General features: G+C 43.0%; 3 protein-coding genes and 1 long non-coding RNA gene across 10 annotated transcripts; 3 read left to right on the forward strand and 1 right to left on the reverse strand.

Annotated features, from left to right (window-relative positions):
• The first annotated feature begins 18093 nt into the window (after window positions 1–18093).
• Window positions 18094–56390, forward strand: LOC113029560 (NLR family CARD domain-containing protein 3-like). 2 transcript variants are annotated; one of them, XM_026180471.2, is made up of 11 exons: window positions 18094–18138; window positions 21748–22058; window positions 28434–30234; window positions 30334–30507; window positions 30852–31025; window positions 32466–32639; window positions 40985–41152; window positions 45506–45673; window positions 52920–53096; window positions 54347–54520; window positions 55022–56390. In XM_026180471.2, the coding sequence occupies exons 2-11, from the start codon at window positions 21782–21784 to the stop codon at window positions 55032–55034; spliced, it is 3300 nt and encodes a 1099-aa protein (XP_026036256.1). In that variant the 5' UTR covers window positions 18094–18138; window positions 21748–21781; the 3' UTR covers window positions 55035–56390. The 2 variants fall into 2 exon arrangements, with proteins under 2 accessions (XP_026036256.1, XP_080163001.1); XM_080306875.1 differs by lacking the exons at window positions 52920–53096; window positions 54347–54520; window positions 55022–56390 and having other exon boundaries at window positions 45481–45618.
• Window positions 56391–59653: 3263 nt separating this feature from the next.
• On the reverse strand, window positions 59654–68430 carry LOC145431211 (uncharacterized). Its single transcript, XR_013911591.1, has 2 exons — window positions 63437–68430; window positions 59654–63332 (listed from the first exon to the last, which is right to left on the reverse strand). It is a non-coding gene; the product is annotated as an uncharacterized LOC145431211 (long non-coding RNA).
• A 4866-nt stretch (window positions 68431–73296) lies between these two features.
• LOC113029588 (uncharacterized) lies at window positions 73297–88134 on the forward strand. Its single transcript, XM_026180552.2, has 8 exons — window positions 73297–73597; window positions 73849–74368; window positions 79776–79907; window positions 81814–81927; window positions 83771–83905; window positions 84052–84185; window positions 84276–84324; window positions 87038–88134. The coding sequence occupies exons 2-8, from the start codon at window positions 74216–74218 to the stop codon at window positions 87185–87187; spliced, it is 867 nt and encodes a 288-aa protein (XP_026036337.1). The 5' UTR covers window positions 73297–73597; window positions 73849–74215; the 3' UTR covers window positions 87188–88134.
• Window positions 88135–98005: 9871 nt separating this feature from the next.
• On the forward strand, window positions 98006–137506 carry LOC113029561 (protein NLRC3-like). Of its 6 annotated transcripts, none has more exons than XR_013911587.1 (10): window positions 98006–98087; window positions 98751–98884; window positions 112421–112602; window positions 112690–114526; window positions 123602–123775; window positions 125945–126118; window positions 127418–127591; window positions 127930–128023; window positions 128323–128498; window positions 128634–137506. XR_013911587.1 is itself a non-coding variant. In XM_026180472.2 (10 exons), exons 2-9 carry the CDS (start codon window positions 98766–98768, stop codon window positions 128483–128485), a joined length of 2997 nt encoding a protein of 998 aa, XP_026036257.1. In that variant the 5' UTR covers window positions 98006–98087; window positions 98751–98765; the 3' UTR covers window positions 128486–128498; window positions 128634–137506. The 6 variants fall into 6 exon arrangements, 4 of the variants coding, with proteins under 4 accessions (XP_026036257.1, XP_026036259.1, XP_080163007.1 ...); XM_026180472.2 differs by having other exon boundaries at window positions 127850–128023; XM_026180473.2 differs by having other exon boundaries at window positions 98007–98087; window positions 112693–114526; window positions 127850–128023.
• The last annotated feature ends 6673 nt before the right edge of the window (window positions 137507–144179 follow it).

A 144179-nucleotide genomic window follows, 5' to 3' on the forward strand; every position in this document is an offset into this window, starting at 1 on the left:
ACTAAAGGTTAACTGTGCTGCTAACACTCATGGGCACTATACTTATCTACAAACAGTTTTCATTACAGTATTTATTTATAAACAGTACTCATTACAATATAATACAAGTAGCGTTCCTGCCTGTTACTCAGTGTGCAATACCACCAATCACACCTTATACTGCACTGATCCTACTCCTTACACTGTTCCTGTGGATATATTTATATATTTTCTTTCTGTATATAACGTGTGCATTACCTCTTAAACTTCTTTTTATCTTTATTGATCTCATTCTCCTTTCCGAAGAATGTTGAATGTAAAAATCTACAGCTACTAACAGAGACATACCAAACTGTGTTTCATTGTTCTGGTAACAGTGACAATAAAGATCTATCTTATCTTATTTGATATGATTTTTAAGTGTTTTCTAGTGTTAAGGAGTGTGTCAGGGTGCTGGGTCTGAGTTTATAGTCTTTTTGCGATTTCTTTGTGTTTGGAATGTTTTAGTTTTCTGTTAGTTTTAAGTTATTCTTTGCTTTGGCTGTACGTTTAGTTATATTTGCTCCCATGTTGTCTGATCCAGGTGTCTCGTGTCCCCTTCCTGTTTACATGTCTCCCCTGTCTGTCACATGTGTCCATGTATGTTTCTTCAGTCCGTCACGTCTCATTCCCTCTCTTTCGTGACCCCTGTGATTAAGTTTCCCTCTCTCTCACCCCCTCTCTCTGTCTCTTGTGTCAAACTCGCACATCCCAGTTTACGTCGCTCCATGTTTCCTGTTTTATGTTGAAGGTCTTGTGTTCCATGTTCAGTGTGTTTAGTTTTGCTTCCCCTGTGGCGTCATGTTCATCTGCATCAGCCCATGTGTTTCCACTTCCCCTGATCAGCTCCTGTCTGTCTGTGAGTTTTCATTCATTCTTTGTCAGGTCATCCGTCATGTTCACGCCATGTTTCAAGGGTGTCACGCTTCCAGGTATTGTGTTGTTGCCAGGTTTCCATGTTTAGGATTTTCATGCTTACTTTCCAGTTTCCCCATTTTAGGTTTATGTTTGGTGTCATTTACCTAGGGCACATTTCCGTTTTTCATGGTTTGTCTGCCAGCGCAGGCCGTGACAAAGGGAACAGAAGGTCCAACAGAAACAGCAAGCATCCTTTAATTACAGATTAAATCAGACGGAGCGAGGGAAAATGAGTAATGGATGCTGGGGATCCAGAACAGGAAATATACACACCAGCAATAACAAGTAACAATGAAAATCAACCAAACTGGTATAAAAACAGAAAAAAGTGCTTAACTTTCCTTTCTTATTTCAACAAGGCAGCTGGACGGCTGGTCAGAACAAATTATAGCATTTATAATAAATGCTATAAATGAATGAATTCATGTTATATGGCACTTTCACATTTTAGATAGCCAGGCTCATATTGTAACAGTAATTCTGTATCAAAAACATTTTCAACTCTTGAAGTTAAACCCTGTCACAGACTGAGCAAAGACTCATTCTGATTCTCCTACTTGGTGTCTGACCTTCTTTCCTGTTCATCTTTGCTGATTTGGTGAAGGCTTATTAGGATAACCTCATGTTTAAAGAGCTTTCTGAATGTGTGTGTGTTCCTTTTCTTTCCCCTCTGGCTTAGAGGGAACGTTTTCTGCCCAGTGTTGTAGGGTCCTGATTACTCCACGTCTGTGTGGTGGTGGGAGTCACAGAGGTACTGGTCTGTGTGTGTGAGCTTCCTGTCACAAGGCTGGCATGAGAGATGGTCCCAAATGCAGATACCACATAGAGACAATGATCAGATTCACAGGTTTTATTTAGTCACAGGCTGAGTACTGTGATCTTAACAAGAATAACGTGGGAAGCACAGGGATTAGGGAAACGCTGGAGGCAGGTTACTGGTGAGGGGAAAAAACTACACTGGGCTCAGAACATAGATTCACTGGGGCAACTGCTCTGCAGAGAGATTAGTGGACAGGAAAGGGAACTGAACCTAGGATGGTGGAATATGGGCTGAGTTACAGTTACAGGTTCGAGGTGGGTGAGAGCTGGAAGAATAAGCAGCCGACTGGTGAGCAATGGTCAGTGTTTTATCAACCTGAGGTGGTGGGACTCCTGAACAGGCGGCGGGCAGGGGGGACAGGCCGGTGGGACAATGGATATTCAGATTCCTTTGGTGAGATGGCGAGGCGAGGACACAGTGGTGAAGAACCCAGCACGAGACTGTAAACTGCTGGTGAGTTGAACGATGAGAAAAAGCATAAGTAGCTGACGACCTGGTGAAAGAGAGATGGCCAAACCGGGCATAAATGTAGCCTTGTTGATTACTGCCAATGACAGACAGGGGAGTGGAAGTGGCCAGGGCTCTGTCATGTTGTGCTGCATGGCAGGAGATTGGAACCAAATACAGGACACAGAGGGATGAACGTAAAACGTCATCAGAAGGAAACTTGGCCAAAACAAAACCTCGAACATGGAACAAGAAAACCCAACTGGACTCAAGAAACTAAAAACTGAGAAACACGAACCAGGAAAACACACCAGGAACTATGAACTAGAATTTTGCCAGGAACACGAAGGGAGAAAACGCAGCACGGAGAGGGTACAACACGACATAAAGCAAGGAAAACACAGGGCTTAAATACACACTGGAGTAATCAGGGAATGGGAGACAGGAGGGAAACAAAGCTGGGAATAATTAGGCATAACAAGACAAGGGGACGCAAAACTAGACACACTGACATAACACATGAGACTATCAAAGTAAAACAGGAAATACGACACACACACACATACTTCACACAGGCTAAACACTACGACATAACAGACTCAGTAAAAGAGGCAACACAGAGACAAGGGTCACTAGGCATGAGACATGGGACCAGGACAGGAACAGAGACTGAACACAGGCTAAGAAAAATACAAAGGGAGGAAAAATGAAGATCACTAGGCAACAACAAAACCAGGAATAGCACTTCCTTCCACTTCCTGCATGTAAAGGTTGGCTACAATAGGTAAAATGCAAACTACACAATGGAAGGCCCCAACCAGGTGATGGAGTCAAAGTGAGGACCTGTAAGGCAACCGTCCGAATCACTGCACCGCCATCCTGCATCTTGACAAAACAATGAAACGAGGGGGGGACCCTTCAGGGCGACAATGATCCCCAACACACAGCCAAGGAAACTCGTAGTTCGTTTCCAAGAAAGAAAATAAAGCTGCTAGAGTCAGCCAGTCACCTGAATCCTTATGAAACCCTAAAGGTCAGAGGTCATAGATGGGGTCCACAGAACCTTCAGGGTTTGAAGAAGGGACCAAAATCCCACCTGAGCACTGCATGAGACTCATTTCTCCATACAGGAGGCGTCTTGAAGCTGTCATCACCAACACAGGTTTTTTTACGAAGTATTAAAAACATTAGTAAGTAAGTAAGTAAAGTTTATTTATTAAGCGCTTTTCATAGACAGGTAGTCACAAAGCGCTGCACACAAAGATTAAAATAAACAGTACGATAAATAGCAAAATGCACAATATACACAATATAGAAGTTAAATGTAAATTAAAAATGTAAAAAGCGTTGGTCAACCGAAGGCTTGTTTAAACAGTAAAGTTTTTAACTGCTTTTTAGAGGATTCAACAGAGTCAACCAAACGTAGTTGTAGAGGTAGACTGGTCCACAGCCTTGGTGCCACAGACTGAAAGGCTCCGCCCCCTTTCATCTTCAGTCGCGTTCGGGGAAAAACCAACAAACTCTGAGTCTGTGAGCGGAGACAACGAGCAGCAGAGTATTTTGTGAGAAGCTTGGATAAATAATCTGGGGCCATTTAGTGCTCTATATGTTAAAACAATAATTTTAAAATGAATTCTAAACTCTATTGGGAGCCAATGTAAAGAACATAAAATAGGAGTGATGTGAGCTCGCTAGAGCGAGTTAGTCTGGCTGCTGCGTTTTGTATAGCTTGGAGGTGAGAGAGAGATGATTTATCCAAGCTGGTAAACAGGGAATTACAATAATCTAAACGTGATGACACAAATGCATGGACAATTTTTTCCAGTTCAGCTGAGGAGACCATATGTCGCAGTTTAGATATTTTCCTTAAATGATAGAAACATGAACGAGACAGAGATTTTACGTGTGAGTCAAGGCCCAAAGATGAGTCAAATATATAAAAAAAAAAAACACCCAGCACGCCCCTGCGGGCGGTTTATCCTTCAAGCTCGGGTCCTCTACCAGAGGCCTGGGAGCTTGAGGGTCCTGCGCAGTATCTTAGCTGTTCCCAGGACTGCGCTCTTCTGGACAGAGATCTCCGATGTTATTCCCGGGATCTGCTGGAGCCACTCGCCTAGCTTGGGAGTCACCGCACCTAGTGCTCCGATTACCACGGGGACCACCGTTACCTTCACCTTCCACATCCTCTCGAGCTCTTCTCTGAGCCCTTGGTATTTCTCCAGCTTCTCGTGTTCCTTCTTCCTGATATTGCTGTCATTCGGAACCGCTACATCGATCACTACGGCTGTCTTCTTCTGTTTGTCTACCACCACTATGTCCGGTTGGTTAGCCACCACCATTTTGTCCGTCTGTATCTGGAAGTCCCACAGGATCTTAGCTCGGTCATTCTCCACCACCCTTGGGGGCATCTCCCATTTTGACCTCGGGACTTCCAGGTTATACTCGGCACAGATGTTCCTGTACATCTTTACACAGCCTATATATATATATATATATATATATATATATATATATATATATATATATATATATATATATATATATATATAGAGAGAGAGAGAGAGAGAGAGAGAGAGAGAGAGAGATCAGGAGGAGCTATGATCATGGTCTCTGTCTTGTTCATGTTTAAAACAAGGTAATTGCTAGAAAGCCAATCAGAAACCTGGGTTAAGAACTGGTCTAGGGTGGACAGCCTATCCAGCTGATGAGGAGAAAAATAAGTAAATGACCCGGGACAACAAGGGGCATCTTCATAAGGGGAGATCTTCTCGAGAGCAGTGATGTTTTGGGGCTGTCGCCGAGCAACACGGACTTTCAACTCCCGCCACAGATTTTCTATGGGGTTGAGGTCTGGAGACTGGCTAGGCCACTCCAGGGCTTTCAAATGCTTCTTACGGAGCCACTCCTTTGTTGCCCGGGCGGTGTGTTTTGGATCATTGTCATGTTGGAAGACCCAGCCTCGTTTCATCTTCAAAGTTCTCACTGATGGAAGGAGGTTTTGGCTCAAAATCTCACGATACATGGCCCCACGGGGCGATCATGGCTCAAGAGTTGGGAGTTCGCCTTGTAATCGGAAGGTTGCCGGTTCGAGCCCCGGCTCGGACAGTCTCGGTCGTTGTGTCCTTGGGCAAGACACTTCACCCGTTGCCTACTGGTGGTGGTCAGAGGGCCCGGTGGCGCCAGTGTCTGGCAGCCTCACCTCTGTCAGTGCGCCCCAGGGTGGCTGTGGCTACAATGTAGCTTGCCATCACCAGTGTGTGAATGTGTGTGTGACTGGGTGGATGACTGGATATGTAAAGCGCTTTGGGGTCCTTAGGGACTAGTAAAAGCGCTATATAAATACAGGCCATTTACAGGCCATTACCATTCATTCTGTCCTTAACACGGATCAGTCGTCCTGTCCCCTTGGCAGAAAAACAGCCCCATAGCATGATGTTTCCACCCCCATGCTTCACAGTAGGTATGGTGTTCTTGGGATGCAACTCAGTATTCTTCTTCCTCCAAACACGACGAGTTGAGTTTATACCAAAAAGTTCTACTTTGGTTTCATCTGACCACATGACATTCTCCCAATCCTCTGCTGTATCATCCATGTGCTCTCTGGCAAACTTCAGACGGGCCTGGACATGCACTGGCTTCAGCACGTCTGGCACTGCGGGATTTAATTCCCTGCCATTGTAGTGTGTTACTGATGGTGACCTTTGTTACTTTGGTCCCAGCTCTCTGCAGGTCATTCACCAGGTCCCCCCGTGTGGTTCTGGGATCTTTGCTCACCGTTCTCATGATCATTTTGACCCCACGGGATGAGATCTTGCATGGAGCCCCAGATCGAGGGAGATTATCAGTGGGTCTTGTATGTCTTCCATTTTCTGATGATTGCTCCCACAGTTGATTTTTTCACACCAAGCTGCTTGCCTATTGTAGAGTCACTCTTCCCAGTCTGGTGCAGGTCTACAATACTTTTCCTGGTGTCCTTCGAAAGCTCTTTGGTCTTGGCCATGGCGGAGTTTGGAGTCTGACTGTTTGAGGCTGTGGACAGGTGTCTTTTATACAGATGATGAGTTCAAACAGGTGCCATTCATACAGGTAACGAGTGGGGGACAGAAAAGCTTCTTACAGAAGACGTTACAGGTCTGTGAGAGCCAGAGATTTTCCATGTTTGAGGTGACCAAATACTTATTTTCCACCCTAATTTACAAATAAATTCTTTACAAATCCTACCATGTGAATTCATGGATTTTTTATTCACATTCTGTCTCTCACAGTTGAAGTGTACCTCTGGTGCAAATTACTGACCTCTGTCATCATTTTAAGTGGGGGAACTTGCACAATCGGTGGCTGACTAAATACTTTTTTGCCCCACTGTATACCCAGACGATTTGACGTTCTTTTTGCAATCTTGATATTTAACTCTGGAATCACCACTGCTACACTAGTTGCTTCAGTCTTAGGATCTTTTGACCCACCTGTATACAACCGTAAAAAGTCACTGTATTTGCTCTCCAATCTGTTATAAATTTTTTGACAAGTATCTGTGGTCAATTTCCTCTCCTTAGTATATGTTAATGATCTGTCTACTTTAATGCATTTCAATGTCCATATGGGTCGTAAAGGCCACAACACTGTCTGACTGAAGTCTTTGTCATACACTTTAAAAGCTCTCGCTCTATCATCCCCAATCCTTTTTTTTTTTTTTTTGCCTGTCCCATTTCGTTCTTTAGCCATCAGAATTGTTGTCTGAAGACCAACAACGATACCCAATGGATTTATTTTGCCAAATGGATCATCGTGGCATTGCCGTATTGGTCTATTTGATCGACCTTTGTTTTTATTTTTTATTTTATTTTATTTTCAGTTGTTACAGACGGGACAGACATGAGTGAGGGATATGAAAGGGAGAAAGAAAGAGGAAGGAAAAGAAAAACAGAAGGGGAGAGGGACAGTGAGAAAGGGGGAAAAAAAATAAATAAAATAAAATAAATCTTCTCGATCACCTGTTTAGCGCGAAAGAATAGAAAACAAGCAAAAAAAACAACAAAGTAACATACTAAACAACACCATCGCATTAATCTAGCTAAGTGTAAACAGCAGTAAATACTAAATATTCAATGTTGTTGTGCAGCACGCAGGACAGACATCGCACAATGTGCTTTGAAGTAGCAGCCAAGAAAGGTGTAATTTAAGTCTACGAGCAGTGAACACGCGTGTGCACACCTGTGTGGATCAGCGCGCTTGTATTCAAATGGTTTCCACATGTAATGGTCTGCAAGAGGATGTAGAGAGCCATAGCCCCGTCCCCCAGGACATGAAGCAGGCATGGAGGAGATCCAGGCCCCAGACATCCAGAGGCCCCAGAGTGCGAGAGCCCAAGGAGGACCACCGGAGGGGCATCCGTGCCACCTTCATGGGAAGGGCTGAGGATCCCCAGACGAGGCGTCACCCAGTAGCCACGGAGCAGAAGCCAAAGGAGGCTGCAGTGGCGTGCCCGCCGGCTCTGCCGGCAGCCAGCTGTGCCAGAGTGAACCAAGCCGCAGGCCCAGAGGCCGGAGGCCTGAGGGCCCCCCACACCCCGGAGGAGGCCTGACCGAGCAACAGGCGCCAGGCCCCGCCAAGTAGCCACCGGGAGTGAGCTGGTACATACCTGAGCACCCAGCCCCGGACACCAAGAACCACCAATGCACCGACCCCTGAGGGCATCAGTCACCGGCAGGGAGTGTGGTGAGGGGAGATAGGCCTCCACACTTTGGAGGGCCTGGGAGTTCCCAGAGAGGTGGAGTCTAAGACCCGACCTGACATATAGACACAGACAAACAGGCACACACAGACACAAACATGCATTCCCACCCTCATGCACACATATACAAACACTCAGCACTCACCCAACGTAAGGATTGACATAAATGGACATGTACACACAATCACACTCCCCAAACATACTCTATACCCCGGGTCCAGGTACCCTCGCCCCCAGAGGGGGAAACAGCACCCAGACCCAAGAGATGTTACCCTTCCCCCCGGGGTGGAGGCAAGCAGACCGTCCCAGGCTACGCAGCAGCAGGGAGGCCAATCGGACAGCCAACATCTCCTCCCAGCCCCCCCCGCCCCGATGGCTAGCAGAGAATGGGGGTGTGTGAAGACCCCATACCTCCCTCCTCCCGCTCATGTGTAGTGTTGCTGCGTGTTGTTCTAAAGTGTATTTAAAACAAGGGAGAGCATGGTGCTGCTGCCAGAGAGCATCAGGTGTTAGCACGGCCCCGCCCGAGAACCTTCAATGTCTACATGTATTTAAAATTGAGAGGTGGGCACCGGCGCCAGAGGTAGGTTTACACAGACCGTCCACTGGACGCCGTTAACGTGCCCACCCTCAAGGCCCTATATATATGTGTGTGTTATGAGAGTGTAAGTAATGTGGATGTCTAAGTTGTGAGATAAAATTGAAGCACAGGTGGCCAGAAGGGGACAGAGGGGGGGAATGTCTCCCCTGCACCCTGGTGACACACCCGCACCCCAAGGCCCTACCAGTGTGGGTGAGTGTGGTGGAGCGGGAAGAGGGAGGTAGCCGGGGATGGGGAGGAAAAGGAGGGAGGGGAAGATGCCCCTCCCTAGGGCCAGCTCCCCCGCTGACCCCAGTAGGCACCCCCGTCCTCTGGTACCTACCAAGGCAAGGGAGCTCAGGTCCATCCAGACCGGGGCCTACGGCAGCAGCACTACCAAGCCCCACAGGACCCAGGGCAGCCCACCCTACCCCACCGCAGAGGAAACTGTACCCACCCACTGTATCATCCCCAATCCACCCAAAACTATTTTTTAAAACTTTTCCTCTTTCCCAACAATTCCCTAACACTTTTGATGGATGGTTTTCGTCATGAGCTTTCAAATTTATCCAATAATTAACCATCAGCTGTTGCCTTCTAATATACAGTGGCATTTCTCCTGATTCCACTTGTAGAGCACATATTGGTGTTGTTTTAACTGCCCCTAGGCAAAGTCTCAGTGCTCGAGCTTGGAATACGTCCAGCTTCTTTAAGGAAGTTTTAGCCGCTGATCCATATACCACACACCCATAATCTAATCGTGATTGAATTAACGTGAGATAAATACTTTTAAGTGCATCAAAATTAGCACCCCATGCCAGTCCTGCTAAACACCTCAACACATTAAGAACCTTTTTACTTTTCCCCACAACATGCTCTATGTGATTTTTCCAAGTTAATCTCTTGTCAAAAACCACACCCAAAAAACGAAAACAATCCACCCTGTCTAACTCTTTCCCATACAAGTATAACCATTTATTTCCCCCAATTTTCTTATTTGTGAAAAACATTACTTTAGTTTTCTCAACAGAAAATTTAAAACCCCATTCTCCACCCCACTTTTCTACTTTACCTACAGTGGGGCAAAACAGTATTTAGTCAGCCACCGATTGTGCAAGTTCCCCCACTTAAAATGATGACAGAGGTCAGTAATTTGCACCAGAGGTACACTTCAACTGTGAGAGACAGAATGTGAAAAAAAAATCCATGAATCCACATGGTAGGATTTGTAAAGAATTTATTCGTAAATCAGGGTGGAAAATAAGTATTTGGTCAATAACAAAAATACAACTCAGTACTTTGTAACATAACCTTTGTTGGCAATAACAGAGGTCAAACGTTTACTATAGGTCTTTACCAGGTTTGCACACACAGTAGCTGGTATTTTGGCCCATTCCTCCATGCAGATCTTCTCGAGAGCAGTGATGTTTTGGGGCTGTCGCCGAGCAACACGGACTTTCAACTCCCGCCACAGATTTTCTATGGGGTTGAGGTCTGGAGACTGGCTAGGCCACTCCAGGACTTTCAAATGCTTCTTACGGAGCCACTCCTTTGTTGCCCGGGCGGTGTGTTTTGGATCATTGTCATGTTGGAAGACCCAGCCTCGTTTCATCTTCAAAGTTCTCACTGATGGAAGGAGGTTTTGGCTCAAAATCTCACGATACATGGCCCCATTCATTCTGTCCTTAACACGGATCAGTCGTCCTGTCCCCTTGGCAGAAAAACAGCCCCATAGCATGATGTTTCCACCCCCATGCTTCACAGTAGGTATGGTGTTCTTGGGATGCAACTCAGTATTCTTCTTCCTCCAAACACGACGAGTTGAGTTTATACCAAAAAGTTCTACTTTGGTTTCATCTGACCACATGACATTCTCCCAATCCTCTGCTGTATCATCCATGTGCTCTCTGGCAAACTTCAGACGGGCCTGGACATGCACTGGCTTCAGCAGCGGAACACGTCTGACAGTGCGGGATTTGATTCCCTGCCGTTGTAGTGTGTTACTGATGGTGACCTTTGTTACTTTGGTCCCAGCTCTCTGCAGGTCATTCACCAGGTCCCCCCGTGTGGTTCTGGGATCTTTGCTCACCGTTCTCATGATCATTTTGACCCCACGGGATGAGATCTTGCGTGGAGCCCCAGATCGAGGGAGATTATCAGTGGTCTTGTATGTCTTCCATTTTCTGATGATTGCTCCCACAGTTGATTTTTTCACACCAAGCTGCTTGCCTATTGTAGAGTCACTCTTCCCAGTCTGGTGCAGGTCTACAATACTTTTCCTGGTGTCCTTCGAAAGCTCTTTGGTCTTGGCCATGGCGGAGTTTGGAGTCTGACTGTTTGAGGCTGTGGACAGGTGTCTTTTATACAGATGAGTTCAAACAGGTGCCATTCATACAGGTAACGAGTGGGGGACAGAAAAGCTTCTTACAGAAGACGTTACAGGTCTGTGAGAGCCAAAGATTTTCCTTGTTTGAGGTGACCAAATACTTATTTTCCACCCTGATTTACGAATAAATTCTTTACAAATCCTACCATGTGAATTCATGGATTTTTTTTTCACATTCTGTCTCTCACAGTTGAAGTGTACCTCTGGTGCAAATTACTGACCTCTGTCATCATTTTAGGTGGGGGAACTTGCACAATCGGTGGCTGACTAAATACTTTTTTGCCCCACTGTATCCCCTCTTGAAGATTCTTGACAAGATGGTCAACATTCATCTCCCTCACCCATAATGCTCCATCGTCAGCAAAAAGTGATTTACCACAACTATCAGACACACCTTTAAAAATGTCATCGATCATAAGTGAGAAAACCGTTGGGCTAACCACACTTCCCTGAGGAGTTCCATTTTCATTTTCCATTTTCTGTTCCACACGGCTCAGAAACATGTGACCCTATTTTAACTTGAATTGTTCTGTCACATAAAAAGTCCAATACCCAATTAAACATACTTCCTCCTATCCCCGCTTCATGTAACTTAATCAGTAGACCCTCTCTCCAAAGCATATCATATGCCTTTTTTAGATCAAAGAAGACAGCAACTACCACCTCTTTATTAACTTGCGCTTTCCTGATATCATCTTCCAAACATAAGACAGGATCCATCATCCCTCTTCCTCTATGAAAACCACTCTGATAGAGTGCTAATATATTTCTTGACTCTAAAAATTGTACCAATCTCTCATTCACTATCCTTTCCATTGGTTTACACATATTGGAAGTCAGAGCAATGGGCCTATAATTTCCAGGATCACTGTGGTCTTTCCCTGGTTTCTTTATTGGTATAATTAGTGCTTCTTTCTATCGATGTGGGAGATGCCCTACTTTCCAGACCTTATTAAACAACATTAGCAATTTAGTCAACGCTTCATCACTTATATGTTTCAACATAACATAACATAGTCAAAGGAGCTTGTAAAGAAAAGCGTCTGGACTTCTTTAAGTTGCTTGAAGACGTTTCACCTCTCATCCGAGAAGCTTCTTCAGTTCTAAGGTCAAATGGTGGAGAGTCCCAGATATAAACCTAGTGGGAGTAACCCCCCACAGAGGGACAAAAGGACCCCCTGATGATCCTCTAATCGCCTGAGCCAAGGCGTGAAACTGGGTGTGGGTCCCAATCAGCCAGAGTTTCGGGTGAGTTCATTGTGAAACCTGGCCCCACCTTATCATGCGAATTCCTGAGATCAGATGGCCCAGGATCTGAGTGGGCGCTAAAGCGTCTGGGAAGGGAACTCAAAACTGTATTATTATATGGCAGAGAGTTGGTGTCGTAAACCCCGCCTCTGTTCAAAGATGGTCGCTCACAGTGGACATAGATGCTTCTTTCACTCCTCTTTCAAACCATCTGTCCTCTCTGTCCAAAATGTGAACATTGGCATCCTCGAAAGAGTGTCCTTTATCCTTAAGATGCAGATGGACAGCTGAGTCTTGTCCTGTGGAGGTGGTTCTTCTTCACTCACTATGTATTAACAGACCTCTCTGCATTGAATCATATCTGTTATTAATCTCTGTCTCTCTTTCACAGCACGTCTTTTATCCTGTCTTCCTTCTCTCACCCCAACCGGTCGCAGCAGATGGCCGCCCCTCCCTGAGCCTGGTTCTGCCGGAGGTTTCTTCCTGTTAAAAAGGAGTTTTTCCTTCCCACTGTTGCCAAAGTGCTTGCTCATAAGGGGTCATATGATTGTTGGGTTTTTCTCTGTATCTATGAAGCGCCTTGAGGCGACTTATGTTGTGATTTGGCGCTATATAAATAAAATAAAATTGAATTGAATTATGTTGTGCCATGCACTTGTGAAGTGGCTGTTTGGTCTCCAATGTAGAGGTCTGAGCATTCCTCGCTGCACTGTACAGCATACACCACATTGTTAAGTCTGTGTTTTGGCGTTTTGTCTTTCGGGTGAACCAGTTTTGTGTCTGAGCGTGTTGCTGGGTCTGAAATGCACCGGGATGTCATGCTTGGAGAAAACTCTCCTGAGTTTTTCTGATACACCGGCTACATAGGGGATGACAATGTTGTTGCGTCTGTCTTTCTTATCCTCCCTCGCTGGTGTCTGGTCTTCTTTTCTGTGCCTCTTTGCTGACTTTAAGAACGCCCATTTAGGATAGCCGCACGTTTTGAGTGCTTCCTTTACACACCCGATCAGACCTGCACACTGTTAGACCTCTGCCTCACCACTACATATTTCAAATACAACAAAGACTTTTACAGACAAAAACATGGCTGTGCCATGGGCTCCCCCATGTCACCTATTGTAGCCAGCCTATACATGGAGGAAGTGGAAAGGAAGGCTCTTGGCTCTCAACATCGAGAATGGCAACCTCAACATCGAAGTTTACTGGAAGCCCACACACACGGACCAGTACCTCCTCTTTGACTCCCATCACCCTCTGGAACACAAACTTGGAGTAATCAGGACCCTACACCACCGGGCAGAACATGTTCCCTCTAAGCCTGAAGGAAAAAAGAAGGAACACACACATGTAAAGGAAGCACTCAAAACGTGCGGCTATCCTAAATGGGCGTTCTGAAAGTCAGCAAAGAGGCACAGAAAAGAAGACCAGACACCAGCGAGGGAGGATAAGAAAGACAGACACAACAACATTGTCATCCCCTATGTAGCCGGTGTATCAGAAAAACTAAGGAGAGTTTTCTCCAAGCATGACATCCCGGTACATTTCAGACCCAGCAACACGCTCAGACACAAACTGGTTCACCTGAAAGACAAAACGCCAAAACACAGACTTAACAATGTGGTGTATGCTGTACAGTGCAGCGAGGAATGCCCAGACCTCTACATTGGAGAGACCAAACAACCACTTCACAAGCGCATGGCACAACACAGAAGAGCCACCTCCACAGGACAAGACTCAGCAGTCCATCTGCATCTTAAGGATAAAGGTCACTCTTTCGAGGATGCCAATGTTCACATTTTGGACAGAGAGGACAGATGGTTTGAAAGAGGAGTGAAAGAAGCATCTATGTCCACTGTGAGCGACCATCTTTGAACAGAGGCGGGGGTTTACGACACCAACTCTCTGCCATCTATAATCCAGTTTTGAGATCCCTTCCCAGACGCCTTAATCCCCACTCACATCCTGGGCCATCTGACCTCAGGAATTCGCATGATAAGGTGGGGCCAGGTTTCACAATGAACTCACCCGAAACTCTGGCTGATTGGGACCCACACCCAGTTTCACACCTTGGCTCAGGCGATTAGAGGATCATCAGGGGGTCCTTTTGTCCCTCTGTGGGGGTTTACTCCCACTAGGTTTATATCTGAGACTCTCCACCATTTGACCTTAGAACTGAAGAAGCTTCTCGGATGAGAGGTGAAACGTCTTCAAGCAACTTAAAGAAGTCCAGACGCTTTTCTTTACAAGCTCGTTTGACTACGATGACCTGGATGACTGAGAACCTTCACAGACATATAAATGGTAAATGGTAAATGGCCTGTATTTATATAGCGCTTTACTAGTCCCTAAGAACCCCAAAGCGCTTTACATATCCAGTCATCCACCCATTCACACACACATTCACACACTGGTGATGGCAAGCTACATTGTAGCCACAGCCACCCTGGGGCGCACTGACAGAGGCGAGGCTGCTGGACACTGGCGCCACCGGGCCCTTTGACCACCACCAGTAGGCAACGGGTGAAGTGTCTTGCCCATAGACACAACGACCGAGACTGTTCAAGCCGGGGCTCGAACCGGCAACCTTCCGATTACAAGGCGAACGTACAACATAACATATCTCATCCTTCCCTGGAGCACTATTACTGGTCCTGCCCAGAGCTCTTTTCAGTTCTCCAATAGATAAGGGACAACTCATTACATCTGCAGTACTGTCCTTCCTCCCTAAAGCTTCAAGATTTCTTTCTTTAGTCCTCTCTCTTCCTCGTTTACTTTCATCTGACAAATTTCTCCCACTATGTATATCCACAAAAGTACTTGCCAATAAATCTGCTTTTTCCCCATCAGTTACAGCTGCTCGATTATTCTTATCAAGAACTGGATAACTCTCCAAGTCTCTTCTTTCTCCCTGATCATCCCCCACACTTCCCCTTTTTGAGTATTACTACCAATTGTATTACATAAATCTCTCCAGTATGTTCTCTTTGTTCTTCTGATTGTACTCCTGACTTTTGCCTGCGCTTTTTTGTAGTCAATTAAGTGTTGAAAATTATGAGACCATTTAACCAACTTAAATGCTCTAATTTTTTTCTCTAACTACTAACTGACATTCGTCATTCCACCATGGGACTGCTCTCCTCATACCTTTCCCTGTTGTCTTTGGAATAGCCTCATCAGCAGAGCTTAGAATACTTTGACTGATTTCTTGAGTCATACTTTCAACACTCACATTATCTTGAACTTGTAAAAACTTCCCCTCACAAACCCTACTAAGCTTCCCCCATTCCGCCTTCCCAAACACCCACTTCCCTCCTAATGTTTCAGGTACCTGTATTTGACCAACCATTATTTCACTCACAACCAGATAATGATCACTACCAAATGACTTACCAGAGCTAATATCAAACCGTGTCGTCTTCCCAGTATTCAAACATACCAGATTTTCATTGTCAAGAAATTCCTCTAACACTTCCCCATTGTAGTCTGTTTTCTCACTCCCCCATAACAAATGGTGTGCATTAAAATCCCCACACCAGATAATATTTCCTTTCATGTCCATTTCCCCCAGTTTATTCAACTCTAACTTTTTTACAAGGATTATAAAAATTAACAACCATGATCACCTTCCCTCCTATCCAAACCTTAATCACTACATACTCCAAATCCCCTTCCCTCTCACCTATCTTCAATGGAATACCTTCCTTAATCAACGCAAGGCACCCACCACCATTTCCTTCTTCCCTATCATATCTAACAGCAACATATCCATACACTCTAAAATCCAAAAAAGCTTCAACCATGTTTCCTGAATACAAATTATGTCAGGTTTTTCTGTCTGCTCGTATAGAAACTGTTTAAAATCTTGACCATTTGACAAGAGACTCCTGGCATTCCACTGTAAGATTAATATGATTATAAGAACTAACCACCACATTATCCCTCTTGACTCGCCTGACTGCTTGTTCCACCTCTTATGTCCTCCCACCTGATATTCTTCATGTCTAAACTATGACATGCTGCCTTCACAATAATCTGGATTCTCTCCGTCTTGGACTTCACATCTGAGGTTGCATTTATTACTCCCGCAATGAATGTCACCATCTTCTTCTTCTCTTCTTCTATTTTCCTTTCAACTATTTCCATAACCTTCACCATTACTTTTTTCTCCTCTACCCGGTGTTTCCCAATCTGTCTGTCTTGCTCCACCATTTTACACGCCTCTGCATATGTCACTCTCTGCAGTACTCTTGTTTTTTGAATAACTGTCTGCTGCCTCAACACTTCACATCCCCAAAAAACAACACTGTGCTCCCCTCCACAATTACAGCACTTAGGTTTTACTCCCACACCACACTTCCCATACTCATGATCCTCAGAACATTGAACATCTTCTCTTCCCTTTACACACTTTGGCAATATGTCCAAATTCTTGGCACCTGAAACACCTCATTGGTTTAGGCACAAACTCCCTCACACTGAATCTTATTAATCCAAAGAAGATCTCTTGTGGTACCTCTTTTGTGTCAAATTCCACCACCACAGTTTCTGTTTCTACTCTCTCTGGACCTCTTGTCATTCTCCTTGCTCCTTTAACTTCTCCAGTTCTTAGTTTTAAATTCTCCACCAGTTCTTTCATATTTACATTTAACGGCAGCCCACAATAACTCCTTTAGTTCCACTAGTGCTCCTTTCCCCTACTCTTGCAGTATTCGTCACTTTGACTTTGCACACCTCCACAAGTTTCCTTGCTTTTTCCACCTGTACCTCTGTGTTACAACCCACCAGTAAATTTCCATCTCTGAGTATCTTAGCATACTTGATTTCCCCAACTTGTGCCTTAAGTGCTCTTGTTAGCTCAAGTGGATCTAGTTTCTTTACACCCTCTTCCTCACACCTGACAATTACATTCATACTCGAACTCGTTCCCTCTTCATTACCTCCCCTTCAGTCCCTCCCGTTCCGTCCCCTTTCCAACCTTTTCCCACTCATTCTCTTCACCCTGACCGCCAATCTCTTCATCTTCACTACCATCCATACTATTCCACTCACTCCTTCTGCCCTCCATCAGTGCCAACCCTGGTCTATGAGAAGAAGTCTGCAGGAGACCGTTACCGGACCTGTACAGGCCTTCGGCCGACTCGCCTACTTACCTCACTCACACACCAAACCACCAACCAAACACACCTTATACAAAAATCCACACTAACTATAACAGCAACGCTGCACAATTCCACTCTCACAAACCGGAGCCTGACTCTAGCTCGTAACCCGTTGCCCTCCAAACTTGTCACTTTTCATTGTTACACATCATTTAATTTATAGACATGGTTTGATGTCTTTGCACGCATGCTTGGATGGGTTGTTACCAACGTCTGGTGAGCATTTCACATCAGTAGCACCTTATACTTTTACCTCATCAGTGGTCTTTTCCCCTAAACCTGTGGAGCCCAAACAGAACGAGACTGTACCTTTGTACCAGCAGAACAGTCATATGCAGTACCAAATGCTGCAGTCTTTCCTCGGGAAACTGAAATATATTTACTTTAAAAATTGGTGACGTATTAAAGATTTATTTTACACACTGTGTTTATTTTAATGAATTCTATTCTATTTGTTATTTTCATGGAAAAGGTGGACCTCTTCTGACTCCCTCCCTGAGCTTTTCCTGGTTTCTGTGTTGTAGGCTCCTCTAAGCATCATCGCTGTTTCAAGCCTGCAGTTTCAGATGATTCGGATTCATTAACCTACACACAGCGCTAAGAACAAAACTGATTATGTGTATAATTCTGTGTGCACTTTAGTTTGCACAGTCTGAGAGCGTTTGGTGTTGGTGAATAAAGGCCTCTGAAAGTGTCAGGAAATATGTGCCTTCCTGTGACTGCAGAGAGGAGGGGCTACACTGCACATAAGAGGTAGCTTTGAAAAGCTTTAGGACTTCCAGATCAGACTCCACTTCACAGCTGACAGAGCAGGAACAGAAAAACAAGGTGAGTGTTGGTCCACATTCTTCGACCTGGTGATATACTTCATGTTCTAACAGTATTTGTATTGAATAGACCTGTTTGTTCAGACTGATAGTAGAGTAAAATATTCAGATAGAACAAATGCCTGACAGATATGTATGGGAGCAGTGGTGACACAGGGGTGAAAGAGTCCTGTGACCACCCACTGTGGCAGCACACGTAACACTTACTGCTGGTCTTTATGCCACAGCTCACGGTGTAAGGCACATATATGCTTGCAAACTTCCATATTTTAAAGCTTGGTGCAAGGGGAAAAAAATCATGAATATAGAAAATTAATTGACAGTAAATTAGTAATATTACTGAAGAAAAGCACCACAATAAGTCTGCAGCTCCTGCAGGACGCCCAGGGAGCCTCCTCTTCCCTTTATTTTGTTCCTTTTTGTGTGGAATGTGATTATATCCTCTTAAAGTGCATAAGTTCAGGGCAGAAGTTTAAAAGGCAATTCCTACAATTGTTGAAGTGCCACAATAGTCCAATCAGTTACTGCCAGCATTCCTCCAACGTAAATGTGATAAGAATAAAGGAGGAAATAAAAGGCATTAAAGAAGGACACATGCAGATCTAAGACAGCACAGCTTCTGTCGTGAATGACAGTAACGATGGGGAGAAAGAGACTGACACTTTTAAATGTGATCAATTAGAACAACCAAAACACGTTTTATGTGGTAACATATATTTGAAGTCTTTGCTTCCATTTCTCATCAATTTAACCTCTTTGGAAACCCAAACATGTACAGTGAGGGAGTTTCAGACCCAGGTTTTAGTCAGGGGTGGGACTGAACTCACATGTACGCCTCAATCATTCACTTTACTGCAGTCTCACATTCACTAGCTGGGACCACATCCTCTGTAACGATGGGTGATGAGGGATGAGGAAGTGTGAACTGGTGCTCCGGTTTGGGGAAGGCAAAAATGACCTCATATTGAACACCTGTAAGTTAAAGGAAATGAGATTTCCAAAGTTTCTGGCCTCCCCTCCAGCCTGTGAACGCTTGTGGGGTGGACATAGGGTTGATATCAAAATCTAAATATCTAGGTTTATAACCAGATAACAAACTAGACTGCCAAATCACCTTTTCTTTTTTGTTAAGGGAACTAAGATCCATTGATATCTGCAGTAAAATGCTGCAGATGTTCTATAAGTCTGTGGCAGCAGGTGTGCTGTTCTGTGCTGCAGTCTGCTGGCAAGGAATCATCAGAAACAAGGATGAAAGGAGACAAACTAGTGAGGAAAGTGTTGGGATTCAGAGATTCTTTTATTGCTACCATATAATCTGCCTTATGAAGAATGTATTAATAACATGTTTTACAGTATCATTTATCAGTAATATTTCCTGCAGGGTTTATATTGCATTGAATATGTCTGTCATCACATTGACCTTTCTATTTTTATAGGTTGAGTTCATTTTATACACAATGCATGAATGTGCTTGGTTAGAGTTGATGTTCCATTCTAGAAGGTTTTAAGCTTCACTGGTGAGAGTGTCCAGATGATACATGCTGAGGGGAGATGAGAACATAGCAGGTTAATTGCATGCATGCTTACGATACACATATTAATCTAGTAGCAGGTCTGAGCAAAGGCCTAAGCATCTTCTGCTTCAGTTTGAGACTGGCTGCAAAGTACTCTACTTAGTGATTAATGACGAGGGTCCATTATTAGCTCTTAGAGATGCTGAGACCTGAAGTTATTACCATAAAAGGCAAGTAATGTAGAAAGGAGAAGTTATATGTCAGTGTAAGGTTATATGTACGTGATGTACCCTTGTCTGCACGGGTTGAACTTTTGTCCGTCTGTCACCATGTATTTTTGAACTGTATTGACGTAGGTGTGATATTTTATCCTATAAAACCAGAACCCAATGTATTCTTGTCAGAGCAAAACAATCCGTATGCTGACGGTTGGTTGTTCTCCTGTGATAATAAAACTCATCGTTTGATTGCACTTTTCCGGAGCCTCCGTAGTTTTTTGTCTGGTCTAAAGTTGATCGATCTCGCAGCAAAAGCTGGCTCTGTAATTAAAGCCAGACTGGACAAGCTGGGAGATGTGATGGAAAGATGCAAACTAAAGATGTTAGAAGCTTGAACAACTTTGATCACCCACTTTATAACATCTTTATGGAACAACATTAGTATTGGTAGACTCCTCTCTCTGTTTTAACGTGTGTGGGGGTTACTTTATGAGATTAAAATAAGGCATATTTGTTTCTTCCAGTCTGCTCTGTGATGTAATTTTCTAATGTGGAGTATGGGATTTTTGCTTTTTTTGTTCCTCCAGTACAAATGTCAGATTAAAGAGTTCTGTGATTTAAATCATTTTTCTGTGGCCATGATTGGAGGACTGAGAAGGAACTGTTACACTGAGGGAGGGGTTTCACTTTGATGGCTGCTATGTGATTCATCCAGCATTTGTGGTCATCTCCTTCTGTCTTAGGCAGCGCTGCGCGCTGAGGGTGAATGACCCTGAGGGCCTAGAAGTAAGAAGTTCACTCTGACCTGCAGAACCATTAGCTTTTTCAAAGAATGAAAGCATTAGAGATGGGTTTAATCCAGCCTTGTTTGTGCTCTGATGTCTTAGAGAAGGCACGGATAACTTTGAAGTTTTAGGGTTCTGTTAATACATAAAAACTAAACTGATGCTAATGGTGTGAATCCTGTAGATATTCTTCTTCTGCTTCACACTCAGTGCTTCTAGTTTCTCAAACGGAGCAAGAAAAGTGCAGAGTAACCCATGTACAGGCTAAAGAGCCTGACACATTTCTGCACTTTTTATTAGTGTGTATGTCGAGCAGCCAACATGCTTCTAAGGAACCTTATCAGTTGGTGGTTAGGCCAACTCTGTATAACATCCTGTATTCAAACATCCTGTTGTAACCCTTCATTTCACACTTTTCACTGAAGCATTTTTAAGTGCTTGTTGGCTTAATTTTTCTTTTACAAAAGTATATAATTACAAACATAGTCAATTTAAACAATCTTGAATTAGTTTAGGGGTTAGTCATGGCATTACACTAAATTATCCAGGTATCTGGATTTTTTTCTTTGCATGGAGTTTCTTTCCTTCTGTGCCTTGTAGTTAGTCGTTTTTTAACCGCAAACCTTTTTTTTTCTTTTTTTGCAAGACAGCAAGGCAATGATCCAACACACACCGGCAAGTCCACTTATAAATGGCTCCAAAAACAAAAAGAGAAACAAGTGCTGCATTTGCTATATAAGTCATTTATATTTAGCAATTTCTATCATTTTTAAGGATAAAAAAAAAATGTCACGCTGTTGACGTAGAAGTCCCAAAAACACAAAAACACGTATCAAATACGACACGCTTTTCTTTAAAGGGTTAATCACAGCTGGAATTAACTGATAAGACCCCGAAATTCTCACACTCACACAGGTTTCGCCTTTAAATCAGCAAAATCAGCTTTCTTAACTCATGATATCAGCGATACCTAGGAACAGCCCTGGTGTGTTTCTGTGTTTTGTTTCTTTTCAAATTGAGTTGTCTATGAATGAATTAAAACACTTGTAATTACCGTGAGCATTGATAAACCAGAAAATTGTTGTTTTTACAGTTCTGACACCTGTTGAATCTTCATATGATAAAAGATGGCGACACATAAAGAAGTCCTTCTGCAGACCTTGGAGGACTTGGGAGGTGATGACTTCAAAAAATTCAAGTGGATACTGTGTCAGAAGGGGGCCATGGAAGGTTTCCCATCAATCCCAACAAGTCGGCTGGAGAACGCAGACAGGCTGGACACAGTCGATCAAATGTTCCAGACCTACTCAACCAATACCGTTAAAGTTACTAAAATGGCTTTGGTGAAGATTGACAAAAATGATCTGCTGAAAAATTTGAAAGACATAACCTCAGAACCCACAGGTAAATCAGGGAAGGATTAATAAGTGGGATATTACAAAGTTATTAAGAAAGAAAGCAATAAAAACATTGATTAGGTCACGTGATTCATATGTCATAACCATCCATAGCATTGATAGACACGCTGGTCCAGCCAAACACCAGAAATGAAATTACTGTCATGTTTATTGATGAGTTAGTCATGACCTTGAATCTATTTGTTCTTGTTTTCTATATGAGTTAATGCACAAGTGCAAGTTTGCAAGTTTGAATCACTGCCTTTTTAAACATGATTGTATTCTTTTTAAATATATTAATTAAATATATATTGCTTGATTAGGTTAAACTAATTGGGAGGGTGGTTTAGATGTCATTTAAAACTGTATAAAACCTACTAACAACATATGATTTTAAAATAGAGGATTTCCTAGTCAACAATACCCAGACCTCCCTCTCCCCAGCCATCACCTCCAGCTTAGTGAAGAGATGAAATCTCCACAGCATGTCCTGGGTCTGCTCCAGGCCTCATTCCTGTGGAACATGCCTGAGAGGCAGAGGCCAGTTGTCATGAACCGAAGTTCCATGCGCAAGCTGGACCCAGAAGCAGAACACACACACCAGGGTAGGAGGGAATAAAGAAAGCAAATTTATTATAACTAAAGGTGTCCCGTGAGGGTAGCCGAAAAAACAACGTATGGAACCAGAAGAAACCGAGGGACTGGGGAGGTGAACTGCGCAGGGAATGCCGAGAGCGGGGCTGTGAGAAGCTGCAAAACAAAAGAGAAACAGATTACTGGGGTGCGGAAAAAAGGCAGCATACGAGGGAAGGTGGAGTATGCGTCTTATGGAGGTAGCCGGGCTGAGTGAACCAGAGGGGGGCTCCAAAAGGGTCGAGACGGCGAGGCTGATGACACCAGTCACCTTTCTGAGAAAGCTTATTTCTCTCTGATGGACTGGTACAATGTCCGCATCAATCACTACTTGTTATTAATCTCTTCAATCTGTCATTGAAGAGAATGGCAACCTCAACATCGAAGTTTACCGGAAGCCCACACACATGGACCAGTACCTTCTCTTTGACTCCCATCACCCTCTGGAACACAAACTTGGAGTAATTAGGACCCTACACCACGGGGCAGAACATGTTCCCTCTAAGCCTGAAGGAAAAAAGAAGGAACACATGCATGTAAAGGAAGCACTCAAAACGACTGCACATGAACACAATGTAACAGTGCTGGTATGTAGGCCATCCCAATACCTTGCACTATTGTACTTACGTTACAGGATGACTCATCACTGACTGGTAAAACATCGGCCAATAGAAATGATTGTGAGCCACCCGTGTCCCTTAGTATTCTCCCGGGCTTCTGATCCCCAGGAAACCCTGTTAAGGAGACAAAACCATCAAAAATGAAGGGTTTAAAACACTTATCAGGTTCACTCGTGGTCATATTAGAGGGGCAGTTTAGCGACTTGACTAGGCCAACCCCTTTAGCTTGTTTTAATTGCTGGGGCACTTGTTTACGTTTAAGAGCCAAACACTCAGAAACTATAAGCTGTACGTTCCCTTGCTTTGGCTTCAAGTTCAAGATGAGCCAAATGTACCTTTAAACGTGCACCAACACTGGAATTACTGGATTCGACAGAGAAGGGCTCAAACCGTGGAAGAGAGGCTGGGGGTTTTCCCCCACCTGGTTTGACCACAATAGGTGTCACTGTCCCCTCCTCAGCACAATCCTCAGGCTGATCAGAGGTTTCAAAGACCGACGCTGCATCCCTAGTGTCCGCGTCCAAAGGGAACACACCTTTCCCAACCAACCCACTGACCACAAGAGACTTTAACTCGCTCTTCTTCATGGTCTTAGCCACAGGGATTTCATAATGCGCGGCAACAGCACATAAATCCTCCTTCCTACATGCATCAAGCTGGTCTAATGCAGGCTTAGCTATAAAATCACCCAGGCTAAACTGTGCCATATTCAAAATTTATCCCGGACGAGCCCCCACTTACTTCAAATACAACGAAGGCTTCTACAGACAAAAACATGGCTGTGCCATGGGCTCCCCTGTGTCACCTATTGTAGCCAACCTTTACATGGAGGAAGTGGAAAGGAAGGCTCTTGGCTCTTTCAAAGGAAGAGTACCCAGCCACTGGTACAGATATGTGGACGACACCTGGGTCAAAATCAAGACACAAGAAGTGGAATCCTTCACTGCGCACATTAACGCTGTGGATAAAAACATCAAGTTCACCAGGGAAGACACAAAGGATAACTGTTTGCCTTTCCTGGACTGTGCTGTGGACATTGAAGAGAATGGCAACCTCAACATCAAAGTTTACCGGAAGCCCACACACACGGACCAGTACCTCCTCTGTGGTCATGAAGTCATTTGAGCGCCTGGTTCTCTCCTACCTCAAGACCCTCATGGCCCCCCTCCTGGACCCCCTGCAGTTTGCATACAGAGCCAACAGGTCTGTAGATGACGCCATCAACATGGCCCTACACTTCATCCTGCAGCATCTGGACTCCCCAGGAACCTACGCCAGGATCCTGTTTGTGGACTTCAGCTCTGCCTTCAACACCATCCTTCCAGACCATCTCCGAGGCAAGCTTTCCCAGATGAATGTGCCCGATCCAATCTGCCGGTGGATCACTGACTTCCTGACGGACAGGAAGCAGCATGTGAGGCTGGGAAAGAATGTCTCGGACTCTCGGACCATCAGCACCGGCTCCCCTCAGGGCTGTGTTCTTTCTCCTCTGCTCTTCTCCCTGTACACCAACTGCTGCACCTCCACCCACCAGTCTGTCAAGCTAATCAAGTTTGCAGATGACACCACCCTTATTGGGCTCATCTCGGACGGGGATGAGTCTGCCTACAGGATGGAGGTTGAACGTCTGGTGTCTTGGTGCAGCCACAACAACCTGGTGCTGAATGCCCAGAAGACAGTGGAGATTATTGTGGACTTCAGGAAGCACACAGCCCCACTCCCCCCCATCATCCTGACTGACACCCCCATCACCTCTGTGGACTCATTCCGCTTCCTGGGTACCACGATCACTCAGGACCTGAAGTGGGAGCCCACCATCATCTCCGTCATCAAGAAAGCCCAGCAGAGGATGTACTTCCTGAGGCAGCTGAAGAAATTCAACCTGCCAACACGGACGATGATGCAATTCTACACCGCAATCATCGAGTCCATCCTCACCTCCTCCATCACCGTGTGGTACGCTGGAGCCACTATCAGGGACAAACAGAGACTGCAGCGTGTTGTGCGCTCTGCTGAGAAGGTGATTGGCTGTAGACTCCCATCTCTGCAGGACCTGTACACCTCCAGGACACTGCGGCGTGCAGCTTGGATCCCAGCTGACCCTTCTCACCCTGGATACAGTCTGTTTGACCTGCTCCCCTCAGGCAGGAGGCTCCGGTCCATTCGCACCAGAACCTCTCGCCATAAGAACAGTTTCTTCCCCTCTGCTGTTGGACACATGAACAATAAACGTACGACTGTTCCCACCACTAACACATGACCCTACGCTGTGTTCACTGCATCATTCCATGTTTTGGCACTGATCACCACCTGCACTCATGTATATATCTTTCTACGTAGCACTTTTAATTCTTATTCTCATGTATATATCTCATGTATATCTCATGCATATATCTTTCTACGTAGCACTTTTAATTCTTATTCTTACTTTTATTTTTTCATGTCTATTTAAGCGCAATTTATGACAGTATGTTTGCACTGAAGCACCGCAGCAATTTCCTAATGTTGTAAACCTGCTCAACATTTGGCAATAAAACCCATTCTGATTCTGATTCTGATTCTGATTGACGCCCATCACCCTCTGGAACACAAACTTGAAGTAATTAGGACCCTACACCACCGGGCAGAACATGTTTCCTCTAAGCCTGAAGGAAAAAAGAAGGAACACACGTATGTAAAGGAAGCACTCAAAACGTGCGGCTATCCTAAATGGGCGTTTATAAAGTCAGCAAAGAGGCACAGAAAAGAAGATCAGACACCAGCGAGGGAGGATAAGAAAGACAGACGCAACAACATTGTCATCCCCTATGTAGCCGGTGTATCAGAAAAACTCAGGAGAGTTTTCTCCAAGCATGACATCCCGGTGCATTTCAGACCCAGCAACACGCTCAGACACAAACTGGTTCACCCGAAAGACAAAACTCCAAAACACAGACTTAACAATGTGGTGTATGCTGTACAGTGCAGCGAGGAATGCCCAGACCTCTACATTGGAGAGACCAAACAGCCACTTCACAAGCATATGGCACAACATGGAAGAGCCACCTCCACAGGACAAGACTCAGCAGTCCATCTGCATCTTAAGGATAAAGGACACTCTTTCGAGGATGCCAATGTTCACATTTTGGACAGAGGACAGATGGTTTGAAAGAGGAGTGAAAGAAGCCATCTATGTCCACTGTGAGCAACCATCTCTGAAGAGAGGCGGTGGTTTACGACACCAACTCTCTGCCATCTATAATCCAGTTTTGAGTTCCCTCCCCAGACGCCTTAACGCCCACTCAGATCCTGGGCCATCTGACCTCAGGAATTCGCATGATAAGGTGGAGCCAGGTTTCACAATCAGCTCACCCGAAACTCTGGCTGATTGGACCCACACCCAGTTTCACACCCTAGCTCAGGCGATTAGAGGATCATCAGGGGGTCCTTTTGTCCCTCTGTGGGGGGTTACTCCCACTAGGTTTATATCTGGGACTCTCCACCATTTGACCTTAGAACTGAAGAAGCTTCTCGGATGAGAGGTGAAACATCTTCAAGCAACTTAAAGAAGTTCAGACGCTTTTCTTTGCAAGCTCCTTTGACTACGATGACCTGGATGACTGAGAACCTTCACAGACAATCTCTAGCTCTCTTCGCCAGCATGTCTTTATCCTGTCTTCTTTCTCTCACTCCAACCGGTCACAGCACCCCAACCATACCCAGAGATACCTAAACACCTTCATTTTGGGCAGCAACTTGTCCCTGACCTGGAGTGAGTATTCCACCTTTTTCTGGCTAAAGACCAGGCTGGAAACCACCACCTGATCAAGCCAGCAGAACCACATCGTCTGCAAAACATAGAGATAAGATTCTGAGCCCATCAAAGTCAAAGCCTGCTGCCATCTGGCATGTCTAGAAATTCTGTCAATAAAAACTGGCAACACAGTTTAGCCTAACTCTAACACATTTTCACAAAGAACCTCCAACAGGATACTTCGAGGGACGTCATTGAATGCCTTCTCCAGGTCCACAATACACATGTAGATTGGCTGGGAAAACTCCCAGACACCCTCAAATGTCATTGAGAGGATAAAGAGCTGGTCCAGTGTTCCATGACCAGAAAAAACCCCATATTGTTTCTCCCATATCTGAGGCACTAATGGATGAACTCCTCTTTCCAATCCAATGACATAGACCTTGCCACAGAGTCTGACAAGTGTGATTCCCTTGTAGCTGGAGCACACCCTCTGCTGAAGTCCCACAGGCTAACCAAGCCCAGCAGGACTTCTTCAGCTTGATAGCTGTCTTCACCTTCAGTGTCCACCATCTATTTTGGGGATTACCACACGACAGGCACCAACTACCTTGCAACTGCAGTGTCTTGCAAAACTCCAGGTGTTGATCAGTTGATAACTCAGCTCCTACTCTTCACCTGAATGTCCAGAACATGTGGCCACAGATTCGATGATATGGTTACCAAATCAATCATAAGATAAGATAAGATAAGATAACCTTTATTAGTCCCACATATGGGAAATTTTGTCAAGGGTCATATACCTGTGACCTGTGACCTAGCTAAAACTAACAGTTTTGGCAGTATATCACTCTGGTGTGTCATTCAGGCTTTCTGGCATATCTAGAAGGTAGAGAGGGAAAGAGACAGCTCTTTGTCAAGAGGCTAGCAGACATACCACTCTAGGTAGTGAATAAACACTTGATGAATTGTACCAGCATGCCCGACACAACTTTCCTGTTGATAATCTTGGCCATCATAATAAATTGAAATGAAAAGAAAAAGCAGAGTGAAAAAGGCAAGTTAAGTGATACGACACTTGATTCTTGATCATGGATTTTCTGTACAGTATCTACTCATTTGATTTGAGATATTAGGTAGACAGGCATGCTCTTTAGAGGTTTTTAAAACTAAGCTGAAGACATATTTGTTCACCCTATCTTACATGTCTTGATTCTATGCCTTCTAGTTTTTAATTCTTACTGTTTTTAACTTGTATTGTGTTTTTTACTTGTATTGATATGTATCGCTTTTATTTATTTATCTTTTTAGTTTCAAATAGCTGTACAGCACTTTGTTTGAAAGCGCTGTATAAATAAAGTTAGTATTATTATTTAATATTTTTTTCTTCTTTCAGAGATTCAGAGATTATGTCAGCACAAGTTCAAGTCAAATCTGAAGAAGAGGTTACAGTGTGTGTTTGAGGGGATTGCTAAAGCAGGAAACAAAACAATTCTGAATCAGATCTACACAGAGCTCTACATCATAGAGGGAGGGACTGCAGAGGTCAGTAATAAACATGAAGTCACTCAGATTGAAACAGCATCCAGGAAACTAGACAGACCAGAAGCAACAATTAGACAGGAAGCCATCTTTAGAGCCTCACCTGGAAGAGATGAACCAATCAGAACAGTGCTGACAATGGGAGTGGCTGGCATTGGGAAAACAGTCTTAGCACACAAGTTCACTCTGGACTGGGCTGAAGGAAAAACAAACCAGGACATCCAGTTCATGTTTCCATTCACTTTCAGAGAGTTGAATGTGCTGAAAGAGGAAAAGTTCAGCTTGGTGGAACTTGTTCATCACTTCTTTACTGAAACCAAAGAAGCAGGAATCTGCAGCTTTGAAGACTTCAAGGTTGTGTTCATCTTTGATGGTCTGGATGAGTGTCGACTTCCTCTGGACTTCAACAAAACTAAAATCCTGACTGATGTTACTGAGTCCACCTCAGTGAATGTGCTACTGACCAACCTCATCAGGGGGAAATTGCTTCCCTCTGCTCACCTATGGATAACCACAAGACCTGCAGCAGCCAATCAGATCCCTTCTGACTGTGTTTGTATGGTGACAGAGATCAGAGGGTTTACTGACCCACAAAAGGAGGAGTACTTCAGGAAGAGATTCAGAGATAGGGAGCAGGCTGGCAGGATCATCTCCCACATTGAGACATCACAAAGCCTCCACACAATGTGCCACATCCCAGTCTTCTGCTGGATCACTGCTGCAGTTCTGGAGAATTTCCTGAAAACCAGTGAGGGTAGAGATTTACCCAAGACTTTAACTGATATGTACAGCCACTTCCTGGTGCTACAAGCCAAAGGGAAGAAGGGCAAGTCTAATGGCGGAGCTGACAGAGATTCATGGTGGAGTCCCGAAATCAAGAAGATGATTGAGTATCTGGGAAAACTTGCCTTTGATCAGCTTCAGAAAGGAAACCTGATCTTCTATGAATCAGACCTGACAGAGTGTGGCATCGATATCAGTGATGCTTCAGTGTACTCAGGAATGTTCTCACACATATTTAAAGAGGAGAGAGGACTGTACCAGGACAAGGTGTTCTTCTTCACCCATCTGAGTGTTCAGGAGTTTCTGGCTGCTCTTTATGTCCATCTGACCTTCATCAACTCTGGAGTCAACCTGCTTAAAGAAAAAACATATCAGTTGTCTAAAGTTTTCAGAAACAAACATACAGTTAAACAGTTTTACAAGAGTGCTGTGAAGAAGGCCTTACAGAGTCCAAATGGACACCTGGACTTGTTCCTCCGTTTCCTCCTGGGTCTTTCAATGCTGAACAATGAGAGTCCCTCACAAGGCCTGCTGACACAGATAGGAAGTATCTCACAGAATAATCAGGAAATAGTCCAGTACATCAAGAAGAAGATCAATGAGAACCTGTCTGCAGAGAAATGCATCAATCTGTTCCACTGTCTGAACGAACTCAGTGATTGTTCTCTAGTGGAGGAGATCCAACAGTCCCTGAGATCAGGAAGTCTCTCCACAAATAAACTGTCTCCTGCTCAGTGGTCAGCTCTGGTCTTCATCTTACTGTCATCAGAAAAAGATCTGAATGAGTTTGACCTGAAAAAATACTCTGACTCAAATTCAGAGGAGGCTCTTCTGAGGCTGCTTCCAGTTGCCAAAGCCTCCAAGAAAGTGCTGTAGGTGGAGTTATTAATAATTTATTTAAGTTTAAGTTAAGTTCCTAAAAAGTAAGAATTATTTCTAAGTCTGTGTATATTATTGCTTTTCTTTCTTAGGCTGAGGGGTTGTAACCTCTCAGAGAGAAGCTGTGAAGCTCTAGCCACAATCCTCAGCTCCCCATCCAGTAATGTAAAAGAGCTTGACCTGAGTGAAACCAGTTTGCCAGATTCAGGGATGAAGCTACTTTCCTCTGGACTGATGAGTACACACTGTACTTTAGGCAGTCTCAGGTAAGATCTTAAACACTGCAGATTTGTGTAATTTCTTTCATGTCATCTTTCTTGCTCAATGTCAAGGACACCATCATGACATCATAAATTTTAGTGTATAGTCCATATATATGTGTCCATACATGGATGTATCATGACAAACATTTGCAACAGATATTTTTTTTACTGCTCATCAGATGAATTTTTAAAATGAATAATTTATATCTAACAAATCATGTAATATTAAGCACACTCACAAAATGTGCACACAATTTAGACATCAGAAATCAGTACTTTTGATTTACCCAACACAGGGAGGGTTCATGTTAATGTCAGTGGAACTAAGTGTACTATTTTTCATTCAGTTTAAGGAGTTGCAATTTGTCAGAAATCAGCTGTAATTCTCTGGGCTCAGCTCTGAAGTCCAACTCCTCATATCTGAAAGAGCTGGAGCTGAGTTCCAATGACCTACGGGATTCAAGAGTGGAGAAACTCTGTGGTTTTCTGGAGAGTCAGAAATGCAGACTGGAGACTCTGAGGTCAGACACCTTGTTTTAGCTGAGCACTGAGATGAATATAATGTAACAATGCTTTACCTGATAGATGTCATCAGCAGTGTTGGTCAAGTTACTTGAAAAAAGTAATCAGTAACTAATTACTGATTACTTCCCCAAAAAAGTAATCCCATTACTTTACTGATTACTTATTTTCAAAAATAATTAATTACTTAGTTACTTAGTTACTTTTTAAAAACACGATTTACAACCTGAAGAGGTGATAAAGCGATAGATCTTTCAGCCCAATTCTATTTTTTCTGCATAATCCATCATACAAAATGTAATCAAATGGAAAAGTCCCTTTTTAAAACTTGTTTTATCAGTTTTAATCTTTTAACTTTATGCATCAAGCAAAAATTAAATTATATGCAACAGAATTCACATTCTGAACTGGAATACATGTCTACAAATGGCTTTTATTAGAACTTCTACTGAATGTGGGGATGTGAAAATTATATTTTAGCATGATCATGTGTCCAAGTTCTCACCAAGTAAATTGCATGCCAGCAAACACCTACTCTGAGGAAACTCACTCTTTCAATTAGATGCAAGTAAAACACAGCAGAAAATAAATAAAATCAAAGACTAGCGGTCCTTTTGCTCTATTTTCACCTGTAAAGCAGGAGTGGGGTAGGCGGAGGTTTACCCTGGTGCAGGTGTGCCGCAGCGGTCAGTGGAAGAATCCACGAGTTTCTCTGTGAATTTCCCATTACGTCGTAGCGCACTCGGTGCTTGCTTGGACGTTTAGGGGTTTTTTTTCACTGTAAAAATAAGTTTTCTTCCAACGCACAACAGACACTAATGTTTTTGTCACTTTTTATGGAATCAAACTCAAAGTAAGGTCCGTACTTCCACGCTTTAAACGCTGCATGCTCATGCTCTCTCCCGCACTCGATATATTATCCATTGTTGATCTGCACACAGCTGTTGTCACGAACGTCGCACTCGCTTACGTCACTGTCATGAGACATTCTCGCAAAAAATCACGGTTTTAGTAACGCAGTAACGCAGCATTCCTACGGGAAAGTAACTGTAATCTAATTACCGTTTTTTCAATAGTAATCCCTTACTTTACTTGTTACTTGAAAAAAGTAATCGGATTACAGTACTCTTGCTGAAGCATTTTGGATTAACTGAAGGCTTTTCAGGGAGTTTCTAGGACATCCTGATAATAATGAATTACAGTAGTCGAGCTTAGAAGTGAAAACTCCAAAATACTCCAACACAATATGCTGTGAAATACATTGACTTAATGTGAGTAGTGAGTAGAGTTTCTCAAATACAAGTAAAGTCATCATATTTCCTTTGTTCGAAAACAGCTAGACTTCAGCATTTTTATTTTTTATAGATCGATTATGGAGCACTAAATGATTTCAAACATTAAACGTTGTTTAATAAACTAACATCTTTATTTATATACAGTTTATGGAACTGCTGCTTGTCAGAGATCAGCTGTGCTCTTCTGGGCTCAGCTCTGAAGTCTAATCCTGCACATCTGAGGGAGCTGGACCTGAGTAAAAACAATCTGCACGATCAAGGAGTGAATCAACTGTGTGGTTTTCTGGAGAGTCCACATTGTAGACTGGAGACTCTGAGGTCAGACACTGTGTATTACCTGTGCTGAGATGAATATGTTTTGTGTGTGTGTGTGTAGACGTTCAATTTACAGGAGAAAAAAATTTTTACAATCTTTTTTGGAAATCAAAAAACTTTGTTAATAGTTTAAGAAGCTGTTATACAATTTGGGTTTTGCAGTATTTTAGTTAATTTATGCGATGCTTCTGTTTTCTAGTCGATATGCAGAAAACAACCCTAGAGACCAACTTTAAAAGAAATGCATAAGTCACCAGTGTGGTATTTACCAAGGAGATGCCCTGTCCCCACTGTTGTCATGCATACAGGGAGTGCAGAATTATTAGGCAAATGAGTATTTTGTCCACATCATCCTCTTCATGCATGTTGTCTTACTCCAAGCTGTATAGGCTCGAACGCCTACTACCAATTAAGCATATTAGGTGATGTGCATCTCTTTAATGAGAAGGGGTGTGGTCTAATGACATCAACACTCTATATCAGGTGTGCATAATTATTAGGCAACGTCCTTTCCTTTGGCAAAATGGGTCAAAAGAAGGACTTGACAGGCTCAGAAATGTCAAAAATAGTGAGATATCTTGCAGAGGGATGCAGCAGTCTCAAAATTGCAAAGCTTCTGAAGCGTGATCATCAAACAAGCAAGCGTTTCATTCAAAATAGTCAACAGGGTCGCAAGAAGCGTGTGGAAAAACCAAGGCACAAAATAACTGCCCATGAACTGAGAAAAGTCAAGTGTGCAGCTGCCAAGATGCCACTTGCCACCAGTTTGGCCATATTTCAGAGCTGCAACATCACTGGAGTGCCAAAAAGCACAAGGTGTGCAATACTCAGAGACATGGCCAAGATAAGAAAGGCTGAAAGACGACCACCACTGAACAAGACACACAAGCTGAAACGTCAAGACTGGGCCAAGAAATATCTCAAGACTGGTTTTTCTAAGGTTTTATGGACTGATGAAATGAGAGTGAGTCTTGATGGGCCAGATGGATGGGCCCGTGGCTGGATTGGTAAAGGGCAGAGAGCTCCAGTCCGACTCAGACGCCAGCAAGGTGGAGGTGGAGTACTGGTTTGGGCTGGTATCATCAAAGATGAGCTTGTGGGGCCTTTTCGGGTTGAGGATGGAGTCAAGCTCAACTCCCAGTCCTACTGCCAGTTTCTGGAAGACACCTTCTTCAAGCAGTGGTACAGGAAGAAGTCTGCATCCTTCAAGAAAAACATTATTTTCATGCAGGACAATGCTCCATCACACGTGTCCAAGTACTCCACAGCGTGGCTGGCAAGAAAGGGTATAAAAGAAGAAAAACTAATGACATGGCCACCTTGTTCACCTGATCTGAACCCCATTGAGAACCTGTGGTCCATCATCAAATGTGAGATTTACAAGGAGGGAAAACAGTACACCTCTCTGAACAGTGTCTGGGAGGCTGTGGTTGCTGCTGCACGCAATGTTGATGGTGAACAGATCAAAACACTGACAGAATCCATGGATGGCAGGCTTTTGAGTGTCCTTGCAAAGAAAGGTGGCTATATTGGTCGCTGATTTGTTTTTGTTTTGTTTTTGAATGTCAGAAATGTATATTTGTGAATGTGGAGATGTTATATTGGTTTCACTGGTAAAAATAAATACCGTATTTTCACGACCATAAGGCGCACTTAAAAGTCTTAGATTTTCTTCAAAAAGTACGGCGCGCCCTATAGCGCAGTGCGCCCTGTGTGTTGTAAGGAGGACGTAGTAGAGAACACCATGAGAACGCTAAAGGGTGAAGTGTGGGCATTGATCGTATATACCGGACAATCGCACATACCTGTATAAAAGGACAGGTATGTGCATTATGTGGAACATCGTTGTTTTAACAACCCTGAAAATGGCAAAGACACACGCTTATGAAGCACAGTTTAAACTGAAGGCCATCAGCTATGCGGAGGAACATGGAAATCGAGCAGCCGCGAGAGAATTTAAGATTAACGAATCGATGGTTCGCAAATGGAGGAAGCCAGAAAACAAGCTCCGGCAGGTCAAGAAAACGCAGCTGAGTTTCCGCGGACATAAGGCGAGGTGGCCCGAGTTGGAGGAAAGACTCGAGCGGTGGATCATCGAGCAAAGAACGAGTGGGAGAAGCGTTTCGACGGTCACCATTCGGCTAAAAGCAGTTTCTGTCATGGTTGGCTGTGTGGCAGGCAGGCAAGCAGGAGTGGTGGATCCAAAATGCAGGACTCAGACACAGAAGTACAACTTAAAGCGCAGCTTTATTGCTGGGAAAACCTCTTACTAAACTAAACTCACCAAAAGACAAACAAAAACACTGGTGGACTAAAGCACTGTAGCAGAAACACTGAACTGGAGCTGGAGACAAAACACTGGCAACACGGAGGCAAAACACACAGCTTGATGAGGGTACGACGCAACACTGACTCAGAGAAACACAGGGTCTAAATACACTGGGAAGTAACGAGGAGAATGAGACACAGAAGGAGAGCACAGCTGGGGGAAATTAGAACTGACGAGACAAGCAAAGCAGGACACATTCACATAAGTCACGGACCTTCAAAGTAAAACAGGAAGGATCACACAGAGACGCAAACTTGACACCGTGGAGACAGCAACTAAGAAACACAGAGACATAAACCATAAGGCAGAAGACTCTAAGAACCGATAGACATGGAGGGGAACTCAAACATGCAGACACAGACTTACAGAACAGAGGGGACACAGAGAAACAAGAATGGCAAGGGATCGAAACTAGAAACCATAGAATAACTCACACCAAGTAGAATAATACAAAAATCACAAAGAACTAAAACGCTGGGTCAGGAGACCCAGGACCCTGACAAAACTAGAACCCATAGAATAACTCACACCAAGTACAATAATACAAAAATCACAAAGAACTAAAACGCTGGGTCAGGAGACCCAGGACCCTGACAGTTTCACTAGCTGAAGAGATGAACATTGAACATTTCCAAGGAGGTCCGTCTTGGTGCTTTCGTTTTATGAAACGGTGCCATTTTTCCATCCGGACCAGGACTACGGTAGCGCAGCAACTTCCAGCGGATTATAAGGAAAAGCTGGCCATCTTCCGCTCCTACTGCAGCAAACACATCGGCGACAAAAACATCCAGCCCAGCCACATCACAAACATGGACGAGGTCCCGCTCACTTTTGACATCCCGGTGAGTCACACTGTGGAGAAGAAGGGGACCAGCACGGTAGCGATACGCACAACGGGGTATGAAAAGTCTTCTTTCACTGTTGTGCTTGGCTGCCATGCTAATGGACAGAAACTGCCGCCTATGGTGATTTTTAAGCGAAAGACTTTGCCTAAAGAGAAGTTTCCAGCAGGAATCATCATTAAGGCAAATGAAAAGGGCTGGATGGATGAGGAAATGATGAAAGACTGGCTGAGGGAGGTGTATGTAAGGAGACCAGGTGGTTTTTTCCACGCATCACCATCGCTCTTAATCTGTGACTCTATGCGTGCCCATCTCACAGCCGATGTGAAAAAACTAGTGAAACAAATGAACTGTGAGCTTGCTGTCATTCCGGGAGGCCTGACAAAGGAACTCCAACCGCTGGGCATCGGTGTGAACCGCCCGTTCAAAGTAAGGCTGCGAGCGGCGTGGGAGCGATGGATGACCGATGGAGACCACAGTTTCACCAAGAGTGGAAGGCAGCGCCGGGCGAGTTACGCCACAATTTGCCAATGGATTGTAGATGCTTGGGCTAACATGTCTGCTGGCACTGTTGTTCGAGCTTTCGCAAAAGCTGGCATCATTTCCGAGGAGCCGCACGGCACGGAAAGTGACTCTGACAGTGAAGAAAGTGAACCTGGCATGTTTGATGGAGATTTAGCGCAGCTGTTCAATTCAGACACAGAGGATGAGGACTTCGATGGGTTTGATTGATGATAAAAATGTGAGTACCAAACTTTGTTTTGCTCCTGCTTTATTTTTAAATACGCACACTTGTATGCTTGTGTGTTGTTGATGATGACGATTACTGGTAATAAAAATGTGAGTACCAAACTCAGTTTTGCTCCTGCTTTATTTTTAAATATGCACACTTGTATGCTTGTGTGTTGTTGATGATGACGATTACCGGTAATAGAAATGTGAGTAAGGTACCGAACTCAGGTTTGCTCCCGCTTTATTTTTAAATACGCATACGGTACTTGTATGCGCCCTATAATCCAGTGCGCCTTATGTGTGTGTTAAATACAGTAATGGCACACATAACTGAGACTGCGCCTTTTAGTACAGTGCGTCTTATGGTCGTGAAAATACGGTAATTGAAATGGGTATATATTTGTTTTTTGTTAAGTTGCCTAATAATTATGCACAGTAATAGTCACCTGCACACACAGATATCCCCCTAAAATAGCTAAAACTAAAAACAAACTAAAAACTACTTCCAAAAACATTCAGCTTTGATATTAATGAGTTTTTTGGGTTCATTGAGAACATGGTTGTTGTTTAATAATAAAACTATTCCTCAAAAATACAACTTGCCTAATAATTCTGCACTCCCTGTAGATGTGAACCCCAGATCATTAGTCAGATCATTAACAATAGTGGATACTAACGTCAGAATGGATCAAAAATTCGCCACCTCCTCTACATGGATGGATCTGTAGCAATGATATTGGAATGTCATTTGGACTGGAGAAGTTTAGTCGGATGGTAACCAAGAGAAGAAAGGTAGTCAAAATGGAAGGGACTGCACTACTAGAAGGCAACATAGCAGACACTGAGGACATCTACTTGTACCTTGGAATCCCAAAGGCAAATAGGATCCATGAAGGGGTTGCAAGGAAAACCACGACCACCAAATACCTGCAGAGAGTAAAGCAAATGCTGAGGGGTCAGGAAGATTAACATTCAACACCTACATCCTGCTAGTCATCAGAGACCCCGCAAGGATAATAAGCTGGCCAAAGGAGAAGATAGAAGCTACTGGCATCAAGACAAGCGCCTTACCATGCATCGAGACCTAAGGAGCTTGAAAGGGAGTGACTAGGCTCCTTTAAGTTTCGCAAAGACGTTTCACCTCACGTCCCATATGCTTCTCTTGTAAAACAAAATGGTGGAGTCCCATGTATCTATTTAAACCTCAGTGGGAGCTGTCCCTTAAGTGGTTCATAGACCCTCTCATGCCCCTCATCACATAAGTCAAGGTATAAAAAACAGCATGGGTTATTAGCACTAAAGGTTTTGGGTGAAACCACTGTGAGAGGTTGTCTCCCTATCATATTACCTATTGAGGTCACGTGACACAAGATGTGAGTGGGAATTGAGGCACCTGGGAAGGGATCTGTCGAGGAGCGTGTCAGGCTACATTTCACTGTGTGTTATACTTGTATAACTATGCATGTGACAAATAAAGAACCTTGAACCTTGAACCTTGATCTCAAAACTGCATTGTATGTGGCAGACAGTTTTAAGCCACTCCCTCTGTTCAATGAGTTTTAGACACAGTGCACATAAATCCTGTTTCACTGCTCTTACAAACTCTTTGTCTTCTCTGTCCAAAATGTGAACATTAGCATCCTCAAAAGAGTGACCTTTATCCTTTAGGTTCAAATGTTAAGCTTAGTCTTTTCCTGTCGATGTTGCCCTTCTGTTGTGCTATGTGTTTATGGAGGGGCTGTTTGGTTTCTCCAGTGAAGAGGTCTGAGCACTCCTCACTGCACAGCATACACTACGTTGTTTAGTTTGTGTTTGGGAGTTTTGTCCTTTTGATAAACCAGTTTTTGTCTGAGTGTGTGGCTGGGTCTGAGGTCCACTGGGATATAGTTATTGGAGAAAATTTGTCTGATAAACCTGCTACATAAGAGGTGACAGTGCTGTTCCATTTGTTAGTGTTTCTCTTTAGTTGGTGTCTGACCAGGACAAGGGTCAGTTGTTAAGAGTCAACACCAAAAGGATAATGGTCACTTTTTACTGGATGCCAATTGTTACGGTCATGGGTTGCTAGAAGGTTCTCCCTGTTTGAGAATGCTGTGTTTTTCTTTTCTTCTTTCTCTCCCTCTCTCTCCCCTCTCCCTTTTCCTGTCTTTGAAGTTCCAGGTGCCGCAGCTGAGTAGCGTTATGGCTTGTTAGCCATAGGAGGCTCTGAGCGCCGTGTGTGTATAGCGCTTCTGTTTTCTTTCTACGTTTGGAATACTGCGATAGTGAGAGAGAGCAGTGTAGGCTGGTAGGGGTTCTCCGCCATTTTTGTTTGACCAAAGTTTTCTCCTGTTTTGTGGACAGCCAGAGACGTCAGGTATTGTATTTTTTTTTTCTTGAGGGAAGTTATACCACGTGTTTTGTTTATAGGAAGGGGGAGTGTTTTTGTTTGTTATTTTGGCCTCAGAGAGCCTGATGCTTTTAGTTTTTCAGCTCAGCTGTTTCAAGTTTATTCATTTTTTGCTTGCCCCTCCAGGATTTGTGCATACAAATGCATACACTATTATATATTGTACATATATTTATTAGTTTCAGGTTGGCCATTCTTGTATTTTGCTCGTTTGTGTTGTTGTGTTTGCACATCTCTGTTGCTTGTGGGGCTCGCACACAAGAATTTCACTCGCATGTGCTGTGCCAGTGTGCCTGCACATGTGATGTGACAATAAAAGTGATTTGATTTGATTTGATTTTGATTTGATTTGATGTGGGTAAGAATGAAACAGAATTAGAGGCATATTTTAATGCATTTGAACATATTGCCATAGCCTTGCACTGGCCTAAAGAGGTTTGGCCTCTGCTGAGGCAGTGTAAACTGGTGGGTAAGGCGCAGGGGGTGTGTGCGGCTCTCACCGTTAAGGACAGTTTAGTGTATGATAGGGTACTGAGTGCCATTCTCAAAGCATATGAATTAGTGCCTGAAGCTTACAGAAAGCATTTCCGGTCCCTCCGTAGGCCCCCCACGCAAACCTTTCTTGAGTTTGCAAGGAAAAAGGAATATTGTTTGATAGGTGGAGTCAGGAGAGTGGTGTTGTAGATTTTACGGCATGATCCTGGGTCCTTTTGACCCAGCGTTTTGTGTTTTCTATTATTGTAATTTTGGTTCTGTTCTTCCTCGGTTAGTGTTCTTTTCTTTCTGCCCGTGTATATCTGTGTCTGGTCTGCATTTCTGAGTTTGTGTCATTACGTGTATGTGTTTCCTGTTTTACTTTGAAAGTCTCTGTCTTATGTCAGTGTGTTCTGTTTACGTTTCCCCTACCTCGTCAGCTGTTATGTCCCCCAGGCGTGTTTCCCTCCTGTTTCCCATCCCTGATTACTGGTATGTGTACTTATAGTGTGTGTTCACCCGTCCTAAACTAATTGGTCTGTGTTGTTTCCCTCGGTCTCCCTGTGTCTCTCTGTGTATTTCCCCGGACCTCCCTGCATCTTCGTTTCTGGTTTGTTTTGTTAGTTTTGCCCAGTTTAGGTTTTCCAGTTTCATGTCCACCCGCACCCGGCAGGGGGGGGAAATGATCCTTGGGGAGTCAGTTTTGGGACCAATCCTGGCCGAGAACAGGAGAGTGACTGCTGGTGGGTCGGTCCCTAAGTGTGCCCTGTGAATGCCAAAGTGGCGGCGGTAGTAAACTACCCTGTTCCTACCACCTGGCGGGAACTTAGGCGGTTCCTGGGCCTCGTGGGCTACTATCGGTGTTTCTGCTGGAACTTCTCAACCGTGGTGGCCCCTCTAACCCGCCTCTGTAGCCCAAAGGAACCTTTTTAGTGGACCACTGAGTGCCAACACATCTTTGATGGTGCTAAGTCCCTCCTGTGCAGTGCTGGCCGCCCCAGATTTCATTAGAGCATTCAGCCTGGAGGTGGACGCCAGTGCCATGGGGGCTCCAGAAGGGAACTGATGACATCAATAATCCAATCTCCTACTTCTAGAGATGGGCTCTACTAGTTCAGGAATACAACTTGGACATCAGACATAAAAAAGGGGTAGACAATATATTAGCGGATGCACTGTCCAGTGCACATCAGTTAACCACACAGAGCACTGGTTTTACTAGAGGTGGATTTTTAGGGCGTTACGGTCGGAGATTCTCCCTGTTGGAGAATGCTGTTTTTTCCTCCTCTCTCTCTCTCTCTCTCTCTCTCTCTCTCTCTCTCTCTCTCTCTCTCTCTCTCTCTCTCTCTCTCTCTCTCCCTGCCCTGTTTTTCAGGTTCTAGGTCCCATGGCTGAGAGTCCTTACGGCTTGTTAGCCATGGGATAAAAAAGGCGGGCATTCTGCAAGCTTCAGCCATTTGAAGTTTCACTTTACTGGACTTCTGTAAACTGAATCTGAATTTTCAGCTCCAAGAAAACTATAAAACACTGAAGAATTTCAAGCACATAACTAATTAACTTAAATCTTTCATTTATTATTCAGACTGGAGAATTGCAGGTTATCGGAGATCAGCTGTCTGGGCTTAGCACTGAAGTCCAATCCCTCCAACATGAGAGAGCTGTACCTGAGTCAGAACAACCTGCAGTATTCAGGAGTGAAACAGCTGTGTGGCTTTCTGGAGGGTCGAAACTGTAGACTGGAAACACTGGGGTAAGATGCCCTGTTTATGTTGTGCAGAAATGAAAGTATATAACATAAGTTTGAGTAAGAGAAAGGGTTTTCTACCCCAGCATAGACTTTCCCAGGGAGGCTGAGATGTGTGATCCCCCTATATTTGGAGCATTCCTTCCATGGTATGACAATATCCTCAGTTGAAGTCATCAGTGCTCCACCTGCACTATACACAGTGCAGGTGGAGCACCAGATTCTATCTGAGGCAATCTGAAAGTTTTTTTCCATGGCCTCCACGAACTCCTCCTTGACCCAAGTTTTTGTTACTGTGACTGCCCAAGCTGCGTTCTGCTTGGCCTGTTGGTACCTATTGGCTCCCTCCAAAGTCCCACAGGCTAACCAATCCAAATAGGACTGCTTCTTGAGCCTTATGGCTCCCTTCACCTCTGGTGCCCCCCATCTGATTTAGGGGTTACCACTATGACAGGCACCAACCTCCGTGTGGAGGTTGTAGCAGCTTCAGCAATGGAGCTGAACATGATTTATTGATGATCTATATACCCAGTTTCCCTTGGAATTCTGTTGAATCTCTGTCAGAGGGGGAGTAAATGATCTCGTGGATGGGGGCCTCTGCCAGGTGTTCCCAGTGCACCTTCACTATACATTTACTCCAAGCTGTCCAGCATCCTCCTCCGCTACCTTATCCAACTCATCACAAGCTGTTGATCAGTTGACAGCTCAGCGCCTCTCTTCACCAAAGTATCCAGAACATATGGCAGCAGATCTGATGATATGATAACAAAATTGATAACTAACCTGTGGCCTAGGGTATCCATGTGCACTGGACCGTGGTCCAGTGCTTAACCTCTTAAGCCCCAAGCCCACCTGATCTCCTGCCTTTTGCCCACGTATCAGGGGGCGTTGGGGCTTAAGAGGTTAACGCAGGTTTCTGATTGGCTTTCAAGCAACTACCTCGTTCTAAACACGAACAAGACTGAGACCATGATCATAGCTCCTCCTGAGCTACATTCTAAAATTAATCAGGTTCTTGCCTCTTTCAGTTCTTCTGTCAAGTCAAATATTCAGAATCTTGGAGTAATATTTGACTCTTCTCTGGGCCTTGACTTTCATGTAATATCTTTGTCTTGTTCCTGTTTCTTTCACTTAAGAAACATCTCTAAACTGTGACATATGGTCTCTTTAGATGAACTGGAAAAATCTCATCCATGCATTTGTGTCATCACGTTTACTGTAATTCCCTGTTTACCAGCTTGGATAAATCACATTTCTCTCTCCTCCAGGCAATACAAAATGCAGCAGCCAGTCTACCAACTCGTTCTAGGAAGCGTGCTAACATTACTCCCATCTTATATTCTTTACATTGGCTTCCAATAGTGTTTAGAATTTGTTTTAAAATTCTTGTTTTATCATACAGAGCATTACATGGCCAGGCCCCAGATTATTTATCCAAGCTTCATATAAAATACACTGCTGCTCATCGTCTCCGCTCATAGACTCAGAGTCTGTTGGTTGTTCCCCGTACACGACTGAAGACGAAAGGGGACAGAGCCTTTCAGTCTGTTGCACCAAGGCTGTGGAACAGTCTACCACCACAATTACATATGGTTGACTGTGGATTCTTTTAAAAATCAGTTAAAAACTTTACTGTTCAAACAAGCATTTTGTTGATCTACGTATTTTATATTCTTCACATTATTTAACTTACATTTAACCTTTTACATTGTGTATAAGATCGATTGATTGTACTGTTTATTTTAAACTTTCTGCACAGCGCTTTGTGACTGCTTGTCTGTGAGAAGGGCTTAATAAATAAACTTAACTTACTTTCTTATGGACACCATTATGTTCAAACATGGTGTTTGTCATGGACAAACTGTGGTTTGCGCAGAAGTCCAGTAACAGAACACTGCTTGGGTTCAGATCTGTCAGGCCGTTCCTCCCAGTCACACCCCTCCAGGTCTCACTGTCATTGCCTACATGAGCATTGAAGTGTCCCAGAAAGGCAACAGAGTCCCAAGGTTAAGTAGCCTTAAGCACCCCACCCAGGGACTCCAAGAAGGTTGGGCACTCTGAACTGTGGTTTGACACATAAGCGCAGACAGCATTCAGGACCCATTCCCTGACCCTAAGGTGCAGGGAAAAAAAAACTCTCATCCACTGGAAAAAACCAAAGGGGAAACTAGAATAGCCACCCCCAGCCCGATGCCTCTCACCAAGATCTACTCCAGACTGAGTCTAGCCAGGTGTCTGGTTTTGGAGCCCAAGCTGTGCATTGAGGTGAGCACAACTATATCTAGTTGGTACCTCTCAACCTCACGCAGTAGCTCAGGCTCCCTCCCCAGCAGAGAAGTGACATTCCATGTCTCAGTCACTAGTCTCACCAGGACCAATGGGAGACCCTATCAGGAGGGCAAAGCCCTTGACAACACAGACAACTTACCCACTGGGATCCCTGGGACACACAAATCCATGCACCACAATGAGGTAGCGATTCACAAAAGGGTGTATATATACAGTGGGATGCAAAAGTTTGGACAACCTTGTTAATAGTCATTATTTCCGTGTATAAATCGTTGGTTGTTACAATAAAAAATGTCAGTTAAATATATCATATAGGAGACACACAGTGATATTTGAGAAGTGAAATGAAGTTTATTGGATTTACAGAAAGTGTGTAATAATTGTTTAAACAAAATCAGGCAGGTGCATAAATTTGGGCACTGTTGTCATTTTATTGATTTCAAAACTTTTAGAACTAATTATCGGAACTCAAATTGGCTCGGTAAGCTCAGTGACCCCTGACCTACATACACAGGTGAATCCATTAATGAGAAAGAGTATTTAAGGTGGTCAATTGTAAGTTTCCCTCCTCTTTTAATATTCTCTGAAGAGTAGCAACATGAGGGTCTCAAAACAACTGTCAAATGACCTGAAGACAGAGATTGTTCACCATCATGGTTTAGGGGAAGGATACAGAAAGCTGTCTCAGAGATTTAAACTGTCTGTATCCACAGTTAGGAACATACTGAGAAAATGGAAGACCACAGACTCAGTTCAAGTTACGGCTCAAAGTGGCAGACCAAGAAAAATCTTGGATAGACAGAAGCGACGAATGGTGAGACCAGTCAGAGTCAACCCACAGACCAGCACCAAAGACCTACAACATCATGTTACAGCAGATGGAGTCACTGTGCATCGTTCAACCATTCGGCGCACTTTACACAAGGAGATGCTGTATGTGAGAGTGATGCAAAGGAAGCCTTTTCTCCACCCACAGCACAAACAGAGCCGCTTGAGGTATGCTAAAGCAAATTTGGACAAGCCAGCTTCATTCTGGAATAAGGTGCTGTGGACTGATGTAATTAAATTGAGTTATTTGGGCATAACAAGGGGCGTTATGCATGGAGGAAAAAGAACACAGCATTCCAAGAAAAACACCCGCTACCTACAGAAAAATATGGTGGTGGTTCCATCATGCTGTGGGGCTGTGTGGCCAGTGCAGGGACTGGGAATCTTGTAAAAGTTGAGGGACACATGGATTCCACTCAGCATCAGCAGTTTCTGGAGGCCAATGCATCTTTCAACAAGACAATGACCCGAAACACTGCTCTAAATCCACTAAGGCATTCATGCAGAGGAACAGGTACAACGTTCTGGAATGGCCATCTCAGTCCCCAGACCTGAATATTATTGAAAATCTGTGGTGTGAGTTAAAGAGAGCTGTCCATGCTCGGAAGCCATCAAACCTGAATGAACTAGAGATATTTTGTAAAGAGGAATGGTCCAAAATACCTTCAACCACAATCCAGACTCTCATTGGAACCCACAGGAAGCGTTTAGAGGCTGTAATTTCTGTAAAGGTGGATCTACTAAATATTGATTTCATTTCTTTTTTTGTGGTGCCCAAATTTATGCACCTGCCTGATTTTGTTTAAACAATTTTTGCACGTTTTCTGTAAATCCAATAAACTTCATTTCACTTCTCAAATATCACTGTGTGTGTCTCCTATATGATATATTTAACTGACATTTTTTATTGTAACAACCAGTGATTTATACAGGAAAATAATGACCATTACAAGGTTGCCCAAACTTTTGCATGTTTAAATCCATGCATAGTTGAAATTTCAACGCCTTTATTTTTATATACACATACTTACATATATATCTCATAGGAACATCATCTTAATATTTCCATATTTAGTGAAACAGAAGTATACAGTCATTAATTTGTTTCACTCATTGTTCTGTTTATATTTTGGTATTTGTTATACTTCATTTAGAATTTTAATTTTCAGCTTCTGTGTTCAACTTCTACATTCTGGATCTTTTTCATCTCTAAACAGATAATACTTCCTATGCTTTATTCAGATTGAGGAGCTGCAGTTTGTCAGAGATCAGCTGCCTGTTTGCAGCTCTGAAGTCTAACCCTTCCCATCTTAAACATCTGGACCTGAGAGGGAACAAGCTGCAGGATTCGGGAATGAAACAGTTGTGTGGTTTTCTGGAGAGTCGGCAATGTAGACTGGAGACTCTGAGGTCAGAAACTGTGTTTTTGTTGTGCTGGCACTAAACTGACAGAAGACTGATATGATACTAAACCATAGTATTTTGACCGTTTCAGTCCAAAAGCTAAACATTTAAAACCCTAATATAAGAGAAGTCTTCGAAGTGATAATTTACTCTGACTTACCTTCTTTTTTTGTCAGGAAGAATTCAGACCAGGGCATTTTTTTTATTGGTTAATCTCTGAAGTATTTCTGATAGTATTATGGCCATTGTAGGTAAAGCCAATAAAAAGAAAAAGAGAAAACCATTATAGGGACAGGAGGTATATTATAAAGTGGTACATTATTTACAAAAACAGGCAGAAAACAAGATCAGGGAAAACGAAAGATGTGTGGTCAGGAATGAAAAAGATCACAGAACAAGAACTATTAAACCGTGGGAAACCTAAATAGAGCCAATGTGTTTAACACCTTAAGTCTAGGACCCATCCAAACTCACCTCAGCTCAGGTACAGATATATGAAGGAAATACAAAAATACAATTAAGTACAATCAATGAAAAAAGTAAGATAATACACTATATACAATGGTAGCATACACAGTATGTGATGGATATAGTTGGAAATATGGAAGACAAACTATATAGCTTGGAAGGTCATGGAAGGTCCATTTTTACAGCACATCTTCAATCTTAGTTTGAGCCAGGAGAAGATACCATTACTCTGGAAAACATCCTGTTTTGTCTCAATATTGATGAACTCTGCCCCATCTGCCCTCTATTGCACACTTGTTACCTTAACATCTTACGTCATTACTTTTTTTTTTTTTTTTAAAACTCGGCTTGGCCAGTCTTAGGCTCCAGAGGGCTACCTCTCTTGACCGATGGCAGTTTACTTTCTCAACTTTTAAGTTGAGGAGTTACCAAATTGTGTTTTGTTGAAAATCATGTACTATGATTATGTATTTCATCTGGATACTGCAACTGAGCAGAAAAAAAATATGGTGTCTTTAAAAGTATTGCTTTCTTAAAAAATACGAGTAAGCCATAGTATAATTTAGCTTATTTGAAAGCAAAGAAAGTTATAGATATTTCTATAGTTTGAACACCTTAACACTAATCTGGCTGCCTTGTTCTTGACTAACTGAAGTCTGATCAGATCTGTCTTATTAGCTGCTGACCAAATGATTGAACAGTACTCTAGATGAGATAATACTAGTGCATTAATGACACCTTTCATAATTGAAAAAGTAATATAAAAGGAGCATTTCCTAGCCATAGCTATGCACTGTCCCATTTTCTTAATAACACAGTCAATGTGCTGAGACCATGAAAGGTGGTGGTTTATAGTAACACCAAGTAATTTAATCTGGGTCACCTGTTCTAGTACCATTGGGGTGATTGTGGCTCAAGAGTTGGGGGTTCGCCTTGTAATTGGAAGGTTGCCGGTTCGAGCCCCGGCTTGGGCAGTCTCAGTCGTTGTGTCCTTGGGCAAGACACTTCACCTGTTGCCTACTGGTGGTGGTCAGAGGGCCCGGTGGCGCCAGTGTCCGGCAGCCTGGCCTCTGTCAGTGCGCCCCAGGGTGGCTGTGGCTACAATGTGGCTTGCCATCACCAGTGTGTGAATGTGTGTGTGTGAATGGGTGGATGACTGGATATGTAAAGCGCTTTGGGGTCCTTAGGGACTAGTAAAGCGCTATATAAATACAGGCCATTTACCATTCCAGCTATGGAAAGATTTAGTTGTGGGTTAGTTGTGACTAAGCGTACTCTACTTCCTATTAACATAGATTTTAGATGTTTAAAATCATGTTAATTTTACTTAGCCAGTAAAACACGTTCAGCAAATCTTGTTGCAATACGTTGGTCAATTCAGAGTTGCCACTGGCTGAATAAAACATGGTGGAATCATCAGCATACATTACAAGATGAGATTTATCCAAGACATACGGCAGATCATTTGTGAAAACTGAATAGAGAAGTGGACGCCAAGCCAAGCCAAGAAGAAAAAGACATGGTGAGATATTTTTGGAGGCCCAAGCCTGAGTTGAACACCATTTCTAACCTTGGAGAAATGGTAAATATGGTGGAGGGCTTCATATACCTGGGTGTTCACCTTATTAATAGACTGGACTGGAAGTGTGTCATTGACTCATTGAGGAAAGACTATTGTACTCTCTACTTCTGGAGGAAGCGTAATTTTAAAAAAAATTATAAAAAACATTTACAAATAATTTTTAATGTAGTGCAATCTGTTGCTAGTGAAATTTCCTTTGCAGCTATCTGTTGAGATAACAGCTTCAGAGTCATACCACCAGAAAGGTGGTATGACGTGCAATATACTGCTAACAATATTCAGCCCATCCAAATAATTGAATTCAGGTGTTCCAATCACCTCCAGTTCCCCAGGTGTACAAAATCAAACACCTAGACATGAAGACTGCTTTTGTAAACATTTGTTACAGAATGGGTTGCTTATAACAAAGTGAAAGTGCTAAAAATTGATTCTGTTTATCTGGACATAGGATTTTCAGTGGAAGAAGCATTTCGTCACTCATCCAAGTGACTTCTTCAGTCTCAGCTGACTGCAGGTTTCCAACCTTACAGGGGGTGCAGAATTATTAGGCAAGTTGTATTTTTGAGGAATAATTTTATTATTGAACAACAACCATGTTCTCAATGAACCCAAAAAACTCATTAATATCAAAGCTGAATGTTTTTGGAAGTAGTTTTTAGTTTGTTTTTAGTTTTAGCTATTTTAGGGGGATATCTGTGTGTGCAGGTGACTATTACTGTGCATAATTATTAGGCAACTTAACAAAAAACAAATATATACCCATTTCAATTATTTATTTTTACCAGTGTAACCAATATAACATCTCCACATTCACAAATATACATTTCTGACATTCAAAAACAAAACAAAAACAAATCAGCGACCAATATAGCCACCTTTCTTTGCAAGGACACTCAAAAGCCTGCCATCCATGGATTCTGTCAGTGTTTTGATCTGTTCACCATCAACATTGCGTGCAGCAGCAACCACAGCCTCCCAGACACTGTTCAGAGAGGTGTACTGTTTTCCCTCCTTGTAAATCTCACATTTGATGATGGACCACAGGTTCTCAATGGGGTTCAGATCAGGTGAACAAGGTGGCCATGTCATTAGTTTTTCTTCTTTTATACCCTTTCTTGCCAGCCACGCTGTGGAGTACTTGGACACGTGTGATGGAGCATTGTCCTGCATGAAAATAATGTTTTTCTTGAAGGATGCAGACTTCTTCCTGTACCACTGCTTGAAGAAGGTGTCTTCCAGAAACTGGCAGTAGGACTGGGAGTTGAGCTTGACTCCATCCTCAACCCGAAAAGGCCCCACAAGCTCATCTTTGATGATACCAGCCCAAACCAGTACTCCACCTCCACCTTGCTGGCGTCTGAGTCGGACTGGAGCTCTCTGCCCTTTACCAATCCAGCCACGGGCCCATCCATCTGGCCCATCAAGACTCACTCTCATTTCATCAGTCCATAAAACCTTAGAAAAACCAGTCTTGAGATATTTCTTGGCCCAGTCTTGACGTTTCAGCTTGTGTGTCTTGTTCAGTGGTGGTCGTCTTTCAGCCTTTCTTACCTTGGCCATGTCTCTGAGTATTGCACACCTTGTGCTTTTGGGCACTCCAGTGATGTTGCAGCTCTGAAATATGGCCAAACTGGTGGCAAGTGGCATCTTGGCAGCTGCACGCTTGACTTTTCTCAGTTCATGGGCAGTTATTTTGTGCCTTGGTTTTTCCACAAACTTCTTGCGACCCTGTTGACTATTTTGAATGAAACGCTTGATTGTTCGATGATCACGCTTCAGAAGCGTTGCAATTTTGAGACTGCTGCATCCCTCTGCAAGATAACTCACTATTCTTGACTTTTCTGAGCCTCTCAAGTCCTTCATTTTGCCAAAGGAAAGGATGTTGCCTAATAATTATGCACACCTGATATAGGGTGTTGATGTCATTAGACCACACCCCTTCTCATTACAGAGATGCACATCACCTAATATGCTTAATTGGTAGTAGGCTTTCGAGCCTATACAGCTTGGAGTAAGACAACATGCATGAAGAGGATGTGGACAAAATTGTCACGGTTTGCGGGGCAAGCCGTGTGGAGTTGAAATAGGACCCAAAATGCGGCAGCTCTGGTGCAGATGAGTGTTTATTTGACAACCGAAAATACAAACAGCAACGGTGTGGGTACCATGAAACAGGAAAACCTAAACTGGGTAGAACTAATAACACAAACCAGAAACGAGGATGCAGGGAGGTCCGGGGAAATACATACGGGAAGACGCAGGGAGACCGAGGGGAAACAACACAGACGAACCAGCAACTACCATGACAGAAGACACAACTTAAATACACTCAGAGAACACAGGGAGATTACACACAGGTGGGGAACACAGGTGACACTGATAAACATAACGAGACAGGGCAGGAGTGAACACAACATGACGCATACTGACGAGAGACTGTCAAAGTAAAACAGGAAGTACACAGAGGTTCAGACAGGAGGAGAGAGAGCACGGGGAGAACACAGACATAACAGGCTGGGGGAAACATGGACTAAACACAAAGAGAGACGAGAGCTCATAAATACACAGAGGGGCACAAAGGGGGTAAGAGTCACAAAGGGAACACCACAACAGGACACCTCAGAAAACATGGCCTAAATAAGGAGTGAAAATACAAGGAACCAAGAATACTGGGCCAACATGGCCCAGGACCATGACAAAAATACTCATTTGCCTAATAAGATAAGATAAGATAAGATAACCTTTATTAGTCCCACACGTGGGAAATTTGTTTTTTCTGTTTTTTTTTTTTTTTTTTTTTTTTTTTTTAATAATTCTGCACTCCCTGTATAAACAGTACATTTGCATAATGACAAACTAGAACCACTGAATGAACAATGAGCTGTGAGGTCAGTTTCATGATGATTAGCATTTAAATTGTCATGTCCATGGATCACTAGCCATGAGTACCATTCACAGACAGTTGAGAATTGCTGAAGTTACAGCATTGTAAGATGGTGAAATGGTCACTAAAAAGGCTATGCCCAGATGAACAGAATCAATTCTTTGGGATTTCCTTATGTAGATGATTGAGCATGCATCAAGACAAAGTGGAAGTGATTGAACATGGCAGCAAATGAAGTCAGAGTGGGGTTAGTGGTTTTTCAGGAGTTGAGATTGTTCCCCTTGTTTCAGTGAAAGGAACTCTTAATGCTTCAGCATAACAAGACATTGAATTCAATTCAATTCAATTCAATTCAATTTTATTTATATAGCACCAAATAACAACAAAAGTCGCCTCAAGGCACTTCATAAATACAGAGAAAAACCCAACAATCATATGACCCCCTATGAGCAAGCACATTGGCGACAGTGCGAAGGAAAAACTCCCTTTTAACAGGAAGAAACATCCGGCAGAACCAAGCTCGGGGAGGGGTGGCCATCTGCTGCGACCAGTTGGGGAGAGAGAAGGAAGACAGGATAAAGACATGCTGTGGAAGAGAGACAGAGGTTAATAACAGATATGATTCAATGCAGAGAGGTCTGTTAACACATAGTGAGTGAGAAAGGTGACTGGAAAGGAAAAACTCAATGCATCATGGGAATCCCCCGGCAGCCTACATCTATTGCAGCATAACTAAGGGAGGATTCAGGGTCACCTGGTCCAGCCCTAACTATATGCTTTAGCAAAAAGGAAAGTTTGAAGCCTAATCTTAAAAGTAGAGATAGTGTCCGTCTCCTGAATCCAAACTGGAAGCTGGTTCCACAGAAGAGGGGCCTGAAAACTGAAGGTTCTGCCTCCCATTCTACTTTTAAATACTCTAGGAACAACAAGTAGGCCTGCAGAGCGAGAGTGAAGTGCTCTAATAGGGTGATATGGTACTACAAGGTCATTAAGATAAGATGGGGCCTGATTATTTAAGGCCTTGTATGTGAGGAGCATGAATTTGAATTCAATTCTGGATTTAACAGGAAGCCAATGAAGGGAAGCCAAAACAGGAGAAATGTGCTCTCTCTTTCTAGTCCCTGTCAGGACTCTTGTTGAAGCATTTTGGATTAGCTGAAGGCTTTTCAGTGAGTTTTTTGGACATCCTGATAATAATGAATTACAGTCGTCCAGCCTGGAAGTAATAAATGCATGAACTAGTTTTTCAGTGTCACTCTGAGACAGGATATTTCTAATTTTAGAGATGTTGCACAAATGGAAGAAAGCAGTCTTACATATTTGTTTAATATGTGCATTGAAGGACATATCCTGGTCAAAAATGACTCCAAGGTACCTAACAGTGTTACTGGAGGCCAAGGTAATGCCATCCAGAGTAAGAATCTGGTTAGATACCATATTTCTAAGATTTTCAGGGCCGAGTACAATAACCTCAGTTTTATCTGAATTAAGAAGCAATGACAATGTTATGCTCCCAAATTTTTGGGAAAAGTTTGGTGATGGCCCTTTCTGCTCCAACATGACTGCTCACCAGTGCAGAAACGAAGACACATAAAGATATGGATAAGTGAGTTTGGTGTGGAACAATTTGACTGGCCTGTACAGAGTGCTGACCGCCTGAGTTCTTGAAACAGCTTTATTACTACAGTCACAGGCAACTAAAATACAAAGAACTGAAGTAAACATACACTGAGAAATATTAGCAATGAAACTACACTGGACACTAACAGGACACACAGCTGGCGAAATAAGGGAGATCACGACAATGCACAGCTAGAGATACAGACAATATAAACAGGAGAGGAAACAGGGGAAGCAAAAATGATCATGATGCATGCAGGACAAGTGGCTATCAGAATAAAACAGAAAACAGATGATATACACAAGGAAAGGGGAAACAGACACTGATTTTGACTAAACATGGAACCAGAGAGAGACAACAAGGCCAGAAAAAGTATAATTAAACTCAGTACTACAAAACAATAAAACAGAAACTTAACACAAGACACTGACAAAATAAGGCTGAAAGTACAGATTGCAGAGACACAACCTCGACACACAAAAAGAAAGTGAAAAACAGAGACAAAACTGACAATACAAGAAGGGACATGGGGGAAGCATAATAACAGAAACCTAAACCTAGATAACAAACTAACCTGGGGATACACAGAGGGATTACAAAGAATGAAAATGAAATGAATGGAAATGCTTTTGGATGTCCTATATTAGTCCTATATTAAATGTCTTTGTCATTCTGCAATATAATTTCCTTAATTCAGATTGATGGGCTGCTGTTTGTCAGAGATTAGCTGTACTCCTTTGGGCTCAGCTCTGAAGTCCAACCCCTCCTATCTGAGAGAACTGGACCTGAGTCACAACAACGACCTGCAGGATTCAGGAGTGAAGCAGCTCTGTGGTTTTCTGGAGAGTCGGCACTGTAGACTGGAGATTCTGAGGTCAGACAAGTCATTTTTTAAACTTATGATATAAAGACTGTGGTGACACAAAGCTCATGTTATAATAATTCTCTTAGATTATATATTAGAGGTGCAAGGTCGGATGACAGAATGCAAAAATAGCTAAAGAAATAATGGTTTCTGGCTGCTTGAAAGATGTGCAAAAACCAAACATCAGTGTATATAAAAAAAAAATCTAAATATGAGGAATCACAGAAAAACAGCAAAGGTCAAACCTAAACAGTGCATGGAAGATACAGAGGCCATAACAAAACAACAAAAGGAAAGAAATGAAAAACAATAGAAAAAAAACAAACAAAAGACTGTATGTACACAAAGAAGGCTGAATAAACAAAATGAAATAGATAGGGAATGTGGCATGGAGAAACACCTCTTGACAGCGCCAAATCACAACTACTGTCACCTCAAGGCGCTTTATATTGTAAGCTAGACCCTACAATAATAGATACAGAGAAAAACCTAATAATCATATGACGTCCTGTGAGCAAGCACTTTGGCAACAGTCGGAAGGAAAAACTCCCTTTTAACAGGAAGAAACCTCCGGCAGAATCAGGCTCAGGGACGGGAGGGGCCATCTGCTGTGACCGGTTGGGGAGAGAGAAGGAAGACAGGTTAAAGACATGCTGTGAAAGAGAGACAGAGATTAATAACAGATATGATTCAGTGCAGAGAGGTCTATTAACACATAGTGATTGAAGAAGAGACACCCAGTGAATCATGGGAATCCCCCAGCAGCCTACACCTATTGCAGAGAGGTGACATTGATTTCACTAGAACCAGTTTTGGATTAGATTAAAAACCCCAGGGACTTCACCCCTGACCATTGCCTACTTCATTCTGCAGAGGATCCCCATAGCTCCTCTTGTGATTGGTGGGTCCAAAAGAGGGTGGATCCATGTTGCTCTTTCAGATTGAGCCCAGGGAGGTCCCATGGGCCAAAGCTGGGCCAATTAAAAAAAAATAAAAAAAATAAAAGATATTCATTTAAGTTATTTAAGGTAAAAAACATGTATCTCATAGGAAAATAGCAATAGCCTCAAAAGACATAGAGATACACCTTTCAACACTTTTCAAAGCATTTCTTAAAGAATTTTGGCATGTGCTGTTTGGATTTTTCTTTTTCTGAATTTATATATATTCTCTAAACTTTCTTGTGTGCGGAAGAGATATGAAACACTGAGTAATTTAATTTAGAAACTTTGTCTAATGAATTTATGTTCTTTCTTCAGACTGGATAGCTGCAGTTTGTCCGAAATCAGTTGTGCAGCTCTGGCCTCAGCTCTGAAATCCAACCCCTCACATCTAAAAGAGCTAGACTTAACTGACAATAAACTGAAAGATGCAGACATGAGGCAGCTGTGTGATCTGGTGGAGAAACCAAATTGTGGACTGAAGACTCTGAGGTCAGTGGATGGTTTAAGTGTGCCCATGTTGCTTTACATTTATTACTAAATGTATGTATTTTCTTTTAATATTTTCTGTAAACCTATAGCCTATGAGGCTGATTTTCCCCATGTAATTGTGAGATATTTGTATAGCTTTGTAGATAGCTGGATCAAGTCACAGATTTGTAAGTAATGTTTAATTCCTGCCACCTTAAAGGCTTGTAGCACATAACCTATTGATACAGATAGCTTAATCATATTTAAGATTGAAACATTAATTAACTGTAGAACTTATTTGAGCAGTCTTGTAGCATTACGTCGATGATGGTTTGGGGAAAGTGACTATTGAAGCCAGAATGATCAATCTGAATAAAAGAGTCTAAAGTGGAGGTCGAGCTGTCATACCTTCAGTCAAGCGAAGGCTAGTTTGACTTTGTCTGCTGATGTCTAAATATCCCCCCTCCACTGAAAAAAATTAAGTCGTTTCCCATGTTCACAAATGTCTATGTATATTTGCAGGTGGAAGCTCTGATAAACTTGTGTATGCTGACAGAGAGTGACCTGTGTCCTGATGATATGGAGAGGCTGAAGAAGCAGTAGCTTGTGTGTACAGATCCTGTGAATGGGAAAGATCACAGATTTTTGAAGATAGAAGACCTCAACAAGCACAAAGAATTAGATGGAAAGGTCATGTAAAATGTTAAAAAAAATAATCTGTTGCACTAATTACCATGAAATCCAACTTTTAACTGTAATGTAATAGGATGATGGTGTGATTCAACTTGTGTTATCGTAATGAAAACAAAAAATAAGGATGAAAAGATAAATGAAGGTTGACATTGGTTATAAGCTGATTAAACCTTTGATCTATAACTGTACAATAGGGAAGTGAAAGCGCTGCGGATATCTTATGTGGAGATGGTCAGTGGAGAGGTGCCATCAACATTATTTGTATTTACATGTTCAATTTTATTCTGTTCTTTCTCACAATAAACTTCTGTCTACACCAAAAAGCTGCTGGTGTCCCAGAATTTTAATTTTAACTAACACAGCTTTAGGTCCCTTTAATTGGACCCACAGGCAGATTTGGTTTGCTGCAGGACACTCAGCTATCTTCACGTTTAACAAAATGACACATCTGACAGATTAGCAGAGTATAACAGAGTGGAACGGGAAGCACACTGATCAATGGTAAATTGTTTTCACAGTCACAGTGATGGAAATATGTTGGTCACTGATGCCCCTTCTTCCTTTGGGCCATTCAGACTGCTAACAAACTCACCTCTCCTCACCAATCTGTGCCATGGTCTGAGTGACCCTCATCACTCAGGACACTGACACACTCACACCAAGTCCTTTGCACTACCTCCAAGCACTTTGCTCTCCAGTGTGTGCCTTTGTCTTGTTTTGTATGTGCTCCTGAAGTCTTACTATTTATATTTTATTCCTGCAAAGTTGGTGTGGATGTTTCGCTCTTAATTTTATTGCAATATAGGCGCTCTTTGCAGTGAGCTAATTTTATTTTGAAATTCGTTTTAATTTGAAAAACAGTTTCGGGAAGTGACAGGAAGTCAGCCATGTTTTTAGTTCCTAGCGGATCACATGTGGGGATATTTGACCCAGCGACATCTGCCTTTTGTTTGTGCCATCGACACCACCGTCTGTAAGTTTTAATTTGTATTGAATTGTAGGATTGTATTTTATGTATATTTTGTGGAAACAATTGCTGTAGATGAAAACTTTAGTAGTTGTGTGCTAACGCTAATGGATGTGTATTGGAATCTATTTTTGTCGTGCTAATGATGCTAAGTTAATTTTAGCTATGTTATTTGTATTTCAGTTTCACTCCATGAGGAAATACTTACTAATTAAAAGGAGTTGGACGTTACATCCTGACTTCGCGCGTTATTTCAAGTGGAGTTAGGCTACTGCTGAATTGTGTAGCGTACACACACAAGGAGAGCAGGACAGTAAAAAGACGGTTAGCAGTTGGCAAAACAACTCTATGACAGCAAGCTATGTCAACAAACATGGACGAAGAACACCCCGAAGGTGCAAGACCTAAGGGATTAAAACTAAACAAAAGAATCAAATATTTGATATGATACGACATAGAACAACAAGAGCCATTGCTGCCCTCCAGGTGGACTGAAAGGAACACAATTGGAATGAGGTTTTTGCAAATGAAGATTCAAATAGTGCATATGATGCATTCTTATCAACAGTAATTTCACTATATGAAAAACATTGTCCTTTAATGAAGATCACTAGAAAGCATCACAGATCAAATAAGCCATGGATCACAAAGGGGATACATGGGGCAAAAAAGTATTTAGTCAGCCACCGATTGTGCAAGTTCCCCCACTTAAAATGATGACAGAGGTCAGTAATTTGCACCAGAGGTACACTTCAACTGTGAGAGACAGAATGTGAAAAAAAATATCCATGAATCCACATGGTAGGATTTGTAAAGAATTTATTTGTAAATTAGGGTGGAAAATAAGTATTTGGTCAATAGCAAAAATACAACTCAATACTTTGTAACATAACCTTTGTTGGCAATAACAGAGGTCAAACGTTTACTATAGGTCTTTACCAGGTTTGCACACACAGTAGCTGGTATTTTGGCCCATTCCTCCATGCAGATCTTCTCGAGAGCAGTGATGTTTTGGGGCTGTCGCCGAGCAACACGGACTTTCAACTCCCACCACAGATTTTCTATGGGGTTGAGGTCTGGAGACTGGCTAGGCCACTCCAGGACTTTCAAATGCTTCTTACGGAGCCACTCCTTTGTTGCCCGGGCGGTGTGTTTTGGATCATTGTCATGTTGGAAGACCCAGCCTCGTTTCATCTTCAAAGTTCTCACTGATGGAAGGAGGTTTTGTGGCTCAAAATCTCACGATACATGGCCCCATTCATTCTGTCCTTAACACGGATCAGTCGTCCTGTCCCCTTGGCAGAAAAACAGCCCCATAGCATGATGTTTCCACCCCCATGCTTCACAGTAGGTATGGTGTTCTTGGGATGCAACTCAGTATTCTTCTTCCTCCAAACACGACGAGTTGAGTTTATACCAGAAAGTTCTACTTTGGTTTCATCTGACCACATGACATTCTCCCAATCCTCTGCTGTATCATCCATGTGCTCTCTGGCAAACTTCAGACGGGCCTGGACATGCACTGGCTTCAGCAGCGGAACACGTCTGGCACTGCGGGATTTGATTCCCTGCCGTTGTAGTGTGTTACTGATGGTGACCTTTGTTACTTTGGTCCCAGCTCTCTGCAGGTCATTCACCAGGTCCCCCCGTGTGGTTCTGGGATCTTTGCTCACCGTTCTCATGATCATTTTGACCCCACGGGATGAGATCTTGCGTGGAGCCCCAGATCGAGGGAGATTATCAGTGGTCTTGTATGTCTTCCATTTTCTGATGATTGCTCCCACAGTTGATTTTTTTCACACCAAGCTGCTTGCCTATTGTAGATTCACTCTTCCCAGTCTGGTGCAGGTCTACAATACTTTTCCTGGTGTCCTTCGAAAGCTCTTTGGTCTTGGCCATGGCGGCGTTTGGAGTCTGACTGTTTGAGGCTGTGGACAGGTGTCTTTTATACAGATGATGAGTTCAAACAGGTGCCATTCATACAGGTAACGAGTGGGGGACAGAAAAGCTTCTTACAGAAGACGTTACAAGTCTGTGAGAGCCAGAGATTTTCCTTGTTTGAGGTGACCAAATACTTATTTTCCACCCTAATTTACGAATAAATTCTTTACAAATCCTACCATGTGAATTCATGGATTTTTTTTTCACATTCTGTCTCTCACAGTTGAAGTGTACCTCTGGTGCAAATTACTGACCCCTGTCATCATTTTAAGTGGGGGAACTTCCATAATCGGTGGCTGACTAAATACTTTTTTGCCCCACTGTAGAAGATGCATGTAAAAAGAAAAATAATCTATATAAGAGATTCATAAAACAGAGGACAAAAGATGCTGAAATAAAGTACAAGTTATATAAAAATAGATTAATAAATATTATAAGAACAAGTAAGAAAGAATATTACCACAAATTATTGGAGCAAAGTAGAAGTAACACACAAGAAACATGGAGGATATTAAATAGTATAATCAAAAAGGGCTCAAAAAATAAGAATTATCCAGATTATTTTAAAAAAGATAAAGATATTGTGCTTGATAAAACTAAAGACATTGCAAATGAATTTAATGATTTCTTTGTAAATGTTGGCTTTAATTTAGCAAAAGAAATTCCAGAGTCAAGAAATAATAACGACCTAAATAAACATATTACTCAGAATGTGTTCTCCATGTTTATTGGTGCTGCAACTCATAGAGAAATAATTAACATTGTGAAGACATTTAAAAATAAAAAGTCCACTGACTGTTTTGGTATTGACATGATATTAGTTAAAAGTATTATAGAATATATAGTGCAACCTTTCGCATACATTTGTAATCTGTCCTTTCAAACTGGTGTGTTTCCCTCACAAATGAAAATAGCAAAAGTTATTCCAATCCATAAAAACGGAGAGAGATGTCAGTTTACCAATTATAGGCCAATGTCACTACTCCCACAGTTCTCAAAAATTTTAGAAAAGTTATTTGTTAATAGACTTGATAAATATATTGAGAAGCATAATCTCCTAAGTGATAACCAATATGGCTTTAGAGTGAAAAGGTCCACTTTGATGGCAGTGATGGAACTTGTTGAAGGGATATCTAATCCAATAGATAATAAGGAATATACTGTTGGTGTTTTTATAGACTTAAAAAAGGCGTTTGATACAATTGATCATTCTATATTAATGAATAAACTCGAGAGATATGGCATAAGAGGGATAGCATACAAGTGGATGAAAAGTTACCTGGATGAAAGATATCAATATGTCGAATTCAATAATGTAAAATCTAAGCAGTTGAAGGTAACTTGTGGTGTTCCTCAGGGCTCTGTGCTGGGCCCTAAATTATTTATATTATATATAAATGACATATGTAATGTTTCCAAACTGTTAAAATGTGTATTGTTTGCTGATGATACCACTCTGTACTACTCAGGTAAAAACCTAGAACAGCTTCTGTCAGGGCTCTGTGTGCGGGCAGGCAGAGATGAGGATCCAAATGCAGGACTCGAACACAGAATTGAAACTCAAAAAACCTCAGCTTTATTGCTGGCAGAAAAACAAACATGGAGTGAGGATGGAACACTGAGACCAAGGACACACAGGCATAATTCTGAGGGTACGATGCGACACTGAGCATGGGAAAACACAGGGCTTATATACACAGGGTAGTAACGGGGGAATCGGCAACAGGAGGGAGACACAGCTGGGAGAGATCAGGGCTAACGAGACGGGGGAGCTAAGCTGCACACACTAACATAAGACAAAGACTTTCACAATAAAACAGGAAACATGAATTACTAAACAAGCATGCAGACTTTACACTGAGAGACAGACAGAATGACACATGGAATCTGAACTAAACTAAACGTGAGATATAACTGAGAACAAATCCTTAAGCACGGATAAACAGAAACAAGAAATAATAATCATCATCATCGCTACGAGAAGAAAACAATCCATGAAGCAGAAATAAACCAAAACATAATAAACTCAAAATACTGGGTCCAACGGACCCAGAACCGTGACAGCTTCTGACTACAGCGGAAAAGGAGTTAAATATATTAAAAAACTGGTTTGATGTAAATAAGTTATCATTAAATATAAAGAAAACAAAATTGATTATTTTTGGCACTAGACAAATGAAAAATGTATCTAAAATCAGGGTTAATGGAATTGAAATTGAAAGAGTGTACGAAAATAAATTTCTTGGAGTGATAATTGATGATAAGCTGAGTTGGAAGTCTCATATAAACCATGTGAAAACAAAAATGTCAAAAACCATTGCTATTCGCTATAAAACAAAGCATGTACTGAACAAAAAATCATTATACAGACTTTATTGTTCTCTGTTGCTTCCATATATGACTTACTGTCTGGAGATATGGGGTAATGCATATAAAACGAACACTCTTCCTATTTTCAAGTTACAAAAAAAGAGCTATAAGAATTATAAACCAATCAAACTATATAGAACCAACTAACATTTTGTTTATTAATCTGAATACCCTGAAATTTTATGATTTAGTTGAATATAAAATGGCACAGATAATGTATAAAGCACAAAATAACTTGCTTTGCCCCAGTACTCAGAAGCTGTTCAAAGTCAGAGGGAGTCAATATGACTTAAGGGGAACAGATTTCTTTAAAAAAAACAAGATGAGGACAAATATAAAGCAGAGATGTGTTTCTGTTAGAGGAGTTAACCTGTGGAATAGTTATGACAGTGATTTAAAAAGGTGTAGTTCATTTTCCTTGTTTAAAAATATGTTTAAAAATAGAGTATTAGAAAAATATATAAATCAAGAATGAAAAGAGCAAAAAAAACCAAAACAAAAAAAACCCTCTTGATTCTTTTGCTTTGATGTAGTTACTTATCTAAGGTGGAAAGTTTTTTTTGTTTTTCTTGTTTGTTTGTTTGGTTTTTGCTTTGTTTTATTATTTGCTTCGAGCTGCATGCAAAAAGATATTTTGTGAAAAGGGTTGGCGTAATAAGCAAATGCTTCAGCCAATACCTTTTGATTAGCCTTGTCTCATGCTTTCTTGCTTTGTGGTAGATCTTTGTTCTGTTTTTACTGAGATATTTGAATGCTAATCAATAAAAAAACAAAAAAAACCAAAACCAAAACAAAACAAAAAAACAAAACAAACCAAAGCCTCCTCAAGACGGAGCATCAGTTAAAAGCACTGGTTCAGTTTCCAGATATTCAAGTAGATCAAATGTCAGTGCAGCAGCAGCACACGCGAGAGCCAAGGAAGAAGCTGCTCGTGCACATGTTGCCTTCGCACAGAGAGAGATCAGCATTAAAGTCAACAAAGCAAGATTAGAAGCTAATCTCAAAGCCTTAAATCTGGAAAAGGGAGCTGCAGCCACAATTGCACAAGCAGAAGTTTTGGAAGCAGCAGCAGAGATAGAGGTTGAAGCACATCCTAGTTGGAAAAGTCTCCCAGTTATGGTGCAGAGTAGGCCTACACATGAACGTGTAAGCGACTATATGAGAGACCAAACTATGCAGCTTAACCAACGTAATGAACCAGTCAATCTCTCAATATCAGAGCATCCTATCGAGAAGAGCCCTCCACCATCGGCTAAGTACATCATTAAAGATGAGTATATCGTGAAAGACTCATGGCCCACATCTTTCCAGCCACAACCAAGTTCCAAGGTTGTTGTACAACTTGCATAGTTCCCATTTCTGTATAGCTGTGTATCTCATATTTCTGTATAGTTCTTTATTTCATATTCTGTATAGTTTTTTTTCATATTTATATCCTGTTCATAGTCTGTACATAGCTTGTACTCACTACAGCCTGTACATACTTATAGTTATAGCATATTCATAACATACTTCATACCGTGTACATATTACATACCATAATAAACCCATTTCTGTAATATACTTACATATCTATATTATTGCTAATATATATTGTAATATATCTATATCATGGCTAAAGCAATTCTGGAAGGATACAAACTGCAGTTCGTTGCCCTGTACCTGTGACATGTGCAATGACAATAAAGTTGAATTCTATTCTATTCTATTCTATTCTATTCTAACGCATGCATACCAAACTGCTCACACCTCTACCCAATCAGCTCAGCCAGACATAAATGGTCACCTCCAAGTTAACAGTGTGGAACTCCTGCAAGAAAAAAAGAGCAATAGGCCCTACCCTAAACCAGAGCTAACTTTTCCTTAGTATCCCAACACTTCTCATACACACCCTCCAGACTCTTCAGTGATGATGGACATGGCGAAGTACCTGGCACGAAAAGAGCTCGTGTGCACTGGCTTAACCCACTTTGACGATCATCCAGAGTCATACAGAGCATGGATATCTGCCTTCTCCAATACCATTAAGATATGAGATGAGATAGCCTTTATTTGTCAGTTGCAGGTCTTTTGCCCAAAACCGAGATGACAGACCTTGCCGACCGTAAATACAATACAAACATCACATTGGGGAGACAGGTCAGGCCAGGTAACGAGGAAAAAAGCATCGAAATGTGCAACACAAAAGGATAATACAGGAATGCACAGGTATCAACACACCATAACACAATAAACACAGACAAGCAACATGGGAAAGGGTTCCAGTGTGTACATCTGATCTGGGACTGCTGTAATCTTCGACTGCGCCTCCAGCTGACCCGATGTCCACATCATGGGGGAGGTAAGCGTTGGAGGTGGCGTTGGATAGGGAGGGTGATGTGTCGGTGAGTGCTTATCAGTATCAGTATATGTATACTGCGTGTCCATAGTTCAGCTGAAACAGTCTTCCAGCCAACCCAGGTGGCCTTGTAGGGAATGGGAAGGAACAGACTCAACACAGTCATTTCTGGATTCAGTTTCCACAGAAATTATACCCATCAAAATGTTTCGTTGTTTAAACATGATTTTTATGTATTTTAATCCAACCAGATTTTTTAGAACACTTTTTCTTTTTCTGACATTGTAATTTCAAGATGATTAAAGAGCCCAGAAAGATGAAAACAGCTTAAGGGTTTGGACCTTACTGCAAGTGAACAGCTGGATTTACTTTCAAAGTGGCTTGGGAAGGAATCTTCTGCATATGTCAAGCGCCTAACAGCAGTTCATATTGACAACTCAAAATGGTCTGGGACAGGCTTGATGAATGCTACGGTGCTCCAGAAGTCATCGAAAGTGCTCTCTTTAGGAAGTTGGACAGCTTTCCTAAAATAACAAACAAGGACAATTACAGGTTAAGGGATCCTGGAGATCTATTGATGGAATTACTTTCAGCAAAAGAGGATGGCTACTTGCCCGGCTTAGCTTACCTGGATACCGCCCGTGGCATCAAACCCATCGTGCAACAGTGACAAGCACATCACAGCTCTTCATCCTGGTCCACCACAACTGTCCACCAAGGCCTCAAGTCCCCCAACAGGTGACGGCGGGGAGCCGGAAAAAGAGGACACCATCCCAGAACCAGTTGCAAGCCCTCTGTGCACTGAAGTTTGTGGCGATTTTGCCAGGTCAAAATGTTGTTCCAAGATATGTCTTGTTAAGGTTTACCCTGAAGAGTTCCCACAACAAGCCATCAAAATGTATGCTCGATGACCAGAGCAACAAGTCTCTAGCCAGGTCAGAGTTCTTCAACTTATTCGGAATCGAAGTTGGCTCATACCCCTACATCCTGAAAACTTGTGCTGGCTTAGCCGCAACCTCCGGCAGGAGAGCAAATGGCTATCAAATCGAAGCAGTAAAATGGTAAATGGCCTGTATTTATATAGCGCTTTACTAGTTCCTAAGGACCCCAAAAGCGCTTTACATATCCAGTCATCCACCCATTCACACACTGGTGATGGCAAGCTACATTGTAGCCACAGCCACCCTGGGGTGCACTGACAGAGGTGAGGCTGCCGGACACTGGCGCCACCAGGCCCTCTGACCACCACCAGTAGGCAATGGGTGAAGTGTCTTGCCCAAGGACACAACGACTGAGACTGTCCAAGCCGGGGCTCGAACCGGCAACCTTCCAATTACAAGGCGAACTCCCAACTCTTGAGCCACGATCGCCCTTGATCGAAGGAGTAAATGGTGAAGTTAGCCTTGCGCTACCAACACTGATCGAATGTGACGACTTACCAGTAAATCGTGATGCAATACCGACACCTGAAGCTGCCCTCCATCACCTGCACCTCAAGAACCTTGCTAGCAAAATCCTGCCTCTTGATAATGATGCCAAGATCCTGCTTTTGCTTGGGAGAGAAATTCTCCAGGTTCACAAGGTGAGGCAGCAGATCAACGGTCCTGGTGATGCACCCTTCGCTCAAAGGCTTGACCTTGGATGGGTCTTAGTAGGTGATGTGTGTTTGGGAAAGGTTCATAAGCCCATTGTCCACTGTTATAAAATGAACATACTGGAAGACGGAAGACCATCATTGTTCAGACCTTGTACGAGCCACATCCATCTCAAGCAAATGGTCAACTCCAGTCAAGTCAAGGGACTCTCACACAGTTGCCGTAGCACTGCAATGGACGATGACTCACTCGGCAACACAGTCTTTGCAAGAACAGCGGATGATGACAAGCGGGCCTTCTCCATAGAGGACGAACAGTTTCTGCAGATAATGGGTGATGAGGTTTTTCAGGACGAGTCAAATAGTTGGGTGGCTCCTCTTCCCTTCAGGCCCCCCAGACCACCTTTGCCCAACAATCGTGAGCAAGCACGACTCAAGCGCACAATGCAATGGCATCTCGCTGAACAACGTGCTACTCAACGGACCAGACTTGAATAACAGTCTAATGGAAGTCCTTATTCGTTTCAGGAGAGAGTGAGTAGCAATCATGGCTGACATCGAACAGATGTTTCATTGTTTTGTCGTGAGAGAAGACCACCAAGACTACTTACGCTTTCTGTGGTATAGAGATAATGATCCCAGCAAAGACATTGTTGAATACAGGATGAGGGTTCATGTATTCGGCAACATACCTTCTCCAGCTGTGGCAATATACTGTCTCAGAAGAGCTGCAAAGGAAGGAGAACAGCAGTACGGGTCAGATTGTGGAATGCGAGTTCTATGTAGACGATGGTCTTGTTCCCACATCCACAGAGGAGGAGGCAATTTCTCTGCTACAGAGAACCCAAGCATCTCTCTCTGAGTCAAACCTGAGACTGCACAAGATCACGTCCAACAGCGTTGACGTCTTGAAAGCCTTCCCTGCAGGAGATCATGCTAAGGGCATTAAAGATCTTTACTTGGATGGAAGCGCAGTACCCACACAGCGAAGCCTTGGATTGAGTTGAGATGTTAAAAGGGACACATTCACCTTCCAAGTGTCAGTCAGTGACAAGCCATTCACATGACGTGGGATTCTCTCCACCATAAACAGTCTTTTTGACCCTCTCGGCTTCGTCACTCCTGTGGCTGTTCAAGGCAAGTCGTTGCTGAGAGAGTTGAGCTTAGATGGAACCAATGCCAGTCGTAGAGAGATATGCATCTTTTCAGACGCTTCAACCAAAGTGATTGGTGCGGTGGCGTACCTCAAGACAACAGATGCAAATGACCAGGTTCATGTGGGTTTGAACCTGGGCGACCGTGGCTCAGGGGGTTGGGAAGTGCATCTGTAACCGGAAGGTCGCTGGTTCGATCCCCAGGCTCTCTGTCCTGGTCGTTGTGTTCTTGGACAACCCTACTGGTGTTGGCCAGAGGGGCTGATGGTGCAATATGGCAGCCTCGTGTCTGTCAATCTGCCCCAGGTGTGGCTACAACCGTAGCTTTCCTCCACCAGTGTGTGAATGCGAGAGTGAATGAACAGTGCCATTGTAAAGCACTTTGGGTGACTTGAAAAGCGCTATATATATCCAATCCATTATTATTATTACCATACCAAGACTGGAGCTGTGTGCGACAGTGCTAGCCATAGAAATTGCTGAGTTTATCGTTCAAGAGATCGATATCCAAATTGATGCGATCACCTTCTGCTGTGACAGTAAAGTGGTGCTGGGCTACATTCATAATCAGTCCAAATGTTTCTATGTGTACGTCCACAACAGGGTTCAGAGAATCCACCAGTCCACACAACCGAATCAGTGTAGGTATTGTTGAAATCTCCCAATTCTTTGAATCTTTGGGCTGGAGGAAGGACAATACTCGGTGTATTTATGCTCAATCAACAATCATTTATTTCCATACAATTCAACACTTAAGAGCATGCCCGTCTATCTCTATGTGGCTCCAAATTCCCTCTTTATTTAATTTCACACTCGTCAGGGGACAGGCACACAAAAATTTCAAACCACTGAAACGAGGAATTCAACCTTTTTTTATATTTCTTTACTAATCTAGACTCAACCTTTGTTCGCAAAATGTATCTTGTTCTAGTCCGGAATAAATGTGAACCCGTGGTTACACGGTCGTTCCAGTGTTTTTCCGTAGCTAAGCGGGAGTCCTCAGTTCCCAAGTCGCCACCTCGGCACTTAACCTGCCTGCACGTCTACAGACAGGGGGGTTGCCAAACCATGAACAAAATTAGTTTCCACAGGTACACTAGGCATCAACCTTTGATCCTAAAATGTGTCTTTGCTCTAATGTCCTCCTATTCAAACACATCAACCGTCACTGTCACTGTGTTCACGCTTCACACTCACAAAAAACACACTCAGAGCGCGCCTCACTCACACTCAAAACAACACCTAGAGCGCGCTTTACACACAAGACAGCACCCAGAGCGCGCTTCGCAGCTTCGCAGCTTCGCACACACTCACTAAGAGCGCGCCTTCACACACACACACACACACACAACACTTTTCCTCAGCGGGAATTTTACACAGAAACCTCTGAGCTCAACTGTTAGATCTTCTTAAAGCACACTGCACCATAGACCAAAATACCCCTTTCTCTGCACTTATGACCACCACAACGGGGCAAAGTCGCATCATAAAAGTGATGCTTGCATCCCCGAAGTTATACCTGACATCATAAACCAGGTTTTGCTCTATGTACTTCTTGGCAAGTAAAATTTTACTTTGTTTTATGACCGCAGCCCTTAAAACTCGACTGACGCCACAAACCACCGTCAAACCTCTATCCAATGTACTAAAACTAGCACCAACCACTACTGCACTTCACGGCCGCACCACCGGAACACGGCCGTATCATAAACCAAACCTACGGACGTGTTTCGCTCTCGCGTTGCCAGCGTTCAACTGCACCGTGAGCCAGCATCTGCTTTTCCTTAAATCAACTTCTATTTCATAGCCGGCAAGAGCCAGGACGTAACCGACACCATAAACAAACTTCAAACCTCGACTTCAATGTACTGAACTAATGGCCGCGTCTTCAGAAGAAATTCTAATGTATTATTGCTACAGAAGCCAGTATTAGACAAAATTAAATGTGGAAGGTAAAGTGGCTGCAACTAGTCCAACGTAGTATGTTATTAGTTTCTCGGTAGAAGCAGTTTACTGCAACTAGTCCAACGTAGTATGTTATTAGTATCTCGGTAGAAGCAGTTTACTGCAACTAGTCCAACGTAGTATGCTATTAGTATCTCGGTAGAAGCAGTTTACTGCAACTAGTCCAACGTAGTATGTTATTAGTATCTCGGTAGAAGAAGTTTATTTAACACACTGGAATTCAGCCTCAACTTATGTTGTTAGTATCTTGCGCCAAAAACCAGACACCGATAAATTTACTGTGAAAATACGTGTAACTCAGTGAACAGATTAATTTGGAAAGCCCAATATGCACATTTGGTATTTATAATACAACAGGCTGTGCTTACCTTTCTGTTTTAGGCCGGCCTTCTGTTCACCTTGCCCCACGATCTCACCAAAGGCCAAATCTACACCTCCTCAGCACACCAAGTATCCGGGTCACACTGCACCAAGTTGTTGAAATCTCCCAATTCTTTGAATCTTTGGGCTGGAGGAAGGACAATACTCGGTGTATCAATGCTCAATCAACAATCATTTATTTCCATACAATTCAACACTTAAGAGCATAAGGACCATCATGATGGGGAGACATGCCTGAAGAGGGTCACAGCAAGTCTCAAAATGGTGACGGGTTACACAGCCTTTTATAGCTCCTAGCGGCCCCCATCTAGTCGTAAAAGCCAAAACATCACATTCTTTCTCTGTTACAGCGCCTAAGTTATGACCTCGGCAGTTGTTTCTCTGCTTTCTGTAAGGTGGGGGTATGGAATGTGGTCTGTCTATCTCCCCTGTCTTAGACACAGAGTCTCCTTCTCTTCATGATTCAACAATAGAACATGTCAAGAAAACAGTGTAACACATTCCCAGCAGATCAAGGATACAGAGTGATGCACCTTTATCTAATGAACTAATATGTGAATATGTTCTGTTAACTCAAAAGTATAATGAGAACTAAACTACATACAGATCACACACTCTATGTTAAAGGGTATAATATGATCTACAGCAGTATCATACTTCAACTACTTTGATTACATATATAAGGTAACATATGATAACAGAATAATATCACAGTATGTACCTACGGAGCATAACCCAGCTGACCATGCTTCTAGGTCCATTCAAGCCTCACAGCTCACCACAACCAACTGGTTCACGGGTCCAACATTTCTATACAAATCACAGCCAAGCAGCGAGCAACATGAGACCTTTGAGCTTATCAACCCAGACGCAGATGTTGAGATACGACCACAAGTTACCACCTGTGTTACAAGTCAAAAGGACAAGTCCCTGGGTTGTGAGAGATTCACGAAATTCTCTTTCTGGAAGTCTATATGGAGAGGAGTTGCAACACTCATCCATGTGGTTTGTTCTTTTAAGGCAAGCAGCCAAGGAACCAACGGGTGTAATGGTTGGCATTGGTGCCGTAAACCTCTCACAGCTGACGAGTTGTCCAAGGCAACTACAGTGATTCTTGTTGCTGTGCAACAACTTAACAACTTACTGTGAAATACTTAGTAATTAAAAGGAGTTGGACGCTACATCCTGACTTCGTGCGTTATTTCAAGTGGAGTTAGGCTACTGCTGAATTGTGTAGCGTACACACACAAGGAGAGCAGGACAGTGGAGCACCCATATTAAATTAGGTTCTTTTGGATTCTTTAGGGCCAAGAAAGACACGGCTCAAAAGTGGTCCTTTTACTTTAAAAAATGATCTTTATTTTACATATCCAGATATGTAGACCTTAAGACAAAACACACAACCCCAGCACTGAAGCACAAACGAAAGCCTAGTTATTTATATACTTGCTCTCTACGTCATACCACACTTTAAGTTTCGATCAAAGCCTAGTTGGTTTCACTTTCTAGCTGCAAAAGCACGCTTCTGCAAAAGCATGCAGTTTCCTGTCAGCACTTTTTGGCACAGAGTGTACTCAGAGTTAGGCCTTTCTTATATATAGCAATATAATCAGCATATAAACATTTAGGATGATAAATTTAAACCTCAACATTTTGTTGTACACGTACAATGACAAGAAAGGGCTATTCTATTCTATCTCTTAGATAATGTTTATATTTAATAAAGGGGATGCTAAAATGACTTTTACACTCTAGAAATGAACTAAATGCATTTTAAGTTACTTTTTAAATGTGGTTGCAGACAGATCACAGATTCAGAGTAGACCGTAAAAAAAGAAATCCTAAAAAAACAGTAATATTCCGGCAGCTGGGGCACCAAAATAATACCATAAAATAACTTTCTCATAGAAATACGGTTTGTTGCCCTAATTTTACATGGGATTTTGCCTTTTTCAAGTGCTTTTAAACATTAAATTAGGAACATTTTAATGTGATTAAACAATGAAATTACCTATAAACAAGGTCAATGAATGCGGCAATATGAATAATAATACTTGTACAGAAATATGCAGTTAACAGTTGGTTTAAATAATAATGGTGTCAGGGTTGGCTGAGGAGAACCCAAATGCTAGACTTTTAGAATGGAGAAAGTGAGTTTATTTAACAGAACAGTGCCAACAGTCCACAGTGTGTGCTTTCCCAATTCCCCCTGTACCGTGATTCCTTTCCGTGATGCGTGGTTGTGCTTCGTCCTCCTTGGTGCCAGTGTTCAACTGTTTACTGCTCCCTCCACACGTTTCCGTAATCACCCTGGAAACAAGAGATGCCACAATGAGTACTGCCCCATCCACTGGCCGACTAAACACGTTAACTAGTGATGGCCCGCTTGAAGCTGACGCTCCGGAGCGTGTGTCGAAAAAAACAACACACTGGTTCAGAAGCACTGTGTCGAGGCTTGCTTTGTTTGGCAAAAGTCACGTGACCAGTGATGTCCGAAGCTTCATTACGCACGTAACTGCTTCGGTACCTGATTCAAACGGATATAAGGAAGTGAATTATCCAAGGGATTCGTGGAGTGTGTTGATGGTGACAGATAGCGACGAGGTGATCATTCCACTGACAGATATGGAGCCAGTGAGGAAGAGAGGACGTTCTGGCGTGTGGGAATATTTTGAGTTGATTTTGCTCAATTCATTTTATCTGCCGAAGTGAAAAACTTGAAATGTCCAAAATCATGTTTTCATAATGTAAATATCATTACAGCATATGACTTTAGGAACACTTCCATGTGAATTAAAGCTAATGAAGACTACAAAAATGTATTTGACACTATACGTACATTACATTGCTACAGTTTAGAAAATCATTTTGTTTATTGTTTTTAGGTGATAGTCTGCAGGACCCAGGAATACCTGCATATCTACCAGCTTGCAGTGTGGTTCCTGCACTCCACAGCCTCTTCTGTTCCATGCAAGTGGATTTTCTCCAGGGCAGGAGAAACTATTTCTAAGAAAAGAAACAGACTCAGCCAGCGCACAGTAACACTAATCCTCTTTTTAAATGTAAATAACAAAAGGGCTACCTTACATAGATCATGTTTTTACTTTGCAAGTTCTTGATTAGGGGTGGGTTTTGATTATCGCCTTTCTGATTACAATCCATGCTAAATTGAATAAAGTGATATTGAGTCATTAAAATCCCGTGTCGATTTGTAAATTAACGTTATTATGCCTGAAACGCCAGCATCTCAGGTTAAACCTCACAACATGTCGTCAAACACCATGCAGCTAAAACAGTAACTGGGAGCAGGTTTACGAATTCTGCATACAAACGTAAACACAGAGCGCGGACCCGACGCGTCAGAGTCAGATTTTGATGTGTCGTCGGGTCCGCGCTGTGTTTGCCTCTTTTTTTTTCGCTGGCTTCTGCAGCTGCAGGTTCATAACTCTCTGTTTACATCTCTAATTAAGTCTCACGTGTGTCAGCTTTCTTTTAATAGATACGAAATTATGGATATATACTGTTAAATGATCAGAATTGTAATATTTCTGACTGAGGCAAAACTTTCCAGATTCCAATCAAATTGAATCGGATCCTGTATCGAATCAAAAATGATTCTACAAATCAGTGACGATGCAGCCGTACTCAGCTTCCTAAGCATTTTCCCTTTCCAGTTCACAATCAATCCCACCCCTAGGTCAAAAATATGTATAGGACAATTGGCCTCATCTAATATTTTGTATGAACCTGTCCAGCTGTCCAGTGATTAAATGACAAGTAGATGGAGGCAGGACTTCACAGCAGGGGCATACTCCATAATGTGCTGTGCATTCTCATATGTATATTATATATATTGCTCACTTATTGTATTTACCAACATCAAGGAGTTATGAGCAAAGAAAGGCCACACCATAGTGCATGTTTAAATAGGGAAAGTTTATTGATCAAAATGTATTACGCAAATACGCATTACATTTTTTTCAGCCCCCCAATCGAGAAAACAAAACCAATTACATGTTCAAAGCAACGGAACGGTGGCCCAATATCAGAGAGAACTCCACTCTTGAGTGAGCAGTGATGATTGAGCAGTCCGTTTCATTTTGCAGATTCAAGCTGCTCTTCAAAATTTTCACCACCAGATGTCACCGGAGAGGACTGTGTTGAAAAGCTTCGAGTAATGAACCGTTTTTCAATACAAGCTTCAGTGCTTCGGAAAGCTTCATTTGGCCATCACTAACGTTAACCATTCCAACAAGAAAGTATTGAAAACACGAGCTCCGCACTAACTGTATTTCTAGTTTGACAATCCCACGCCGACTGCTGCTCCACTGCTCTCTTAAGTAGAGCCCCTTGATTAGGCAGATCAGCAACAGGTGAGTTATTATCACAGGTGTGGCTGGCTCCAAGGCAGGGACTCTCCAGACCTGGTGGGGCAGCAAAACTGACACAACAACACACAGGGAAACGAGGAACGAGGAGCAGATCACACCACAACCATAAACGATTAAGAAAGACAAATAAAACTCATAATATTCTCAAAAAAATACTCAAAAAAGAACACATGATCCCTGGGTCACAGAGCCAGGCCCATGACAAATGGATTGCATTCATATAGTGCTTTATGAGACCCTCAAAGCGCTTTAAAATTCCACTTTATAATTCTCCTCTGGCCATCACCAGTAGGTGTTAGGTGAAGTGTCTTGCCCAAGGACACAACGACCGAGAGTGTCCCAGCCGGGGATCGAACCGGCCACCTTCTGATTACAAGGCGAACTGCGAACTCTTGAGCCACGATCACCCTAAATAGCAATAATAATAATAATTATTTGATTTAAAAAAAATTTATAAGAATCATTTTATATATTTTTCCATAGCATTACATTTGAATTTAACAGTTCAGTCTTTCAAATAACAGACAGATATTTGTGAAATTATGATGCATTTGTGAATGTATTTTAACATACAAATAATATGCATATGTACAGACAAATACATTTAAAAAACAAGAAAGTTATGTTTTATTACATTTACAGTGATTTTACGTTAATTTACATTTGAAATTTAAAATCACAGTCTATTTATGTGAATTTGATGATATTCTGGAAGAACAGTACAAAACTGTAAAATACACAGTTAAATACTTTTATATTACAATTTTCTTTTACAGTGTAGTTAAGGCCTGGATCCAACTATTGATATGTGCTAGTTAGAATTATTACGCTCTTGATTTTCTCTGGCTGTCTCTTTTCTGCTCTGTCCTCCTAACACATCATCCTTCGTGGAACATTAAGATTCATATGTGGGTCACAGCCAGGAGGACAGAGGTGATGTAGAGACAAGGTAGAGGACTCTCTTACTTTTGTTAACAATAAATTAACATTTAACTCATTTGTAGGAATGCAATCACATTCAGCTGTTACATGTAGGTGGAACTAGACTCTTTGCATTTAGTTTCACATGGTTGTTTTGGAAATGACCTGATTATGGAGTTTGGTGTCAGAGAGTGTGCAGCAGACTGACAGGAGCAGCTGTGTGTGTGTGCGCATTCTTCCTTAAATAGACTTCCTTCCTTTTCTCAAGCTTGATGTCCGTCTCTCTGTCAGTGCCAGATAAACAGCCGCTTGTTTATGCCATGATTTTGCCAATAGGCATTGATCCTTCTGCTCTGCGTTGCTGAAACATGTCCAGATGTGAGGTAGGATATCAAAGTGTCTGAAATGGGTTTTTTCTTCAAGTATTGTGTCATTTCTCATTATTACACATAATCTATGGACATCTGTGGTTTGATTTCTTTGCATGTGAGGATTGGATGGGTTGTTACCAACATCAGGTGATAATTTCATGTCAGCAGCACCTTCAGAAATATATTTACTTAGAAAATTGGTGACACGTGCAATGCGATCTTGCCCACTGTGTGTGGATTTTAAATCTGTTTCTAACCTACAGGAGGCAAGAAATGCAACTGACTGGTCCCAGAGACGAGAGTGGACATTTAAGAAACTTCTGAACAGCAGAAAAACATCTGGACAGACACTGGAAAAACAGCTGTCTTCAACCTTGATCACATCTGTTGATCTGAGGCCTGTTAGGAAAAAAAGATACCTGAACATCACATCACAACATCTGTATTGTAGAAATTAATTTGAAACATTAGAACAACACCTAGACAAGAGGTTCTGGCCTCTGAACACAATCACATGTAATATCTGTCCCACAGCAGAGAAACATGTGGTTTCATCACCACACAGCTGGTTGAGTTTTTGAAAACTAATCAGCTGTGTTCTCTGAACTCTGTGAACAAGGAACGTGGGAGATGGGAGGAATAGTGTGTACAGAAGAGATGAAGGAGGAGAAGAGGAGGAGCGAAGGGAGGGAAGACAGTTTGACATCAGCAGACAGAATACGAAGATTCACCGTCAAACAGTTTGGATACAATGTTCTGAGCCTGGCTCGCCGAGGTCTGAAGGTATGACAGCAACACCTGCTTTTAGGTACAAATGGCCACTGCTGCCATCTCTGTGGTTTCAATTAATAATGTACAAGCACACATCCTGGTGTCTACACTTGTACATTCAGAGTTTAGCCCTATGAGATCCAAGATCCAAGTGTTATCTCAGATGCAGGTTGAAGCTCCATCATCAGCCTGCACTGTGATCAACACCTCTTTCATCCTTCTGGGAACGCAGTCAATTATTCAGATATGATCTGATCAGATATGACAGCATCTGGTTCCTCATGCCAGCCTTAATCAATCTTCACTTATTTAAACTCCTTTGTTTGCTTTCCAACTCTTGCTGCCTATGAGCAAGTGCAAATCCACTTAGGATTGTTTTCTTTGAATCACTGCAGAGATTTTAGTTTCAAATATGAAGCGCCTTGAGGTAACTTTTGCTGTGATTTGGCACTATATAAATAAAACTGAATTGAATTGAACTGAATACCACTGGTAACACAGAACCAATTGAAACCTCACCCACTAACTATAGTTTTGAATACTGCGCAACACGTGATGAGATCCCTGTTATATACACTCAGGTCAAAAGGTTTAGAAGTTTTTTTTTTATTAGAAATTATACATTTTAATATCTCTTTGCACTCTGAAATGAAAGCATAGTACAAACAAGCAGTTGCAGTTAAAAAAGAAATCATGAACTTGTTACACCCCCACCTGGGGGGAACCCAGAGGCAACCAAAAAAACCCCTCAAAACGAATAACGGCCCCACTCCCTGCTCCCAAGGAAAGATCAACGCTGCCAAGGGTTTGTGGTTTTACAACAATCAAATATTTTATTAAAGGTAGCAAGCGTCAGGGTGGTCCCAATATATAGCCATCCCCATTCAGTCTTCAACCAACGGTCGCCTCCACCTTGAGCTTCCATTAGCACAAACAGCAGAGAGATGAGGGTATGGTACCACAGTGTGGTCCAACACTGCTTTTATGCAGACAGAGGGGGCTGTAAGTAATCCAGAACCACCTGTAGGAGTTAGTAGCACCAGCTTTCATCGCCTGATCAACCTCCATTACTGCAGAACAGCTTTAAACTGTTAACCCATGTTGTGTTCCCTGAAAAAGGCCTTTTTTTGGATAATTCTGAAATGCACGTTATTTTTCAGTTTTGGGTAATCTTACCTTTGTTTAACCTCTGAGAGTTCACCACTTACCTTTGTACAATTTCAGCTTTTCATTGGATTGAATGACTTGAACTGGACAAAAGTTCGGCTGTTCTAAAACTTTTGACTGGCAGTGTGTAAACATATTTTAACTGTAGATTTGTTTCATAAGACACTGACCCAAGTTTAAATATTTAACTTCTTTTTAACTTCTTCATCTGTCAAAATGAACACTGGCACATTTGTGAACAAGCATTAGATCAGTGCCAGCGTGACATTTATCAGTGACTTTTCACACAGTAATCACACCATGTGATGAAACGATGGGCATTTTCTCCTCACACAGTACAGCACAGTATGTTTTGGGCTCGTGTTAATAAATACTGATGACTTTAAAACAATGAAAATATGAGCTGGCTTCAACAGGAGAGGACATTTTGTTACGGTATGGAGGAGGACTCAAGCGCAGGACTCCGGTTCTGATGCTCACAAGAAGGGTTTATTTACAAGTCACCAGGTGTATATGCAAGAATGTGCGGGGGGGGGGGGGGGGGGGGGGGTGTTATATTGTTATATACAGCGGAGTGGGGGGAGAAGGGGTCTCCAGGGAAGTCCAAGGGAAAGGACGCGTTCTTCAGAATATCCACTCACACGATCACAGGCTCACACTCCGACACTGCCACACGGGAATCACACGGGGGAAAAATCCAGGAAGCTCTGTGGACAGGGAGACAGGGTTAAGAACGACGCACAGAGGGAAACACTCTTAACTAAACTTGCTGTAGCTTGACTTCACTAACGCGTGGTAGACATCGATCCAGCGACGAACAGCAGTCACCTCCTGGCTTAAATGCTGCTCCCCTTAATGAGACCCAGGTGTCTCATCTCCCGAGGGCGTGAACCCACAGTGAGTTCCGCCCCGGCGAGAGAGAAGAGGAAGAGAGGGAGAGAAACAGAGAGGGCTGATCAGCGTGCAGCTGATTCGCCTGGCCGTGACAGTACCCCCCCCCCCCCCGACGGGAGCCTCCCGGCGACCCCCAGGCTTGTCAGGGTGAGCCGCATGGAACGCCCGCACCATACCCCGATCCAAGAGGGCCGCCCGCGGGATCCAAGAACGCTCCTCCATCCCGTAGCCCTCCCAATCCACGAGATACTGCAGACCGCGCCCCCGGCGCCGGACATCCATGATCCTCGAAACGGTGAAAGCCGGGTGGCCATCAATGACCCGGGCGGGTGGAGGGGATCCGGAAGGAGGGCACAGAGGACTAGAGAGACACGGCTTCACCTGCGACACGTGGAAGGCGTTATGGATCTTCATATTCCGGGGCAGTTTAAGGCGGACAGAGACAGGGTCAATCACAGAGTCGACTTCAAAGGGACCGATGAAAGTGGGAGACAGTTTCTTGGATTCAGACCTGAGTGGGATGAATCTGGTAGACAGCCAAACCTTTTGTCCAGGTGTGTAGGTGGGAGCAGGGGTCCGGTGGCGATCCGCCAGGCGCTTATTGCGTTCCACCGTGCGGAGAAGGGAGGCCCGAGTCGCTCTCCAGGCGCGCCGACACCTCCGAAGATGCTGTTGGACAGAGGGAACAAAGTGCTCACCCTCGACGGCTGGGAAGAGTGGCGGTTGATAGCCCAAGGACGCCTCGAAAGGGGACACACTGGTGGCAGAGGAGGTAAGGCTGTTATGAGCATACTCAATCCATGACAGTTGCTCGCTCCAAGTTGACTGGTTAGTGGAGACCAGGCACCGGAGAGCTGCTTCGAGCGCCTGGTTAGCACGCTCCGTTTGGCCATTTGTCTGTGGGTGGAAACCAGAGGAGAGACTGACCTGAGCTCCGAGGGCACTGCAGAACTCCTTCCAGACACGTGACGTGAACTGCGGTCCTCTGTCTGACACAATGTCCGTGGGGATTCCATGGAGGCGAAACACGTGGTCAGCTAGCAGCCGGGCGGTCTCTAGAGCAGTGGGGAGCTTAGGGAGGGCGACAAAATGAGCAGCTTTGGAGAAGCGGTCCACAATGGTGAGAATAACAGAGTTACCTGACGAGACGGGCAGACCAGTGATAAAGTCAACAGCGATGTGCGACCAAGGGCGACTCGGAGTCAGCAGAGGGTGAAGGAGGCCAGAGGGTGGTTGATGGACGCTCTTGTTTTGAGCGCAGGTCGAGCATGCGGAAATGTACTCGCGGACGTCTTTGGCAAGGGAAGGCCACCAGGCGAAATGTTGGAGGAAGGTAATAGTGCGGTGGACCCCCGGGTGGCAGGTGAATCTGGCAGTATGAGCCCAATGTAACACTCGTGACCTTACTGAGGAGGGGACAAAGAGCAACCCTGGAGGTCCCGTTCCAGGGTCTGGTTCTGTCCGCTGAGCCTCTCGAATAGCCGACTCGATCTCCCAGGTCAGGGCCCCGATTACACAGGTGGGCGGTAGAATGGGAGAGTCCCGAGTTGCGTCTTCGGAGGCGACGAATTGGCGTGAGAGGGCGTCTGGCTTGACATTACGGGAACCGGGTCTGTAAGTGATTGTAAACTGGAATCTAGTAAAAAACAGGGCCCACCTGGCTTGCGTGGCGTTGAGGCGTTTTGCCGATTGAATGTACTCCAGGTTCTTGTGATCGGTCCAGACCACAAATGGCTGGGCAGCGCCCTCTAGCCAATGGCGCCACTCCTCCAGGGCTAGCTTGATGGCTAGTAGCTCTCGATCTCCCACATCATAGTTGCTCTCTGCAGAGGTGAGACGGCGTGAAAAGTAGGCACAGGGATGCAGCTTACCTCCTTGCTGCTGGGAAAGCACCGCCCCCACTCCAGCGTCCGAGGCGTCCACCTCCACAATGAACTGCCGGTCGAGATCGGGTTGGACGAGAATGGGCGCCGAGGCAAAGTGGTCCTTCAGATGGGCAAATGCTCGTTGAGCCAGCTCATCCCAGCAGAAGGGAACCTTGGGAGAAGTAAGACGGGTCAGAGGCAGGGCCAGTTTACTGTAGTTGCGAATGAAGCGCCGATACATGTTCGCGAACCCCAGAAAGCTTTGAAGCTGTCTACGGTTGGAAGGGGTTGGCCAGGCGACAACGGCTTGAACCTTTGCGGGATCAGTCTTGAGGTTACCCCGATCGATGACATGGCCCAGGAAGGAAACAGTTGAGACATGAAACTCACACTTCTCCCCTTTAACAAAGAGACGATTTTCGAGGAGACGCTGAAGGACTTGCCTGACATGGCGTTTGTGGTCGGCGACAGATCAGCAGTGTTGGGAAGGTTACTTTTAAAATGTATTCCATTACAGAATACATGCCCCAAAATGTATTCTGTAACGTATTCCGTTACGTTACTCAATGACAGTAACGTATTCTGAATACTTTGGATTACTTGATATATTATCATGCTTTTTACAACAACGTGAATGTACTATTGCTGTGTGATTTATTACTATTACTGAAGGTCCGCGGCTCCGAACTGTAGTAAAGGGACCTCTGACTAATACGGCGGGGTCCCTGTCGGCTCGTAGCCGAAAAATAGCTTTACTTTGTTGTCTGGGTCAACTTTTCTCGCGAGAGACAGAGAGAGGCGTTGAAAGGCTGCTCCAACGGAACTTATTGTTTTCGGAGGAAAACACGAACACGGTGTACAGTCGAGTCTTAATAGCTTACTTACAACTGGGCTCGTCAGGCACTCTTCTTGGCTGCAGTGGTTATTATTATATTTACATGCTTCCAGCTCCCGTTTTTGCTCGGTGACAGCTCGTACTTTTCCACTCCCCTTTTTCTCCCTCCTCGCGCTCACAGACCCATAACGTGTATGGCAGTCCATTCTCCCTGCAACACGGACTACACTGCCCATGAAATTCATAAAATTCCATAAAATCCATAAAATCCATAAAATTCTTTAGAGCTATGCTTGTAGCATTCTGCCTGTTAGCTTAGCACAGCAACAACAACAACGAAAAGGCGCTCTCTCACCCAGGACTGATCAGAGGGCTGATCAGCGTGCAGCTGATCCGCCTGGCCGTGACACATTTAGGCCATATTATTGGTAACTGGTTGAAATATTAATTATTATTTTAAATGATTAAGCTGTTTTATCGAGCAACATTTAGGAGCATTCAAACATCAGGCTTTCCACATGTCAGCTGCATTTTCTGTCTTTTGTGATGTAAAAAAATTAAATATGTACACTAAAGAACAGTGCTGTGAGAACTTTTCCAGCTGTGTGGTGAATTCTGAGTGGAAAGCAGCAGCTTCCTTTTCTGTTTCACTCTACAGGAGGTTCCAGATGAACTGTGGGAGTTGTTGGAGTTGGACAAGCTGAATTTGTCTCTCAACAGCCTGACTGTTCTTCCTTCTCAGCTGGCTCTGCTGTCTAACCTGGTGGTCCTCAATCTGTGGGGTAACCAGGTAAACACACCTGATACCTGACATTCCTCCTCCACTGAACCATTTTAGTTTTAACATATGACATCGCAGGAGTTTGTCAGGATTCATTCAAAGACTGACTCCCCCATGGTTACAGAATAATTCAAACGTTTGATGCTAAAATTTTTATAAACCAGATGTTTATTTTATGGTAGAACATATGAGGATGGAAATGAAAGCAAATACAAAGTTACACAAGAAAACACTCATGTAACACGACACACACATAGATATTTATCCCTCATGTTGATCAACAGTAACCCTTTATTGTACAAAAAAACTAAGGAAACACTCATGAACCCTGTTAAACCGTTTAATGCGGTGATTTTAAAAACAGCTCTTCCATGAAATTATATCATCTTATTAGAGAACAGGTGTTGCAGGGGAGAGGACAGACATACTATTCCACAAACACTAGATCCTACATTTCCCATGATGGACCATGAGAGTCTCTTGCTGAAGCCTGATAAACATCCAAGTCTTTTATTCAGTAATAGGAGGTGTTATCCAGGTGTTTTCACGAGCTCACCAGTGAGAGCATATTGATGTTCATGTGTTTAATTTAAAGTAAAAGTCATGTAATGTACCTATGAGTGAGGTACTGACCTCCTTCAATCCCTCCTTCTGCCTCCTCCTCCTGTGCAGCTGCTCAGTGTCCTGGATAAATAAAAGTTCTAATCCCCACTGAAATCTACCAGGATCCAGTTTCTGCCTCCACCCTCCTTCAACTTTCAGCAGCATAATGAGCCCTGAGTAGTGCCAGCATGCATGGCAGGCTGTTTCTGTCATATGCTGTTAGCCTTGCTTAACCTGTGAGCTAAACCTGTTTGTGAAATGTTTTGTAAACAGGAAATTTTCAGCCCTCAACACTTGATAAAGTCTCTTATTCAGAGTTTTATTTTCCCTGTGTCACGGTCTGCGAGGGCAGACCGTGAGGAGGGTGTTTGGAGGACCCAGGTGCGGACACAGACGAAGGAGGCAAAACGTTTACTGAACTTAAAGTGAGCCTTTATTAGGGCCGGTAAACAGTAAAGCAAAAAGAACCAAACATAAACTATGGCAATGACCTAAACAAAGGGCCTAAACTGGGAAACAACTAAAGACTAAGAAAAACTAAGACTGACTTGGACTGTAACTAAGAGGTACGCACATGACATGAAAAAGCAAAAGACAGTCTTCTGGACTGGTACATGAAAGGCTATGAGAACATGACAGGAGCAGATTACTATGAACATGACCAGAACAGAGACTGAAAAACTATGACTCATGACGTGTAGCTAGAATGACAGGAATGTTAACAGACAACACGACACTGACACGAAGACACACTGGGCTTAAAAACACTGAGGAAGTCATCAAGGAATTAGAGACAGAAGGGGAACACAGCTGGGAGGAATAAGACCTAATGAGACAGGGGGAACAAAGCTAGAAACACTGACATAAGACAGGAACATGAACCTTCAGAGTAAAACAGGAAACAAGACACCACTAAACAAAGACGCAGACACGACACTGAGAGACAGACTAGACACTGAACTAAACCTGCAATAAGCATGAGAACACAAAACCTACGGACTAATCCCTAAACAAGAATAACTGAAACATAGAGTCATAATCATCATTATCATCATAATAAGAAAAGAATCCAAAATGCAAAAACACACCAAAACATAACAACTCAAAATACTGGGTCAAACTGACCCAGAACCGTGACACCCTGTGTCTATAATTATTCTATATTTCAATCTGGATTTCAGGGCACTTTGTGAAGAGTTTAATTCTAACATCTTTCACTTTATTTCCTGGAATGGCTTCTCTTATATCTGTTTCCTTATATTTATGGTAAGATGCTTGTTCCTGGTGTTATTTGTGTGTTGTGTGTGTGCAGCTGAGCAATTTGCCACCAGAGATCGGTCAGCTGAGGAAACTCCGAGTTTTATTTGCCTACAGAAACAGACTTAAAGAGGTTCCTGAAGAGCTGGGCGCCTGCACACAGCTGGAGGTACTGCTGAAAATTCTTCAGCTTCTCACTTTAGTGCTACTGACATTGCTACTGTGATCACTGCTCCTGAAAACAGCTCTTTAAAATGTTGTGCAGGTTTTATTTTAGCAGGTAAATATGCTTGACGTTTTCATGCATGCTCATTCATCCAGGTAAATAAATCTCCAAAAGTTGATTCTGTTCATCTGGACGAAGCGTTTTCAGTGGGAGAAACGTTTCGTCACTTGATGCACTTTATGCACTAAGATGCACTAAATAGTTTGGGTTCAGCTGGTGTTTGTGGGGTGTGGTTTCTGTTCAGCAACTGGAGGAAAGGTTGGCCACATTTATAGTGTGGCTGATACAAAAAGCTCCTCATGTTTTGCTCTGGTTGCTACAGTTGTCTGTAGTTTTCTTTGTTGCCTGCAAATACTCAGTAGTGCATAATTTTCAACCAGAAATGGGGAACGTTTGCCTTCAAAATAAAAGTTGTTTGTCAGAACTGCAGCCACTATATTTAAAAAAGGGGTAACTTTTACTTAGAAGGGGACCCTATTTTCCATTTTGTGTCTGTTCCACGATTGGTTGAAGAATACCTGGACAGTATTTGCGGACAAGTCTCTCATTTCCATTTAAATTGTGGGTATTATGCAGATATTTTTGCCAAACATGTGGGGAATACTCATTTTCCCTCACAACAGATGATTGCCATAGAATAGTTTCTAGGTCTGTGTGACTTGGGTCTCATTCACTTGATCCTGGATTGTCACACATCCAAAATGACGGAGAAGCGGTTTGTAGATGCATACACAGGGGACACATCATCAGTGATGTTTCCTGAGGTCATGAAGTGAGGACCCATCCTTTTGATCCAAATCTACCTGCAGGCTCTTTCTGCGGCTTCAGTGGCAGAAGTGATGGCCTACCACTTTGTTTGTTCTCAAGCTGCTCCACTGGCACTGATTTACATGTTCTTGGTACTTTAGAGAGGTCTATAGTGTCTTGCTAGGGTCTTGCTAATGACCTACCAATTTTATTGAGGTGCGTTGCAGCAGGGACACGTGGAAAAGTTTCAGGATACTGGCTCTCGAGGACTGGAGTTCATCCCCTATGGTCAAGAGTTTAACTGAGGCTTCTCTCCAGCCCTAACAAAGGAGATTTTCCTTTGGCTGCAGATCTGCACTGAAAATGCATTTACCACACACTTCAGCAACTGGTCCTGGCATTGGCCGGAGGCAGTGGCCCTCCTAAAAGGCTTTTTAGGATATTCTCCTTTGGGCATAGAAGACATGTTGGTGCTCACTCTTGTCACAGATGTGCAGATTTGCTGGACTGGGTAGCACATCATATGCAGCTTGGCACATGAAATGAATGTGCTGAAGTGCCAGCTATCATCTCAGCTTCTTGCTCTTTCTCATTTTGTCCATGCCACTCTGCTCCTGCATGCTTACCATCCTGCTGGTCCTGAACTCCTCCTGACCTAGATGGTTTCGTCCTTAATAAGGAAGAAAGGAAATTAAAAACAAAACAAACCCAATATGTCCGAAACCATGGCATAAACAGAAACAATGCCACTGAATACAAAAGAATAAAGAGACCTTTAGGAAACAACAGAACAGATGATTGTCAGTTAAAGGTCCTTAACTATCATACACTATACACTATATTTTCCAGCAAGTCTTTTCCCTTAAAATAGCACAAAGTTTGCTTTGCTTTTGGTTTGGAGCTAAACAGTGCAACACAAGATTTTGGATACACCTAAAAATAAGACAACGGTATTTTTGATCCACTTATTCTGAGGTTTACTGGATTTGCAGTGGAAAACAGGAGTAATATATGTGGTTATCTAAACCACCTGTTCTAGGTGCTGAGTTTAGCCAACAACCAGCTGTCATCGCTGCCGGCTTCTCTCTCTAATCTGACCCAATTGAGGAAGCTCAACCTCAGTCACAACCTCATCACTCACATCCCGGGCTGTGTCTACAACATGAAGGCTCTGGTATGTTCATGTGGGGCTAATATCACAAATTCGAAATACTGTGTATGTTTACGTGTGCTAAACTCTGGAATAAGTAGTCTGGTTATTCAGTACAACTACCTGTAGAAGATTCAGAGAGGATTAGCTAATATGTTTAAAATCCCCAGGTGTTCCTTCACTTGGCCTTTAACCGTCTAGAGAACCTGGCAGAGAACATTCAGGCTCTGGTGGAGCTCAGAATTCTCATTGTGGAGGGAAACAGCATCCACTCATTGCCCAAGGCCCTCTGCTGCCTCACCAGGTAACCACATCACCAGGTAACCAAATCCACGTAACTCCGCCCCACTGGAGTGGCGTGTGTGTATCACATTTGTATTTGATTTGATTTCAGGTTGGAGTTACTGAATCTCGACTTTAACGACATCAAGGATGTTCCACAGGTAAACAGCTCCACTGGTGAAGGATGATGATGATGATGACACTAATCATTTTGATAGTAATGGTCATCGATATCTTCAGAGATGATGGTGATTATGATATTGATGACAACTGGTGCCCTGGCATCTCCAGTACAGGGCTCCAATCCAGGCTTCACATTAAAGCTTTGTGATCAGCCTGCCTGTCTTTAAACCTGCTAACAGATGCTAACAGAAATTATCAATGAAAATTAGTTCAACACTTTCACCATTAATTTATTCTAACTCTAGTTTATTTCACCCTGCCCTGTGCGCATTACCCTAGAACTGTATGAAGCATGGCTACGTGAAAGGTGAGCTCACAGGCAGTCTTTCTCAGAAAAAGGAAAAAGACTCTCTGCATGTTGTGTCAACTTTTTGGTCCACTCTACTTCAACAGCAAAAGCTTTCAAGCGTGTCTCTATTAGAGATGGGCCGATCCGATATTACATCGGTATCCGTCCGATATTACGTATTGGTATCGGTCCGATACTGACCTAAATTACTGGATCGGCTATTGGAGAGAAACAAAAAATGTAATCTGAACCATTAAATATCAAAAAAGCACCTCACAAAACTTGCGACATGCCGTAACTCAGCTCATAACCATAGCACGTCGGAGCAGTATGCGTAACGTGATAGAGCAGCTGTGGCGTGTGAGACCTGTCAGTGGTCTGGTTGAGTATTTGGAGTCTCGCTACCAAACATGTAAACAAACATGTAAAGCATTCCCACCTTAAGCTTATCAACCGATATATGGAGCGACTGCCTCTCATTCTCTCTCGCTCTCCTGCTGCTACTTCAATCATGAAACTGATCAATGATCAGCTGATCGGCTTTTCTGTCGAGTCCGTCTCTCTTCTTTGTTTTTGGCCCACTTTGCACCAGAAAGAGGAAACCAGCATTTGAACAACAGCAGCACGTTTAAGCTTGATAAGCTGTTGATAGAATTTATTTAATATTACTTTCTCCACCAGGATCTTTTTCTACGTAGATGACAGCTGGTAACTGTGCAGGGGCGGGTCTAGCAAGGTTTAGCCAGATGGATAGGTAGGGCATTAACAGGGAAAGGGGGGCACAAAGACATACTTTTCTTTCTTATTCTCATTTAAAATGTCTAGCTTTTATTAAATAATTATCTGACTCTTACACCCAAAGTTTTAATCTGATGTAAAATGAATAGAAGTCCATTACTGTATATAGTAACTGTTAAGTCTAATATACCCTATTAAGCTATAGTACTTTTTCCTTTGGGAAGGTACCATCTGTGCAGTCTGCAATTCTGTTGAAGAAAGATGTTGAATCTATTTAATTATTGTAGAAAAATAATTGATTTCTGTGCATTTTTTTTTTTACACGTGCATTAAATTAAAGTTGATTACATCAATTAAGCATCACGAGGCTGAGGGTGGGGGGTAGTTCCCTATATTTTTTTGCTAGGAGTTTGCAACCCTATTAGTTAGGTTGTTTAATATTTCTGCTAAGTACTCTTTAAAATACCAGAATAGGGAGGATGGTGCAGGTTTAAGTTTATTGAGTTGATCAGTGTTGCTGGACTATGAAATATTTTGGGTGCAGTGTATTTTTTGCATACAGGTATAACAGAATGGCTTTAGTGTTTTGTTTTTTAAACTTGAGTATTGTCAGGGTTTCTGGGTCGTTGACCCAGTATTTTCAGTTCATGCCCACTGTTTATCCTCTGTACGTTCCACTTCCTGTTTTGTGTTACGTTACTCTGTGTGCATTATGTTCTAGTTCTTATTCCATGCATCGTTAGTTCAGTTGTGTTCAGCTGCTCACTCACCTGTCACCTATCAGTCATTGTTCAGCCAGTGTATTTAAGTCCTCAGTTCTCTCCGGGTCGGCGTTGTGTCATTAATGTTGTCACTGCTGTCTATGCACCTTGTTTGCCTTCCAAGTCCAGATCAGTCAGCCAGCCAGCCAGCCAGCCAGCCAGCCATCTCCTGTTTTCGTCATTCCTCCCTCACAATAAACACCCTGCATCTTCACCGTGACTCCTGCATTTGAGTCCTCCTCTCCACATCCACTCAGCAACCCCTAACAAGTATGAACTTATACAAAATGCAGCAAGATATTAAAAAAACAGTTTTATTGATTAAAAAAAACACTATATTGGATTCATATCAGTATCGGAAGATATCCAAATTTATGATATCGGTATCGGACATAAAAAAGTGGTATCATGCCATCTCTAGTCTGTATACATATCCGCATTCACACAACAGCATTTCTCACGCTAACGCTTAATTCTCACATGTATTTCAAGTTCAATGCCATGAAAAACGTATTTGCTCCGTTCTTTATTTCCCCACCTTTTTAAGGACACACTGACGTGTTTATTTAAACAAATGTTAATATTAGACAAAGGTAACCTGAATAAATGCAAGATGCAGATTTTTAAATGGACGTATTCATGGCACTGCTAACACTGCGCAGCTATTTCTTTCCAATATTAAACCTGGACCCTAACACCATGTAAAGGGTTAGGTATAATGAAGCATAAGATGTATGTCTATCTGTCTCTCCATAACCTTCAGTCTCTTTCACAATTCTGTGATAATATTACTAATAATGGTGATAGTGGTGCTGGAAGCATGGTGATGACTTCGATGATACTGATGATGATAATGATAATAGTGATGACTTTATTGGTGATAAACACAATGGTTACTTTCAGGAGATGCACCAGCTGTCCCGGCTGGAGAAGCTTGCTTGCCATCCTCTGGATAAAGGACTTCACATTGTCCACAACCCGCTGCTAAAACCAGTGAAGGAGGTGCTGGAGGGCGGGCTCGGTGCACTTTTTAACTACCTGAGAGCAGGGTAGCTTGTAACAACATAAGAAATGGATTTAGAACTTTTTCAATACATTTTAACTACTTAAAGTGTTGAATAGGGAGCAGGAGTTTTTAAACTACATTAGAGCTGCAGAATGGACTTATAGCCACCCCAGTGATTTGTGCGAGGCGGGGCTTTTGTTGTTCTTAAACAACCTGTGGGCTTGGAACAGGGGCAGGTGACTGAGATGACTGAGCATGTGTCCAAATGGATGTATGTAGACTAGTAAAATTTTTCTTAAAGAGAAGTAACTTTGAATCCCTGAAGAGGTTCACACATGACTGCCAGCACTGATAAGTGGACTGGACAGTATGGTCCAGCACCTATTAACCCTCCGACCAGTTTCCCCAGGAAACAGGCTCAGCCCAGTCAGTCCTCATGTTCTGATCTTACATCATCAAACAAGATCCAGATGAATACGATCAGCTAGTGGTTCTTATCCCTGTGCTTAGGACTCATTCACTGACACTTCCTGTCATATTTCTGCTCATCTGAATTTATTGAACTGGATATTTCTTTTAACTGTATTGATTATGCAGAACTTGGCACTGCATTTACCCCTTTTATAGCTCTTCCAAAGACCTTTAGATAATACTGACATCATATGTTAACCCTCTGCTCAGGTTCTAACTAGTCTCCTTACTCAGTGAGATAGAGTTCAACTGTCACAGTTGACCAATATATGGACTGGTTATATTTAAGTAAATCTATACCTGCATAACCACATATGCATGTGACATTTCTACAAGTTCAGAAAAACAAAGTAGAAGATTGTTTTAGTTTCTTGTTATCTCACATTTCTACTATGGAGGACCACAAGAGCCGCGCGCATCGAAATAAAGAATTCTGTGCTTAAATAATGAATTGTAGAACAAAATCTGCATTTGTAAATTCATTTTTGAATTCCAATTTAATAAACTGATTTTTAAAATGCTTTTTAAGTCTTCATTTCAAAAACATTTTCAAATTCCACTTTGATAAACTTCATTTCAAAAATCTTTTTCGAATTGCACTTTAATAAACTGCATTTCAAAATCCATTTCCCTGTTCGCTCAGGGATTAACATGTGGATTAGCAGTTGGATTAACAACTTCATTTTAAAAATCCTGCTGCTATTCAAATTAGCCACACTGTGGGATGTAAGGAACTCTCTGATTGGTTGGACAGATGTTGGCTGCCTGCCAGCCTGGATTTTTCTAGCTCATAGCTTTGCCCTGCTGAGAATCCTGTGTGCTTGTACAAAGGCCGTTCAGCCTCGGGATTTACATTCGGCTCGACACGGATATGTGAAGGATGAAGGGACCCTGCAGCGAAACAGAGAGCCCAACCTCTGACTGAGTGCCTGTTTAGGCAGTCTGACCACCTGTGAAGGTAACGTGCTAACATGGCTAACGCTAGCATCACCGCATGTAGCCCCGTTATTTTAAGGTCATCTTAGCTTATGAAAATTTTACGTCGCAGCTGTACGAGCTAGCTACGTGTTTTGTAAGCTGCTGTGCTCTTCACAAATAAAGCTGGAAGCAGGTCAGACTATTAGAACCAGCACTGAGCCCTGTTACATTCATACAGTGTTAGAGCAACGGCTGCAGCCTACAGCCTTTAAACTAGGATTAAAATGCTGACAGTAAACTCGTCAGTCCAGATGTTACCACATTATTTTGTGATACTTAAGAGTTAAAACAACTGAGACAGGCTGATTAAAATAACAGCTGTCAGTTCTCTCATTCAATATATCAAGACTGGAGATCACACTACTGATTTCAGTTCATTTAATATGTGAGTGCACAGATTAATTCTCAACTGGACATAAATGATGATCAAAGGTTGTATATATGATGAGTTCATCCAATCCCAGCCTCTAAACACAGTGCGCTGAATCTTAGCTTTGAATGTCCAGTATATTCTAATCAGTGAAATGTAAGCATTCACTGAACCTACAGTATCTCAAATCACTTTTATTGTCACATCACATGTGCAGGTACATTGGTACAGCACATGCGAGTGAAATTCTTGTGTGCGAGCTTCACAAGCAACAGAGTTGTGCAAAATACAATAACATTAACAGGCAAAATATACGAATGGCTAAATCTGAAACTAATAAATATATGTACAATATATAATAGTATATGCAAAAAAAAATTTCTGGATGTGTATACTAAATGTTTTTCTACGTGTGTGTGTGTGTGTGTGTGTGTGTGTGTATACACATATTTTACAAATTAAATAGAGTCAACAATAAATAAAATAAAATATACAGAGTGAGACATGTGCAAAACAGTGGCATTACTGTACAGTATGGAGTGCATAATGTTGAAGTTCCAGTAGTGAAGCTGAGGTGTCTATGACGTGTTCAGCAGTCTGATGGCCTGGTGGAAGAAGCTGTCTCTCAGTCTGCTGGTACGGGACCGGATGCTGCAGAACCTCCTTCCTGATGGAAGCAGTCTGAACAGTTTATGGCTGGGGTGACTGGAGTCCTTGATGATCCTCCCCGCTTTCCTCAGGCACCGCTTCCTGTAGATGTCTTGGAGGGAGGGAAGCTCACCTCCAGTTATCCGTTCAGAGCACTGCACTACTCGCTGGAGAGCTTTGCGGTTGTAGGCGGTGCTGTTGCCGTACCAGGTGGTGATGCATCCAGTGAGGATGCTCTCAATGGCACAGTGATAGAAGGTCCTGAGGATGCGGGGGTTCATGCCGAATCTTTTCAGTCTCCTGAGAAAGAAGAGGCGCTGCTGCGCCTTCTTCACTGTTTTGTTTGTGTGTACTGACCACGTAAGATCCTCAGCCAGATGTACACCAAGGAACCGGAAGCTGCTCACTCTCTCCACAGCAGCGCCGTTGATGGTGATGGGGGTGTGTACTTCTCTGCACCTCCGGAAGTCCACTATCAACTTCTTTGTCTTTGCGACGTTGAGGGTGAGATGGTTGTCTTGACACCAGTGGGTCAGGGCGCTGACCTCCTCCCTGTAAGCTGTCTCATCACCGTTGGTGATAAGACCCACCACTGTAGTGTCGTCCGCAAACTTCACAATGATGTTGGAGTTGTTAGTGGCTAGTCGTAGGTGTAGAGTGAGTACAGGAGAGGGCTCAGTACACATCCCTGTGGAGCACCAGTGTTCAGTGTGATGGGGGATGAGGTGATGCTGCCCAGTCTGACCACCTGGCGTCTGTCAGACAGGAAGCTAAGGATCCAGCTGCAGAGGGAGCTGCTCAGTCCTAGATCCTGCAGTTTCCTGTCCAGCTTTGAGGGAACGATGGTATTGAATACTGAGCTGTAATCTACAAACAGCATTCTCACATACGTGTCTCTCTTCTCCAGGTGTGACAGGGCAGTATGTAGTGTCAGGGCTATGGCATCATCAGTGGACCTGTTGTGGCGGTATGCGAACTGTAGAGGGCCCAGTGAGTCGGGTAGTGCAGAGCAGATGAAGTCCCTGACCAGCTTCTCGAAGCATTTGCTTACGATGGGGGTCAGGGCTACAGGTTGCCAGTCGTTCAATGAGGAGATGGTGGAGGATTTGGGTACAGGGACGATGGTGGCCATTTTGAAGCAGGCTGGGACTACAGACAGAGAGAGGGAAAGGTTGAAGATGTGTGTGAACACTCCAGCCAGCTGAGCCTGAGGACTTGAGGACGTGGCCGGGAATCCCGTCCGGACCAGTAGCTTTGCGTGCGTTCACCTTCCTGGAGCACTTCCGCACATCCTCCTCAGACACAGTGTGCGCACTGACGTCATCCGCGGTGCGCACACTGTCCGGTCTCATGGTGTTCGCTGTGTCGAATCTAACGTAGAATACGTTTAGATCCTCACACAGAGAGGCCGTGGTCTGCGGTGTGCTGGTTTTCCCTCTAAAGTCTGTGATCGTGTTTAGTCCCTGCCACATACTCCGAGGGTTGTCAAACTGTTGCTCCACCCTGTCCCTGTACTCACGTTTGGCTGCTTTGATCGTCTTCCGGAGTTGGTAATGTGCGTGTTTGTAGTCCGATGTGTGGCACATGTGTGGTAAAGATACAGATAATGAAATTTAATTATTGATGCAATATACATCATGAGAAACAAAAGCTGAAATTGATTCAGTTTAGTACTTTTCTCTGTATGCTCTGTGATTATAAAGGCCTTAAATTCTGTGATATATACTGTAAATGATTTTCACACAGGTCTTAAAGTACTTAAATCACTGCTGATAGTCTGGTTGTTTATATTTTCACGTTTTTGTGTCTGTAGAGCTGTTTGATGACGGTTTGGACTCCTCCACTCTCTTGAAGGCTTTCCTTACTTCATGCTCGGAGATGACGAGCACGTTTCCGGTGTTGGCAGTATCTTCCTGTCTGCAGCCGTTAGCGCCGCTAGCACTAGCATCGTTGGAGTCCTTAGCTGCAGCCTCGAAGCGAGCATAGAAAGTGTTCAGCTCGTCTGCCAGAGTCACGGCCGCGTTCGTCATACCGGTTGTTGGTGCTTTATAGTCCGTTATTGTCCTTAGTCCCCGCCACAGGCTCCTAGAGTCACTCTGTTGGAGTTGTGACTCTAGTTTCCTCCCGTAGCGCTGCTTCGCCTCTTTCACCGCCTTCCGCACATCATATGACGCTGTTTTTTTTTTTTGTTTTTTTTTTTTTGCCTGTCCCGTTTGGCTCTTTTGCCATCAGAATTGTTGTCTAAAGGCAAAGAAAGATGCCCAACAGATTTACTTTACCAAACTGACCATCCCAGCCTTGCCGTAATGGTCCATTTGATTCACCTTTTATTGTTTATTTTATTTTCACTTACTGAATACGGGACAGACTTGACTGGGGGAAAGAAGGGGAGAAAGAAAGAGGGAAAGAGGGACAGGGGAGAAGGGCAAAAGACAAAAACCATCAGAACGGGCAGAAAAAAAAATGCATATATCAATCACCTGGATCGCCTGCTGAGAAAGAAAAAAGAAAACAAGCAGAAGAGAACAAGAGTAATAGAATAAACAACATCACAATGATATATGGGAATATGACAGTAAATACTAAATGTTAAACATTATTGTGCAGCACATAAGATCAACAGAACACAGTGTGCTTTGAGGTAGGAGCCAAAAAGGGTGTAGTTTGTGGGTGTGATCACCCATGTGTACACCTGTGAGCATGGACGCGCTTGTTTTTGTTTTTTTGTTTTTTTTAAAAGGTTCCTTCATGTAATGATCTGCTAGAGGGTGTGGGGGGGCCATGATGCGGTTTTGTACGGGTCCATGTCCCCCGTCGTGAGTCCCGTGTTGTAAGCAGCGGTGCGGGTTCTCAGAGCGTCGCAGATGGTTTTATCCACCCACGGCTTCTGGTTGGGAAACGTTGTGATAGTCTTTGTCTCCACGGTATCATCCGCTAGTTTCCCGATGAATCCCACAACCGCTTCCGTAAACACGTTGACGTCATCATCGGAGCTGTTCCTGAACATGCCCCAGTCTGCGTCGTCGAGTGCGTCCTGTAACACGGCAAGCAGGATGCTAGGCAGAGGTGTGCGGTGTGCACGAGTTCTCAGCCTGTTCCTGACGCCGGCTCGTTTCCCTCGCGGCCGCCACTTCGCGTCTTGTCCTTTGTTCTCCCTCAAGATCTCACTCGGCCAGCTCGGATTCAGAGTTAAAAACTTCGAATTGTAAGTACATTGTAAACCAATAGAAACAAGAGTGTCACTGTCATACCTAATGTACCCAATGGTGATGATTTTGCCGATTTAAAAACTCTGAAAACTAACTTGAAAAACAAAAACAAAGAAAAGGTGGTCGGAGCAGTCGTGACGGCAGCCGACCTCACCGGCGCCATCTTTTCACAATACAGTCACAAACAAATACAGAAAAACAATTCACATATTTCAGTCACATTTTTCCAAACTCTCAGTCGCACACATATTTAGGAATGGAAGGGAGTGAGATCCTGAGGTAAGTGACGGACAAGGTAAGCGACTCATGTTGTAACTGACGTCAGACGCCGGAGATTTTGGCGGAAAATTAAAGCGAATGGTAGTTTAGAATTGAACAAATTCCTTTAAGCCTCAGTATTACCAAATACACTTATCAATTGTCTTATAACTTACAATACTTGTCTAAATCATCTCCAACACCCTGGAGAACAGCGGGGAGAGTTTAGAGGCTCTCCAAGATGACATCAATCAGTGCTTCCAGGATCTCGTAATGAAGAAGGCTCAGAGTGCATCTTCCCTGGCCAAATCTGAGACGCCGTCGTCGAAAAAATGTCGCCCGGCAGATTCCCCCGGCACAACATCGCCAGCAGACAAAGATATTGCCAACATACTGGAGTAAATCGACAAGCGATTGTCCAGTTTTGATGCAAGCCTGTCCTTGGTGGAAATTCTTCACCAGGAATTTAAATCCTTGTGAGAATCCCTGGAGTTCAGCCAGCAGCAGGTGGAAACCCTCGCTGCTGAAAATGCCACGCTAAGGGAGTCGGTGAAATGTCTCACAGACAATGTTACCCAGCTAAACAGAAAAAATAAATAAATAAAAGAGACAGCTATTGATCTACCAGCTTGTGGCATGCATGATCTTGTATTTTCTGGTATTCCAGAAGCCGCTGGAGAAGACACGGAGACCACGGTGAAAAGCTTCATCAAAACCCACCTAAAGCTGCCGGAGGACATGGTGAAGAACATCGCCTTCGATAGGGTACATCGCATCGGCCCCATGCGGGCTGCGACCGGGAGACCACGTCCTATTGTGGCCAAATTCAGCCACTTCAAACAAAAGGAACAGGTGAAAAGTCGTGGCAGGGAATTAAAAGGAACGGACTTCAGCGTAAACAACTAGTTCCCAAAAGAGATCCTGGAGCGACGCAGGGTCCTCTTCCCAATCCGACGCGGCTTCATCCAGAAGGGCTCCCGCGCTGTCATCGCTGTGGACCGGCTGTACGTGGACGGACAGCTCCACCGAGACCCCAACATCACTCCGTGGCTGTATTAACCTCACACCAGATAAGAATCCGCTACACCCTTTCCCTATCCACTCACACTAACTTGCATTAACATCTGTTTAACTTACCAGTATCAAATCGCATCTTAAGTGTGATATCATAGCAGAATTTACACCGTCACTCTAGTCAGACTCGTAGTCAGACTCAGGGAGCATCTCGCCACACATTTTTTTCTCTCTCTCCTTCTCTTTATTTATGAACAAGTGATGTATTCTTTCCACCTGTCTAAGCGACACACAAAGCGTACATCCCTAGTTATACACACACATCTATGGGTGCACTGAGGTTCATTACATGGAATATAAATGGAGCTGGCTCCAGAGAAAAGAGGTTAAAAATATTTAACCAACTCAAAAAACTACAGGCAGATGTTGTCCTTTTACAAGAGACCCACAGACCTCTTAGAGGTTCGAATGAACTTAAAACACCTGAGTTTCCCAATGTGTTCTCAGCTTGTTATAATTCTAGACAAAGGGGAGTAGCAATTTTAATACATAAAAATATTAATTTCACAGTACTCGATACAGTTATAGATCCAGAGGGCAGATTCTTAATCATTAAACTATCTATACTTGATAAAAAAGCTATGTATTGCAAGTGTATATGGTCCAGATGTTGATGGTCCCTCATTCTTTCACGTTTTTTTCAGTGCACTCTCTGAACACTTAGATGGCACACTTGTTCTTGGAGGCGACCTCAACCTTCGACTAATGAAGAAATGGATAGGCTCAATACAGCAGGAACTCAGCGTAATTGGCAGTCCACAAATATAATCAAACAGTATATGAGCGACTTTGGTCTTTGCGATGCATGGCGCTCCCTTCCCCCCAACAGTAAGGAATATACTTTTTTCTCACATCTGTGCATCTAGCCACCTGGGGGACTCTTCAACTGGTGGGGGAGGCTGTTACATGTTGCAGGAGGTCTCCTCTCTTCGGGAGATATAGGAGAGGTGGAGGAAGATCTCAGCCCGGGCATCTATTGTCCTGTGTAGTCTGGAAGATGAGTGGATGATGGGGTGGGTGCAGTTTTTTCTGTGGTGGGGTCGGGTGGGCTGTCCCGGGCTCTGTGCCCCTCCCTTCCCTCCCCATCTCCAGCTGCCTCCCTCTTCCCGCTCCACCACAATCACCCACACATGCAGGGCCTTGGGGTAAAGGTGTGTCACCAGGGTGCAGGAGAGGCATCCCCCCCTCTGTCCCCTTTTGGCTTTCTCTGCCTCAATTTTATCTCACAACTTAGACATTCACATTACTCACACTCTCATAACACATACATATAGGATCTTGGGGGTGGGCACACTGCAGGGTATCCAAAAGACCATCAGGGTTTACAACCTGACCCCTGGCGTCATTGCCCACCTCTCAATTTTAAATACATGTAGACATCGAGGGCTATCAGGAGGGGCTATGCGCTTACCTGCTGCTCTCTGGCAGGTGGCTCCAAGCCCTCCTGGGTTTTAAATGCACCTTAGAACACACATGCATCAACACTACATTTGAGCGGGCTGAGGGAGGTTTGGAGTCTTCACACACCCCCGTTCTCTGCGGCCTGCTGGAGCGGGGGGCTAGGAGGAGGAGATGGCCGCCCGATCGGGGTCTGCTTCTCTCCACCCCAGGAAAAAGGGTAACACCACCTGGGTCTAGGTGCAGTTCCCCCCCCGGGGGGCAAGGGTACGTAGACCTGGGGCTTAGAGTACGCTTGCGGAGTGTGATTGTGTGTACAGTGTCTCTTTATGTCTGTCTCCATGTTGGGTGAGTGTTGAGTAATTGCATATGAGAGCATGAGGGTGGGAATGGATGTTTGTATCTGTGTGTGCCTATATGTCTGTGTCTATATGTCAGGTTGGGTATCAGACGCCACCTCTCTAGGGACATCTCAGGCCCTCCAAGTGAGCCCTCATCTGGGACTCTCCTCAGCTCTTTCTGGGATAGTGGCGTGGCTGCCCCTCTGTTGGTCTTCCTTGGTGTCTTGTGTTCTGAGGGTCTGAGGTGTTCTGGATGTCTGGAGTCTTGATCTCCTCCATACCGGCTTCATGCCCTGGAGGACGGGGCTGTGGTGCCCCACACCCCCTAGCAGATCATTACATGAAGGAACCTTTTAAATACAAGCGCGTCCATGCTCACAGGTGTACACACGGGGACTCTCACACACAAACTACACCCTTTTTGGCTCCTACCTCAAAGCACACTGTGCGCAATCGATCTTACGTGCTGCACAATAATCTTTAATATTTAATATTTACTGTTACATTCCCAGAGATCATCGTGATGTTGTTTATTATGTTGCTCTTTTTTTTTCTTCTGCTTGCTTTCTCTTTTTTCTTTCTCAACAGGTGATCCAGGTGATTGATATATGTATTTTATGTCTGCTTATTTTGTTGTTTTTTGTTATTTGCACTTTATCCCCGTCCCTCTTACCTGCTGTTTTTCTTTCCCTTTCTTTCTTCCCTTTCTTTTCACCAGTCAAGTCTGCATTTAACAAGTGAAAATAAAATAAAATAAACAATAAAAGGTGAATCAAATAGACCATTACAGCAAGGCTGGGACGGTCCATTTGGTAAAGTAAATCCGTTGGGCAGCTTTCTTCGCCTTTAGACAATAATTCTGATGCAAAAGAGCCAAACGGAACAGGCAAGAAAAAAAAAGACTATATAAATACTTTTTTTTAATACACTTTTGTGGTTTTTCCAACAGTTTCATGGCAGATTTTGAAATACTTACAAAGTATAATGTCTCGATAAGTGTTCTTACACACATGATATATACTTTTTCACATGTTAGGATTTTATAGCTTCAGTTTAATGTTATGTCCTCAAATCTTCATCCCAAACATCTTTCACCAACACTAAAGGACATGTTCTACAGTTGAACCATGAAAATGAACATCTATTCAGCTAGATTATGAAAACAAGTTCAATGTAAATGAACATTTGTCTTTTCAAATGTTAACTGTGACTGTTAGCATAAAACTCTCTGATGACAATGAAAAAAACTCTTCTTTACATACCTGATCTTGATGACTCCTCAACAAGCAACAGGCGCTCTGTTCGACTAACCTGAAGTACAGGAAACTGTAGGAGGCGGAGCTTCATTGATATCCAAGGTTTTTTCACAATCCCACTGTCACATCTGAAAAATTAATCTGAAATTTCATCAGAGCAGAGTTGGCAAAGGTACAGACACTCTGTACAAACTTTTTAATATCTGTAGAAAAGATGGAAAATACAAAGACATATATGTTCTTTCTATTGCCTACTTTGTAGAGGGTGACTGCCTCTAAACAGATGAACAGGTAAAGTATTTTGGATGAACAGTACTGCTGTGTTTGTTGCGTGAAGTGTATATATTTTATAAACGTTGAGGTACGTTTTGTTATGTGTCTCTATCATCTCTGCCCTGCTCGGTGCTGTTTGTTGGAGAGGTTGAGGGAAGATTGGGAATTATGGGAAAAATTACTGCTAAACAGATTTATGGATGAATGGTCACCATTGACAAAAACAATGGTAGTACAGGGCGTGTACATCTTTTTTGTGTACTTTCTATTATTTTTTTTCTTCTTTAATGCCTTTCCATTCTTCTTCTCCTGTGGTGATGGTACTCATGAAACAAATATGCATTCATTATGCAAATGATCACAAATTGTTTATACTAATTTATATAAAGATGAGGTTTAATGTGTTTATTCCCATGTTTTGTACTTTGTTGGTGTTTGGTTATACGAGTGGGTGAATAAAAGTAAGTAAAATAAGTCTGCATTTTATTGATAACCGTCAGCCTTTGAAGGAATGGTCGAGTCTGTCTGTGCCACTAATACAAACACTGCCTGGTTACCTCCGCCTCCTCCTGCTGTTGATGGCCCCTCCCCCATGCTCTAACTGTTTGAACACATGTTTGAATCACTTCCTGGAAATAAAGGGAGCTGCCACATGAGCTTAGAGGACGCAGGTTAGTGTTTTCTCAGCTTTCTTTTTATTTCACTCACACACACACACACACACACATACACACACCCACCCCGTCGATATCACACCCCTCCTTCGCTCATGTTTAACAGCAGATTTTTATCAGTGATGTCGTCAGCTCCTGGCACCAACATCAAACTTGACTGTGAGTCTCTGTGGATCTGTTCTTCTCCTGTTTTCTGTTCATATCAAACATGTCCAGAGCTTCTAATAAGGAGCTCAGTGTTATACGTAATCAGTAAGAAAACCCAGGATTGCCTGTGAGCTCAAAGATCAGACTGCTTTACAGACTCACAGTCTTTCATATGTTTAGTGTCACGCAGAGGCGACAGACGTATATCGTCAGTGCACTTTGTGTTTAACCCCTCTGTGAGATCAGCCAATTAGAAGAAAGCTTTCTAAAAAAGGGGAGGGGCTAAAACTTGTTTAGTGAAACAGATGACAGTTTCTGTATTCACAAAGATCTCAGTGGGCTGAGGAATCCTGCATCAGTGATTGGACAGGAGACAGGCAGCTGTTGGGTGAAGATAAACAAACCCTGCTCTTTATTCATTGGTTCAGTCACTTCAAGTGGACCAATCACAGAGCCCCACCTGTTAGCATCAGAGACTTTCTGTTTGGCACTCACAGTCGGTTTCCCTCTCAGGCTGACTCAGGGAAGATGAAAAGAAATGATGTGAAGAAAGAGGAGGGACCAGCAGAGTTTCCAGGATGCAGCTATGTTGCAGTGAAGAGTGATTGTTCCAAAGAAGAATCTCCATACTTCAGTGCTGAACCAAAGTAAGTGTTTTTGATACACACACACACACACACACACACACACACACACACTCTCTCACCCTCTCTCTCTCTCTCTGCGTACACAGTGTTCGGAAGGTTACTTTAAAAATGTATTCCACTACAGATTACAGATTACATGCCCCAAAATGTCTTTTGTAACGTATTCTGAATACTTTGGATTATTTCATATATTATCATGCTTTTTACAACTACATGAATGTCCTATTGCTGTGTGATTTATTACTATTACTGAAGGTTAGTCGCCATACCAATACCAACTAGATGTTTAAATCTTAATATAAATGAGTAACAGTAGGGTGGACATTAGGTAAGGCTGCACTTCACAGAAAGTATAGAAAACTATTCCGTGCGTATATAAAACAGGTCCGCAGCTCCGAACCATAGTAAAGGGACCTCTGGCTAATATGTCGGGTTCTTGTCGGGCTCGTAGCTGAAAACTAGCTTTGCTTTGTTGTCTGGGTCAACTTTGCTAGCGAGAGACAGAGAGAGGCGTTGAAAGGCTGCTCCAACAGAGCTTATTGTTTCAGAGGAAAAACAAGATTTTTCTCCCCCTCGCTCACAGACACATAACGGGTATGGCAGTCCATTCTCCCTGCAGCACGGACTACACTGCCCATCAGGCTACATTCTTTAGGACGATGCTTGTAACACTCTGCTATTGCCTTCATATTAAATCATTTTTTGAATAATAATTTAAAAAAATATATTTCTTCACATCATTATGTGGCCGCAATTAGAGGTGACATGGGCTGTTAGATTGAGACACGGGCATTAGAGCCTCTTAATGTGTGTTTTGTTTGGGTTTCCACTGGTGTGGAATTACCAAAACTAGAGAGGGTATAGCCTAACATATGAAACAGGAAAAGACCGCTGTGTAATCCATTTATTTCAACAAAGGAACTGTATTCTGAATAGCACCTTTTAAAATGGTAACTGTAATGGAATACAGTTACTCATATTTTGCATTCTAAATACGTAACGCCGGTTGATGCATTCCGTTACTCCCAAACACTGTGCATACATCATCTTTTGTCGTTTTGTGAAAAAAAAAAGAAAAAAAAAAAAGGTTCAATCATTGATTCTGTGGGGTCAAAGGTATTTTCTGGCTGCAGCTGCTATTAGCAGTGATGGAAATTTGAAACCCTTTTTGTCATGGCTGCAGAAGCACTTATGTATTCACACGAGCGTTAGGGTTGCAAACGCCTGTCCTAAGAAAGTAGAATTTAGTCAAACAGAAAAGCAAAGTGGCTTCCAAAAACAGAACATATGAATTTCATACTGTAAATTACAATATGAACATATTAATCAAAATTTAACTGCAGCGAAAAAAGTTCAACCTAAAGCATTTACTTTCTTCTGGCACTGCTTAGAGAAAAGGCATTGATCCTGCTGTTCAAGTCCAAATCAGAAAGTTCAGACTGAATTTGACAAGTGAATTTCATCATAAGCCTCTCTGTATTATCCTGTATTAATTGTCAACATCCTGAACATTTGTAAAAACCCGAGTCTGTCAGGGCTCTGTGTGCGGGCAGGTGGAGATGTGGATCCAAGTGCAGAACTCTCAGACGGAAATATAACTGAAAACCACAGCTTTATTGCTGGCACCAACAAATCAGAAACCAAACATGAAAACACTAACTGGAACACACAGGCAGGATCTGAGGGTACGACGCGACACTGAGCACAGGAAAACACAGGGCTAATATACACAGGGTGGTAATCAGCGAATGGGCAACAGGAGGGAGACACAGCTGGGAGAGATCAGGGTTAACGAGACGGGGGGAACCAAGCTGCACACACTAACATAAGACAAAGACTTTCACAATAAACCAGGAAACATGAATTACTAAACAAGCATGCAGACTTTACACTGAGAGACAGACAGACAGAATGACACATGGAACCTGAACTAAACTAAACGTGAGATATAACTGAGAACAAATCCTTAAGCACGGATAAACAGAAACAAGAAACTAATAATAATCATCATCACTACGAGAATAAGAAAACAATCCATGAAGCAGAATTAAACCGAAATATAATAAACTCAAAATACTGGGTCCAACGGACCCAGAACCGTGACAGAGTCGGTAACTATGGAAAATGTTGAAAATAATATGCAATCAGCAACTAATTACACCCATGCGGTGTGCGTAAACCAGCAAGACTATCATGAGAAAACGTTGTCACTGCTCAGAGACAAAAATACTTAAGAGCCCCTGAAACGAGACCCAGGAAGTGGTTACAGGAAGAGGGTGATAGACTGTCTGAAGCAGTTAGAACAAGACAATCCTACTGATTGATCTCATACCACAGGTTATACGCAGGGGAAGCTACACCAAGTTTGTATGGTTTACCGACGATACATATATATCTACATATATACATATACCTTTAAGCCCGATTGTCTGTATGATCAACTTAGTCACCTATAACATCTCTAAGAGGAAACAATGGCTTTCTGGCTTCGATCCTCAACCCGTGGGTGGGCAGCTCTGAGCACCACATCCAGAACACTTTGGATTTTGTTGAGAAGGTGAGAGATGTCATGGAGGCACATGAAACCATGGTCTCGTACGACGTTACATCTTTCTTCACTTCCGCGTTGGAGGGAGTTAGTAAGAGATTACTGGATGACCCCAATCTCAGCAACAGGACCACTCTCAGCATCGACCAAGTGTGTTTGCTTTTGGAACTGTGTCTTAATTCCACATATTCCATATACAAGGGCATAACGTTGGGGCCAACTTGTACATGGAAGAAGTGGAAAAGAGGGCTTTGCTATCCCACCCTGGAACACCACCAAGCCATTGGTTCAGATTTGTGGATGACACCTGGCTGAAAATCAAATCTCAGGACGTACCACATTTCAGGGTTGACCGACACATCAAATTCACCAGGGAGGATATGAAAAGTGTCAGGTTAGCCTTCTTAGACTGTGAGATTTCCATCAGTAATGGGGGACATCTAAAAGCTGATATGTACCGTAAACCTACACATACGGATCAGTATTTAAGTTTGTTTTTTTTTACTTTCTATTTATTTATTTACAGTATGAGAATACAGTCATTTATAATTATTCCGTACAAAGGGTATACACAATCCATTTTTCCCAGAGCTTCTTGAATTTCTCCAGCTCCAGTCTAAGGACAAACGTAAGCCTCTCCATTCCAAAAATTTCTTTCACTATCCCATGCCACTGGGCCAGAGTTGGAAGATTGGCCTTTAGCCATCTTCAGGTTATGGCCTTTCTGCTGCTAGCCAAAAGTATTTTCAATAAATAATTATCTTTATGTGGAAGTGTCTTAGGTATCTTGCCAAGATACAAGGTAACAAATGAATAGTCCATTTTTATCCTGATTATTTTGTTTATCTCAATGGCCACCTCCCCCCAATATGGCTGGATTCTTGGGCAGGCCCAGAAGACATGGAAATGGTTTGCCATGGGCGAGCCACAGCCTCTCCAACATAGGCATTTAATGAAGCCATCTCTTGCTAGTACCCTAAATAGATATTCCCAACCCACCAAGTCAAAAGCCTTTTCGGCATCTAAGCTAATCAACATTGCACTAATATTTCCTATGTTATGTGGTTCATCACTTGTAATGTTCTCCTTAAGTTATCTTGAGTCTGTCTATTTGAAACAAAGCCTGTCTGATCTAAGTCTATCAGCTCCGGAATAATTGATTCCAGTCTCTTAGATAATATTGAAGCAAATAATTTATAGTCCACATTAAGGACGGATATTGGCCTATATCATGGCTATTCAACTACGAAGTTAGTTGGGCCAGATTTTCAAACCGAGGAATTTATCTGGGCCAGATATTTTTTTTTGAAGCCAGTAAGCAGCAGATCATGATCAATTTCAAACCCACACAACTGTACTGAAAAACAAGTAATTTTTTTATTCTTTTTCCCCTGTAAATCACAAATGCACACCAAAAGGTCCATTTAAAAAAAAGGGAGCTATAACTGAACTATTTTTTGCACATTTGAAATAATAATAATAATAACAAAAAAACATTTTGATAATTCCCTTTCAAATTAAAATAAATATTTCGCTGACCACTCACTTTTCCTGCCATGGATGAAGCCTCCTCCGTCACAAGTATACAGACACGCTTCATATCCAGACCATTTTCCTCAAAAAGAGCTGAAATCTTCTCAAACATTATTTCGCCAGCTGTGTGTCCCTCTAACGGTAGTAAGCCAAGCAATTTCCCATCCAAAAAATGGAGATATACGCACAAATTCCTGTTGGATTTGTGTTAGTACTGATTTCTCATTCAAAATACTGGTGTTGAGTCTCCAAAGTGTATTTTTCCGTTGTTTAGTCCGAGTACGGTGCAGGGTTAGGTACACACGTGAATGATCAGATAAATCTCTGACCACTATTTTACAATCTTCAACCTTATGCCAGTATGATTTATACATAAAAAAGTAGTCAATTCTTTTTTTTTTTTTCTTTTTTTTTTGCCTGTCCCGTTTGGCTCTTTTGCCATCAGAATTGTTGTCTAAAGGTAAAGAAAGATGCCCAACGGATTTACTTTACCAAATTGACCATCCCAGCCTTGCCGTAATGGTCCATTTGATTCACCTTTTATTGTTTATTTTATTTTCACTTGCTGAATACGGGACAGACTTGACTGGGGGAAAGAAGGGGAGAAAGAAAGAGGGAAAGAGAAACAGCTGAGAAGAGGGACGGGGGAGAAGGGCAAAAAACAAAAACCAACAGAACGGGCAGAAAAAAAAAAGAAAAAGAAAAAAAAATGCATCTATCAATCACCTGGATCACCTGCTGAGAAAGAAAAAAGAAAACAAGCAGAAGAGAACAAGAGTAATAGAATAAACAACATCACAATGATATATGGGAATATGACAGTAAATACTAAATATTAAACATTATTGTGCAGCACATAAGATCAACAGAACACAGTGTGCTTTGAGGTAGGAGCCAAAAAGGGTGTAGTTTGTGGGTGTGATCACCCGTGTGTACACCTGTGAGCATGGACGCGCTTGTTTTTTTAAAAGGTTCCTTCATGTAATGATCTGCTAGAGGGTGTGGGGAGCCACAGCCCCGTCCTCCAGGGCATGAAGCAGGTATGGAGGAGATCAAAACTCCAGACATCCAGAGGCCCCCAGAACACAAGAGACCAAGGAAGACCAACAGAGGGGCAGCCGCGCCACTGTCCCAGAAAGAGCTGAGGAGAGTCCCAGATGAGGGGTCACTCAGCAGCCGCGGAGCAGAAGCCAGGGGGGGTTGCAGTGACGGGCCCGTGAGCTCCGCCGGCAGCCAGCCGTGCCTGAGTGACCGAGCGCCAGGCCGAGAGGCCGGGGGCACCCCACCTCCGAAGTGGCCCGAGCGAGCCCCAGGCTCCAGGCCCCGATAAGCGGCCGCCAAGGAGTGAGCCGGTGTGTACCCGGACGCCCATCCCCGGACACAAAGAACCACCAACGCACCGATGTCTGAGGGAGTCCGCCACTGGCAGGGGAAGTGGTGGTAGGGGGAGATAGGCCTCCAAACCTTGGAGGGCCTGAGATGTCCCCAGAGAGGTAAAAGTAGTCAATTCGAGTATATACAGAACAGTGAGCAAAATAATAGGTACCGTATTTCCCGGACTACAAAGCGCACCTGAATATTAGCCGCACAAGCTAAAATCAGGGGAAAATCCTGTTTTGTACATACATTAGCCGCACCTGACTAAAAGCCGCAGGTGTTTCAATGTTGACTTATCATATGTAAGAGAATATGCACAAAGGGAATTGTCAGGAAAGAGATGGCTGTTTGGAGACACACCCCTTTTATTAATATTTTGAAAAACAAGTTATGGGTACATATTTGCACAACTTTTTAGGTATATGTAAAAGTAGCGGTAATTACAAGTACGAAACATGTACTGTGCTTCATAAATGAGTAACAAATGTAGTACATAACAATAACCTACAGCACACCGGAAAAATAGATTCGGACTACCTTTTAGGCTCAAGAAAAGTCAGTCATTCACCACCATCTTCCTGCGCACTAAAACCACCAAAGTCCTCTTCTCCAGTGTCGGATACGAACAGGCTCAGGATGGCTTCGTCATCCACTCTCAGCTTCTTTCCTTCGTTGTCACTTTCAAAACCAAAGAAATCCTCGTTGTCAGTGTCAGAGTCGAACACCCTCAGAAGGGCCGTGGCGGTGTCCTCTCCATCATGCAGCAGTCCAGCCCTTCGAAATCCGTTGGTGATCATGAATGTTTTCACACTTTTCCACGCTGTCAGATTCCACCGGTGGAGTTGAGCATAACTTGCTTTTCGCAAGTTTATTGCCGCTCGTCATCCACGCCTCCCGCTGAACGCGTGGCGCTACTTTGAAGTTTGTTTTTCGCGCTACTTGTACGGCACTATGTTGCCTAGCGGATGGACATGTGACCAACATACCACTCTTGAACCCCGATACTGTGTGTCTGATCACATGCCCTTCCGCCAGGCAACGTAGTGCCGTACAACAGCGGAACAAACAAAACAAATCGTCTTACGATATGACAAAAATCATGGATAATCCATAGAAAAACCGCACCTGGCTAAAAGCCGCAGGGTTCAAAGCTTGTGCAAAAAGTAGCGGCTTATAGCCCGACAATTACGGTAAATTGTTTTTCACCTGGATGAGAGGCTCTCCACAAATCAATCAAACCCAGTTCTGTAAGCATGTTGGACCCTAATGGCATTCGAACTTTTCTTTTGCCGGTGGTTGGATGCATCCAGTTTTGGTTGGAGTTGAACATTAAGGTCGCCACCAAAAATAAGAACTCCTCGTGTTTTCAAGACCACTAAATCGAATAACTTCTCATAAAAAGATTTGGAGCTTCCTGGCGGGGCATATACATTGAATAATGTTACTTCCTCCTCTTCTAATTTACCCTTTTCCAAAATGAACCTCCCTTCTTTGTCCTTTACCTCTAAATAGAATTCAAAGTTAACAGCATTGGGGATCAGTATGGCTACTCCTCTTTTGTGGCCTGATTTATGAGACAAGTAATAGGTAGTTTGGAAACCAAATTTTTTAATTTTTCATGTTCTAAAGAAGATAGATGTGTCTCCTGCCAAAAGATTACCTGCAGCTTCTCACGTTTCATTTTAGCTATTATTTTACTCCTTTTAATCGGATTATGTAGCCCTTTTACATTTAGCGTCATTATTTTATTTTCCTGATGATGCATATAACTTTTTCAGTCTGTGTACCTTTGTGCAACATCACCCATGCTAACCAGAAAATGAACAAGAACAATGAACAAGTAAACCGAAAAAACAAAACCAAAGACTTCCAAATCCGAAGTTCAGGTGAAACCTCAAGTTGAGAGGAAATCCTCGTGCCAGTCGAGGGCCTCTCATCAGTGTCAGGGAAAATACCCAGCACCAGTATCCTTCTTTGAAGCCAGGGTTACCCAACCGGTATAAAGTTCCTTCTTTAACAAGCTCAGGGAGTAATTGCAAAAAGACTCTTCACAGAATACATGGAGAGCAGAGGAACACATGTCATTTGAGAAGTAAAAAGCCTAAGTGTATTCCTTCTCAGGTAAAAATAAAAGTAAAATAATCACTTTAGGCAGGCTCATAATTGGAGTGCTTGATGAACTGGTTGAAATAGTAACAATAAAATATTTAATTCTTAAATATAGAATTCAGCTTATACAATCCTGAGCAAAACAGTTTTCAAATTCTTGGTAGATTTACTAAGGAGTAATATGAAGTCCTCCTCTCTGCATGAGAGCAGGATGCCTCACTTTAAAGCTCCAGTGGAGACGTAATGACCCTCTTGATTTCAGTCACAAGAGTTGGATGCTCCCCGGTGGGGCCCGATGGAAGCTCCGTAGCTTCTCTCTTATCCGCCGCTGGTCCACTCCCTGTCTGCGGCGATCTGCGCCGGCCCTCTCCCACATTGCTAGTCTCTGCTGTTTTGGCGCCGTGGAGCCTGGTTCCTTGATATCATCCAGGCAGAATCCTCCGGCCCTGTCTGCTCCAGGAGAAACTAAACAGGATGCAGGTGGACCCCATCATCTGAGATGACCAGGAAGAGGAGTACAGGAGCCTGGTGAGGAACTTTGTCACATGGAGTCACACAAACCACCTGCAACTCAACACTTCAAAGACCAAGGAACTGGTTGTGGATTTCGGGAGGTCCAGACCAGGTCCACTTAGGGCTGCTCAATTAATCGAATTTTAATCACGATTACGATCTGGGCTTTCAACGATCATTAAAAATGACTGAGCCGATTATTAGCCCCTCCCTCATGCTTTACTCTCGCGCTGCTCCGTGTGGCAAATCAAGCGCACTGCTCTGCATTTCGAACACGCGTCACAACAATTAAGAGGACCCGAGGGAAGCTCGGAAAGCTAAGCAGAAGTTATTTGGAGAGGAGTGGACTGCCGTTGGTTGAAAAGAGAGGTAAAAAAAAAAAAAAACTTCAGTGGTGTGGAAACATTATGGGTTCGTGGAGTCAGACGTGGATCAAGTAGACACAGTGTGTAAACTTTGCTATGGTGTCGTAGCTGCACCACAGAACAACACTGCAAAGTTTACATTTTTCATTTCAGAATCATCAGAATCAGAATCAGAATCAGAATACTTTATTGATCCCTGGGGGAAATTATTTTTTGTTACAGTGCTCCATTTTAAACCAACATTAAGACAAGACAGACAATACGCTAACTAAGAATAGTACAATATTTATTTATTTATTTATTTCTTTTATTGCAAACATTTGCACTGTTATCAGTATTTGAACACTATTTTATATTATTTTTTAAAGTAATTATTCAATACATTGTTATTGTTAACCCTTTAAAGCCGGTCAGAGCAGCATGCTCGTTTTGTATAACTATTTTTAAATCCCTGTAGAACCTGAACCGCTAAGCTAGCACAATAAATTTTTTTCCATATGAAACCAGAGGAGTTGTACTTACATCTTATGCCATCAGCTTATCCTAGGTCACGGTTTCCTTCCACATATAGCTTTGCAAAAATTGCATAAAAAGCGCTTGCAGGAACAAAAACATAATATTCCAGAAACACGCTTTGCCGATCCGATCAGCTGTTCTTAACACTTCCCACATTGAAAAAGACGTCAACGCGAACTATCGCAAGTGACGTCATTTTCGCGGAAAATGTAGTTTTTTACTTGTAGGCCTTAGAACTCGAATTGCACTGCTGGAAATAGTTTATTTTGATGCACATGCACATTCTTTGCAAATTTGCATCATAGGATTGTTTTTTTGTTTTTCCTGCAGTGTATATAAAAATTGCTGTATCTCCAAAAATAAAACTATGAAGACACTCAAAATAAATTTCCTGTTGTTGTAAACTATTTTTTGCAACTTTTTTGTATTTAAAGTTTTGAGGGATAAGCCTCTTAAATTTCTCCAAGTAGAAATAGATGTAAAAAAAACAAAAACGATTTTCAATTTTTTTGTAGTGTATTGCACTTTTTTGCAATTAATGTAGTTACTATGGACTTAATACATACACATTTTTAAAATATGGGCTATAACAGTTGTATTGATGTATAGCAACTTGAAATGCTCCCACAAATGGCACTACAGCATGTAAAAAAAATATTAAAAGCTGTGGCGGACTTGGTTCTATGGTAGATCTTAAAGGGTTAAATAAATATCGTCAAATAATCGTGATCTCAATTTCAGTGAAAATAATCGTGATTATCATTTTTGCCATAATCGAGCAGCCCTAGGTCCACTGCCAGTTCAGATAGAGGGAGAGGAGGTGGAGGTGGTCAACACATACAAGTACCTCGGGCTGTGGGTGGACAACAAACTGGACTGGTCATGCAACACGCAGCACCTGTATAAAAAAGGCCAAAGCCAACTGTACTTCCTCAGGAGGCCGAGGTCTTTCAACATCTGCAGGAAGCTCCTGAGGATGTTTTACCAGTCAGTGGTTGCTGGAGTACTTTTCTATGCTGTGGTGTGCTGGGGGAGCAGCACAGCAAAGAAGGACTCATGCAGGCTGGAGAGACTGATCAGGAAGGCTGGCTCTGTGGTCGGCATGAAGCTGGACACTCTGGTGACAGTGGCAGAGAAGAGGACACTAAAGAAACTGATGGACATTAATCAAATCAAATCAAATCAAATCACTTTTATTGTCACATCACATGTGCAGGCACACTGGCACAGCACATGCGAGTGAAATTCTTGTGTGCGAGCCCCACAAGCAACAGAGATGTGCAAACACAACAACACAAACGAGCAAAATACAAGAATGGCCAACCTGAAACTAATAAATATATGTACAATATATAATAGTGTATGCATTTCTGGATGTGTATACTAAATATTTTCCTACGTGTGTGTGTGTGTGTGTGTGTGTGTATACACATTTTTACAAATTAAATAGTAAAAAGAAATTAAAATAAATAATAATAATAATAATAATAAAATATATAAAATATACAGAGTTGAATATGTGCAAAACAAGTGGCATTTATATACAGTGTGGAGTGCATAATGTTGAAGTTCCAGTAGTGAAGCTGAGGTGTCTATGACGTGTTCAGCAGTCTGATGGCCTGATGGAAAAAGCTGTCTCTCAGTCTGCTGGTACGGGACCGGATGCTGCAGAACCTCCTTCCTGATGGAAGCAGTCTGAACAGTTTATGGCTGGGGTGACTGGAGTCCTTGATAATCCTCCCCGCTTTCCTCAGGCACTGCTTCCTGTAGATTTCTTGGAGGGAGGGAAGCTCACCTCCAATTATCCGTTCAGAGCACCGCACTACTCGCTGGAGAGCTTTGCAGTCGTAGGCGGTGCTGTTGCCATACCAGGTGGTGATGCATCCAGTGAGGATGCTCTCAATGGCACAGTGATAGAAGGTCCTGAGGATGCGGGGGTTCATGCCGAATCTTTTCAGTCTCCTGAGAAAGAAGAGGCGCTGCTGCGCCTTCTTCACTGTTTTGTTTGTGTGTACTGACCACGTAAGATCCTCAGCCAGATGTACACCAAGGAACCGGAAGCTGCTCACTCTCTCCACAGCAGCGCCGTTGATGGTGATGGGGGTGTGTACTTCTCTGCACCTCCGGAAGTCCACTATCAACTCCTTTGTCTTTGCGACGTTGAGGGTGAGATGGTTGTCTTGACACCAGTGGGTCAGGGCGCTGACCTCCTCCCTGTAAGCCGTCTCATCACCGTTGGTGATAAGACCCACCACTGTAGTGTCGTCCGCAAACTTCACAATGATGTTGGAGCTGTTAGTGGCTGTGCAGTCGTAGGTGTAGAGTGAGTACAGGAGAGGGCTCAGTACACACCCCTGTGGAGCACCAGTGTTCAGTGTGATGGGGGATGAGGTGATGCTGCCCAGTCTGACCACCTGGCATCTGTCAGACAGGAAGCTAAGGATCCAGCTGCAGAGGGAGCTGCTCAGTCCTAGATCCTGCAGTTTCCTGTCCAGCTTCGAGGGAACGATGGTATTGAATGCTGAGCTGTAATCTACAAACAGCATCATCACATACGTGTCTCTCTTCTCCAGGTGTGACAGGGCAGTGTGTAGTGTCAGGGCTATGGCATCATCAGTGGACCTGTTGTGGCGGTATGCAAACTGTAGAGGGTCCAGTGAGTCGGGTAGTGCAGAGCAGATGAAGTCCCTGACCAGCTTCTCGAAGCATTTGCTTACGATGGGGGTCAGGGCTACAGGTCGCCAGTCGTTCAATGAGGAGATGGTGGAGGATTTGGGTACAGGGACGATGGTGGCCATTTTGAAGCAGGCTGGGAACTACAGACAGAGAGAGGGAAAGGTTGAAGATGTGCGTGAACACTCCAGCCAGCTGAGCCGCGCATGACCTGAGGACGCGGCCGGGAATCCCGTCCGGACCAGTAGCTTTGCGTGCGTTCGCCTTCCTGAAGCACTTCCGCACATCCTCCGTGTGTGCGCACTGACGTCATCCGCGGTGCGCACACTGTCCGGTCTCATGGTGTTCGCTGTGTCGAATCTAGCGTAGAATACGTTTAGATCCTCACACAGAGAGGCCGTGGTCTGCGGTGTGCTGGTTTTCCCTCTAAAGTCTGTGATCGTGTTTAGTCCCTGCCACATACTCCGAGGGTTGTCAAACTGTTGCTCCACCCTGTCCCTGTACTCACGTTTGGCTGCTTTGATCGTCTTCCGGAGTTGGTAATGTGCGTGTTTGTAGTCCGATGTGTTCGCGGAGGCAAAGGCGGTGTTCCGTGCCGCGCGAACATCTCCGTTAATCCAGGGTTTTTGATTTGGGAAGGATTTGACATTATGAACAATGCCGGGCATCCTCTGCACACGGTCGTAAACAATCAGAGGAGCCTATTCAGCGACAGGCTGCTTCTCCCAAAGTCAAAAACCAACAGACTTAAAAACTCCTTTGTCCCACACGCCATCAGACTGTTTAACTCCTCACTGGAGGGGAGAGGGAGGGGAGACAGGGGGACAAGGGAGGGCGGGAACAACTGAGCTGTAGGTGCTTCTCTACACTGTGCAATATTTGCAATATTTGTTTTTTGTTTTTGTTTTGTCTTTTTTCTTATATTTGACTGTCCAATAATCACTGTGCAATATACTCACTCAAATGAGCAATCCTATTTATCCATATTGTATATTCTGTATCTATATATGTGTATATGTGTATATATGGTGTATTTATACTTATATCCTTACTCTCATTCCCCTTAATGTATCTGTAACATGCAACTTCTTTCGGTGCTTTGCTACTGGAAACTGAATTTCCCGGAGGAACCCACCCGAGGGACTAATAAAGTTTCATCTAATCTAATCTAATCTAATCTAATCTAATCTAATCTAATAGAATAATCCACATTTCACTGTTTTACTCTTTGGTTCAGATGTGGATACTGTATTGTTCTCTCTTTGTGATTTTTTTTTTTCATGTTCAATCAAATGGTGGGTTTAATAAATTTGTCCATATTTCTAGAAATGAGAGCTGCTCCATCCAAAGTGGGATGGATGCCGTCTCTCCTAACAAGAGCAGGTTTCATCCAGAAGGTTTGCCAATTATCTATGGAGCCCACATCCAGGTGTCATTACTGCCGCCGTGAATCATAATTTTACTGAATTTACGTTTACCCTTAGCCAGCAGTTTTAAATTTTCCTCAATGTTGCCTGCTCTGGCCCCTGGAAGACAATTGTCTATGGTTGCTGGTGTCTCTAGCTTCACATGTCTGAGAACAGAATCGGCAATTACAAGAGTTTGACCCCAGTGGGTGGAACAGGAAGTGACACTCTACTGCAGAGAGCGAACCCCAAGTGACAGTGCCACCAAGAGCTTCCAGTCAGCCCTGGACTGATTGAAGAATAGTAACTATTGTGAGAATCACTTAAATACATCAGAGCTTATGTGTGCTATCTTAGATTAAATAAAAGTGCATTATTACATTTGGCAATACTATATAAAACATACTGATGCATGCTCATCATCCAGGTAAGCCAATCCCTAAAATTTGATTCTGTTCATCTGGACATAGTTTTTATTTTTCCTGAATTTTCACAGAGACAATAACAGGAGTCCTGATGGTGGGGGTCAGCAGCTGCCTATGTGTGCTTTGTGTCAGGATGTCCTGAAACATCCCGTTTCTACTAGCTGTGGACACACAGAAGATGACTCCTGTCCCCATAATGGAGAAAGATCGAGCAATGGACTGCAGTCAACTGGACAGAGGAGCTGTATACATAGTAAGATTGAACATCTGTCTACTAATAGATTTTTCAAACATTGAAGTTTTCTTCCTTTTTGGTCTTAAATATTATCATGTCTTTCAGCAGATGTTGATCTGCAGGAGGCTTTAGATAAACATAAGATCAGTCTGAGGAGGAGATGTGAATGTGTGACTGAAGGAAGTGATGAAACAGAAAGTAGAACCCTCCTCAACAGGATCTACACTGAGCTTTACATCACAGAGGGACAGACTGAAGAGGTTCATACCCAACATGAGGTGAGGCAGCTGGAGACAGCTTCCAAGATGGACGCCCTCCATGACGCTCCAATCAGGTGCCAGGACATCTTTAAAGCCTTACCTGACCAACAGAGACCCATCAGAGTGGTTCTGACCAACGGCGTGGCTGGTGTTGGAAAAACCTTCTCAGTGCAGAAGTTCACTCTGGACTGGGCAAAGGGCTTGGAGAACCAACATGTCAGTGTGGTGGTTCTGCTTTCATTCAGGGAGCTGAACCTGATCAGAGATGAGCAGTACAGTCTTCTGGAGCTGCTCCATGTTTTCCATCCAACATTACAGAAGGTCACAGCAGAGAAGCTGGCTGTCTCTCAGCTTTTGTTCATCTTTGACGGCCTGGATGAAAGCAGACTTTCATTGGATTTCACCAACAGGAAGCTGCTGTCTGATGTCACACAGAAGTCATCAGTCAGCCAGCTGCTGACAAACCTCATCCAGGGGAATCTGCTTCCCTCGGCTCTCGTCTGGATAACTTCCCGACCCGCAGCAGCCAATCAGATCCCTCCTACATGTGTTGACAGGCTAACAGAAGTACGAGGCTTCACTGACGCCCAGAAGGAGGAGTACTTCAGGAGGAGATTCAGTGATGAAGAGCTGTCCAGCAGAATCATCTCCCACATGAAGACATCCAGGAGCCTCCACATCATGTGTAGAATCCCAGTCTTCTGCTGGATCACTGCTACAGTTCTGGAGCACATGTTGACTACAGAGCAGAGAGGAGAGCTGCCCAAGACCCTGACTGACATGTACTCACACTTCCTGCTGGTTCAGACAAAGAGGAAAAAGAACAAGTACCCCGAGGGACATGAGACGAGTCCACAGGAGCTGACGGAGGCTGACAGGGAAGTTCTTCTGAAGCTGGGGAGGCTGGCGTTTGAACATCTGGAGAAAGGAAACATCATGTTCTACCAAGAAGACCTGGAGCAGTGTGGTCTGGATGTGACAGAGGCCTCGGTGTACTCAGGAGTTTGTACAGAGATCTTCAAAAGAGAGTGTGTGATCTTCCAGAAACCAGTCTACTGCTTTGTTCATCTGAGCATTCAGGAGTTTCTGGCTGCTGTCTACATGTTCCACTGTTTCACTAACAGGAAGACGGAGGTGCTGGAGGACTTCCTGGAAGATGAAATGAATGAAGAGGAGGAAGATGATGATGAGGATTATGATGAAGACTTGTATTACACATCTGTAGCTGACTTTTTGCACATGGGCCTAAACAAATCTCTTCAGAGTAAAAATGGCCACCTGGACCTGTTTGTCCGCTTCCTGTATGGCCTATGTCTGGAGTCCAACCAAATAATATTATGTGGTCTGCTGGGTCAGACAGAGAACAGTCCAGAAGTTATTGAGAGAATCATTAACAACTTGAAGGAGATGAAAGCTAAGTTTATTTCTCCTGACAGAATCATCAACATCTTCCACTGTCTGATGGAGATGAATGACCTCTCAGTACATCAGGAAATCTTGGATTTCCTAAAGTCAGAGAACAGATCAGAGAAGAAACTCTCTGAGATCCACTGCTCAGCTCTGGCCTACATGCTACAGATGACAGAGGAGGTTCTGGATGAGTTTGACCTGGATGAATACAACACATCATGGGAGGGTAGACTAAGGCTTATTCCGGCTGTGAGAAACTGCAGGAAGGCTCGGTGAGTCCAGATGTTAATATCATCCTAAAAACTGTAAAGATGCCATCAGCTGTCTGATATATACTCTAAGGTCTAGAAGTGTGTGAATGGTGACACAACTTTATAGTTTGTTCTCTTCACACTAAATTTATTTAAAATGAAAATAGTGTGATAATTTCAGATTCTGAGCTTTAATTTGAAGTTTCAACAAAAACGTTGAAAAGGTTTTTTTTGGTCATTTTCATACAAAATCTTCTTTTCTTAATGGTAAATAAGGAATTTTGTTAAAGCTCTTTGGAATAATTGAAATCTGAACCTGTGGAGTATAGAATGGATTTCCTCCTGCCTTTGGTTTGCTCTTCAGCCGTGACATGCAGCTGCATAGGCTTCACATAAACGGGTTTTATATTCCTCCTGGGTCTGTTGAGTTTACACAATATTTTAGATCACTGTCTATGTGTCTTGTGAAGCTTTGGTACATGTTAGTGACTGGGAGAGTAATATCTTCCTGTACATCTGACAGTAGGGCTGGGCCATATTGTACCGTTCACGGTAATACCGATACAATGTTAGGCAACGATAAGAAAATGAAATATCGCGATAGAATATGGGTAAAACGCGCCTTTGTTTTCATACGCACATGGCCGATTGAGTGAAACGGATGAACCAGAATTGGTTTGTAAAAATGGTGAAACTTCAGTGATGTGGAAGTGATTTGGTGTTTGTCCATCAGATACCCACCAAAGCACATTTTTCTTTGTAGAACACGCAAGCGGGCCGTCGTTATTGCCGTATTTGTCGGACTAAGGTGCTCGTAAATCTGGGAGTGATCTGGGTCCTAAACTCCTTTCCCTTCAGGTTCCAAAGTCAAACGAACACTGCAGCATCACTGAGAGTTAAAATCAGAATCAGAATCAGAATACTTTATTCATCCCGAGGGAAATTAGGGGTTACAGCAGGCAGCACGCTAATGGCGCATGCGCACTCACAAAGGAACCTTCTGACCAACTTTACACAAACATCACATTGGGGAGACATGTCAGAAAGGTAGGCTGATAGGAAAAAACAACGAAAATACACTACATGAGGTAAGAGGAGAAGAAGAAAAAACTCCACTCAGACTGAGCTCCTGGTGGGAGAACAGTTTGATAACAGAAAAAACACCTCAGCACAAAAGCACATGACTATCAATACACCATAGAAACACGAGACAAGCAACAGGGGCGGGTAAAGGGTAAGAGAGAGCCGGCGTAGACAGCGCATCCGGTCCTGCAGCATCTGCGCTGGTCCAGTTGACTGCTATCTTCCCCGGTAGGGCACAAGCATCGAAGGCGTTGGAAAGGGAGGGGGATGAGTGAGTGCTTGTCAGTGTAAGTGTGTGTGTGTGTGTGTCCAGAGTTCAGCGGAGACAGTGTCCTTCGCACTATCAGGCTAAGTAAACAGTCTGCCAGCCAACCCAGGTGGCCTTCATGGGACGGGAAGAATAGTCATCACACAGTCGTTATCAGGGAGTTGTTTTGGTGGGCTCCAGCCTTGGGCCTGCAGCTGGCGCCGTGGTGTCCGAATGTTGAATATTGTTGATTTCTGTTTTGTGAGCAGCTCGAATTTTAGCACTCTGAGACTGGTCCCTCAACTTCGCGTTGGAGAGCCGCGAGCCTCCCCATGATGGTATCAAACTTCAGTTCCAAGGTGTTGTCAGTCTTTTGATTCTGAGACTTCACAACTGCAGTGATCCGTTCTGCGATGTTTTCCAACTGTCGCTCAAGGGTGTCATTTTGAGCAGGCCTCTCTCTGATGTTTCCCCTCATACGCTCAATGGTGTTGTTTTGAGCCTTCACAGCAGCAGTAAGCGTCTCCAAGGTGTTGACCATATTACGTTCGTTGTGAGAGGTCGCACCTCGTCCCGGCGCTTCGAATCCAGCGGGCAGCCATGTGGGGGTTTGAACAGCCGGTTCCGCTCTCTTATTTCTCTGATAAAGCAAGGCTAGGCCAACGCCGATCAGCATGAACCCTGTTATCATGGTTCCGAATAGGTAGATATCTTCAGCGTCCTCGATCGACAGTCCCGCCAGGCACACAGTCCTCCAGTTCTGCCACCCGTCCATCGTGTAACCGGCAGGGAAAGTCCCTCCAGGGCACTCAGGCTCTCCCGAGCCCCGACTTCTCGTTGAGAAAAGGGTGTCAATAGCACTCAGAGACCAGTTGATCAAATCCATAATTCTCTTTTAGGTTTAGAGAACGACAGTGAGAGACTGTTCCAGGGAAAGTAATGCACGCAAGACAAGACGAGGACATAGAGGCAAGCAGGGAAGATAAGGGTGAGGAGGAGAGGAGAAGTGCGACCGCCTTCGCTGAGAGCTAAGAGAGCTAAAAACTGTCTAAATTCTTTCGTCTTTAATAAAACGATCAGCATTGCTGCTTTACCAGGTGTAACTATGAAGTTTGACATCCAGGTAGAGCTGGGCGATATGAGATTTTTTCATATCACGATATGTTTTTTTCATTTCAGTCGATAACGATATCTATCACGATATAAGCCAAATAACTATATTTGTAAGATTTAAATGTGCCGTTGCTCACAAGTAAAATGTGAAATAATCAGCAGCTTGTTTTGATTTAAATATTTATTTCTCATAATAAGTTCAACAGGGTAGATGTACTTAAGGAACATGAGACTTTTTCAGATAAATAAAGGCAAATATTGCAAACTACACAAAAGGCAGCTGCTAAAGCGTTTAAGTTTCAAAATAGAACAAACGAAACAGACTAAATTGTCAAATCCACTTAGAAACAAAATATTAATTCTAAAAATAAATCTTAGTTTGTTTTACAGAAGAACAGACAAAACTGACTAACTTTTGTCAATATCAAATAAACTGAGAACTAAAAGGAAATTCTCAATCTCTCCTTGTTGTATAGCTTATCTTTTCAAACAGTTTTAACAGTTACTTTAGTCTGACAAAAGCCGAATGACGAATCAGCGCTTCCAGTCAGAGACTGAGGCTACGTCCACACGTACACGGGTATTTTTGAAAACTGAGATTTTCCGTTTTCGTTTTAAAAAATAATCCCGTCCACACATAAAGGCAGAAATGAAGGAAAACGCTGCTATGAACATGCCAAAGCAGCAGGTGGCGCTAGATTCCTAACCGTGCAGAAATGTTGGCCAATCAGAAGTCTAGAAGCCTCGGTGGGAAAAAGTAAACAAAGCTGGGGCATAGAAGCAGAACCGAGTCGTATGTGTGGAGGGACAGTAACTGTGTATATATGTAAGCATTTAAAACACTGCAGAGAGTAGAATTAACAGTAACAGTATTGTAGAAATTCATTTCACCAAAACAATAACGTGGCGCACAGTGTGACGCATGCACCAGTTTATTGTATTTCCAGACTTGTTTTCGGCACAATTTACAGTGCACGCTACTCTATTTTTTGTCAGACTTGAAATAGCCAAAATACCTTCACACTACGGAGCTTCTATGGCTCTTCCGTTCGACAATCTCTCCGGCATTGGAACCATCATCTGTTTTCTCTTAAGGTCACGCTCGGTTGATTTTTCTAGTCGGCACACTCATTTCCTCCATTACGCGCTGGCTCCATTACCCGCTGGCTGCTTCCCAAACAAACACACGTGCGGCTTGGCACTTGTGCTGTACGTAACAAGTCACGCGACGTGACGCTGCGGCTGTGATTGGTTCGGCTCTGCGCTACTTAATTTGGATTGGCTGACCTTTTTTTTTTTTAAGAGGACAAGCGCGGCGAGGTCTATCGCGATAGCTTAATTTCTCTATCGAGTAAAAGTTATATCGCGATACATATTGTTATCGTTCTATCGCCCAGCTCTACATCCAGGCATCCATGAAAAAAGAATTTATTACATTTAACGAAGTTAGAAGTTAGCAGGAAGCTAGCGGAAGTTAGCTCGCTAGTTTCGCTAGTTACCTAAGCATGATAAAGCATGTTCTGACTGAGAGATTTCTGAAAAAATTCAAACGTACTGCTCTGCTATCACTTCCAACATACATGAAGACAGGAAACTAAACAGCAGTGACGTTTGTAGGGTTACTGAAGTTGGGCTAGCTGGTATATAATGATGTGCTACGTGATCGCTAGCGACACAGCTATGTTAGCAGCTATGTTAGCATAACATAAACAGTGAAGCTGGAGGAATCAACGCTAACACTTTTCCCCTCGATAAAAGTTAACGTGAGGGTTCCTGGTGGTTAGGGACAAATGCAATTGCACGGCAGGATGCTGTAAACGGACCAAACTTCAGTCAGGAGAACAACTGAGATAATCCATCCACATTACGAAGTTAGCCATTAATATACTGCAACATGGGAATAGAGCAGCTGTGATAGAATACAGCATTAATGAATCAATAGTACAGAAGTGGAGGAAGCAAGAAGAATGAGTTCAATAAAGTTTGATTTATCTGACTGCTTTGTTTCGCTTAATGTGTCTTATAATTCCGTGCACCCTATGGTCCGAAAAATACATATTTGACCTTTTTTATTTGGCACACTGCAGTTTAATGTAGCAAAGCACCTCTTTTTAACTTCAGTGGACATTATATATGGTTATGCTCAGGATATGTCAGCCCATTTCTACTGGAAATGCCTTTTGGTTAAACTTTCAGCAAGGAATATGCATTTTCACTGTTAAATTTTTATATAGCTTTAATGCACATAAAAAAAACAGCTGCTTGTTTAAGTGAAAATAAATGGATGGGGTTTTTTTTGCGCTAGTAAAGTTGTGGAGTTGTATTTTGTCTCGCATCAATTATATTGTCAGTTATATCATTATCGCAAATTGTCAAATATATATCGTGATAAATATTTTTGGCCATATCGCCCTGCTCTATCTGACAGTTCTGTTGTGGTGTCATTTTTGACATTTAGAGGTGTCCGCTCCATCTTTTGTTCTTCCATCCATTATCTTGGAGGTTGATCTGACTTTCATGTGTTCAAAGAATGTTGTTTTAGAATTGATCAGCCTTTCCATTAATTTGTTTTTGTAAATTACTTGTTATGTTTTTTGTTTTTGTCTTGAGGCTAACGAGTAGTTGAATGTTGTGCTTTGCTCTGTGAAGTTTTCTTTAGTAGTGTTGTTTACAGTCCGAATGGGCCAGGGGAAGAAGCTGTTTGTGAGTCTGGAAGCGCTGACCAAAGGCCAGTGGGTCAAACAGGTGATGGGCGGGATGTAAGGGGACATATGTGATGGCCCTGGTTTTCCTGAGACAGGACGATCTGGCGATGGGTTCCAGTCTAACTATATCCCTGAAGGAGTTTCTCAGTGTTGTTCTCTAAAATCTAAATAATTATGGATTTGATCAACTGGTCCCGTAACAGAATTGACACTCTCCTGGGCTTGGGAGAGTCCGATTGTCCTGCAGACACGTTTGCTGCCGGATACTCAATGGTCGGTTGCGTCGTGTGTCTGGTGACACTTTCGATGGAGGACATCTACCAATGCGGAACCACAATAACAGATTTCTGGCTGACTGGAGCTGGCTCGGACCTGGCTTATTGAAGAACAAGAAGCGGCTACAGCTGTTCAAAATCCCATAAGGCTGGCCAACATGATAGACGATTGGCAGGGCTGTGAGTACTCAGACTGTGTTTTGAAGGCAATATGGATAAGATCTTGGAGAAGAACAATGGGAATTGAGAGAATTGGGGACCAGTGATGGACATTAGACCAACTGTAAAAAATTGGATGCAGTTGTTCGCACTAAACCCAAACATTCACCATCTTCGCTCATGCAACTATCCCAGTGGCGCCAGCTGAAGGCTTGCCATGGTCGAAGCTGACTAGAACAACAAAATTCTCCATGATAACAGGATTGTTGTCAGAACTCTTTGTACCTCCTTCAAGGCCACCTGGGTCCACTGGAGACTGTTGACCTTCGCTTAACCGGGCGTGGTGACACTTTCTCTCAGCTGAGCATGGGATACACGCACACGCACAAAACATGTACACTGATACTGATACACCCTCACTATCACCCCCACTCCCCCGAATCTAACGCCTCCTCCCATGCTTTGGTTCCCTCCCGGGGCAGATGGCGGGTCAACTGCACCAGTGCAGACATGCTGCAGGACCGGATGCACTGTCTACACTGGCTGTCTCTTACCCTTACCCACTCCTGTTGCCCGTCTTGTGTTTCTATGGTGTATTGACAGTTAGGTGCTTTTTGTGCTGGGGTGTTTTTTTTCTGTTCTCTTTTTTTTTTTTTTTTTTTTGTGTCCCGTTTGGATCTTTAGCCATCAGAATTGTTGTCTTAAGGCCAAGAAAGATGCCAAGCGGATTTATTTTACCAAGTGGATCATCATGGCCTTGCCATATTGGTCCATTTGATTGACCTTTATTATAATTATGAATTTATTTTATTTTCAGTTGCTACAAACGGGACAGACATGACTGTGGGATAGGACAGGGGGAAAGAATGAAAGAAAGAGAGGGAGAGAAAGAAAACCAAAGGGGAGAAGAGACGGTGAGAAGGGGGGGAAGAAAGAAAAACAAAACAAAAAACAAACAAACAAAGAAAACAAAACACCTGGGTCACCTGTATAGAGAAAAAAAACAGAAGAGAAAGCAAACAACAAAGAGCAACATACTAAAAAAAAAATGGCAGCATCACAATAAACTAGCTAGCAGTAGATATCAGTAGATACTAAATAATAAACGATATTGTGCAGCACGCAAGATAGACAGCGCACAATGTGCTTTGAGGCAGCAGCCAAGAAAGCTGTAGTCCGCGTCTGTGAATACCCGTTGGTACACCTGTGTGCATACCTGTGTGGATCAGCATGCTTGCATTCCAAAGGTTTCTCCATGTAACGATCTGCTAGGGAGTGTGGGGAGCCACAGCCCCGTCCTCCAGGGTATGAAGCAGGTATGGAGGAGATCAAAACTCCAGACATCCAGAGGCCCCCAGAACACAAGAGACCAAGGAAGACCAACAGAGGGGCAGCCGCGCCACTGTCCCAGTAAGAGCTGAGGAGAGTCCCAGATGAGGGCTCACTCAGCAGCCGCGGAGCAGAAGCCAGGGGGAGTTGCAGTGACGCACCCGTGAGCTCCGCCGGCAGCCAGCTGTGCCTGAGTGACCGAGCCCCAGGCCGAGAGGCCGGGGGCACCCCACCTCCGAAGTGGCCCGAGCGAGCCCCAGGCTCCAGGCCCCGATAAGCGGCCGCCAAGGAGTGAGCCGGTGTGTACCCGGACGCCCACCCCCAGACACAAAGAACCACCAACGCACCGTTTCTGTTCTCAAACTGTTCTCCCATTAGGAGCTCAGTCTTAGTGGAGTTTTTTTTTTCTTCTCTTCTGACCTCATGTTATGTATTTTTGTTGTTTTTTCCTATTAGCCTACCTCTCTGACATGTCTTCCCAATGTGATGTTTGAGTAAAGCTTGGTCAGAAGGTTCCTTTGTAAGTGTGCATGCGCCATTAGCGAGCTGCCTGCTGTAACCTTTAAAATCCTTTGGGATAAATAAAGTATTATTTTTCTGATTCTGATTAAGAAAAATAATTAAATAAAGCAGTGGGGGTCGCACTCTTGACTAGAGCATATGTATCCAGTAAGGGTCCCCAGGCTAGGCCCCTCTAATTCCCATGCCTATCTCGGATATGTGTGAGATATATATAACTGAAGCCAGGCTTGGATATTGTCTGGGTTAACAAGTTACATGTCAGGTGTCCTGGTGTCCTGGCTACTGGAACAAGTAAGCATAAAGGGGTCAAGGAATGAGAATAGGAAGATATAACATGAAGAGTATGTGGGACCCATGGAATCTTTAACACCTGGCAAGGGGGAGCCAGGATGTCAAGTAAGCGGGGCGATGTCATTATCCCCACCCTCTGAGATTGGGTACCAAGTCCCAAGAACATCTGGGCATTGAAGGTGTTGAGTGTGAGAGCAGGATTATAACTAAGCTGGAAACCTGGGCCCTCCATGGCTGATTACCAAGACTGTAGGAAGTGTCCTTTGAAGGTCTACTAAAAAATCCTACAGCGACCATCACCAAAACCAACCAGTTAATCTACACCACGGCAGCAGTGATCACTGAGATGCTTGGCTACAAGATCAACAGCCACAACGAGCGGTACCCTCCATGGAGTAAGAGACTAGAGGCCAAGATAAAGGCAACACAAAGGGAAGTTAGCCAACTACTAGTGCTGCAGAAAGGTGTGATGAAGACAGGGATGCCTAAGAAGTATAGCAAGCTTCCCATACCTGAGGCCTTAGTCTTTACTTGGTCTTTGAAGTCTTTGCTTGGCAAGTTCTGAGTTCAAAATGGGATACATCCCCAAAGGTGGTTGAGAATGACGACCAGAGATCCTGTGGCTAACCAGCTGGACATGGTGTCTGTCTGTGTGAATAGTTAGATTGCTTTATTTTCACTGAAAGGGACAGCATATAATACTTATTGTATTTTTAGCATATGACAGTAAAAAGATTCTCTCAGCCTCATGTGTCCCAAGACAAATCCTTCACAATGTCTGCTTTCCTTTGACTGATTTTTAACAAACTTCGTTATTTCATAACTTATTTACTCTTCTTTGTTTTTCATCACGATTTCATAGTTGCTGTGCATGCTATTAATTGCACATAAATGCACTGAAATTTCGTTCTAGCCTGCAGTAACCGGTGTATGCACTAAATGATAATAAGTTGGCTATTCTATTCTATTCTATTCTATTCTATTCTATTCTATTGTAGTATAAGGCCCTTACCAGCCACTTGTGGCACTGTACCTTTAATTGCTGTTCATTGTGGGATAACGTATTTATTCTTCTATAGCTCAATTACCTTTATGATGTTCCATCCATTCATTCTCTTCCACTTATCCTTTATAATGTGTATTTTTTATTATTAATGTACTAACAAACATGACCGTGAGAGGCCACAGTGGGTAGGTAGGTGTCCGTTGACATCCACTCACTTTGGTCTTCCATGAGATAAATATGACTCAACAGCTATGAGTGCTCCACAGTGCACTTTTTTAACTTTCCATTTACAGTGATTGCCATTTTTGTTTTCTGTCCTTAGTATTTAGGATAAATCCCTGACTTCCATTGTTTCTTCAATCTCAGACTTTCTGAATGTTGGCTGTCAGAGACTCACTACAAAGTTGTGGCCTCTGCCCTGAAGTCTGACCCCTCCCACCTGACGGAGCTTGACCTGACAGGAAGTAAACTGCAGGATTCAAGACTGAAGCAGCTGTCTACTGGACTGGAGAGTCCAAACTGTCGACTTAAAACACTGGTGTTAGTTTAATTTTTGCCTTTTGAACCTCATAAATCACAACTTTTAGTCACAAATAACTTTTTAGTGGTGATTTGGGGCTGTGTGGAAACCTGTGTTTACGACTTTCAAGTTTAAAACATAGTGTATCCAGAAAGTATTCACAGTGCTTCACTTGCACATTTTGTCATCTTACATTCCAAAAGTGATTAAATTCATTTTTTCACCTCAAAATTCTATATACTTTGTTGAAGCACCTTTGGCAGCAATTACAGCCTCAGGCCCTCTTGGGTATAATGTTACAAGCTTGGGGTAGCAGATTTCAAATGGTTGACTGCGTTGTGACGACAGACACAGACTGGCTGGAAACTGGATTTATTTCTAAAAGACAAAGTGCAGCAGCAAAATCAGTGTCACTCAGCAACAGCAGGCCTCTCCTCATCCCAGTGTGGAGTCCATGCAGCTCTGCTTACAATATATAAAAGAAAATACAATCTATCAAAACAACGGTGTGGATTCTCCCAACAGCCACTTTAAAATCAAATGTTATAGTGGGGTAAAACAGAGACAAATATGAAGCCACTAATAATAACTTGTAATATTTAAATCCCCACTAAGATGGATCAATTACACAATACATATTCAAACAACTTTAACTTTTCTCAACATGGCTGAAAATACTATTCAGTGTGCAGCCTCAGGTCATGAACTCATTATACACATAAAACAAAACCTATACATTTACTATACAAGACAAAGTGCAGCAGCAAAATCAGTGTCACACAGCAACAGCAGGCCTCTCCTCATCCCTGTTTAGCACAAGTAAGGACCACATAAACGGATGGTGTAACAGATAAAATGAAGTTCCAATTACTATTTGTCTCGTTCAAAGCAATCAAAAACACTTTGGGAGCTTTTAGCCATAAGAACTAATACTTAGCAAAGAAAAATACAACAAATTTAAATGTACAATTTAGTACAGGGAGAGGAGCTACAGAAAGTGTGCCTCACCAGTGTGGAGTCCATGCAGCTCTGGCTGGGAAACCCCACACATGCAACATGTTTACAAGTGGCATCACACTGATTAATGCCCCACTTCAACAGTGACACATGGAACCTTAGTTTTACAAAAATTTAATTTACACAATAAAAAATAAATAAACTGTATACAGTTTATTTATTTTTTATTGTGTAAATTAAATAAAATAAAATAAATAAACTGTATACAGGGCAGCACGGTGGCACGGTGGTTAGCACTGTTGCCGCACAGCAAGAAGGTCCTGAGTTCAATTCCACCATCAGGCCGGGGTCTTTCTGTGTGGAGTTTGCATGTTCTCCCCGTGTTTGCGTGGGTTCTCTCCGGGTACTCCGGCTTCCTCCCACCGTCCAAAGACATGCAGCTTGTGGGGATAGGTTAATTGATTATAATCCAGCAGCAATGTAGCCATTGCTGCAGAAAAACCACAGAAATTTCGAAAACATGATGTTTCCACAACCGGCACGTTGTTGTTGCTGTCATTGCTGCTGCTGCTCGTCTCCTCCCACACTCTACTTCTGAGTCTTGGCGTGCTGCTTAAACAGGGAAGGCATGATTGAACAATGGTTACTAGCTCTTGACCTCCCTTGATCATCCTTGCTCAGTACACTTACTCAAAGGAAGCTGAGAGCTGCTACCTGGGCCCACTCCCACCGGCAAGGGCAACAGCTGCAGCAACCACTGTGTGGGTGGCTGCCAGGTGATGTTGCCACCACCAGCACATTGTTGCTGTCATTGCTGCTGCTGGTTCTCTCCTCCAACTCTCCACTCATTTGAGTCCCGACGTACTGCTTAAATAGGGCAGGCATGATTAAACCAAGGTTACCAGCTGTCTACCATCCTCTCCTGGCAATTCCCCCAAAACCGACTGCACTGCTGGAAAAAGTAAAGCCCTGTGAATATTTTCTGGATGCACTTCAAATTACTTTTAATAGTTTCTAGTTTTGGTTTGAAAGTACATTACTTTTTGTGCTGTGAGTAGTATTCTTCTTGAAATTGTGCAGGCAAATATACAAAAAAAGTCCTCAATTTATTTGTTGTACATTTGTTACAATATATAGATCAACTTCTATTACTGATCAGTGAAGCATATTTGAGTAATTTTACATGATAATAATGTTAACCTTTTCTGCTTGGTATTATTCTGTAACAACAGACTTGCTAACTGTGGACTAACAGAGATCAGTTGTGATTCTCTGGTCTCAGCGCTGAAGTCTAACCCCTCCCACCTGAGAGAACTGGACCTGAGCAGAAACAACCTGCATGATGTAGGAGTGGCAGGACTTTCTGCTGGATTACAGAGTCCTGACTGGAGACTAGAGACTTTGAGGTCTGAAACAATATTTAGATATTTTTTTAATGATATGCATGAAATAATTTTATTTGATTTCTAAAATGGTAACTAAGAGGTACTGTATACCCAAAACCAAAAGCCTGGAATTTGATGCACATGCTGGCAAAAGTTTGTGTCTTTTTGGAAGACTCTATCATATGAATGTATTAGTTGACAATAGCTGGCTGGCTTTAAAATGTAAAGTATTATTCACAGTTTCTTCAAATTGCCCAAAAGCATCAAACAAGAAGAAAGGCGGAAAAAAGCAAGATTTAACCTTAACATAAATAAATAAACAAACAAATAATAATAAACACATGCAATTCAATTCAATGCACTTTTATTTACACAGCACCAAATCAAAACAAGAGTTTTATATTGTAAGCTAGAAGCTACAATAATACATGCAGAGGGGAAAAAACCCCAACGATCATATAACCCCCTAAACAAACACGTTGGTGACAGTATAAACGAAAAAGTCCCTTTCAACAGCAAAAGAATCATCTTCTGCAACTGGTTGGGGAAAGGGAAGAAAGACTTTACAGACATGCTGTGGAAGAGAGACAGAAATTTATAAAAACTAATTATTCAATGCCGATAGGTCTATTAACACATATTGGGAGAGAGAAGGGTGAGTCCAGAAGAAACACCCAGTGCAGCATGGAAATCCTCCAACAGCCTACACCTATTGCAGCATAACTAATGGAGGATTCAGGGTCACCTGATCCAGCTCTAACTATATGCTTTAGCAAAAGGAAAACAAAGGAAATTTTGAAGCCTAATCTTAAAAGTAGAGATAGTGTCTGTCTCCTGAATCCAAACTGGAAGCTGGTTCCACAGAAGAGGGGCCTGAAAACTGAAGGCTCTCCCTCCCATTCTACTTTTAAATACTCTAGGAACAACAAGTAGGCCTGCAGAGCGAGAGCGGAGTGCTCTAATAGGTTGATATGGTAATATAAGGTCATTAAGATAAAATAAGGGGCCTGTTAAGAAAGCAGTCCTAAATATTTGTTTAGTATGTGCGTTGAAGGACATATCCTGGTCAAAAATGAATCCAAGGTTCCTCATAGCATTACTGGAGGCACAGGTAATGCCATCCAGAGTAAGACTCTAGTTAGATACCATATTTCTAAGATTTTCAGTTTTGGTATCTTTTCATGTGTGAATTGGATGCGTTGTTATCGATATCTGGTGAGATTTAATGTCAAAAGAACCTTTTTGAAAAATATTTACTTAGAAAAATTTGTTGTTGTGTTTTTGATATTTTTTCCTTTTTTTTTTCTTTTATAAACTCAGACTAAGGTCCTGCAGTTTGTCAGAGATCAGCTGTGTTCATTTAGGTTCAGCTCTGAAGTACAATTTGTGCTATCTGAAAGAGTTGGACCTGAGTCAAAACGAGCTACAGGAATCAGGAGTGAAGCAGCTTTCAGCTGGACTAGAAAGTCCAAAATGTAGACTGGAAACCTTGAGGTCTGTGTTTGACAGTGTCACATATCTATAATCTCATCCAAAGTAATCTAGGTTTACTATAAAGGTCTCCTTTATAGTAACCTTTATTCAATAATTCTAAATGTAAAGAATTAATAATAATTCTTCAAATTGTTCTGTAGTGACTTGTCTATTCTCAGACTCACCAGACAATTAAAAAAGTCAGGACTACTGCCAGTAACATTACATGACGAGCAAAATTTTGTGACTGAATTGTAAATAAATGTACTGTAATTTCAGACTTACTCACTGTGAACTACCAGGAAGCTGCTGTACATTTCTGGGCTCAGTTCTGAAGTCAGTCTCTTCCTGTCTGACAGAGCTAGACTTGAGCCACAACAAATTGCATGACTCCGGAGTAAAACTTCTGTCTGCTGGGCTGGAGAATCGAAATTGTAGCCTGACGACTTTAAGGTAAAAAATCAAATTTCTCCTTTTGCAGAGTCTGAATCCCAGGAATAATTATTTTGCATATATATATACATATATATACATACATACACACACACATATACACACACACACACACACACACACACACACACACACACACACATATATATATATATATATATATATATATATATATATATATATATATATATATATATAAAACTTTAGACTTAAGACTCTAAGGTATAATATCTATTTTCCCTATGTGGAGTCTATAAAAAACAGCAGTCACTGTTAAATAAAAATCTTTCCTTCTACAGGATAAAGGACTGTCAGATTACAGATAAAGGCTGCGATTATCTGTCCTTAGCTCTTAACTCGACCCAATGTCCCCTAAGAGTGCTTGACCTGAGTTTGAACAAGTTAAAGAAAACTGATGAAGAACTGAAGCTGATGTTTTGGTCTCTGAAGGCACTTCATTAAAGACTCTGGTCAGGTCAGTAAAGTAATAGACTTGCCTATTTTGGACAGATTTCAAAACTAGCCACCAACAGAAAGTCGTTTGTCAAATGTTTATTTTGAATAATTTCTGAGTTGACCCAAAAGTAATTTGTTGTTTTGATCCATGCAGGTTTACATGAACCTGGAGTATGGAGGAGGAGACATCCTTCATTAAGCTGCCTATCACCACCCTGAGTTCATATTCAAACATCCTAGAATTACTTATTATTTTATTTTGTCTTCCTTCCCTTAAGATAGTCATTTGATGTCTTTATTTAAATTTATATAAAGGCTTTCATTTGATTCAGTGAACTACAGTCGTAAGGTCTATAAGAAGATGTGAATGCACCATTATGGGAAATCCCTACCGTGACCAACTACACCCTACACCTTGTTGGCAGGGATCACTACTATGCTTGGCTACAAGATAAAAAGCAGTACTTTTAATGGAGAATGAAACTAGAGGCCAAGATCAATGTAGCATGGAGGGCAGTTAGCCAACTATCAGAGCTGCACAAAGATGTGATGTAAAAAGGAATGCTAGGTACAGCAAGCTGCCAATACCTGAGGCCTTAGAAACTGCCAAGCAAAGACTCATTCACTTGAAATGGTAAACCAGAGAGATAGAAGCCATTATAACAAACAAGATGTTCTCCACTGAACCATCCAAGGTGTACTCTCAGTGTCAGATGAACAATATGAGAAAAGCCCCACCAAGGCTGGAGACAGAACAATACTGGAAGACCTAATGGGAGAAGGATGCAACCTGTGGCTAGCAGAGCTGGGAGAAGATTACAGCAAGGTCCCTGAACAGGATCCAGTAACATCACAGTTGTAGACATCCAACACAGAGTAGCTGCTAATGGTTAAACGCAACCATAAAAGCTAATCGAACAGTGGGCAGTCCTGATCCCCAAGGGTCCTCAGAAGGGATCTGTCCAATCCAACTACCAGCCAATAACCTGCCTCAGATTTTCAGTACCACGTGGAAGCTCCTGTCGGGCATCATAGTGGCTAAGATGAACAGGCATATGGCTCAATAAAGGCAGAGATAGAAATTAGCAGAAACACCAGAGTGGAAAACTCAACACCATGCAGATCGATAGTGGAATGCGTAGAACTATACAACATCAACAGGACCCTAAGAGCTTTCATCAGGAATTCAGTGGTAATGTTGTTAACAACAATGCAGAACAACTTCAAGCCGATTACACAGGTCACCATCAAGTGCATGATTTACCAAGGCAATTTAAATGTTATCTGGAAATTACTAGACAAGAGAGGGTTTTCAAGAAAAATTCTTAAATGTTCATTTTCTATGCCATATGTTAAAACAAGATCTGGAATGTGTCATTTTTAGCATCTACATGGATGTTAAAAGTATTCGGCCACCTTGAACTTTTCCACATTTTGTCACATTACAGCCACAAAGATGAATCAATTTTATTGGAATTCAATGTGAAAGACCAATACAAAGTGGTGTACAGGTGAGAAGTGGAATGAAAATCATACATGATTCCAAACATGTTTTATAAATAAATAACTACAAAGTGGGGTGTGCGTAATTATTCAGCCCCCTGAGTCAATACTTTGTAGAACGACCTTTAGGTCCAACATTTAGAAAAAAGGAATTGAATTCGTTTACTACTTCAGTCTTGTCTTCGACAACTTGATTATTCTTAATAAAATAATTAGGCCGATCTAAGGGTGTGTTCTTGTTACCCAATACCTCCTTAAAAATATTCCAAATGCCCTTAATATTATTCTTGTTTTCCTGAAAAAGTTTATTATAGTAGTCTTTCTTGGCTTTCCTCAATATTAATACCAACTTATTTTTATAAACTTTATATTTCATTTCCGCATTCTTAGTTCTCTGTGTTATATAATTTCTATATAAATTATTTTTCTTTTTACATGCATTTGCAAGACCCTTAGTTATCCAAGGTTTCATATTCTTATTCTTTTTCTTATACTTAAATGATACCAATGGACAATGTTTATCATACAAGGCCAAATATGTATTTAAAAATGCACCCAGGTGTCATCCACATGCCTGAACCAATGGCTTGGTGTTGTTTCAGGGTAGGATAACAAAGCCCTCTTTCCCACTTCTTCCATGTACAAATTGGCCACAATGGGTGAAACTAGGGAGCCCATGGCACACCCATGTTTCTGCCTGTAGTACTGACCCTTGTATGTGAAGTAGGTGGAATGAAGACACAGTTCCAAAAGCAAACACACCTGGTCGATGCTGAGAGTGGTCCTGTTGCTCTCATGAGAATTTGCATAATTCTGATGAAGGAACTGACCTCCCAGCCCATTGTTCCTTCACTGGGCTGGTTTCAGTCATTATGCAAATGTACTGTTTATAAGATTGGTTAAGCTTGCAGTCAGCTGAGACTGAAGAGGTCACTTGGATGAGTGACAAAATGTTTCTCCCACTGAAAACGCTACATCCAGATAAGCAGAATCAACCTTTGGAGATTTACTTACCTGGATGCTTGAGGATGAATTGTCAGTGGGTACTGTGTGGGTGAGGAAAGGAGGACCCAAACGCTGGACTCACAGGTAGGTGAAGGCTGGTGTTTATTATCACGAGCAGCTGAACCGAACATAGGATGACTGGCTGAATTGAAATGACTGGCTGAACCGAACACAAGTACAGAGTAGACCACATTAACATCAACTTCAATTCAATTCAATTTTATTTATATAGCGCCAAATCACAACATAAGTTGCCTCAAGGCGCTTCATAGATACAGAGAAAAACCCAACAATCATATGACCCCCTATGAGCAGTGTTGGGAAGGTTACTTTTAAAATGTATTCCATTACAGAATACAGAATACATGCCCCAAAATGTATTCTGTAACCTATTCCGTTACGTTACTCAATGACAGTAACGTATTCTGAATACTTTGGATTACTTAATATATTGTGGCGAGTTCAGACAAGGAGGAGACGGAGGTATCGTTTGGTCTTGCTTCCCGTGAGCTAGCCAGGGAGCACAGCCGTTTATTACATTTGCAGAAGAACACACTGCCACTAGCTAACTGCTCAGCGCGGCAACCACAACACACATAGGGCGCCCTCTGACCCCGGAAGGACACACCGTCGCAGCGAGAGGGCGTCACCCGTCACCATGGCAACATACACAAAACATAACTGTACAGCCCTGACCCGCTACAATATTATCATGCTTTTTACAACAACGTGAATGTACTGTTGCTGTGTGATTTATTACTATTATTGAAGGTCCGCGACTCCGAACTGTAGTAAAGGGACCTCTGACTAATGCTGGGCTCACACTGTGCGATTTTTGGCCCATTTTGAGCCGATTTTTGAGTCGTGCGATCGTTTTGGCGATCGGCCCGATTTTGGCCTTCATCGTGCGTCGTGCATCGTGTAGTATACGTGGGGTAACGAGAAGCGATTGACACCTCACGACCAGCTCCCGATCATCAATCGCTTGGTCGTGAGGGTGTCACCGCAGTTTGCCACACTGCGCACGCGCAAACACAAATGTCAGCGAAAAAGACGGCGTAGCACGGCAGTGCAGCGTGTGATCTGGACACAAGCGATGGAGGCACAACCTGTAGAACCATCCGAGCCCTTTCGATGTGGCCTCACAAAATTATCACGACCACAACAACCGTGAAAATAGTTGGATCGACACTGCTGCTCAATCACAGCTGCCTGACCAATGTTTTTCATTAGCAATTTAGCAAAGTTGATGGTGGTGGTGTGTCTGTGTGAGTGAAAGACGGAGAGGGAGAGCGAGCGACAGAATTTCTGTTATAACCTTCATTTTTATGGACGCACAGTGTGAGCACTCAGGTCGCATCAGAGCATCAGGCCGTATAGTGTGAGACCCTGCATCGTGACCTATGAACTTCTAACCCCTGCGAGTCAATCGTACAGTTTGAGCAGGAGCTGAATCGCGTGACTGAAAAAATCGCACAGTGTAAGCCCAGCATAATACGGCGGGGTCCCTGTCGGCTGGTAGCCGAAAAATAGCTCTACTTTGTTGTGTGGGTCAACTTTTCTTGCGACAGACAGAGAGAGGCGTTGAAAGGCTGCTCCAACGGAACTTGTTGTTTTCGGAGGAAAACACGAACACAGTGTACAGTCGAGTCTTAATAGCTTACTTACAACTGGGCTCGTCAGGCACTCTTCTTGGCTGCAGTGGTTATTATTATATTTACATGCTCGATGACTGCTCGTTCCTTTCCACTCCCCTTTTTCTCCCTCCTAGCGCTCACAGACACATAACGTGTATGGCAGTCCATTCTCCCAGCAGTACGGACTACACTACCCATGATGCTACATTCTTTAGAGCTATGCTTGTAGCATTCTGCCTGTTAGCTTAGCACAACAACAACAACAACGAAAAGGCGCTCTCTCACCCAGGAAACACAGTCGCAGAGAGAGAGAGCGTCGCCCTGTAACCATGGCAACCGTAACGCTGCCGCCTGGAACAAAAGAACGTAGCTGTCAAACAAAACCCAAACAGTCCTGACCCGCGACAAAATGAAACAGGAAAGTACCCCAGTGTATTCCATTTATTTCAACAAAGTAACTGTATTCTGAATACCACCTTTTTAAACGGTAACTGTAACGGAATACAGTTACTCATATTTTGTATTCTAAATACGTAACGGCGGTACATGTATTCCGTTACTCCCCAACACTGCCTATGAGCAAGCACTTTGGCAACAGTGGGAAGGAAAAACTCCCTTTTAACAGGAAGAAACCTCCGGCAGAACCAGGCTTAGGGAGGGGCGGCCATCTGCTGCGACCGGTTGGGGTGAGAGAAGGAAGACAGGATAAAAGACATGCTGTGGAAGAGAGACAGAGGTTAATAACAGATATGATTCAATGCAGAGAGGTCTGTTAATACATAGTGAGTGAGAAAGGTGACTGGAAAGGAAAAACTCAATGCATCATGGGAATCCCCCGGCAGCCTATGTCTATTGCAGCATAACTAAGGGAGGATTCAGGGTCACCTGGTCCAGCCCTAACTATATGCTTTAGCAAAAAGGAAAGTTTTAAGCCTAATCTTAAAAGTAGAGATAGTGTCTGTCTCCTGAATCCAAACTGGAAGCTGGTTCCACAGAAGAGGGGCCTGAAAACTGAAGGCTCTCCCTCCCATTCTACTTTTAAATACTCTAGGAACAACAAGTAGGCCTGCAGAGCGAGAGCGAAGTGCTCTAATAGGGTGATATGGTACTACAAGGTCATTAAGATAAGATGGGGCCTGATTATTTAAGACCTTGTATGTGAGGAGCAGGATTTTGAATTCAATTCTGGATTTAACAGGAAGCCAATGAAGGGAAGCCAAAACAGGAGAAATATGCTCTCTCTTTCTAGTCCCTGTCAGTACTCTTGCTGCAGCATTTTGGATTAGCTGAAGGCTTTTCAGTGAGTTTTTTGGACATCCTGATAATAATGAATTACAGTAGTCCAGCCTGGAAGTAATAAATGCATGAACTAGTTTTTCAGCGTCACTCTGAGACAGGATATTTCTCATTTTAGAGATGTTGCGCAAATGGAAGAACGCAGTCTTACATATTTGTTTAATATGTGCATTGAAGGACATGTCCTGGTCAAAAATGACTCCAAGGTTCCTCACAGCGTTACTGGAGGCCAAGGTAATGCCATCCAGAGTAAGAATCTGGTTAGATACCATATTTCTAAGATTTTCAGGGCCGAGTACAATAACCTCAGTTTTATCTGAATTAAGAAGCAGAAAGTTAGCGGCCATCCAGGTCTTTATGTCTTTAAGACATTCCTGCAGTTTAACTCATTGGTGTGTGTTATCTGGCTTCATGGACAGATAGAGCTGGGTGTCATCTGCATAGCAGTGAAAATGTATGCTATGTCTTCTAATGATGCTGCCTAAGGGAAGCATGTATAATGTAAACAGAATTGGTCCTAGCACTGAACCTTGTGGAACTCCATAATTAACCTCAGTGTGTGAAGAGGACTCTCCATTTACATGAACAAATTGGAGTCTATTAGATAGATATGATACAAACCACTGCAGTGCAGTACCTGTAATACCTACAACATGTTCGAATCGCTCTAATAGGATATTATGGTCGACAGTATCGAATGCTGCACTAAGGTCTAGCAGGACAAGCACAGAGATGAGTCCACTCTCAGAGGCCATAAGAAGATCATTTGTAACCTTCACTAAAGCTGTTTCTGTGCTGTGATGAGCTCTGAAACCTGACTGAAACTCTTCAAATAAACCATTCCTCTGCAGATGATCTGTTAGCTGTTTGACAACTACTCTTTCAAGGATTTTTGATATGAAAGGAAGGTTGGAGATTGGCCTATAATTAGCTAAGACTGCTGGGTCTAGACATGGCTTTTTGAGTAAAGGTTTAACTACAGCTAGCTTGAAGGCCTGTGGTACATAGCCGATCATTAGAGATAGGTTGATCATATTTAAGATCGAAGAATTAATTAATGGCAGGACTTCTTTGAGCAGTTTTGTAGGAATGGGGTCTAAAAGACACGTTGATGGTTTGGAGGAAGTAATTATTGAAGCTAACTCAGAAAGATCAATTGGAGAAAAAGAGTCTAACTTAACATCGATGGTACTAAGAGTAGCTGTAGATAATATTACATCTGTGGGATGATTATTGGTAATTTTTTCTCTAATGATAAAAATTTTATTTGTGAAGAAGTTCATGAAGTCATTACTAGTTAACGTTAAAGGGATTGTTGGCTCAAAAGAGCTCTGACTTTTTGTCAGCCTGGCTACAGTGCTCAAGAGAAACCTGGGGTTGTTCTTATTTTTTTTATTTTTTTTATTTTTTTTTTTTGCCTGTCCCGTTTGGCTCTTTTGCCCTCAGAATTGTTGTCTAAAGGCAAAGAAAGATGCCCAACGGATTTACTTTACCAAACTGACCATCCCAGCCTTGCCGTAATGGTCCATTTGATTCACCTTTTATTGTTTATTTTATTTTCACTTACTGAATACGGGACAGACTTGACTGGGGGAAAGAAGGGGAGAAAGAAAGAGGGAAAGAGAAACAGCTGAGAAGAGGGACGGGGGAGAAGGGCAAAAGACAAAAACCAACAGAACGGGCAGAGAAAAAAAATGCATATATCAATCACCTGGGTCACCTGCTGAGAAAGAAAAAAGAAAGCAAGCAGAAGAGAACAAGAGTAATAGAATAAACAACATCACAATGATATATGGGAATATGACAGTAAATACTAAATGTTAAACATTATTGTGCAGCACATAAGATCAACAGAACATAGTGTGCTTTGAGGTAGGAGCCAAAAAGGGTGTAGTTTGTGGGTGTGATCACCCATGTGTACACCTGTGAGCATGGACGCGCTTGTTTTTTGTTTTTTAAAAGGTTCCTTCATGTAATAATCTGCTAGAGGGTGTGGGGGGGCCACAGCCCCATCCTCCAGGGCATGAAGCAGGTGTGGAGGAGATCAAAACTCCAGACATCCAGAGGCCCCCAGAACACAAGAGACCAAGGAAGACCAACAGAGGGGCAGCTGCGCCACTGTCCCAGAAAGAGCTGAGGAGAGTCCCAGATGAGGGCTCACTCAGCAGCCGCGGAGCAGAAGCCAGGGGGAGTTGCAGTGACGCGCCCGTGAGCTCCGCCGGCAGCCAGCTGCGCCTGAGTGACCGAGCCCCAGGCCGAGAGGCCGGGGGCACCCCACCTCCGAAGTAGCCCGAGCGAGCCCCAGGCTCCAGGCCCCGATAAGCGGCCGCCAAGGAGTGAGCCGGTGTGTACCTGGACGCCCACCCCCGGACACAAAGAACCACCAACGCACCGATGTCTGAGGGGGTCCGCCACTGGCAGGGGAAGTGGTGGTAGGGGGAGATAGGCCTCCAAACCTTGGAGGTCCTGAGATGTCCCCAGAGAGGTGGCGCCTGACACCCAACCTGACATATAGACACAGACATACAGGCACACACAGATACAAACATCCATTCCCACCCTCATGCTCTCATATGCACTTACTCCACACTCAACCAACGTGGAGACAGACATAAAGAGACGTTGTACACACGATCACACTCCCCAAGCGTACTCTACAAACCGGGTCTAGGTGCCCCCGCCCCTGGAGGGGGGAACTGCACCCAGACCCAGGTGGTGTTTCCCTTTTCCCTGCGGTGGGGGGAGGCAGACCGCCCCGACTCCGCAGCAGCAGGAAGGCTCCACACTCCAGACCGCAGTCGGACGGCCAACTCCTCCTCCTAACCCCCCTGCTCCAGCAGGTCGCAGAGAATGGGGGTGAGAGAAGACTCCAAACCTCCCTCCAGCCGCTCATTGTAGTGTTGATGCATGTGTGTTTTAAGGTGCATTTAAAACCCAGGAGGGCTTGGAGCTACCTGCCAGAGAGCAGCAGGTAAGCGCATGGTCCCTCCTGCTAGCCCTCAATGTCTATGTGTATTTGCATAGCGGCTGATCCCACGCACCCAGTGCAAAGCTTCTTCAAGCTGCTGCCGTCAGGGAGGAGACTGCGGAGTCTCCAGGCCAGGACCAGCAGACTGAAGGACAGCTTCATCCATCAGGCTGTCAGGAAGCTAAACTCCCTCCCGATTCTGCCCCCCTCTCCCCTCTTCTCCACCACGGTCTCACTGAACTCTGTCACACACACACACACACACTCACTCTCTGACGCACTCACTGGCCTGCTCCAGTCACTTTGTGGAGCATTGGACTGCCATTACCTCATAAGACTTTGCTGTTACACTATCTCTTACCGTACACTACTAAATCTCCATTTGCACTATTTGCCTATTTTGCACCACTATGCCTTCTTACTTGAATATTGTATATTGTATATTGCATAGCTTTTTTTTGTTATACGTAAAATTGTATTGTATTTATTTAAATTTTTACTTTTTAATTATTTTATTTGCATTTTTCTAATCACTAGGGTTTGAGAGTAACGCAATTTCTATTCTGTGTATGTCCTGTACATGTGGCAGAATTGACAAATAAAGTTGACTTGACTTGACTTGACTTGTATTTAAAATTGAGAGGTGGGCAACGATGCCAGGGGTGGGGTGTACACCCTGATGGTACTTTGGACTCCGTGTATCGTGCCCACCCCCAAGATTCTATATGTATGTGTAATGAGAGTGTGAGTAATGTGAATGTCTAAGTTGTGGGATAAAATTGAGGCGGCACCCTGCTCCAGGGCTGGGCCCCCATGCACCCACCCGCCCACAACCCCGGCAACACACCAACCAGGATCCAAGCCCCCGAGGCCCGGTCCGGGTCCCAGCCCAGAGACGGAGCGCCCCCAGAACCTCACGCCCATCCCGGACCCACCCAGGGGCAGCCAGGCTACCAGGTCAGTAACCCACGTCCGTCAGCACAGACCCTCCCCTAGCCCCGCTGCACGCAGCCGTGAGGAAACAGTCACCTGAGAGCCAACAGAGCTCCTAACCAGACATGAACGCTACCCCGGGTTGAGCCCCCCAAGGAAGATGCCTCCGGGGAACCCCCCGACGCCCTAAGCCTGTCCCTACCCCCACACCAATCACAACAGTGAAGGCGGGACCAAACTATGACCCCCCACCCCCACTAGGTGATGGAGCTGATCAAAGGAGCCCAGAGCAATTGATCTGATGTGGTGGCAGAGGCTGTATCAAGACTAATGTAATCTAATAGATAATTTCTATATTGGTTAGAATTAAGATTATTTTTATTTTTCCAGTTCATGAGGACTGTTTTCTTGGCTATGCATAGGGCAGTGAAAACCATATGGGCTATATTCTTTTCTGAAGTGACATTATCTAAGCTGCCCAACAAACACACTAAGGGGGAAGTTGGAATGTTACATTTCAGACACTTCGATAAGTCTTCACATATCTCGCGCCAAAACTTCTGAACTGGTGGACAGAACCAAAGAGCGTGGATATAATTGTCCGGTGAATTGGTTTGGCAGTGTGAGCAGTTGTTGGTAGACGTAAAGCCCATCTTGAACATCCGATGACCTGTATAGTGCACTCTATGTAATATTTTGTATTGAATTAATTGAAGACTGGGATTTCTAATTAGATGAAAGGTTTTTAAGCAAATCTGAGACCAGAAGTTTAGGTCTAAGTTAACTGATAAATCCGCTTCCCATTTTGCAATAGGAAGTGATATTGATTCATCTGTTTTAGAAAGCATTCTGTATATTTTGGATAGTAATTTGGGGGGTTTAAGAGTAAGAAATTGAACCACACTTGGTGGTGTTTGTAGTTCAACTTGACCCGGTTTAAATTTCTTTTTTACTATGGATTTAATTTGTTGATATTCTAAAAATCTTTTCTTGTTGATCCCATATTGTGTAACTAGTCCGTCAAATGAAATAAATTCTGTTCCTTCTAGTATATGTTCTAAATATTTGATTCCTTTATCACTCCAATCTGAAAAGTTTATCATATTATTGTTTTGTAATATGTCAGGGTTGTTCCAGATAGGTGTACGTTTGCATGGGATTAATGAAGACGCCGTCAATTTTAGAAACTCCCACCATGCTGTCAGAGAAGAGCTGATGTTGATGCTTTTAAAGCATTCATGTCGTTGGATGTTTGAGCTGATAAATGGTAGGTCTGAGATCTCTAGATTATTGCAGAGTGCTTGTTCTACATCTAGCCAAGGTTCATCTAAGAGGGTGTGTTTTAGCCATCCTGAGATAAACTGAAGCCTGTTGGCTAAGAAGTAGTGCTGAAAGTTAGGCAGTTCTAGTCCTCCTTTATCCTTGGTCTTTTGTAGTGTTTTTAAGCTTATACGTGGGGGTTTATTTTTCCAAAGGAATTTGGACATACATGAATCTAGAGATCTGAACCAATCTTGTGGCGGTTTAGTTGGGATCATTGAGAATAAATAATTTATTTTTGGTAAGACCATCATTTTTATAGCGGCAACCCTTCCCATGAGTGATATGGGTAGAGATTTCCATCTAGCCAGATCATCTTCTACCTTCTTTAAAAGTGGGATATGGTTTAATTTAGTTAGATCTGCAAGCTTGGGAGAAACATTAATACCTAAATATTTTATATTTCCCGATTGCAGTGGTGTAGAAGAGGAATTATGGAAGGAGCAATTAATCGGTAGGACTGTAGATTTTGACCAGTTAATTGAGTAATCTGATATTCTTGCAAAAGAGTTTATCAATTCAATCACCCCAGAGATATTGGTTTGTGAATTTTGGAGAAAGAGTAACACATCATCCGCACAAAGGCTGATTTTATGTTCCACGTTCTTGCATTTTATGCCCTTAATTACTGAATTCTGTCTAATTGCTGCTGCTAGTGGTTCAATAAAAATTGCAAATAGTGAAGGGGAGAGTGGGCATCCCTGCCTGGTGCCCCTCAAGAGACAGAAGCTGGAGGATGTCTGGTCATTTGTTCTAACACAAGCTGTTGGGGAATTATATAATATTTTTAACCAGTTTATGAAAGAGGATCCAAAACCAAATTTGTGTAAAGTTGCAAATAGAAATTTCCAGTTAACTCTGTCAAATGCTTTTTCTGCATCTAAAGAGAATATTGTAGTTTCTAGGTTTTTACTGTATGAGTAGTCTATCAAATTAAGTAATCTACGTGTATTTGTTGATGAGTGCCTACCTTTTATGAAACCAGTTTGGTCAGGATGAATTAAGAGGGGGGTTATTTTCTCCAGTCTCTTTGAGAGAGCTTTGCAGATTATTTTAAGGTCTACATTTATAAGGGATATTGGACGATAGCTTGAGGGATATACAGGGTCTTTGCCTGGTTTTAGCAGGAGATTAATGTTTGCAGAATTCATATTTGATGGAAGTCTGCCCTTTTCTTTGATTTCCAACAACGTTCTGTAGAAAACTGGTGCTAGAATCGACCAGAATTCTTTGTAGAATTCTGCAGGAAAGCCATCTGGACTTGGAGCCTTATTATTGTGCATACTTATCAGGGCTTCCTGGAGTTCACCTGGTGTCAGTGGTGAATCCAGTGCCATTGCTTGAGTGTCCAATAATTTTGGAAGAGTTATGTTGTTGTCCAAAAACAATTTCTTTTTTAGATGGGTTTATTTGTGGTGAATACAGCGTTTTATAGAAATCCCTGAAAATGTTGTTTATTTGTATCGGTTCATATAATGTGTTCCCAGATGAATCTTGAACAGCACATATAGTTGTTTTTTCTTTATTTATTTTTAGCTGGTTTGCTAGAAATTGACCGGATTTATTACCATGTTTGTAATTTTGTAGGCGTAGTCTTTGTACTAAGAATTTAGTTTTTTTATCAATTATCTCATTTAATTCTAGTTTTGTTTTGCGTATTCTCCATTTACATGAACAAATTGGAGTCTATTAGATAGATATGATACAAACCACTGCAGTGCAGTACCTGTAATACCTACAGCATGTTCTAATCGCTCTAATAGGATATTATGGTCGACAGTATCGAATGCTGCACTAAGGTCTAGCAGGACAAGCACAGAGATGAGTCCACTGTCAGAGGCCATAAGAAGATCATTTGTAACCTTCACTAAAGCTGTTTCTGTGCTGTGATGAGCTCTGAAATCTGACTGAAACTCTTCAAATAAACCATTCCTCTGCAGATGATCTGTTAGCTGTTTGACAACTACTCTTTCAAGGATGTTTGATATAAAGGAAGGTTGGAGATTGGCCTATAATTAGCTAAGACTGCTGGGTCTAGACATGGCTTTTTGAGTAAAGGTTTAACTACAGCTAGCTTGAAGGCCTGTGGTACATAGCCGATCATTAGAGATAGGTTGATCATATTTAAGATTGAAGAATTAATTAATGGCAGGACTTCTTTGAGCAGTTTTGTAGGAATGGGGTCTAAAAGACACGTTGATGGTTTGGAGGAAGCAATTATTGAAGCTAACTCAGAAAGATCAATTGGAGAAAAAGAGTCTAACTTAACATCAATGGTACTAAGAGTAGCTGTAGATAATATTACATCTGTGGGATGATTACTGGTAATTTTTTTCTCTAATGATAAAAATTTTATTTGTGAAGAAGTTCATGAAGTCATTACTAGTTAACGTTAAAGGGATTGTTGGCTCAAAAGAGCTCTGACTTTTTGTCAGCCTGGCTACAGTGCTCAAGAGAAACCTGGGGTTGTTCTTATTTTCTTCAATCAGTGATGAATAGTAAGATGTTCTGGCTTTGCGGAGGGCTTTCTTATAAAGCAGCAAACTATTTCTCCAGGCTAAATGATGATCCTCTAGATTTGTAACATGCCATTTCCTCTCCAGATTACGAGTCATCTGCTTTAGGGTACGTGTTTGAGAATTATACCACGGAGTCAGGTACTTTTGATTAGAGACCTTAGTTTTCACAGGAGCTACAGTATCCAGAGTCGTACGTAGTGAGGAGGTGAAATTATTAACAAGATAATCGACCTCTGTTGGAGTAGCGTTCAGATAGCTGCTCTGCTCTATGTTGGTACAGGGCATTGAAGATGATAACAGTGGGTGGATTATATTCTTAAACTTAGTTACAGCGCTTTCAGAAAGACATCTACTTTGATAAAGTCTACTCTCCACCGCTGTGTAATCAATTATTGTAAGTGTAAATGTTATCAGGAAATGATCAGACAGGAGAGGGTTTTCAGGAAACACTGTTAAATGTTCAGTTTCTATGCCATATGTTAAAACAAGATCTAGAGTGTGATTAAAGTGGTGGGTGGGTTCTTTTACATTTTGAGAGAAACCAATTGAGTCTAATAACAGATTAAATGCCATGTTGAGGCTGTCATTTTTAGCATCTACATGGATGTTAAAATCACCCACAATAATTTTTTTATCTGAGCTCAGAACTAAATTAGATATAAAGTCTGAGAAATCAGACAGAAACTCTGTGTAAGGCCCAGGTGGACGATAGATGATAACAAGTAAGACTGGTTTCTGAGTTTTACAGCTGGGGTGGACGAGGCTAAGCATCAGGCTTTCAAATGAATTAAAAGTCTGTCTGGGTCTTTCATTAATTAATAGGCTGGTGTGAAAAATTGCTGCCACACCGCCCCCTCGGCCTGTTCTTCGAGATTTCTGGTAGTTAGAATGACTCGGGGGTGTTGATTCATTTAAACTAACATAATCATCCTGCTGCAACCAGGTTTCTGTAAGGCAGAGTAAATCAATTTGTTGATCAATTATTAAGTCATGTACTAACAGAGACTTGGAGGAGAGAGACCTAATATTTAATAATCCATATTTCACTGTTTTACTCTTTGGTTCAGATGTGGATACTTTATTGTTCTTTCTTTGTAATTGTTTCTGTTTAAGTTGTTTGTTGCTGGTTTTTAGTTTGTTTTTTGTCTGTTTGGGAGCTGACACAGTCTCTATGGAGATGGGTTTTTGGGGGGTAGCAGGAGGAGAGAAGCTGCAGAGAGGCGTGTAACATCAATGACATGACGCTGAACAGAGAGAAACCGACGGTTTAAATACACTGGCTAATGATGATGATTAGGGAACAGTGAGAACAAAGCTGAACATAACTGAACTAATAACACACAGGAAGCAAACATGAAAACAGGAAATGTGAACAGGTGAATAAACTGAACATGAAACTGAAAACCCTGGGTGAACACCCAGGACTGGGACAGAGACTGGACTGACTGGAGGACAGGAGACTGGACAGGAGAAGACTGGGTGACAGACTGGATTACAGGAGACTGGACAGGAGGAGACTGAACCACAGGCGAGAACGGGAAACTGAGCTACAGGGGACTGGACTGACTGGACTGGAAGCTGAACAGCAGGTGACTGAATTGACTGGACTGTGGCTGAGGCTAATGGCTGAGCAGAGGTTGGTGAGGCTAATGGCTGAGCTGAAGACTGGGTTAATGAAGGGGACAAAGCTACAGCCTGGGCTAGAAAACCTGGTGCTTGAGCTGGAACTAGGTCGGCTAGCCTAACTAAAGATTATGCTAGGGCGTGGAAAGGTGGATGAGGGAGTGGATAAGATGGTGAACTGGAGGGTGGACAGGCTAGCTCTTCCGAGCCTTCAGAGCGTGAGGCCAGCGGCTGGAGAGCCTCAGCTGAGCCTCTAGGGAGGTCAGGCTAAATTCTGGCTGCCCTCATCCTGGGTGCTGGGACAGGCAAGGGAGGTGGCTGGACACCAGTCATCCCCACCCGAGAAACAAGAACGGGTGTGGGGTTAGACTGGGTCCCAGCTGCCCTCATCCTGGAAGCTGGAAAAGGCACCGACAATGGCTGGGGAGCTTCCGTCCCCACCCGAGGAGCTGGTACGGGTGCATGTACTGACAGTGCCTCAGCCAGCCTGGGAGCCCGAATAGGGACCAGCTGAACCTCAGCTTTCCCCACCCGAGGAACTGAAACGAGTGCGGAGAAAAGCCGGGCCTGAGCTGCCCTTGGAGCAGGAACACCGGGCAATGAAAGAGCAGGCTCAGATAAAACAGTCTTGGAATGAGCAGACCTAGGGTTTACATACACAGGAACCGTAATAACAGATTTAAAGGAAATTGTTTTGGCCCTTCTGCCGCAGTCTTTAACTTAACAGTCTTTGGAGGTGTTGAAGTACAGTGATTGTTCTTCATAAATCCCAGCTCAGAGGGAGCTGAACAGAAACAGTTTTCCCAGTCTATGTCATCGTCCAGTAGAGAAGAACCGAAGGGATCGGCGGTGAGTGTATTGTTTTTAATGTTCAGCAAAGCGGGAGAAAAACAGTC

The sequence above is a fragment of the Astatotilapia calliptera genome, chromosome 9 (genome assembly GCF_964374335.1).
Source record: "Astatotilapia calliptera chromosome 9, fAstCal68.1, whole genome shotgun sequence".
Taxonomy (NCBI): Eukaryota; Metazoa; Chordata; class Actinopteri; order Cichliformes; family Cichlidae; genus Astatotilapia; species Astatotilapia calliptera.

What these genes read in the sequence shown, in the direction of transcription:
- LOC113029560 (XM_026180471.2), top strand. Translation starts at nt 21,782, where the DNA reads ATGGCGACACATAAAGAAGTCCTTCTGCAGACCTTGGAGGACTTGGGA. An exon ending in CATAACCTCAGAACCCACAG is followed by an intron (nt 22,059 to 28,433) that starts GTAAATCAGGGA and finishes TTCTTCTTTCAG; the next exon opens with AGATTCAGAGATTATGTCAG. An exon ending in TGTAGACTGGAAACACTGGG is followed by an intron (nt 41,153 to 45,505) that starts GTAAGATGCCCT and finishes TGCTTTATTCAG; the next exon opens with ATTGAGGAGCTGCAGTTTGT.
- LOC113029588 (XM_026180552.2), top strand. Translation starts at nt 74,216, where the DNA reads ATGGGAGGAATAGTGTGTACAGAAGAGATGAAGGAGGAGAAGAGGAGG. An exon ending in TCAATCTGTGGGGTAACCAG is followed by an intron (nt 79,908 to 81,813) that starts GTAAACACACCT and finishes GTGTGTGTGCAG; the next exon opens with CTGAGCAATTTGCCACCAGA. An exon ending in TCTACAACATGAAGGCTCTG is followed by an intron (nt 83,906 to 84,051) that starts GTATGTTCATGT and finishes TAAAATCCCCAG; the next exon opens with GTGTTCCTTCACTTGGCCTT.
- LOC113029561 (XM_026180472.2), top strand. Translation starts at nt 98,766, where the DNA reads ATGAAAAGAAATGATGTGAAGAAAGAGGAGGGACCAGCAGAGTTTCCA. An exon ending in AGAAACTGCAGGAAGGCTCG is followed by an intron (nt 114,527 to 123,601) that starts GTGAGTCCAGAT and finishes CTTCAATCTCAG; the next exon opens with ACTTTCTGAATGTTGGCTGT. An exon ending in TGTCGACTTAAAACACTGGT is followed by an intron (nt 123,776 to 125,944) that starts GTTAGTTTAATT and finishes CTGTAACAACAG; the next exon opens with ACTTGCTAACTGTGGACTAA.